Raw genomic sequence first — 144,179 nt, forward strand, 5'->3', positions numbered from 1 at the left:
GGTGTCCACGGGAGAAGGCATTTGGGGTGACAGGAGTGTGGAAGGATATTGTTGAATGTGCAAGGTGGCTTTTGGGCATGTAAGCGACTCGTGAAGTTGGTAGGGAGACGGTGCTTAGGCGTATAGTAGGCCTGGTGTGAGTGGGTTATGGTGCCTATTGACATCTAATTTTTGACCTCCCGTAATTTTTATTTAATTGCCCAGAATTCTCAGATCTCAAACAGAATGAAGTATGTATTTTTATGAGCCAAAATAATTTTTACAAAATTATTTCGATAATATTTTGCCATTTCATTTGGAAAAATAAATGCAAATATATATTGTAAGTCATTTAAAATATTTTATAAATTTTGCTATTAATATTAAAGTACTTGTCAAATTAATCAGGAAAATAACTCAAGAAAAAATTATTCAATTAATTAAATTATCAAGTGTCAAGTTGACAAATACTTTGCTCCGTTAATTCAAGAAAATTGATTAAAAAACTTTCTACCTCTCAATTTCAAATTGCATTTGTGATTTAAATTGGTCACAATTAATCATTGGATTAATTGTGGCTACATTTGAAATTAATGGTTATGTGTTAATTACAGCTATGATAAGAAATAGCCACTTATTTGCTATGTGTTAATTAAGGTCGTTATTGTAATAATTAGTCAATTTATGCATTTGACCATATTTGTTAAAGGTTAATTAGTTAATTGATGCTAATTCAGCTATATTTGGAATTCTTAATTGTTTGTCATTGTTGCAATTTTGGCTATTAAATAACTTGCATTTTCAGTCCCTTCATATGTATACTTGTATACTCATGTATACAAATGTATATCAGCATCCACTTTATATATATATATATATATATATAGGACCGAGCCTAGTCCATATCGGATTGAGACCCGGCCCAACTCAACAATAAAGGGGGGTAAAATCCCTATCCCTTTTCATTTTCCTAAAACAAAACGACCTCTTAAAGGGTTTTCTATCAAGGGTTGAGAGAAACCCTAGCGCCGCCATGTTGCGATTCCTCTCCCTTCGTCAACTATGGCCAATTTTGGCAAGGTTTCAGAACTACCAGGCTTTTGCCAGGCTTGGCGTGGTTGTTTAAAGCAACGTATTTAATGCCACAGTGCGTAGACCACCTCCTTTCCACCAATTCGAAGCTAAACACGGTATATCTCACTCTCCTCTCTTTCTTTTTCTGCTTTTCTTTAGTCAGATAGGATTTGTCTTGACCCGTTAGAAATGCTTGAACATCATTAGTCCTTCCAGAATTGACCTGATCGACCAAGAACAGGGCTAAACCAAGCCCTTCGATGTTATTCAGTGTTAATCTTAGCCGTTAAATGTCGAATTGAAGGAAAAATTATAGAATTTTGTTTAAGTCCCACATCGATATTTTAGGGTTTACATCAATTTTGGGGTTCTATTTTATAGAACCCCTAATTCACATGACACACAGAATGAGACATACGTACAAAGCCCCAATTTTGGGCAATAGACTTGAGATTAAGACTTTCTAGTTCAAATTTTAACTTAGCTTTTAAGTTATGTTCTCAGTTTACATTTTAATTGTTTTGTTCTTATTTGGTGTGGATGAGTTTGGTTTGGGAAGCACAAAGGACTCCAAATTCAATCTTGAAGCCGGCTGCACTAAAAAAAGGTAACCATTTATCTTTTTATTTTTAGTTTAAATGCTAGTAACATCCTGTGTAGTTAAGTATTAAGCTTAGTAAGTATTAGTTTAGTAATTTTCTGCTTAGTTTGGATTTGTTATTAGCTTATTAACCTTGGTTTTATTTGTTAATCCTGAGGACTTGGCTTACCACGTGATATGCTTAGCCTGTGTCTTTTTGGTTTTGATCCTTAATGTTATGCTTACACAAAGAAAACATGGATTTGTCAAGAGGTTCTAGAGTTAAGGTTAAGACTGGAAATAAAAGGTTTGATTTTAACAAATAAATGGCTTAAAATGGTCTGTCAACTAGCAATTTGGGGCTATAAGACCATAGTATCGTACATACCTTTTTTGGAAATTCGTAAATTCCGAGAGGTCCGTATGGTCTTTTAGAACTTGTGCGTATATTTGGTTCGATTCCCAATGCACTCGGGTGCATTCCGGGACTTGGGTTGGGAAGTTGATGTTGAGGTATCAGGGGTTGAATCGGTCACCAAGATCACCGTTGGGAATTCTGAGGCCATGAGTGCGTTCGTAATGTGTTTTTATGTGTGTCTGCAGATGTAGTATGTGAGCAAATAGCCTCGGGTGATAGTCGGGATTTTGGGTTGAGATTGTGATTTTTGTGGAGTTTTTTGATTTTGATGCCCCGCTATAGCGGCACTAGTAGCAGCGGCATTGCTATAGTGGTGGCCATGCCGCAAAAACGGCTAGTGCATATAGTAGCTGATCGAGCAGCGGTCTGAGTGAGCGTCGAAGCTGGACCGCCGCAGCCTTCTCGTTGTCACAGGAGCGGGTATCGGGCAAATACATTCATTAAATGAGTACTAAAAGCCCTAAGTCCCTCATTCTTTATTTGTCAAGACCTATTTTGCTCAAGTCGTGCGGGCACTTACCTTCCCACCTCGGTAAGTGAACCCTCAACCCAACAATGAATAAATACATAAAATGATGAAATGAAACAGCGGAATAGAACAAATACGTAAGTCTCATGATATATATATATAAGTAGTAGAAAGTGTGGAATGACAATAAACACCCCCAGGGTCTGGTCTGAATAATACAAGAGCATCTAAGGAAAATAATACAATCTGGAATACTAGTACATAAAATGTCTCTGTCTCTGAAATAAAATAGGACATATGATAGGAAAGTCTTCAAGGTCAGCAGATGGCCATGCTCACCCAGGAAACTCGAGAGAAAGCAGAAGTGTCGATCAGCCACGGGTCACGGAAGTGGATCCGACCTGATACTCTGCATTCATAAAAGAATGCAGCAAATGCAGGTCAGTACAAACAATAGTACTGGTAGGCATCATTGGCCGACTAAGCATAACTAACACAATAAAGCGAACCAACCAAGCATAAGACAATATAATCACAATCGAGTATCCGTATCACCTATGTAAAACATCTAATCCCAAATATGTCAAGTATGAATATATCCGATCCAATCCAACATCACAATCCAATCACCAAGCATCTCAATCAAATCATAATGTAGTGCATGCAATAATGGTATGAATGCAAGTATCGACGTCTCGGTAGCACAACCCAGCGTGACTCGCGAAGTCTAAGTGCCACCCGTCCCAAATAGAATCAAACTTGCCAAGGGTCTTCAGAAGACCCGTGACAAAATCCATGGTAATCCTCTCCCACTTCCACTCGAGAATGGGCCTCCTTTGAAGCACTCCACCGGGCCGCTGGTGCTCATACTCTACTTGCTGATAATTTTCACACTTAGCCACAAAGTCAACTATATCTCTCTTCATCCAACACCACCAATAGTGCTGTCTCAAGGCACGATAAATCTTAGTCGCCCCCGAATGAATGGAATAGCTAGAGCTATGAGCCTCAGATAAAATCAACTGAATCAGATCACCAACACGAGGAACGCACATGTATCCTCTAATCCTTAAAATGCCCTCAGAATCAATCACGGCCTCCTTGGCCTCACCTCTCGAGACCCTATCTCAGATCTTGCTCAACTGAGCATCCTCAAACTATTGAGCCCTGATCCGATCCAATAAAGACGATCTTGCCTCTATACAAGACAAAATTCTGCCCGGGGCTAAAATATCAAGACAGACAAAACTGTTGGCCAGAGTCTGAACCTCCATGGCCTATGGATGCTCAGAAACAATCAATCGAGCTAAACTCCCCATACTCACTGCCTTGCGACTCAAGGCATCAGCCACCATATTGGCTTTCTCGGGATGATACAGAATAGAGATGTCACAGTCCTTCAGGAGCTCCATCCATCGGCGCTGCCTAGAATTAAGATCTCTCTGGGTAAACACGTGTTGAAGACTACGGTGATCGGTGAAAACCTCACAATGAACACCGTACAAATAATTCCTCCAAAGCTTTAAAGCGAAACTACGGCCAACAACTCCAAATCATAGGTAGGGTAATTCTTCTCATGAACCTTTAACTGATGGGAAGCATAAGCTATTACTCTACCCTCTTACATCAACACCGCAGCCAAACCCATACGGGAAGCATCACAATAGATAGCGAATTCCTTACCTTCCGCGGGTAATGCTAAGATCAGAACTATAGTCAAGAGAAGCTTGAGCTTTTGAAAGTTCTCCTCACAATCATCTGTCCACTGGAAGGGAACATCTTTCTGAGTCAATCTGGTCAAGGATGAAGAAATGGTAGCAAAACCCTTTACAAAGCAATGGTAATAACTGGAAAAACGCATAAAACTACGAATCTCAGTAACAGTAGTGGGCCTCGCCCAACCCCTCACAGCCTCACTCTTCTGTGGATCAACCATAATCCCCTCTTTGGACACCACATGGCCCAAGAATGCTACAGACTCCAATCAGAACTCACACTTAGAAAATATAGGAAACAAGTTGTTATACCTCTCGTGTTCGTAGTGGTAGAACCTATGGCTTCCTAGTCGGGTGTGCCTTTGGAATAGAGACCCGAGCCCGAGTTTGGAGGTAGAAAGTGCATTACCCCGTGTACGAGGGTACAAGCATATATTCTTGACAATTTATAGAGTTAAAAGTTGAGCGAATCGAATCGACGCAATCTGAACTGAATCAGAAAAATCTGCAGAACACCAATCATCATCGACGGGTCGTCGACATGGTCGACGGACCGTTGATGTGCGGCATCAACAGGATCTCGCAGCCTTGCATCTGTAGACGCAGGTCAACGGACCGACGACGGGCCATCGACCCACTCGTCGAACCGGACCGCTGTAGCCTTTTTGGCTTCCAAGTATAAATAGGTGGTTCACGACCCTATTTCATATTTTTCCTCCTTTCTAAATCAGAAAACCCTAATATATTCTCTCCTAATATTTTCCATCATATTACTGAAGATTTGACAAGACCCGAACCCCGTAAACCCGAGCTTGTGAAGAAGATGGTTGCTTCTAGGGTTTCTCTAAGGTTGTGAAGATTAGGGAGTTGAAGTTGAAGTGATTCTTGGGATTCTTGACCCCTCAAGGTATGTAAATGATTTCTACCCTTATATTTAAGTTGAGTATCAAGAGGTTTAGTGATTCTAAGTAAAGAGAGGATGTTTGTGGAAGTGGTAAGTTGATGAAGGAAAAGATGGTGACTTGGGGGTTAGTTTAAGAGATGATTGGGGATGGATTTAAGTATATTTTGATATATATATATGTGTGTGTGTGTGTGTGTGTCATTTTGTTGTGGGTATTGTGGTTGACGTTGGACCGAATGAGAAGTTGAAGAGTTGTTAAGCTTATAAGGAAAATGTTGCCCATAAATTGCCAAGCTCTATTCATGTTTAAAATGATTAGTAGGCAAGGTAGATAGCCTAATTAAGCCCTATGTTATCTTAATTGTAGACTTTCAAGTTCGAGAGGTAGAAGTTGGGCGATTGAGTATACTTCAAGGTATGTTAAGGCCATTCTTTCCGTCTTTTGGCATAATCCTATGACATGATCCAACAAGCGAGTAAGTGAGCTTCCATAATACTCTACTCTTCGAAGCATTAGAAGTAGTTCAGTATTTGATATTCATTTACCCCGTTTATGGGTGATCTTTTTGTTCATGGGTCCAGTCTTATGTAGCCAGCTCTATGCATACAGTTTATTCATGCATTACATTCATTATATATATTTATGTACATTAACCCGTGACTAGAAGACGTTGTATACACGAATATTTGATATATGTAAAGTATGAGAAGAGATATAGGCGTTATACACGCATTACCACTATGATGATAATATTGATTATGGCCGCAGAGGAGCCGATATGTTATGATGAGATGCCATAGAGGATTTACAGGCGTTATATACACACATGCATCAAGCGTTATATACGCACACACATATAGATGCATGACCATCATTAATAGGCATGAGCATGCATATTATGTGCCCACAGAGGCATTGTCAGTTATACAGATTTATGCATATTTAGGCAGATACTATTTCATACAAGTGCATGCAGTTAGTCATTTCAGTTTATGAGTTCAGATCTTATCCATGATTCTTATGTATATATGTTCTTATGTCTTACATACTCGGTACATTATCCGTACTGACTCGCCGTTGCTTATGGGGTTGCGTTCATGCCCGCAGGTACAGGGAGACAGACTGGTGGTCCAGCTCAGTAGGACCTCTAGATCTAGCAGTGGTCAGTACGATCCATTTGATCCAGAGCTACAGTCAGTTTTGGTATGCCTCTTTTGCATTGTGTATACCTATGGGTATGACGGGGCCCTGTCCCGTCCTTTCTACAACTTTTATTCCAGTAGAGGTCTGCAGACAGTTGTATGTAGTAGTCAGACGATGTAGCCTTGTCGGCTTCTATTCTTTTGTGTACAGTATATGTAGCAGCCTAGGTGGCTTGCACTGTTCTTCCGCAAGTTGTGTATGTATATGTTGATTGTGCAGAGTTATGATATATCCCGATTATGAGATCAGTTTATGCCATTTATGGGCCTTTGATGTTCAGTATGTTCCAGTTACGTGTTTAGGGGGTGTTTGGTCGCTAGAGGTTAGACACTCATCACGACTCATCTGTTTGGGTCGTGACAGAAGTGGTATCAGAGCAGTTTCGTCCTATGTTTGTCAACAGACTGTGTTTAGTAGAGTCTTGTTTATGGGCGTGTTGTGCACCACGCTTATAAATAGGAGGCTATAGGACATTTAGGATGATGTCATTCTTTCTCTCTTAGATTGTGCAATAGAGCCCTGTGTTAAGCGTTCACTTTCCGATAGATTGTTCTGATTTCAGCGATGGCCTGCAAGAAAGCTACAACTACCCAGAAGGGCAAGAGGGTGGCCGGTGAGGCCTCTAGCCTACTTGGCAGGCCACGAAGGCCCAGGATGAGATTCAGAGTGAGGGGCCATCTGAAACATCGCATACCCTGCCTCCAGCACCTGCCCTAGTTCCTCAGCCTGATGCACCAGGACAGGATGTATAGGATGTTGTACGGTTGTGACTAGATTAGTAGTCGCCCAGGCACAGCGGCAGGGAGTTAGTGTTGACTGAGCTGATAGGGCCAGTAGTTCGAGGGTTAAGACCTTCCTTGGGTTAGGTCCTCCCGAGTTCTCTATGGTAAAGGAAAATATAGACCTCCAGGATTTCATTGATGGTATGCAGAGGACCTTGAGGGTTATGCATGCGGATGAGGTTGAGTCGGTGGAGTTGCCTGCATATAGACTCCGGGATATTTCGATACAGTGGTATCAGGAATGGGAGTTATCTATGGGAGAAAATGCCCCTCCAGCTGTGTGGCGAGAGTTCTCAGATACTTTTCTCCGATATTATCTACCTCCAGAGGTCCAACGGGCTCGAACAGATAGGTTCCTACGTATTGAACAGGGCAGTATGAATGTGCAAGAGTATTGTGTACACTTCGATTCCTTGGCTTGATATGCCCCATCCATGGTGGTTAGGATGGAGGATAGAGTTCATCGCTTCGTGGCTAGGCTAGGGACACACTTGATAGATGAGTGCACGACTACTGCACTACATCCTGGCATGGACATCTCCTGTATACAGGTGTATTCACAGAATTTGAAGGATCGTAAATGCCAGTGGCGAATAGAGTGCGAGCGTGACCGGAGCTGTGGTAAGAGGGCTAGATCTTTTGATATAGTTAGCGAGTTCAGGGGAGGACAGAGACAACAGCATCCCAGGTATTATTATCAGCTGGCAGGGAGTGCACATCCGCGATTTCCAAGTCCGAGGTTTGACCGGTCTTCCTATTCCGGAGCGGGCCAGAGTTCTAGAGCATCAGGCTCTCAGTACCGATCAGAGTTAGGCCAGATGAGGCCCCTTTTGCCACGATGTACCCAGTGTGGCAAGTTACACACAGGTCAGTATCAGTTGGGCTCAGATGGTTGCTATACTTGTGGGAAGTCAGGCCACAGGATGAGGGAGTGCCCGATGGGGGTTGGTACAGGTATGGTTCAACCTACAGGGTCTGTGGCTGGCTCTTCTTCTGCAGTACGCCCTTCACGGCAAGTTTTTCAGTCACCAGCAGGGCGCGGTAAGGGGAGAAGTGGAGCATCCAGCTCGAGCGGTCCTTAGTACCGCGTGTATGGATTGACTGGTAGACAGGATTGCGAGACGTCTCCTGATGTTGTTACAGGTATATTATTAGTTTCCTCCCATGATGTTTATGCACTGATTGACCCAGGTTCTACCTTATCATATGTTACGCCCTTTGTTGCCGGCAAGTTTGGGATATAGCCCGAGTTGATTAAGTTGGTGATCCGGTTATAGCTAGACGAGTATACTGAAATTGTGTTGTTATAGTCTGTGACCGCCATACCGTTACAAATCTGATTGAGTTAGATATGATTGATTTTGATGTTATTAGAGGCATGGACCAGTTGGCTTCTTGTTATGCTAATTTTGATTGCAGAGCAAAGATAGTTCGATTCCAGTTTTTAGGTGAGCCAGTCCTAGAGTGGAAGGGCAATGCTGCTTTGCCTAGGGGTAGGTTTATTTCCTACCTTAAGGTAGAAAAAATGATCAGAAAAGGGTATATTTTTCTCCTAGTTCGAGTTCAAGATGTGCAAGCAGAGTCGCCGACTCTTCAGTCTATTCCTGTGGTTAATGAGTTCCCAAAAGTATTTCCAGATGAGCTTCCAGGCATTCCCCCAGAGAGGGAGATTGATTTCACTATTGACCTATTGCCAGACACTCAGCCAATATCTATCTCTCCTTATAGGATGGCACCTGCGGAGTTGAAAGAATTGAAGGAGCAGTTGAAAGAATTGAAGGAGCAGTTGAAAGATTTGCTCGAGAAGGGCTTTAATAGGCCTAGTACATCACCGTGGGGAGCGCCGGTGTTATTTGTAAGAAAGAAGGATGGCTCTTTGCGAATGTGTATTGATTATAGGCAATTGAATAAAGTGATTGTAAAGAATAAGTATCCACTCCCAAGGATCGATGATTTATTAGATCAGTTGCAAGGCGCTAAATATTTCTCGAAGATAGACTTGAGATCCGGATATGACCAGGTCTAGGTCAAGGAAGAGGACATTCCGAAGACGGCATTCCGAACTAGATACGACCACTATGAGTTTCATGTTATGTCGTTCGGGCTAACTAATGCCCCAACTTTATTCATGGATTTGATGAATCGTGTAGTCAGACCGTTTCTAGATTTGTTTGTAATTGTGTTCATAGATGATATTCTGGTTTATTCGTCGTCAGAGACTGATCATGCAGAACATCTGCGGACAGTGCTTGGAATCCTTCGAGGTAAAGAGTGGTATGCCAAGTTTTCTAAGTGTGAGTTATGGTTGAACTCTGTGGCTTCTCTGGGTCACATTATTTCAGAGAAAGGCATTAGAGTAGATGCCCAGAAGATTGAGGCTGTGAAAAATTGGCCAAGGCCCACGACACCAACGGAGATACGTAGTTTCTTGGGCTTGGCAGGTTACTATAGAAGGTTTGTAGAAGGATTTTCCTCTCTTTCTGCCCCATTGAATAAATTGACTCAGAAATCAGCTAAGTTCTAATGGACAGATGCTTGTGAGTAGAGTTTTCAGACGTTAAAGGATAAGTTAACTTCAACACCAGTTTTGACTCTTCCAGAAGGAGCAGATGGCTATGTGGTATATTGTGATGCTTCAAGTGTTGGATTGGGTTGTGTGTTGATGCAGCACGGTAAGGTTGTCGCTTATGCTTCTATACAGTTGAAGAAGCTCGAGAAGAATTATCCAACCCATGATCTTGAGTTAGCAGCAGTGATTCATGCCTTGAAGATATGGAGGCACTACTTATACGGTGTCCATGTTGATATCTATATTGATCATAAGAGTCTCCAGTACATCTTTAAGCACAAGGACTTGAACTTGCGTTAGAGGCGATGGTTAGAGTGGTTAAAAGACTATGATGTGGATATTCTGTACCATCCCGGGAAGGCTAACGTAGTAGCCGATGCCCTCAGTCGTAAATTTATAGGTAGCTTGTCACACTTGTTGCCAGAGAGAAGAGAAATGGTCTGTAAGGTCCATCGATTAGCTAGCCTCGGAGTTCGATTGATAGATTCAGGTGATGCAGGAGTTACTGTTCAAGACACAGTGGTATCATCCTCATGGTCCCATCTTTCTTCTTCACAAATAATACAGGAGCACCCAAAGGGGAGACACTCGGTCTAATGAACCCCTTGCTCAACAGATCCTATAACTGCTCCTTAAGCTCTCTCAACTCGACAGGTACCATCCGATATAGTGGGATGGATATAGGATGAGTGCCCGGGTCCACGTCGATACAAAAGTTAATGTCGCGATCGGGTGGCATACCCGGCAAATCTGACGTGAATACCTCCGCGAACTCGCTCACAATAGGGATAGACTCAAGGGGTGGAGAAGCAACAATCGTATCACGAACATGCGCCAAATACGCTAAACACCCCTTACTTACTAACTTCTTCGCCCGAAGAAAGGAAATGATCTTCGTCGGGGCGGGACTAGGAGTACCTCTCCACTCAAGCCTAGGGATGCCGGGCATGGATAAGGTAATCATCTTGGTGTTACAGTGTAAGATCGCATGATAGGGAGAAAGCCAGGACATACCCAATATAATATCAAAGTCCACCATATCAATGATCATCAAATCTACCCATGTGTCATACCCCATAAAAGTAACCAGACAAGACCGGTAGACTCAATCAACAACCACAGAATCTCCGACCAGAGTATACACATGAACATGTATATCCATGCTATCACAAGGCAAATCCCAACCAATGGCATGAAATGCAGATACATACGAATAAGTGGATCCAGGATCAAATAACACAGACGCTGCTCTATGACGGACAAAAATAGTACCTGAGATCACAACATCTGAGCCCTCTACCTCGGGCCTACCAAGAAACGAGTAACAATGGGCTCCACCACCCCCAGTCTGAGATCCCCCTCTCGTACTCTGAGTGCCACCTCTAGTTGGCTGGGACCCACCTCTAGAACCATGGGAAGTACAGCGGCTTGACTGAGCACCGCCTCTTTGAGAAGTCCCATCTCGACCACTAGATGATACAGGAGTCCTCGGCGGCTGATAATCTCGCCTAGGTCGGGGACACCTCCTGGAAATATGCCTAACCTCTCCACAAGAATAACAGGTAAGAGGAGTCGAGTATTGAAACAAAGATGCTGAAAACCCGGATGAAATAGCCCTATTAACTGGTCTAGAGAACGAACTCTCCGGACCTCTCTGCCTAGATAGCTCACTGGAGGAAGCCGGTAACGCTGAATGCATGGGATGATCGGAATAGGGATGAGGTGACCTTGAAAACTGACTGGCGCTCTTCGAACCAGAACCCCCAAAACTGCCATTCTGACGTGGCCTCTTGTCACCACCACCAAAAGCACGAGCCTTAGCGCCCTCAACCATAGAAGCATGCTCAATAATGGACTGGAAGGAAGACCCCATAGATTCCATCTGAAGACAAGGGATCTGTAGAGAGCCCACCAGTCCTCCAACGAAGTGCCTGATCCTATCGGCCTCAGTAGGGATCAACGGAGTGGAATAACGGGCTAGATAAAGGAAATGGGTGACATAGGACTCCAAGAACATGCCCCTCTACTCAAGGTGTAAAAACTTCTCCTATGTGTCTCTCTGAAAGACCGGGACACATACTTCTCAAGAAAGGCCCGGTAGAATTGAGTCCAAGTCAAGAGAGGAGAACCCTCTGGTCTGCACGCCACGAAATACCTCCACCACGTCTTCGCGTCGCCGTGAAACTGGTAGGATCATGCATATCAAGAATAAACTCATACACATCCTCAGACGAAGTACCAGAAAACCTCGGTGGCTCTAACTTCCTGAACCTCCCAACCAGGTCCTTATCAGTAGCAGTCATAGCAGCACCTTCGATGGGCCTAATATCCTTGCCGGGAAGGGAAGGGTATCGCATCAATACGAAGAGCCGTAGGTGTAGCGGGATGTGCTTCTCGGGTAGGCCCTTGCTCAGGGGTCTGTAGCCCAACCCTAGTCTATGAAGCCAAGCCGAGAGCAGTAACACCGGCTGTCGCCTACTGGGCATCAAGGTGAAGTAGAATCCTGGTCATAGTGTCATGCACGGCCTGGTCAGAAGTAACCTCAGGCTGTGTCCGTGCTGGGGCCATGCCGCCATCTGCGGCCTGGTCTCTATTCGGCTGATACTCGGTCTCGGGAGATGGATACATCTCTCGTTGTCAGCCTACCATAGGAGCTCTGCCCCTAGTTGGGGCAGCCCCGCGGCCTCTGGCTATAGCGCGCCCTGGGGTGCCAGCCGTAGCTGCGGCTCTGGCACTATACCTCAGGCCATCGTAGCTTGAATCCTCACCATCTGTGAGCGAAAAGAATAGAGTCAGATAATAATTTGATCTTTTCAGATACTATATTGAACAAGTAGCACGAAGAATGAAACGAAAGTGAGATTTCCTATATGTCCCATAACCTCCCGCAGATAAGTACAGAGCTCATCATACCGATCTGCAAGACTACTAGACACACTCTTGTATTAAAGACCGAGTAACCTAGGGCTCTGACACCAACTTCATCACGACCTATTTTGCCTAAGTCATGCGGGCACTTACCTTCTTAGTTCGGTAAGTGAACCCTCAACCCAACAATGAATAAATACATAAAATGATGAAATTAAACAGCGGGATAGAACAAATACATAAGTCTCATGTGTGTGTGTTTGTGTATATATATATATATATATATATATATATATATATATATATATATATATATATGTATGTATAAAAGTAGTAGAAAGTGTAGAATGACAACAAACACCCACAGGGTTTGGTTGGAAAAATACAAGAGCATCTAAGGAAAATAATACAATCTGGAATACTAATACATAAAATGTCTATGTCTCTGAAATAAAATGGGACATATGATATAAAAGTCTTGAAGGTCAGCGGACAGCCATGCTCACCCTGAAAACTCGAGAGAAAGCTGAAGCGTCGATCAGCCACGGGTCATGGAAGTGGATTCGACCCGATACTCTGCATTCATAAAAGAATGCAGAAAATGCAGGTCAGTACAAACAACAGTATTGATAGGCATCATCGGCCGACTAAACATAGCTAACACAATTCAGGTAATAAAGCAGATAAGAAAATAAACCAACCAAGCATAAGACAATATAATCACAACCTAGTACCCGTCATCGCCAATGTAAAACATCTAATCCCAAATGTCAAGTCTGAATATATCCGATCCTATCCAATCACCAAGCAGTTCAATCAAATTGTAATGCAATGCAATGCGATAATGGTATGAATGCAATGCAATGCCATGCGAATAAGGTGTACACATGTACTCCGGACAGAAATATTGACGTCTCGGTAGCACAACCCAGCTTGACTCGCTAAGTCTAAGTGCCCAACAGACAGCTGGGACCCCGAATCTTTGCACAAGGGGGATTCTCACCGGCACCACCCTGTGGGACCCGCGGTGTCCATGCACTAACAATGATTCCAGAACTAACATCGGATATCGGCCATGCAACTATGATTCTGGAATTGATCATCGGACATCGGCCATCTCATGTTACTCAAGTAAAACTGAGTTCAATTCATCAAGTATTCATCAAATATCATCAATATCACAATACTGTATCATGAAAATGAGAGTGCGTGCAATGCATGAATCACATCAATAATCATGCTCAATATCACAAGTACTAATAATGGGTGCGCCAATAATATATCTAAATCACAAATACCAACAGTGGGTATGCCAATAATATAACTGAATCATAAGTACCAACCACTGCTATGCCGACAACATATCCAAGTGCAAATACCAACAGCGGCATGTCAATTATATCACAATCAAGATGATAAAACAGAATCCAATTCTACCAACTTTTCATGGCATCAAGCTGGCACAATGGAGCAATCACGACACACATAACGTGGTGGCTAGTCCCAACATACAACAGGGCCCAACCTAAGGTAATATCTAACCCGACTTCATACCCGAAGGTCTATATGCTGTCTCCAATAATATAATCTAAATATGTGCTTCGCTATACGAAGTCTCACCAAGAGTAAGCCATAACCTACCTGGATGGCCGAATCGCAACACCAATAACTCACTCATTTTCTTTGCCTTTCCGCTGAACCTCAGAACCAAAGCATTCTAAGCATAATCAAATTATAGATTAGAAATCATGAAGAATGATACTAATATTGCTACTATTCAATTTAGGTCAATCCTAGCCCTGAAAATTGAGAAAACGGGCCCACAAGAGCAAAATAGGAAATTCGGAAGCAAAGTACCAAATTAAGTACGAGGTGATCATAACCCAACCACTAATTGTTGATTCACTCAAATATTAGCCTAATTTCTTATTTCAAGCAAAACCCCCAAATTGGGTATAAACTCTAAGTCTTTGATTCAGAAATTCAACGCTAAAAGTGAAAGATATATGATTAATAAGCTTAGATTCACCAAATTTTAACATAAACATCATCAATTTATCATTTCCAAGCATAGAGAAAGTGTTCATCAAAAACCCTCTTCCAACTTCCCTTACTAAGGGGGGAGCGAGGGGGGGGGGGGGGGGGAATCTAAGATGATTATGATTTAAGGAAGAGTGAAGTAATAAGCAATATTTACCTCCAAGATTCTCCTCCAAATATCCCTAAGAACAGTTTTCTCAAGCTCAAATATTGAGATGGGAAATAATGAGGGTCTAAGGCTTATTTAAATCACATTTAATGAGACACCTGGCCCGTCACCGCCACGACTGTAGCGGGGACGCTACAAAGCGGCGCCGCTACAGCGCCCTTATTGCCGCTACAGCGGTTTGGCAAAAATACGGGAAGCGGCCACCATACTGAAACAGCGGTCACCAGGTACCAAATTCTCTTGTTTTCCTAAGCCTTCAATCGAAATCCCGGACCATTCCCGAGGCCATCTGTTCGCAACCCATACACACAGACCCACACAAAAAAACGCTACGAACAAGCTCGGGCCTCGAAATTTCCATCGGAGGCCTCATTGACCGAGTCAACTCCCGATGCCTTAATCTAATTTCCCAACCCAAGTCCCGAAATGCATTTGAGTGCATTGGGAACTGACCTAATTTCTCCCACAAGTTCAAAACGGCCATCCGAACCTCTCGAAATTGATGAAATTCTAAAAAAGGTTCGTTTACCCAAAAGTCAGCTTTGGGTCAACCATTTTTCGCTTTAAGTCTATATTTCACAAAAGTTACCCGAATCCGATCTAGACATCACGAGAAGTGTGCCAACAGTCCTCTCAGGTCTAAATTAAGCTAATCAATGCTCGGGAATGGGCGAAAATGCCGAAAAGACTATAACGACCAAATGGGTCGTTATATTATTATTTCGAGTTTAGTGTTATAGGGAGAATTTTAAGGTGATTCTTGGGGAAAATCTTTGTGGTATGTCCTTCTATCTTTCTTACTATTCCATTTTCCATAATCACCTTAGGATTCCATTATCATGCTAGTTCACAAACAGTTTAAGAATTAAAAGAGGGTTCAATGAGTTCTTCTTTCTAGGCTTTGTAATCTTGACTTATTGATTAGGTTAGCTTCATTAAACATGGAATTGATGACCAGAACCTATTATTGCATGATTTCTTCCTAATTAGTGGCTAAATTTGTGGGATTAGAGGTTAGGATTCATACCCAAATTTGTGGGTTTTGCTTGGAATCTGAATTTAAGTATTTTGTTAGTTCTCCTAGCTTATTATTGATGGGAATTGATCACCTAGAACCTTAATTTCTTGTTGGGACCTAAAGGATCCAAATTCCACCTTCCGAGTTCATAAAACCCATTCCATAGGTTGAGATTTGGGTTTTGAATAGAATTAAGGGTTAATTGATTTTTTTTTATTCTGATTGCATATTTCGAATATGATTAGACTTCCATTATCACGAGACTCAAAGGAAAGGAAAGACTAAGGTGAGATTGTTGGAGACTTTACTCTTCGGCCTTCCAGGTAGGTTACGGTTTACCCTATGGTGTGACTTCGATTAGCGAATCATATATTTAGACGATATTGTCGGAGAATGCATGTAAACCTTCGGGTATTAAGTTGGGTTGAATATTTCCTTAGGTTGGGCCTTGTTATACGATTTGGGGCTAGCCACCCCATTGTGTTGTGACTTATCTTGTTCTATTTGTTGTTAGCTCGTTGCCACGTGCAGATAATAGATATTGGTGACTAGTGATATATCTTGATGATGATATTGTATCACCTTACTTGTTGCTATTTTGAGACGAGGATTGTGATACTATTATGGCTTACTGTATAGCCTTTTTGTTGATATTATTGGTGTGTCCATGTGTGGTACTATTGAGATCTATTTGATTATTGACATTGAGCTCATACATTGCACGTATTCTTATCCTTTATGATATACTGTTGATATATTGATGATATACAAGGAAACACTATTATGAGTTGGGCTCAGTTGGATGAGAGTGATGTAAGGACCGATGTCCGATGTTTATCCCGAAATCGAGGTATGAGTGCTGGTAGTGATTGTCGAGGTCTTTACCGGAATCGTGAGGAATGGTACATGGACTTCCCGGGTCCCCCATAGGTTGTGCTGCCGAGATGTGATGTTCAATCATCAGAGTACATGTGTATCCGTGCATATGCATTGCATCCATATTTCATAGATTATTAAATTGCATTGTACCTTTGGATTCATGTGATATAGTTGTGATATACGTATTCGGATTGGATGTACTGAGACTTGGAATAGTTTGGTTTAGATGCTATAACATAGGTGATGACTTGTACTTAGTAACTGGCTCGTGTTGACTTATATCTTGTTAATTTACCTGTTTATCTTACTTTATTATCTTGGTATATGTTAGCTAGTCTTAGTCAGCCTATGATAACTACCAGTACGTGTTGTTTGTACTGACTTGCACGTGTTGCATTCTTTTATGAATGCAGAGTATCAGGTGTCATCGACGTCTACCCCTCATGGCTGAGAGTTCGAGGCTGCTGATTCGAGTCGGTTGGGGTGAGCAATTGGACGCTTCGCTACTCGAAGACTCTTCTTCTTGCTTTGCTATTCTGAGACATTATTGAGACTATTGATGTATTATTATTATTATTATTATTATTATTATTATTATTATTATTATTATTATTATTATTATTTCCAGACTCATAGATTTTAGTTAAATGCTCTTGTATGACCAGACCAGATACTGGGGTGGTTTTTGATTTACTTCCGAATTCATTATGTACATTCATATGTCAGACTTACATTACTTTATCTTCTTCCGCTATTTATACTGTGATTGTCAATGTGGGGTTAACGGTTCGCCTACCGGGGTGGGATAGGTAGGTGCCTGTGCGACTTTGTGAAATTAGGTTGTGACAGTACCATACTTCACCATCATTCAACCAAGCCCAAATACCAAACACCAATCACTCTCAGAATACCACACTTGCTTACCAAACTCTGCCACCTACTCACCAAAATCACCCTACCTTCCCAAGACAATCTATACACCCGTCCATATCCTTCCAAACTCCACTAGCCCATATAGCCCACACTCCAAACACTATGCCTCAAGGTTTTCCCGAAATAGACCCCTACGAAGAAATAGAAAGGGACTAGAAGGAGAAGGAAGAAAAACACGATTAGGAGATAAGCGCGATGAAGGATGCATTCTATCAAGCTATGAAAAAATGTCCTATCTTCACAAAAGGTCATAGGTCTTGAATACGAGAACTTATGCATGCATCTGGACCTTGACCTTCCAAAAGGCTATAAGGTGCTGAAATTTGACACTTTCAACAGGACCGAAAATCCCATGGCGCCCACCTTCGTTGTATTAGCGAATAACGAAGCATTAATGATGAGTCTATTTAGCTAAAGTCTAAGCGGCGAATCATTAGAATGGTTTACTTCACAGGATTCATGCCAGTGGGCGACGTAGGGGGCTATGGCCAAAGAATTTATGGATAGGTTCCAATTTAATATGGAAATAATCCCTGACTGATACTATCTGGAGAAAGGTAAGCAAAAGACTACAGAAATTTATCGTGAATACACCTTCCGATGGAGAGCATAAGCTGCAAGGGTGCAACTCTCTATGAGTGGGACTGAATTGACCTCTATCTTCATTCAGGCTCAAGATCCCCAGTACTATGAGAGGATGTTGTCTATGATGGGACAAAAAAAATGTATTGGTCAAAATAGGAGAAGCCCTAGAAGATGAGCTAAAGTTTGGGAAAGTCACAAACCTTACCGCCGTATAGGCTACGAACAAAGCTGTACATAATAGCACTATGGAATTTAATAAAAAAAAAAAGGATATGTATGTCGTCTCCATCACCCCGAGTCTGAAACCATAAGAGCAGGTGTCACGACCTGACTAGGGGGCCGCAACGAGCACCCGGTTCTAGCCCACCCGGGCACCCCTTAGCTTACACTCATACTCGTATCTAGATGAGCCACATCATCAATCATACATTTCTAAGCATCAATCATACTAGTCCCATTGGACGATAACATCTTTAATCATCATAGGCAGCTATGCCACAACAATGTACATGGGCCGATGAGGCCAACAAAATGATATACAAAATATAGGTCGGCAGGGCCAAACATAACTAACCACATACACGTGACTACGAGCCTCTAAAAGTATAGCATATCACATGAGCGGGACAGGACCCCGCTATGCCCATAATTATGTACACAAAAGAATAAGTACCCAAAAGCTATGGCTCCGAATGAGATGGAGCTCTACTATGCAATCTCTGAATAAGCAACTATGAGTCCAGTCTGTCTCCCTGTGCACCTGCAGGCATGACGCAGCGTCCACAAACAAAAGGACGTCAGTACGAAGAATGTACTGAGTATGTAAAGCATGATCAACATCAATATAGAAGCATAATAGACAACTTAGGCAGTGACATAGGAGGGGAGACAACAATATCATCATCATGGCACTTACTTGCTTTCCATAGGGGCATTCCGTTTCTATTGCGTATCCGTATACATACTTCCACATCCGTACTTAATTACTCTCATAATCATTTACATCTCATATACATAACTTATTCACATATATACATACATATACATAACTTGCCCGACCATGAAGGTTCGGTGTTTCATACATACTTGGCCAACCAAGGCTCAAGGCCATACATACCTGGCCCTACCAAGGAATCAGGGTTATCCGTACCATCTGCAGAGGTGTGCGCGTGTTACGTAATCATATACATACTTTATACATATTCATATACATATATTCTTACCCGGCATCATAAGCTCGGGGTCATATTATAGCCCTTCATAGGCACACGAACATATAATAGCTCATAAGCATCTCTAGCATCATTTCTATCCTCATCGTTATCGTTACATCTATGTCATAGGCTTACTAGCTCAGAAGGTCAATCATTTGAAGGAATCGTAGACTTATAGAGGATTTAGACTTTTGGCCAAAGAACCATGCCTTATGAAAGAAGGGTTAGCCTTACATACCTTTTCGTCGAACTATTCTACACTTGCACGTACTCATTGGATGCTCACGTTTCTACTTTCATTAAAGTCGTACTATCATTAGAATCGACAATTAGCACACATGGCTAAAGCTAGAGAAAATCGGACAACATTTCCTTTATTTATACGACATTCCTCCATATCGTAATTCAACTTCCAAACGTCAACAATACATTCACAATATCATAACAATGGCCATTAATAATCTACATTATCCACATTCTCAATTCACTTCCATTCATCCATATTCATGGTCACAACACCCAACTTCGTCCGTTCATATACCATGTCTATTTCATGGTCTTAACGTCATTTATAACACATTCATGTCACAACACAACAACAATCATGATTCAATTCAAACTATTTCTCAAAAACGTCACTATTCATCATTCATAACCCATTTTGCTATACTCTTCTAATGACCAAGCATTTTAACCTTCAAACACCTTGAACAACATATAAATATCATGAATCTTACCTTGGATGTCGTAAGAATGAGCCTTAGTTGATAATACTTGTTATAACCCGCATTTTGTACATTCGGATAATTTAAGATAATTGCGGGAAGTTAAGAGCAAGGCTATATTTTGATCTTGTCTAACACACAAGTTGCTTATGAAAATTTTGATGTGGAAATATTATGAGAGGCTAGGGGAAAAAGGGGAAATTCACAAGATGGCTCATAGAAAATATGGAGGAAGGCTAAGGGTAAATTTGGAATTCGGAAAATAAATTTTCATGAATTACAAACAAAAAAACAAGTGAGCTTGAATTAAAGGGGCCATTTGGCCGTCCAAAGTAAATGGGCCAAGGCCCACATGGGTAAATTATATATGTAACTCCCTAGTTACATTCTTCATCTTATCACTTGGAAATTTCAAGAAGTTTGGAGAAGCCAAACAAAGAGGCCTTTCGACCATACCCAATCCAACAAGAACCTTGGAAATTTTTTTTATCAAAAATTATTTTCTTCTAGGTAAACAACCAATTGAAAGGTCCCTAGCAAAGTGAAGTGGTTATTGGAGCAAATAAAACCTCTATTCTTGCAAGCTACAAATTCTAGCCAAGTGAGAAGTTGAGGGAAAAAGGTAAGGTTTAATCCTTTTCTTATATGTTATGGATGATTATGTATATTGTAGTATGTAAAAGTGGGTGAAATTCATGAAAATATGGATGTTATATGTGGCCGTGTAGATATGGTATGGTGTGGAAGAGAACGAATCAATTTTACTTAGTATTTTGGTTGTTGTTGTAATGGAATCTATGATGGGAATGAAAGTTTAATGATTCTAGTGAAGTTGTAATGGTCGGAGAGTTGTTTTAGAAGTTAATGTGATTTGAATATAGTCTTCTTGTATTTATGGAAGGTAATGTTGTTAGTGTGTGAATTGTTGGTGTAGTTCATGAATTTGAAAGAAGAAAATGTGTTGTTATCGTTCTTGTTGCATTTGGAAGGTTTCAGGTGGAATGGCATATTGGTTAGATTATTTTGAATATTGTTTGAATGGTTTTGGATTAGTAATTGAATATGCAAGCAATTATGAATTGAACGTAAATGAAACGTCGTCGAAGTTGTAGAAAGAAGTTGCTAACGTTAGTTTGTGTTTTGAATTGATTGTTGATAATGCTAGAATGACTGTTGATATTGTTGTTGATAATTTGGCCGAGTTAAATTCTCGGATTTGTTGATTGATGATATGACCGAGTAGGATTCTCGGGGATGGTGTATTTACAGGGGAAATGCTGCCGAAATTTCTGTAGACAAAGTGTTAGTTTAGGATGAGATTCTTGGATATCTATAGCTAATGTTTGTTATTCACTAACATTGTTATAGATTTTGCAAAGGCCAAGACTTAAGTTGGATTAGCTAAGGAAGCGGGCAAGGTATGTTAAGGCTCGTCCCTTTCTTTCAAAGGCATGATTCCGATGTTATGACTTTATAATTGTTTCCATATCTTCCTTATTTTCGAAAGTTAGATGTTTATGATTCCAAGGCATGATTCTCTTCCTGATAACTCGTGAATGTTCTTTTTCAAATTGTCCGTATTCTACCAAAACAGAGGTTTATGATTTTGTAAGATCTTATGACAATAACGATGGATATGTTTTACAATGACATTGATGATGTCGAGGATGAGAATATTTCTATGATGACTATGATAAGAATGATTTCATGTTTAAAGGTACTTGGTATGATTATTGCTTTGATTTTCCAAAAATGGTTTCTAAAACGTTCGTAGAAGGTTCTGTACTTCAAACGCTCATAACTTTCTTATACTAAGTCGGATTGACCCGAAACTTGTTTATGAGCCTTCAAGTGTCGAGTTATGTACGTACCCATCGAGTCTTAAAAATTTGTTCTATGTGCATATGTATATGAAGTGACGCCTTATGAGATTTATGCTCTTGTCTATGTTCTCTTAACGTTGTTATTCGTTGCTAGTCTTATCTTATAATAATTGCTCCTTCAAGGTGAGACAAGGTCATGATGATTATTCCATAATATAATCGGAGGTTACCGACCTTACGTCACTCCGATGGAGTTATAGCTTTTGATTGGGCTCTTATGCATGCTTAAGTTGTGATGATTACACCGCGCCTATACGGCCGGGCAGCACCGCTAAGGCGGGTGGCTTATGGATGATTACATCGCGCCTATACGGCCGGGCAGCACCGCTAAGGCGGGCGGCTTATGTATAATAACACTGTGTCTATATGGCACGGGCAGCACCACTAATGGGCGGCGTGAGATGATTACCCCGGACGCGGGAGGCCCGGACACGGGCTAATGATGTTATTCGATTCAGACCGTTATTTATGAATATGTGATATGCGAAACGGTAAGAATGAGCATGCATGACTCCGCCTTAAGGGGCAAGTAGATACAGTCATACTCTATTCCTATGGTTTTATACTTCTTTATATGTTATCATAAATGCCTTACATACTCGACACATTACTCGTGCTGACGTCCCTTCTTGTGGACGCTGTGTTTATGCCCGCAGGTAAGCAGGTGGACGCGTTCGATCCCTAGGAGCTTCCTCAGCGGTGCATTGAGAGCGCTCCAGTTGTTCCGGAGCTTCAGTTTATTGGTACTAATTTTGTGTATATATTTGGGCACGGTAGAACCCGGCCCTCCTTGTGAATATATGTATCTTGTTTAGAGGCTCGTAGACAGATATGTATAGTCAGGTGTTTTACAATCTTGTTCGTCCTTGTCGCTGTATAATATGTTAGTAAAGTTTATTGACACTTGTTTACGAGTATGCTATTAATGATGGTGTTGAGTAAAGCAATGATGGTATCGTCCATACGGTCCACTCAGTAGTAAGAGTAAGATGCTAGGTAAGAGGTGCTCGGTATAGTAGTATCGGGTACCCGTCACGACTCCTAGTGGGGTCGTGACAATACTCCACTTTGAGCAAAACCCTAGTTTCCCTCCATTTGGATTTCTTGACTTTAGATGATCTTTGATGGGTTCTTACTCTTGATTCACTTGTTTTATGTTGTTGATGGCTTATAATCCTTGAAAACTTGTGTAATAAATGTAGAGAGATGTTTTAGAGAGAAGGATAAAATGTGGAAATGATTTCATGAACTTGGCCTCTTATTTAATAACCCATCACTTATCTGTCGGGTTCATTATACGGTCCATTATACGGTCCGTATAATGATTATACGGTCCGTATAATTGACCGTGAAATGGGTCTCTCCTTCACCCTTCACTGTGAACGTTTTACGGTCCATTATACGGTCAGTATAAATTTATACAGTCCGTATAACTAACCGTAAAACCTCACCAGCGAGCAACCTTTTCTGTGATGGTTTTACGGTCCATTATACGGTCCGTAAAACATTATACGGTCCATTATACGGTCCGTAAAACATTATACGGTCCGTATAATGAGCCGTATAACCCATCAGTTCACGGAACTTATTCTCGTCACTTCGATTGATCTCTAATCCTTATGGAATCTTCTTAACACTTGTTTAATACTTCATTAACAATCTAAGGGACGTTATAACTCCTTCCCAAAACGCCCTCAAGTCATCATTAACCCGTTACTCGTATTTCCACTAGTTCATTCACTTGCGTACCAACGGAAGATTTTTTCGAGGTGTAACATTCTCCCCGCTTAAGAACATTCGTCCTCGAATGTTAAGGTATTCGGGAATCCTATAAAAATTTCGCCAGAGTTTCCCCTATAATATGGCACTACCATCCTGCCACAACAACCCATAATATCGATGCCTCACAGGGCCACAACATAATATCATTTAAAATTTGGCCACACACGACCCAAAAGCATAAAAGGAAAACATACATACCTTGTTATTTCGACGTCTCATCTTGGCCCTCGTCCAAAGGCTGAAATAAATGTGGGTATTTGGATCGCATATTCTCTTCCGCTTCCCATGTCATTTCCTCTTGATTATTATTCCTCCACAGAACTTTAACTGAGGCCACTTCTTTGTTTCTAAGCCTCCGTACTTACCTGTCTAATATGGCAATGAGTATCTCTTCATAAGTCAGTCTCTCTGTCACTTGCACATCTTTCACTGGGACGATCCTAGTAGGATCTCCAATACATTTTCGAAGCATCGAGACATGAAATACGGGATGGACTGATCCCAATTCCGAAGGTAAATCTAGCTCATAGGCCACTTTGCCTATTTTGCACACAATCTCATAAGGCCCTATATACCGGGGACTAAGCTTCCCCTTTTTGCCAAATTTCATAACGCCTTTCATTGGCGACACCTTCAAGAATACCCAATATTTAATTTGGAACTCCAAGTCCCTTCGACGATTATCCGCATAGGACTTCTGACGACTTTGGGCCGCTAGCAACCGATCTTGTATGAGCTTGACTTTCTCTATGGCTTGTTGGACCAAGTCTGACCCTATCAATTTAGCTTCTCCAGTTTCAAACCACCCAATTGGGGATCTATATTTTCGCCCATATAAAGCCTCATACGGTGCCATTTGAATGCTATAATGATATCTATTATTGTAAGCAAATTCAATGAGTGGCAAATGATCATCCCAACTTCCTCCAAAATCTATCATACATGCCCGTAACATATCTTCGAGAGTCTGGATGGTGCGTTCAGCTTGCCCATCAGTCTGTGGATGAAATGCCATGCTAAGGCTAACTCGGGTCCCTAAACCCTCTTGGAAAGACTCCCAAAATTTAGCTGTAAACTGAGTCCCTCTATCGGAGATGATAGATACTGGAACACCATGGAGTCTCACTATCTCCTTAAGGTAAAGCTTGGCATAGTCTTCTGCCACATAGGTCGTCCTGACCGGTAGGAAATGGGCTGACTTGGTGAGTCTATCCACAATCACCCATATAGAATCATGTTTACGTCGAGAATGGGGTAACCCTGTAATGAAGTCCATATTAATCACTTCCCACTTCCAAGTTGGGATTTCTATAGCTTGCAACAGTCCACCCGGCTTTTGGTGCTCTATTTTCACTTGTTGACAGTTGGGGCATTGGGCTACGAATTCTGCTACATCTTTCTTCATCCCATTCCACCAATACATAGACTTAAGATCATGATACATTTTCGTTGCTCCGGGGTGGATAGAATAACGGGAGCAATGAGCCTCTCTCAATATTTGGTGGCGTAGACCTGTCACATAACCTGCCTTGACATCGGAGAACTCCGTCTCCTGAAATGTCAAATGATGACTCCTCTCTCTGAGGAAGGGCATCCCTGCACTGCACTAGCATGGCATCTTCATATTGTCGCGCCTTCACTTCCGCTACTAGCGACGAAACTGCTGAATTCTGAATAGTAGTTCCCCGGCTACCGGAATCCATCACTCGGACTCCTAGACTAGCTAACTGTTGGAGCTCACGAGTCATTTCCCTCTTTCCTCGTCGCACATCACATAAACTCCCCATAGACCTGCGCCTAAGAGCATCAGCCACAACATTTGCCTTTCCGGGGTGATGCAAGATATCACCATCATAATCTTTTAACAATTCCAGCAACCGTCGTTGCCGCAAATTCAACTCTTTCTGCTTTGAAATATACTGGAGACTCTTATGATCTGTATAAATATCCACATGGACACCATATAAATAATGTCTCCATATCTTTAATGCATGGACCACCGCAGCCAATTCTAAATCATGTGTTGGGTAATTCCGTTCATGTTTCCGTAATTGCCTTGAAGCATACGCAATCACCTTACCATTTTGCATCAATACAAACCCAAACTGACTGACGCCTGAAGCATCACAATAAACAACATATCCTTCCAATCCCTCTGGGAGTGTCAAGACTGGGGCAAAAGTCAATCTGTCTTTCAACTATTGGAAACTACGTTCGCAAGCGTCTGTCCATTGAAACTTAGCTGATTTCTGAGTCAACTTTGTGAGTGGTGCAGAAATAGAAGAGAAACCCTCAACGAATCTCCTGTAATAACCTGCTAAGCCCAGAAAGCTACGAACCTCCGTAGGAGTCGTGGGCCTTGGCCAAGTCTTCACGGCCTCAATCTTTTGTCTATCCACTCGAATACCATCAGCTGCAACAATATGCCCCAGAAACGACACTGAGTTCAACCAAAACTCACATTTGAAAAATTTCAGAAACAACTCTCGAGTTCGAAGAACTCCGAGGACAATACGCAAATGATCCGTATGTTCGGCCTCAGATCTAGAATACACCAAGATATCATCGATGAATACAATCACGAATAGATCCGGAAAAGGCCTAAATACATTGTTCATCAAATCCATAAATACTGCCGGCGCATTAGTTAGCCCAAACGACATTACTCGGAACTCAAAATGACCATATCTTGTTCTGAAGGCTGTCTTAGGGATATCTTTCTCCCTAACTCTCACTTGATGATACCCGGACCTCAAATCAATCTTTGAAAACCATTTGGCACCTTGTAATTGATCAAATAAGTCATCAATCCTCGGAAGGGGATATTTGTTCTTGGTCGTCACTTTATTCAATTGCCGATAATCAATGCACATTCTCAAAGAGCCATCCTTCTTTCGGACAAATAATACGGGTGCTCCCCACGGGGATGAACTAGGCCTAATGAAGCCTTTATCAAGTAAGTCTTTCAATTACTCCTTCAACTCTTTCAATTCTGCGGGAGCCGTCCTATAAGGAGGAATAGATATGGGTTAAGTGCCTGGCAACACATCAATAGCAAAATCAATCTCCCACTCGGGAGGAAGGCCTGGGAGCTCTTTTGGGAATACATCCGGAAATTCATTCACCACTGGAACTGACTGAAGAGTCGGCGACTCAGCTTCTACACCTTGAACTCGCACTAGATGATAAATACATCCTTTCGCGATCATCTTCCTTGCCTTTAGATAGGAAATAAACCTACCTTTTGGTGACGCCGTATTCCCTTTCCATTCTAAGACTGGTTCTCCCGGAAATTGGAAGCGAACCATTTTCATTCGGCAATCAACATTGGCATAACAAGAATCCAACCAATCCATGCCCATAATGACATCAAAATCTACCATTTCTAGCTCGTGCATATCAATCATGGTATGACGATCACAAATCATAACTACACAATCTCTATATACTCGGCTAGCTATTACCGATTCACCCACGGGTGTGGACACCTCAAAATGTTTGATCGACTCCGGCTCAACTATAAATTGACCCATAATATAAGGAGTAACATATGATAATGTGGAGCCCGGATCAATCAAAGCATATACATCATGAGAGAATACCGATAATATACCTGTGACCACGTCAGGAGAAGACTCAAGATCTTGGCGTCCAGCCAAAGCATAAATACGGTGCTGAGGACCGCTGGAACTGGGGGCTCCCCCTCTGCCTCTACCATGGCCGACTGGCGCATGTGAACCTGGCCCCGTAGGGCGTATAGATGCCGAAGATCCGGCTACCGACCCTGATGGCGGGGTCCTACCTCTACCATGTACTGAGGGGCAATCACGCATGATATGGCCTGGTCGACCACATGAATAGCAAACATCTGAACCCAATCGGCATCGACCCCAATGCGACTTCCCGTACTGGGAACATCGTGGCACAGGTGGCCCTGACTGGCCTGAATCATCTCTAAACTGAGGTCCTGAATAACTCGGACTCGGCCCCGAACGAGCAGATCTATCAAATCTCTAGCCTGAAACCCGTGGAGGTGCACTGGTCATAGAGTAGCCTGAATGTCTGGGAAACTACTGCCTGTGTCCGCCTTTAGACTCACTCATTGGGCCTGAAGTTCTGGCCCTCTTACTATGACCCCTATCATGCTCGCGTTCACTTCTCCGCTGCTATAGGTTTTCTTCTAAGTTCTGAGCATGTGCCTGAATCCGTGCAATATCCATACCGTCCTGAAGGGACGCAGTCAAGCATTTATCCATCAAGTGTGGCCCTAGGCCCTTTACGAATCGGTGTACCCGGTCGCCCATATCCGCTACCATGGCCAAAGCATACTTAGCCAAGGAATTGAAGCGGAGGCTATACTCTAAGGCACTCATACTGCCTTGCCTCAAGTTCAAGAATTTATCGGCCCTAGCTCGCCGAACTTCTGGAGGCATATAATGATGGAGAAAGGCATCAACAAACACTTGCCATGCCGGAGGAGGTGCATTGGCTCCCCGTGAAGCCATCCATACCGTATATCACTGGATCGAGACATCTCTCAATCTATATGATGCTAGCTCTACCGACTCGGTGTCTGAAGCATGTATCAACCGGAGCGTCCTTAGCATACCATCAATAAAGTCTTGAGGATCCTCCTCCGGCTTTGACCCAAAGAACTCCGGAGGGTTTAAAGTAATGAAATCACGGGCCCTTGCACTAACAGCCCTGTCACCCTGCCTCGTACCTTGCCGCTGACTCTGAGCAGCAACCAACTGTGTAAGCAACTATATGGCCTCTTTTACATCTTGGCCAGATGCATCCGGTAGAGGAGCTGGAGGTGCTGGAGCTGGGGCTGAAGCTCCCTCACGCCCCTCAGTAATAGGCATTGTCTGGGAGGGCTGAGATTGGGCCGCACTCTAGGCTTCGTTTTCTTCTACTACCGGTGGCGGTGCTTTTCCAGCCCGCTTTTCTGCTACCGTCTTGCCCTTTTGGGCTGCTGTAGTCTTTCTCTTTAAAGGCATTCTCTGAAATACACAACACCCGATTAAGGAACAAGAATTTCTTACATCATAGCTCTATCGCACGATTCTTATGCAGAAAGAAGGTCATTCATTTTCCTAAAATGTCCGCAGCTTCTTGTTTATAAGTGTGGCGCGGAACACACCCATAACCAAGACTCTACTAGACACGGCTCGTAGACACACCCTAGGACTGAACTGCTCTGATACCACTTTTGTCACGACCCGACTAGGGGGCCGCAACGAGCACCCGGTGCTAGCCCACCCGGGCACCCCTTAGCTTACACTCATACTCGCATCTAGATGAGCCACATCATCAATCATACATTTCTAAGCATCAATCATACTAGTCCCATTGGACGACAACATCTTTAATCATCATAGGCCGTTATGCCACAACAATGTACATGGGCCGACGAGGCCAACAAAATGATATACAAAATATAGGCCGGCAAGGCCAGACATAACTAACCACATACACGTGACTATGAGCCTCTAAGAGTATAGCATATCACATGAGTGGGACAGGACCCCGCTTTGCCCATAATTATGTACACAAAATAATAAGTACCCAAAAGCTATGGCTCCGAATGAGATGGAGCTCTGATATGCAATATCTGAATAAACAACTATGAGTCCAGTCTGTCTCCCTGTGCACCTGCGGGCATGACGCAGCGTCCACAAACAAAAGAACGTCAGTACGAAGAATGTACTGAGTATGTAAAGCATGATCAACATCAATATAGAAGCATAATAGACAAATTAGGCAGTAACATAGGAGGGGAGACAACAATATCATCATCATGGCACTGACTTGCTTTCCATAGGGGCATTCCGTTTCTATTGCGTATCCGTATACATACTTCCATATCCGTACTTAATGTTACATCCGGTATTTTTGTATATTCGAAAAAATTCGAGATAACTTGACTTGTAATGAATAAGGCCATATTTGGACCTTACTTGGTATGAATGTGTCGGCTAGGAATACATTGGTGTGGAATTACGAAAGGAGGCCGAGGGCAAAATAGGAATTTTGGAAATTGGTTTCGGAAATTACAAAATTTAGCTAACAATTGGGCTAAAAAAGAAATGAAAATAAGGCCCAATTTGAGATAGGGTGGCCGGCCAAGAGGCCTTTGGCCCAAGCCCACCAATTATTCATATGACTAATTATATTAAGAGATAAGACTTCAAGAAACTTCAAGAAAATTTTAGCAAAAACAAGAACAACAAAAGAGAGGGGCAATCGGCCAAAGAGGAAGAGAAAGAGAAAAAGAAAAGAAAAATTCTTGGAGCTTAATTCTTGGTTCAAAAATCCATCTCTTTTAAAATTTCTACTAAGCTCAAGGTGCTCTTCAAGTTGGTATAATTATTGTGGCAAGAAACTACCAATTGTGGCAAGTGGAAGAGTTGGGAAAAGGTAAGAATCCATCTGTTTTCATTATGTTATGGAGCTTTGTTCATGTTGTGGAATGTAGAAATGAATAGAATTTGTGAAAATATGGAAGTTTGCAAAGTGGGTGTGTTTGTTGGAAAGTGGCCGTGTGTGTGTGTTGATGTATTGATGTAATGAGTTGAATTTGTATGTTGTGTTCTAGTTGTAGTTATGGTGAAAATTGTATTAGAAATGAAAGTTGAATGAATTCGACGGAAATTGGAAATATGGAATGTAGCCGTGTGGTGTTATGTTGATGATGGAAGGTGAACTAAATTTTGTTAGTATGATAATTGTGTTGATTATGAAGTGAATGAAAGAATAATCGTTTTTGTTGTCATGGAAAATTTGTTGTTAAGTCGTTGTAGGAAGTTATACAACTTTATGGTAACTTATGTAAATGTGGAAATGAAAGTAGGAAGATGCAAATTATGATTATCATTGATGAAGTTGGAAGATAGAAATATGTCATGAACATATATGCTAAAGATTGGAAGTTGTGGGTGAAATATGACTTTGGTAGTAAGCTTGTATATGGTGTATACCTTATGAATATTTTGTGAAAATGGTATGATACGCCTCCGAAGTATGTTGTAATGACCTTGATAAGTGATAAATATGAAAATGGTAAGATTGGTTTGGAAATGTAAGGTTGGAATGAAAGATGTTATGTTAAGTCGGAAAGATGGCTAGTTATGCCATATTATGTGTTTTGTGATATTTGATGTTGTTATCGATGTTGTTGTTGAATGGTTGGGTTGCTGTGTTGATATATTGAGCCGATCTAAGTCTCGGGGATGTTATATATATAGGGGAAATGCTGCCGAAATTTCGGTAGGCAAGTATGTAACAAGTTTGGATTATTGAAAAGCTTGAATTTGACTTTTGGCAAACTTGACCATTTGTAGATTCTGGACGAAATTGGAAGTGAAGCTAAACGAGTATAAGGCGTTATTGAGGTATGTAAAGCCTTCCCCTTTATTCTTAGGCATGTTCTGAATGTAATAGGCTTGGCCGCGAGCCTTAAGTACGACTCCGTTCCTCGGAATTCGAGATGGAAATCCGCTCCAATTCCTTTAGTAAGATTGAATCATTTTTCTTATAACTTGTCCCTAAAGTGAACTTTTGTATAAAACTTTCCTAAACGGAATCGGAATACTTCCATATGACTATGGATGACCTCATAAGGTCTATTATCAGTAATTTACGTATGTCGCCTCGAGTTGGTCCGAGGTGGGCCCACGGAGCCCCGATACCTATTGTATGATCTAAATTGTCTCATTTCTGTCCGATTTTCACAAGTAACCTCTGGACTATTATTCTGATCACGATATGACTAATTTTTATATAAATCTTATAAAATGGTTTTGACATCTGGAAATCTGATTCTGGTAATAATCTGTCGTGCCTTCCCAAGTACGATATAGGCGCGTATTATGAATACCATCCGAATACTCTGATTTGACTCGCCGCTTGGCATACTTCAGTTTGATTGAGTCTGTATGTGTGTGGTTTCTCATTAATCTGTTCGTGGATGTCTCAATGCTTCCTTCACTGCGTCCCGGGCCAGGTTCTGTTATCGTGCATATTCCTCTGCATTGTTCACCGCGTCCCTCGGTGTGCGAGCCAGGATCTATTTATATCTGAATGATATTATGATTTGTGTATGGGGATGGCGGCCAGGATGGCACATTATCTGATTCTGTCTGTCCACCGCGTCCCGTACTAAGAGGGCCGGGTTCTGTTTACCGCGCCCCCATGACAGGGCCGGGATCTGTATGTATGTATGTATGTGCTATCAGCATTTATATAAGCACATGACTCTGTATGATTCTGTATGATTCTGTATGACTCTGCATGCATAATTCTGTCCGGCACACGTCTGTTTGTCCGTATGTATTATGATCCTATCTGTCAGTCTGGACCATGATTCTGTCTGTCCGTCTGGATTGTGACTCTGTCCGGTATACCTCCGTCTGTCTGTTCGGCTTATGTCTGTCTATTATATTTCTGTGTTTCTGGTCCAGATTATGATTATGTTTGATACATTCCCGCTTTACATACTCGATACATTTTTCGTACTGACCCCCGGTTCTTCGGAGGCTGCGTTACATGCCCGCAGGTACCGACGCACCTGGAGATACACCGCCAATCTAGGACTCAGATTCTGCTATTTTGAAGAGCTCCTTTGATCCGGAGCGAATACTTTTGGTATATATCTTCCGACATCTGTATATTCTGTATGTATGATAATTCTGGGTACGGCAGGGCCCTGTCCCGTCATTCTGATTCTGTATGTCTGTTAGAGGCCTGTAGATATGTATGTGGGTTACGGGTTACATCTGTTCAGGTAGATGCGTACGATTTTGTGACTCTGTCTGTTATGTTAGCCTCATCGGCTTATCCAAAAGTTTCAGTATGCATATGTATATATATTTTCGCGCGTGCCGTATCTGAATTGGCTTGAATCTGTAAACACCTATTTGAAATAATCTGTCTGGTACGCTGATTCTGTCAGGTAGGTACGTATGGGTATCCAGTTAGGATACCAGTCGCGGCCCACGGGGATGGGTCGTGATAGAAGTGGTATCAGAGCGGTTAGTCCTCGGTATGTCTACAGGCCGTGTCCAGATTATGATTATGTTTGATACATTCCCGCTTTACATACTCGGTACATTTTTCGTACTGACCCCCGGTTCTTCGGGGGCTGCGTTACATGCCCGCAGGTACCGACGCACCTGGAGATACACCGCCAATCTAGGACTCAAATTCTGCTATTTTGAAGAACTCCTTTAATCCGGAGCGAATACTTTTGGTATATATCTTTCGACATCTGTATATTCTGTATGTATGATAATTCTGGGTACGGCGGGGCCCTGTCCCGTCATTCTGATTTTGTATGTCTGTTAGAGGCCTGTAGATATGTATGTGGGTTACGGGGTTACATCTGTTCAGGTAGATGCGTACGATTTTGTGACTCTGTCTATTATGTTAGCCTCATCGGCTTATGCAAAAGTTTCAGTATGCATATGTATATATATTTTCGCGCGTGCCGTGTCTGAATTGGCTTGAATCTGTAAACACCTATTTGAAATATTTTGTCTGGTATGCCGATTCTGTCAGGTAGGTACGTATGGGTATCCAGTTAGGATACCAGTCGCGGCCCACGGGGATGGGTCATGACACTTAATTACTCTCATAATCATTTACATCTCATATACATGACATATTCACATATATACATACATATACATAACTTTCCCGACCATGAAGGTTCGGTGTTTCATACATACTTGGCCAACCAAGGCTCAAGGTCATACATACCTGGCCCTACCAAGGCATCAGGGTTATCCGTACCATCTGCAGAGGTGTGCGCGCGTTACGTAATCATATACATACTTTATACATATTTATATACATATATTCTTACCCGGCATCATAAGCTCGGGGTCATATTATAGCCCTTCATAGGCACACGAACATATAATAGCTCAGAAGCATCTCTAGCATCATTTCTATCCTCATCGTTATCGTTACATCTATGTCATAGGCTTACTTGCTCAGAAGGTCAATCATTTGAAGGAATCGTAGACTTATAGAGGATTTAGACTTTTGGCCAAAGAACCATGCCTTATGAAAGAAGGGTTAGCCTTACATACCTTTTCGTCGAACTATTCTACACTTGCACGTACTCCTTGGATGCTCACGTTTCTACTTTCATTAAAGTCGTACTATCATTAGAATCGACAATTAGCACACATGGCTAAAGCTAGAGAAAATCGGACAACATTTCCTTTATTTATACGACATTCCTCCATATCGTAATTCAATTTCCAAACGTCAACAATACATCACAATATCATAACAATGGCCATTAATAATCTACATTATCCACATTCTCAATTCACTTCCAGTCATCCATATTCATGGTCACAACACCCAACTTCATCCGTTCATATACCATGTCTATTTCATGGTCTTAACGTCATTTATAACACATTCATGTCACAACACAACAACAATCATGATTCAATTCAAACTATTTCTCAAAAACGTCACTATTCATCATTCATAACCCATTTTGCTATACTCTTCTAATGACCAAGCATTTTAACCTTCAAACACCTTGAACAACATATAAATATCATGAATCTTACCTTGGATGTCGTAGGAATGAGCCTTAGTTGATAATACTCCACTTTGAGCAAAACCCTAGTTTCCCTCCATTTGGATTTCTTGACTTTAGATGATCTTTGATGGGTTCTTACTCTTGATTCACTTGTTTTATGTTGTTGATGGCATATAATCCTTGAAAACTTGTGTAATAAATGTAGAGAGATGTTTTAGAGAGAAGGATAAAATGTGGAAATGATTTCATGAACTTGGCCTCTTATTTAATAACCCATCACTTATCTGTCGGGTTCATTATACGGTCCATTATACGGTCCGTATAATGATTATACGGTCCGTATAATTGACCGTGAAATGGGTCTCTCCTTCACCCTTCACTGTGAACGTTTTACGGTCCATTATACGGCCAGTATAAATTTATACAGTCCGTATAACTAACCGTAAAACCTCACCAGCGAGCAACCTTTTCTGTGATGGTTTTACGGTCCATTATACGGTCCGTATAATGAGTCGTATAACCCATCAGTCCACTGAACTTATTCTCGTCACTTCGATTGATCTCTGATTCTTATGGAACCTTCTTAATACTTGTTTAATACTTCATTAACAATCTATGGGATGTTATAACTCCTTCCCAAAACGCCCTCAAGTCATCGTTAACCCGTTACTCGTATTTCCACTAGTTCATTCACTTGCGTACCAACGGAAGATTTTTCCGAGGTGTAACAGCAGGTTGCATCCAGCTTTGTCGCTAGCAATCCTTACCCATTATCTCCACTAAATGCCTACCCGTCAGCTCTATATAGTCCACATCTTATTTTCTACGCCCAACCAAACTACCAAACACCTCCGCCAGTGTATTAAAATCCTCTACCTCGTTACGAACCCCCTGTACCAACCTATCAGAATCCTCAGCCAAACTACGAGTCAGCTGCACCTATTTATCACAATCCCCCACAAAACAACCAAGTTTTACCATACCATAACCAAGCTATACCTAACCAGTATAACAACCTACCTCAACCCAATTTTGAAATAAAACTTCCCCGAGTATTCACACTTTTGATGGAGACGCGGACTTAACTCTTTGAGCGATTAAGAGTGGCATGAATGATTGAACAGTTGATCCCAAGAATATCAATGCAATAATAAGATTCTTTCGGGTTGACCAACGTTGTGCTTACAATTCAAGAGGAGCTGGACGCACTACTGAGGGATGCATTAACCTGAAACACATAATTTAGGACTTGATTGATCAGAACGTAATCATGGTACAGGCGCCAACCCCCAACGTGAATAACAACCCATTGCCAAATCATTGGAGCACAACCATTCATGTTGGGGGTCGGCGCCTGTACCATGATATAGTTGAAAAACTAAAAACTGGGTTATATATTACACCATAGTTAAAAGGGGCCCGATTCTATCACACAAGCCGTATCAGCATTAAACATAACTACCCAGCCTGAGTTTCTTGTCATGGCCGCACCACCAATCATTGCCTAGCTTTCTAGGGATATTTCTATCGTTCCCCGAAAAGAGTTCATTGTGGAAGCCGCCGTAGCATAGAGAACGACATGCTCTGGGAGATGATATATCCCAGATATATTGGTCCAAGGGGAACCAAGGAAGAATAATCAAAGAAAGCCGATCACAAACGGTGAGGCCAAAGACTTCTGGCGAAGAATGCATCCAAAAGACTATTAAATTGTCTAACACTTGGAGAAGACTGCATTTTGTATTGGCTCTTTTGACGAGTACCCAAAATATCGACAAGCACTACTAAAGGTTCTTGACGAAGTCCATGTACCATCAGGAACAAGAAGTGAGAACTTGGCCACAATAGAGAGCCATGTCACTACAGACCATCAAATTTCCTTTTGCAGAGATGCGTTACCAGTCGAAGGGGTAATGCATAACAAGGCCTTGCACATCATTGTCAAGTGTAGGGGTAATCTTATAGCAAGAGTGCTGATTGACAATGGATTAGGGCTTAACATTTGCCCACAATTGACTCGTACTAAACTAGGGTACGACGTGGGGAAGATTTGACAAAGCCGTATGAAAGTAAGTGCGTTCAATGGTGCACAAAGTGGCACTACTAGAGAAGTTGACTTGTGTATCCAACTAGGGCCTATTGAATTTGTCACAGAGTTTCAGGTGACGAACATATCCACAAATTACAATTTACTATTAAGAAGACCGTGGATTCATATGGTCGGGGATGTGTCGTCTACCCTACATCAATCACTGAAGTTCGCTTGGGAGGATCACGAAATCGTAATTCAAAGGAAGTAGTCTCAGTTATCCTGAATGCTCTATTCCATTTATTGAGGGGGTTCCGAAGGGACTGACTACCGTATCATGAGGCTTGTCAATGTTATGTATGAAGACGTCACACCATAGGCACCAATTTCCTCTGTATACAAGATGCTCGCTGCGGCCATGCTGAGGAATGGTTTCGATCACAGCCATGATTAGGGAAGTATCAGATGGAATAGTCGAGCTTGTCCCGACCCCTCGAGAGAAATATCGATTTGGCCTGGGTTAACCTCGAGAGAACTATCGATTTGGCCTGGGTTAAGTCCCAACTGGGGAAGAGATCTCTGAAGCTAGTACAAAGAAGAAAGACATCCCCAACTTGATTCAGCTTGTTCCGAGCTTATACCAGTCATTTCCTATATGAATTTGAGAGTATGAATAAAATGGTCTAATGGAAGGGATGAAAGAGATGTTTGATGAGGAAGATTGTGCTGTGATACTGAAAGAATGTGCTGTAACACCAACCACTTGGGATGATGGGCTCGAGGAGCTGTTGCAGAATTGGACTTCTACTCCGCTCCTGGTCAACCGAATGTCTCAGTAGAAAAATGACAAAATCTGCTTTTGAAAATCGGCGTGGTTTGGATGAGGCCCGAAGCCCAGACTTTTATGTCTTTAATTTTATCATAATGTTTCAAAAAGGAGTCTGACTTGTGTTGATTGGAGTCATGACCCAATTTATACGCCTTTAATTTTCAATGAAAGCCTCAGTTATTTCGAAAACCATTTATGTTTGTGTTTATGCTCTTATTGCCTAATTTCTAACCTGTTTTATGTTTCAGTGAAAATGAAAATAAACCTTTCAGTGTCATGACATGTCGCGGTAAATCGACTTAAATCGATTAAGATAAGTATGACGAATATGATGAGAATACTATGCTACCCGAGTACTTAACAAAAGAGTTAGAGGATTTGGAGGATTTGAAGAAGCCAAACTTAGATGAAATCGAGACTATGAATTTGGGGGATGATGATTTAATTAGAGAGACAAGAGTCAGTGTGCACTTGATAGCGTCGTAGAAAGAATAATTACTCAGTCTACTCAGATGGTATATCGATGTGTTCGCATACTCCTATAATGACATGCTAGGGCTAAGTACATACATTGCGACCCACAAGTTGCCGATTGATCCAGCATTCAGTCCAGTGAAGCAAAAAAAAAATAGAAAATTCAAACCGGATTTAAGCTTGAGAATCAAGAATGATGTCTCGTAACAGATTGAATCAAATGTCATCGAGGTGACTAAATATCCTACCTGGTCGGCCAACATCATTCTAGTACCAAAAGAAAGATGGCAAGATCAGAATATGTGTGAATTATCGGGATCTCAACAAAGCCAGTCCCAAAGATAATTTCCCTCTACCTAACATCCACATACTCATCGATAATTATGCCAAGCATGAGTTGCAATCATTTGTAGATTGTTTTGCGGGATATCATCAAATCCTGAAGGAAGAAGGAAGATGCAGAAAAGACGGCTTTCATCACACCTTAGGTTGTCTAGCATTACTGGCTGATGCCCTTTGGTCGAAAAAATACAGGTGCCACATACATGAGAGCCATGACCACCATCTTCCATGACATGATTTACAAGGATATTTGAGGTCTACGTAGATGATATCATCATAAAATCTTGTGAAGAGTTCAAATCATCTAATGCACCTGCCAAAGTTCTTCGACAGATTACGAAGGTATAACCTAAAAATAAACGCAGCCAAGTGCACATTCGGGGTGCCGACAGGGAAACTATTCTGTTTCATAGGTAGCAGGAGAGGCATAGAGCTAGATCCCTAAAAAATTAATGCAATCCAAGAAAGAAGTGATGAGTTTCCTGGGAAGACTAAACTACATCAGTCGTTTCATAGCGCAATCGACTATTATCTGTGAGCCCATACTCAAGTTACTATGAAAAAAATGCTCCAAAAAAATGGATGGAAGAATGTCAAAAGGCTTTTTATAGGATCAAAGATTATCTCTCTAATCCATTGATGCTGGTACCACTATGACGTGGCAGTCCTTTGTTGCTATATTTGTCCATCTCAGACAATGTATTTAGGTGTGTATTGGGGCAACATGCTGAAACTGGAAAGAAAGAGCGATCCATCTATTACTTGAGTAAGAAGTTTACACCCTATGAGGCTCGTTATACCCTTTTGGAGATAACTTGTTGTGCTCTGACTTGGGTTGCTCAAAAGTTAAGACATTATCTATCAGCTTATACCACTCATCTCATTTCAAGAATGGACCATTTGAACTACATATTTCATAAACCAATGTCGACTAGGAAACTGGCTAAATGGAAGATGCTATTAAGTGAGTTTGATATTGTTTACATGACCCAGAAAGCAGTCAAGGGGCAAGCCTTGGCCGATCATCTTGCAGAAAACCCAGTCAATGAAAAGTATTAGTCTCTTAGAACATATTTGCCCAATGAAGAAATATTGTCCATAGGTAAAGACATTGGAGAATCGTATCCGGTTTGGAGAATGTTCTTTAATGGAGCGGTGAATTTCAAGGTATTCGGGATCAGAGCGGTATTGGTATCAGAATCCGGACAACACTATCTAGTAGCGGCAAAGCTCAAATTTCTGTGCACCAATAACATGGAAAAAATATGAAGCATGCATTCTTGGTCTAAGATTTGTTTTTGATATAAATATCCAGTAATTGTTGTTGAGTTGTGATTCGGACTTGTTAATTCATCAGGTTCAAGGAGAATGGGCCACACAGAACACCAAGATTCTACCATATATCTTGTGCAAAAGTTTTGCAAAAGGTTCAGAAAGATTGAGTTTAAAAACACCCCGAGAGTACAGAATGAGCTTGGTGACGCTCTCGCTACCATATCATCCATGATACAATATCCAGAAAGGAGTTACATCGATCCACTTGAGATAAATTTGAAGGAGCAACACGCATATGGTTCTCGTGTGGAAGCAAAGCTAGATGGGAAGCCATGGTACACTGATATGAAGAGGTATTTGGAAAACGGAGAATATCCAAAATATGCAACGAACAGTCAAAAGAAGACAATCCGAAGAATGGCCAATAATTTCTTCTTAAGCGAGGAAATCCTTTGTAGGAGAACTCCTGACTTAGGACTATTGAGATGTGTGGATACTGAAGAGTCTAAAAGATTTCTTGAAGGTACACACAGGAGTATGTGGAGCACACATGAATGGATTCACCCCTGCTAGAAAGATCCTACGAGCAGGGTAATTCTGGATGACCATGGAAGGTTAGTACAAAGATGTCATCAGTGCCTAATACATGGAGATTTGATTCGAGTCTTGCCAAGCGAGCTCAATGTTATTAGTTCCCCTTGGCCATTCGCAGCTTGGGGCATGGATGTTGTTGGTCCCATCAAGCCGGCCACCTCAATGGGCACATATTCATTTTAGTCGCCATCGACTATTTCACCAAGTGGGTAGAAGTCACCTCCTACAAATCTGTGATGAAGAAGGTAGTAGCATATTTTGCTTGCAATAATATAATATACCGGTTTGGGGTTCCAGATTCCATCATCACGGACAATGGAGAAAATTTGAATAGTCACTTGATGAAAGAGATATGTGAACAATGTAAAATCACTCATCACAACTCAACCGCATAACGGTTGCAAATGAATAGAGCCGTGGAGGTTGCCAACAAAAACATCAAGATAATATTAAGGAAGATGATCAATAACCATAAGGGTTGGCACAATATGTTTCCCTATGCCTTATTGGGTTACAGCACGATAGCACGAACTTCAACTGAGGCAACTCCCTATTTACTGGTATATGATACTGAAGCAGTAATACTAGCCGATGTAGAGATACCATCATTGAGAATCTTCCAAGAAGCCAAATTGAGTGATTCTAAATAGGTTAGTAAGCGGTATGAGAAATTGGCATTGATCGATGAGAAGAGAATGACTGAAGTCTGTCATGGTCCACTATATCAGAAAATAACGATTTGAGCCTTCAACAAGAAAGTAAAAGCTCGGCACTTCGAAGTAGGGAAATTGGTGTTGAAGCATATATTCCAGCATCAAGATGAGTACAAAGGGAAGTTCGTACCAAACTGGCAAGGGCCTTATGGTTTTCGCAAAGTAGTGTCAGGAGGCGCACTTGTTTTAGCAAAAATGGACGGTATAGAGTGGACAAAAGCAATCAACTCAGACGCTATAAAGAGATACTATGCTTGAAGTTTGTTCCAATTTTCCTTGTAATTACATAATTTTTTTTTTTGTAAATTTGACTACAATTGACCTATCCCTTACGGTGCGATGCGTAGAAAATCCATATCGGGATTTGCCTCATTTTGTAATAGAAATCCAAATGATTTTCTTTGTACTATGAACTACATGATGACCTGATTTCTTGAGGGGCAAGATATGTAGGCAGTCCACATCGGACGAGGTCACTTTATCGATTTCTTTTTTTACCTAGTTTATTCCTGAACTACGTACGACCTAATTCCTGTCTTTACAGGATACATAGGCGCCTTATAGGCTTGGTCATATCTCTAAAAATCTCCATTAACCCTTAGGGTAGAAACTGTGGTAGAATTTTTGAGAAGGTCTCTAAAATTCCACAAAGATGACATTCCCCTACAAACGAACACGAGCTTTCAGTTGAAATAGAACTGGGCTGAATTTTAAGGGGGCCTCAAAAATTCCACAATGAACTACATCACAATTTGCAAAGAAGTTCAAGAGTTATGTGGTTACTTTAACTGGGCCAGAATTTTTGAGGGGGTCCTCAAAACTTCCAACAAAGATTGCATATCGAGATCAAGACCCATGGCAAAAAAAAATCATTCGTGCTGCGCATATCATGATATCAATGGGCAAAGTTTTTTTAAACTACTTTTTTGTTTAAATTATGACTAACGCTTACGAAATGTCTTTATTTTCAACAAATTGGTTTTGATTTTGTCTTCAATCTATCGTGACTCGGAAGACCAGATGGATTGTTAAACCTACCAAGATAAGAAGAGCAAGACAACTAGGCCTAGCCGGCACAAATTAGTCTCACAAACTAACAAATTTTTTTTTGGATGCAGGTCCTTTAATTCACCAACCATTTATCAACTAATCGTTTGCTTTTAGGATAATTTTTGTAGCTCAGAGGGCCATTATTTATTTTAAACCATCCAGGAGGAGGATACATGTAACCGAGAGGGCCATTATTTTTTTTAATCATAGAAGAGGATGATATATACCCCGAAGCACCATTATTTATTTTAAACCGTCCAGGAGGTTGATGCATGCAGTCGAAAGGGCCATTCTTTATTTTCAACCATCCAAAATGATGATATATGTAGCCGAGAGGGCCATTCCTTATTTTCAACCATCCAAGAGGATGATATATGCAGCCGAGAGGGCCTATCTTTATTTTCAACCATCCAAAAGGATTATATATGCAGCCAAGAAGGTCATTTCTTTATTTTTCAACCATCCAAGAGGATGATGATATATGGTGCCAAGAGGGCTATTCTTTATTTTCAACCATCCAAGAGGATGATATATGTAGCCGAGAGGGCCATTCTTTATTTACAACCATCCAAGAGGATGATATATGCAACCGAGAGGGCCTATCTTTATTTTCAACCATCCAAAAGGATGATATATGCAGTTGATAAGGTCATTCTTTATTGTTCAACCATCCAAGAGGATGATATATGCAGCCAAGAGGGCCATTCTTTATTTTCAACCATCCAAGAGGGCCATTCTTTATTTTCAACCATCCAAGAGGAAGATATATGCAGCTGAGAGGGCCATTTCTTTATTTTCAACCATCCAAAGGATGATATTCGTAGCCAAGAGGGCCATTTATTTAATTTAAACCATCCAGAGGGATGATATTTGCAGCCGAGAGGGCCATTATTCATTTTTAAATCATCCAGAGGGATGATACTTGCAGCCGAGAGGGCTATTATTAATTTTCAACCATCCAAAGGATGATGTAAGCAACTGAGAGGGCCATTATTTATTTAGAACAACCAAGAGGGTGACATCTACATGCCGAGAGGCCCATTCATCGTTTGTGAACCATCCAAAAGGATGAAATTTTTCGAACCACCAGGAGGTGAATTTTTGAAAAACCGTCAAGATGAATGTTACGACCCATTTTCAATAAGTCGTGCGGCTACCTACCTTTCCCACCTCAGTAAGCGAATCCTTATCCCAACAATCATAAAAACATAAATAAAGTGGAAGAATATAGAATTACGTAAGTCTTGCGATAATAATATAAAGAAAATACGGAAGTAAATAAAATCCACCATAGTATCTGGTTTAGTCATACAAGAGCATCTAATTAAATACTACAAGTCTGAAAAATAGTAATACATAAATAGTCTCAAAAATAATGTCTCAGGATGGAAATAAAGACATAATAAAAGGAAGAGTCTTCGAGCAGCGAACGTCCTCATGCTCACCCAAAAGTGACTTGAATCAGCAATCCTTGAATATCAGCCACAAGGAGTAGAAGTGGATCCCACCTGATACTCTGCATTCATAAAAGAATGCAGCAAGTGCAGGTCAGTACAAACAACAAGTACTGATAGGTATCATAGTCCTACAATATCTAACGTATATAAAGACAACAAAAGCAAGATAAAAACGTAAACCAAGAATGCACAAGTCAACATGAATCCATATTCATGGTACGAGTCATCAACTATGTTATAGCATCTAAGCCAACTGTGCCAAGTCTCAGTATAATCAATCTGAACCAATACATCACAATCATATCACAACAGTTATCACCTATGTTATAGCATCTAAGCCCAACTGTACAAGTCTCAGTATAATCAATCTGAACCAGTACATCACAATCATATCACAACAGTCATCACCTATGTTATAGCATCTAAGCCAACTGTGCCAAGTCTCAGTATAATCAATCTGAACCAATACATCACAATCATATCACAACAGTCATCACCAATGTTATAGCACCTAAGCCAACTGTGCCAGGTCTCAGTATAATCAATCTGAACCAATACATCACACTCATATCAAAACAGTCATCACCTATGTTATAGCATCTAAGCCCAACTAAGCCAAGTCTCAGTATAACCATTCCGAACCAGTATATCACAGCCGTATCACTACATATCACAAGCAACCAAAAGGAACAATATAGTGCAATAATGTATGTATGATGAATGCAATACATATACACAGTACACATGTATTCCGATGATGGAACATCACATCTCGGTAGCAAAACCTATGGGGGACCTGCGAAGTCCATGTACCACTCGCTCTGGAAAATGACCTCAGATTACGAGCACTCTCTCGATCCAGGCAAAAAACCTTGAGCATGGTACACTCATTCTTTCCCGGCAAAAAACCACGAGAAATGTACACTCAGTCATTCTGGGCAAGAAACCTCGGACAACGTACACTTAGTCCGCTCCGGTAAATGACCTCGGATCACGGACTCTCATCTTTCTTTTATGCTCTCCAGCGGAAACCTCGGGGGCTACACTTCTCACTTATCATCATCAATACCATAACCATGCAATATCAATGAATCATGGAAATGAGTATGAATACGATGCAATGTAATATCAAGAACCAATTCAATCCCAAACAGTACCACACAAGTAATATCAATAATAAGGCTACACAATAAGCCACAATGAAATCACAATCTCATCTCAATGTCAATCAAGTAAAGTACCGTAATATCATAGTCATGATATATCACTAGTCACAATTACCCAATGGCTCAATGTGGCAATGAGCCAACAAGTAAATAGAATAAGATAAGTAAATCTACACAATGCGATGGCTAGCCCCCAAATCATACAACAAGGCCCAACCTAAGACAATATCCAACCCAACTTTATACCTGAAGGTTTACATGCATTCTCCGATAATATCATCTAAACATACGCTTTGCTAATCGAAGTCTCACCATAAGGTAAACAATAACCTATCTGGAGAGCGGAACAGCAAAGTCTCCAATAATCAAACCTTAGTCTTTCCCTTCCTTTGAGCCTCGAGATAATACAAGTCTAAACATATCCGAATCACGCAATTAGAATTAAGAAGAACATCATTCAAACTTTATTTCTATTCAAGACCCAAATCCTAACCTATGGAATGAGGTTTATGAACTAGAAAGATGGAATAAGGAATCTATAGGTCTCAACTTAAAATTAATGTTCTAGGTGATCAATTCTCATCAATTATAAGCTAGGAGAACTAACAAATCACTTAAATTTGAATTCTAGGTAAAACCCCCAAATTTGGGTATGAATCCTAACTTCCAATTCCATAAATTAGCCACTAATTAGGAAGGAATCATGCAATAATAGATTCTAAACATCAATATCATGCTTAATGAAGCTAACCCAAACAATAAATCAAGACGTAATAGCCTAGAATGAAGAACCCATTGAACCCTCTTTCAATCTTCAAGCTCTTAATTAAACTACCATGATTAATGTATTCCTAAGGTGATTAATAGAATATGAAATAGCAATGAAGATGGAAGGACATACCACAATGATTTTCCCCCAAGAATTGCCTTGAAATGCTCCCAATAGCTGTACTTTCGGAATGGTAACGAATGAGGGACTTAAGGCTTTTAACACTCATTTAATGAATCTAACTGCCCGTCACCCGCTGTAGCGCCCACTATACCGATTCAGCGGTGTAACTTCAGCGGTCCCCTGACCACTTCATCGGTCCTGCCCAATTCTACATGGCCACTGCCACGGTCCCAGTGCCACCATAGCGGGAACCAGACACAAGAATCCTCCCCTAAGTTTCACAATCTCAACCCGAAATCCCGACTATCACCCGAGGCCATTTGCTCACATACAATATATGTAGACATACAAAAAAACAAGCTACGAACTCGGTCGTGGCCTCGGATTACCCATTTGGGGTCTCGTTAACCAAGTCAACCCCCAAAACCAACCTTCCAACACTAGTCCCAAACACACCCGAGTGTATTGGGAACCGAACAAAACCCACCAATCAGTCACAAGGGATCATTCGGACCTCTCGAAATCGACGAAATTCTGATAAAGGTTCCTTTATCCAAAAGTCAACTATGAGTCAAACGACTTTCACTTAAAAGCCATTTTTTCCAAAAGTCGCATCAAGACTCACCCAAATGCCTAGGGAACCATGCCATCTGTCCTTACGGGTCAAAATAGTACTAATAGGGCTCGGGGAAGGGTTAACAGTGGAAAAATAGTCAAAAATGCAATAATGACCGAACGGGTCGTTACATCAGATAATAATTAAACATTCGCTCGTCCTCGAGCGACAAGGAAGAGTACGGGGAAAGATACCTGAGCCCGCAACAACTAGGGATATTTCGAACATATATCGGGCTCCTCCTAATAAGAAGGATTCTCATCGCACATAACTGGATCCCAATAAAAAATGATACAGGAACCATCAGAATGGTACTTCTTCAACCTAGAAACGTGGAAAATCGGATGAACACCCGACAGGCCTGGTGAAAACTAACTCATAAAACACAGGATCAACACAATGAATAATCTCAAACAGGCCATTACACCTCGGGCACACTTGCCCTCCTTCCCACATCACATATCACCTTTGTTGGGTGTAATACTCAGAAAAACCTGATCGCTCACTTTGCTAGTCACAACTCTCTAAACTTAGCTCAAGTTCCAATTCTCATATCTCTGTATTTGAATTTCCCTCGTAACTTGCCCTTAAATACACAAATTACTTTGCTCGAATTCTTCGATTTGATAAAATCGCAACTCTGAACGCGTTCAATAGGTCCCACAAACACTTTCCCAAATCACGCAATCCTTCGAAACATGGCCACAAACCATACCCTATTATGAATCGGCAAGATATTTTAATTCTGTTAACCTTTCCTTCGCACTTGCAAATGTCATTTTTCGCACTGCGATTTCTTAGAACATGAACACACACACCACAAACCCGAAACCATGACTTGCTCTCGCCAAAAAGAATCCTTGATTCATCTAAGTTCCCTACATAATTCCATCAAAATTGATCTTACTAACAGCCAACTTGGATAGTTCCAAGTCTTCTTAAACCTTCAAATCACAATACAGGAACCATACCACTGAATATCTTACCAAGAAAAGTCCGTTGAAACTCAACTAATCACTATAAAGGCCCCTCACACAATAGTTCCTCCTCAAATCTACACTAAGCTCATTGTAAACCATTATTCTATCCAAGTTATCAACTTAGTACCGAAAAGCTATACCTTACAATTTCAATCTTCATGTTTCTCATCCTTTACCCAACACGCAAATTCGATACAACCCTGAACTTTTCGACACAAGACCTGAAGCCTCATATAATAATCATTTAACCATCGAACCTTTCATTGTAATACCTCGACAAGCCCGTAACATTTCTGAATGCAACAACTCTCGCAACCTCTTGCATCAACCTAGTACAATAATCTCCAAGTCTTTAGTATCCAAATACACTTATCCAAGACACCCAGTCAATATAACTCGTAACATATGACATTTACCATGAATACGGTCCCATCTCGAGAATATAACCCGAGCCTTCCTATAATAGGGATTTTCATAATTCCTTTCCCTAAACCACACTAACTCATCCACTGAAGAGTGTTACGAAAATTTTCAACCGTGAACCATACCAGCCACTTCCATAAGCCTTAACATGTTGGTTACCTGAAACTTGTTTCCCACTGATTGATGATCACAAATCCTCACGAGAGCTCGTCATATCACTTGGTTCATTTCTGTAGACTTCCTTCTTTAAGCTACTCAACAATCACACCCCATCTGGAATATGCAAGAAAATGATACCACAATCCATACTGACCCAAGACATCCCCAAGATGTACCTTTTCTTGACTCTTTAATTCCTCAATTTCTATCAATTCACATACACCGACATCGTCTGACCATTACTCGAACCCACTCAGTAGTCTATCACATAACCATAAGTCTCGTACACTAGCTGAATCATACCTGGAGATAATAGTAGGCCACACACTATATTCATTATAGTTTTCCCTTAAGTCACTCAACTCTATACCGAAAAATCTCTAAATTCAACGTATCGCATAATCCCAAGTCTGGCGCATCACATTGCCAGTGTTACTAATCTCCTCATGTATCTCACGAAAGCATTCTTGCCCGAATTGCCTTACTCAATTTTTGAAATGTTATCCTGAACTTAACTCAGTTAACCCATCATTGATCTACCATTTCAAGTATCCTTGTTTACTAATCCCTTACTCAAAATCATTAACGTTGCTAGTCTCGAAGAATCACCTCTTACCTCAATTATCGAATCTGAACATCTCTATCCACTCGCACGACTATCCCTTTTTATTCAATCACATAAGCCGAGTAATAACACCACTCGTAGTGGGATCCAGTCAGATTTACATGATGAATACAAGGCCCCCAACCTTAGTCCAACATTAGGTGTAACACCTGATCAACCCTCCTGAGTACTAAACTTTTAAACTGGCCCGACCCTGATAACGTTCTATTCATCAACCACTGACCTCTATCAACCCATGACACAACTGAACATACCAATTCATCCCTAAACCCTGAGGCCCACTCTACACTGTACCACCGTAACCAAGCTCTCACATCACTAAGTCTTGCTTCAATGATTTCCTTTCTGCTCTTAACCCCGAAAACACCAATCAACCTCATCGGTCGCACCTCTTACTATACATCATGATATAATATCCCTGCAAACCAAACACGTCTCAAGTACACATACTACCTCACCTCAAGTCTTATGAACCTTGATCCCCTGAACCAGATAGAAAGATGCCTCATTGTAATCCTTCAGTACTCGTATTTCATTCAAATCACTTTTATCACTATCAACCAATAAACACTTAAATCCACTCGATCCTCTAAACTAGTCATCTATCTAAGCCGAACAAACCACAAAACAATATCAATATTCCTCCTCAAATCTAAGTGAAACAACCAGTAACTCTTCAAGTCATTAACTTATCACATCAGCCCATAACAAGAATGACCCTTAGCACCAGTCGCAACCTTATCCTGACAACCATTTCAGACACCAATTTTTCCTTTCCCAATCTCACGAAAAGTACTCATGTCTAAGAAATTCTATGAAGTCTCACTTTGCTACACGCTTTCCACAAAAGTCTTCCTTCATGTCCTTATTGTAAACTTCTTTTCTTCATTACACGCGATCATATTACGTTTTCCCAAATTCGATGGTCATTACCGAACTTGCACTTGTCCTCATATACTGATGTCTAATACTCTACCGCTGCTGACTCGTCGACCCGCCATTGGTACGCCAGTGTCGCGCACACCTTTATGAAGCCTAAATGAAGCTAAAGTTTTCCCAAACCGACATATCATCGAGCAACCCTCTATTGTTAAGCCATGAATGCACTTTGTCACTTCCAAGAAACCCAACGCTGAAACATGGAAACCCTATAACCCTCTAAACTATATTTCCCATTTCTTACAAACTCCCACAATAAACGAGTCTAATCGCGATTCCACACAATAACCGAGTCTAATCGCAACTCCACACCATCGAATCATTAGGCCATAACTAGAGACTGAACTTGATCACGTGTCCGAATCAGAATAACATATCTCGTATCATACCATAACATGTCATAGATCAACCATTCACATAAGAATTCGAGGATGACTTTCCACCCTCCATGGGTGATTAAGATAAGAAAGTCCAGATACCAATTGGGATTGACTAGATACCAATTTGAATGAAGTCGCATGAGAGAATGAAAGAAAGTGAAGTTTCCTAAATGTCCTATAGCCTCTCGCAGATAAGTACAGAGCACATCGTACGGATTCACGAGACTCTACTAGACACGCTCTTGTATTATAGACCGGGTAACCTAGGGCTCTGATACCAACTTGTCACGACCCATTTTCACTAAGTCGTGCGGGCACCTATCTTTTCTATCTCAATAAGTGAACCCTTATCCCAATAATCATAAAAACATAAATAAAGCGGAAGAAGATAAAATAACGTAAGTCTCGCAATAATAATATAAAGAAAATGCGGAAGTAAATGAAATATACCCCAGTATCTGGTCTGGTCATACAAGAGCATCTAACTAAATACTACAAGTCTGAATAATAGTAATGCATAAATAGTCTCAAAAATCATGTCTCAGTATGGAAATAAAGACATAATAAAAGGAAGAGTCTTTGGACAGCGAACGTCCTCATGCTCACCCTGAAGAGATTAGAATCAGCAGTCCTCAAATATCATCCACGAGGAGTAGAAGCGGATCCCACCTGGTACTCTGCATTTATAAAATAATACAGCAACTGCAGGTCAGTACAAGCAACAAGTACTGGTAGGTGTCATAGGCCGACTAACACTAGCTAACGTATATAAAGATAACAAAGAAAAATAAACACGTAAACCAACAAAGTACAGGTCAACACGAATCCATATCCACGGTACAAGTCATCACCTATGCTATAGCATCTAAACCCAACTGTGTTATGTCTCAGCACAATCAATCCGAACCAGTACATCGCAATCATATCACAACAGTCATCAACTATGTTGTAGCATCTAAGCCCAACTATGCCAAGTCTCAGTATAATTAATCCGAACAAGTACATCACAATCATATCACAACAGTCATCACCTATGTTATAGCATCTAAGGCCAACTGTTCCAAGTCTCAGTATAATCATTTCGAACCAGTATATTGCAGTCGTATCACTACATATCACAGGAAACCAAAAGGCATAATGCAATGTAGTAATGTATGTATGATGAACGCAATGCATATGCACCGTACACATATACTCCGATGATGGAACATCACGTCTCGGCAGCACAACCCATGGGGACTCACAAAGTCCATGTACCAATTGCTTCGAAAAATGACCTCGGATCACGAGCACTCTCTCGATCCTGGCAAGAAACCTCAAGCATCATGCACTCATTCATTCCTGGCAAGAAACCTCGAGCAATGTAGACTCAGTAATTCTGGGCAAGAAACCTCAGGCAATGTACACTCAGTCAAATCATACAACAAGGCCCAACCTAAGACAATATGCAACCCAACTTCATACCTGAAGGTTTACATGCATTCTCCAATAATATCATCTAAACATACGCTTTGCTAATCGAAGTCTCACCATAAAGTAAACCATAACCTACCTGGAGAGCGGAACAGCAAAGTCTCCAATAATCAAACCTTAGTCTTTCCCTTCCTTTTGAGCCTCGAGATAATGGAAGTCTAAACATATCCGTATCATGAAAATAGAATCAAGAAGAACATCATTCAAACTCACTTTTATTCAAGACCCAAATCCCAACCTATGGAATGGGGTTTATGAGCTAGAAAGATGGAATAAGGAATCTATAGGTCTCAACATGAAATTAATGTTTTGGATGATCAATTCTCATCAATTATAAGCTAGGAGAACTAACAAATCACTTAAATTTGGATTCTAGGTAAAACCCCCACAATTGGGTATGAACCCTAACTTCCAATTCCATAAATTAGCCACTAATTAGGAGGGAATCGTGCAACAATAGATTATAAACATCAATTCCATGCTTAATGAAGCTAACCCAATCAATAAATCAAGATTTAATAGACTAGAATGAAGAACCCATTAAACCCTCTTTCAATCTTCAAGCTCTTAATTAAACAAGCATGATTAATGGATTCCTAAGGTGATTAATAGAATATGAAATAGCAATGAAGATGGAAGGACATACCACAATGATTTTCCCCCAAGAATTGCCTTGAAATGCTCCCAATAGCTCTACTTTCAAAATGATAATGAATGACGGACTTAGGGCTTTTAACACTCATTTAATGAATCTAATTGCTCGTCACCCGCTGTAGCGCCCACTATACCACTTCAGCGGTGGCATTTCAGCGGTCCGCTGACCACTTCAGCGGTCCTGCCCAATTTCACGTGGCCGCTACAGCGGCAGGGCTACTGCTTCTGCGGTACCGCTGCCACGGTCCTGGTGCCGCCATAGCGGGCACCTGTCACCAGAATCCCCCCAAGTTTCACAATCTCAACCCGAAATTTTGACTATCACCCGAGGTCATTTGCTCGCATACAATATATGCAGACATATATAAAAACATGCTACGAACTCGCCTGAGGCTTCGAATTTCCCAACGGGGGTATCGTTGACCAAGTCAAGCCCCAAAACTAACCTTCTAACACTAGTCCCAAAAGACACCCAAGTGCATTAGGAACCGAACCAAACCCACCAATCAGTCACAAATGATCCTCCGAACCTTTTGAAATCGACGAAACTCCGAAAAAGGTCCGCTTACCCCAAAGTCAACTATGAGTCAAACAATTTTCTCTTAAAAGCCAATTTTTCCAAAAGTCCCATCAAGACTCACCCGAATGATTAGGGAACGGTGCCACCTGTCCCCATGGTCTAAATAGTACTAATAGGGCTCGGGGAATGGTCACAGTGGAAAAATGGTCAAAAATGTAATAACGATCGAACGGGTCGTTACAATGACGGTGCCAAAGTATCAAGATGATGCTTACTTTTTTGAACCACCAAGTAGGTGATATTGTGAACCATCCAAGAGGGTAACCTTTCGAACCACCCAAGAGGGTGACATCTGCATGCTGAGAGGTCCATTCATCTTTTGTGGACCATCCAAATGATGAAATTTTCACCAAGGTGAATTTTTCAAAAAAATCATCAAGATGACGATGGCAAAGTATCAAGATGATACTTACCTTTTCGAACCACTAAGGAAGTGATATTGTGAACCACCCGAGAGGGTGAAATTTCAAATCATCTAGGAGGATGACATGTGCATGCCGAGAGGGCATTTATCATATTTTGAACCATCCAAGAGGATGGCATCAGTTGTTGTGAGGGCCATCATATTTATTTTCTCATCATCTAGTCGAGGATATCACATGTCGCCATGAGGGCCGTTATTTATTCACAGTCGTGAGGGCCATCACCCATTCAAAACAAAGAGGCCATATTTATGTGTTAGATTGTCTAGACAAGAATGACATTATTCATTCACAGTCGTGATGACCACTCAGTCATACAAAACCATCCAAAAAGGATGACAGTTGCAGCCAAAAAAGTGTCTCTTTAATTATCGAACGGTCCGAGAGGATGACGTATGTAGCTCACTTAGAAGTTTCAGATGGCACCTTTTATCAGAATCGACAAATATTATTCATTCCAAATGCGGCTCCAGATGCATTCGGAGCAACGTGGAACTTTTTCTTAATAGCAAACTAGGCATATTGCCGAAGAGGGGCTCAAGCTCTTCAGCCGTGAGTTGAGGATCACCTTTTATCGTATTCAAACTACATCCCTATAAGAAGACATGTAGGTATTCTCCCTTGTCTAGGTCATTTTACTAAGGAGGTAAAATTGACAGTTTTTGGTTTCACAACCAGTGTAAAATTCGTATCCACCGCAGCATCTTCGCTTTTACCCAAATCTAGATGATGACACACTTGAGATCTATGGGAATTATGGCCATGTTAGTTCTACTTATGGGGGTGAAGTGCACCATACTCATGACTAAGAGAATACATGCCTCCTTTTCGTACTCAGATTACATTAGTCATCTATCTTGAACCAAATGTTCTATCTACATATAGAAATTCCCTTTCAATCATTTGAATCGAACTACATACGATCTAATTCACCATACAGGAGATATGTAGGCAAACTTGACATCGGAGCTCGGCCATATTCCAAACTTCTCCAATTCCATGCAGACTCCCCAGTCTCTCAATAATTCAACACTGGGTAGTTTTTAAAATTTTAATTGTGCGTAAGTCAAGCGTATCCCAAAATACATGTGGCATGACTTCTCATGTAACCTAAGATATGTAAGAAACTTAATACCGAATTCCGGCCATAATCCCTCAAACTTCATGTCATTTTATTTAAAATGATGAATTGGTTATTGGAAAAAGTTGAGTTTGTCATATTGTGTCACACCTCAACATTGGTAAGGCGTGACTAGCACCCGACATCTTATGGAAACCGAGTGAACCAACTTATAACTCGCATCCTCTATGTCTCAAACAACAAAATAAGACCCGGGGGCCAAATACAAACATATATCATACACAAGATATATCTATATATATATATAGAATGGGCCCACGAAGCCGATATAACAACTGGCAAGACATAACTACGCGGTATACAAAACACTGTCAGCAAAGCCTCTATGAACCTGACTGAAGTATACAAGTCGAGACACGGCCCCCGACATACTCCTAACAAAAAGTACAAGTACGACCCATACTCGGCAATGCTCCAAGAAGAAGTGGAGCCCACCCATCAAAACTGGTACTTGAAAGTAGCCTACTGGGTAGATCCTCGTCTCGTCTGTCTATACCTGCGGGCATGAACGTAGCGTCCACAAGAAAGGACGTCAGTACGAATAATGTACCGAGTATGTAAGGCGAAAATGTAATATAATCAATATATGCTGCAAAGAAAGAGGATAAGAATCAACCTGACACTTCTGACTTACCGATGAGAATCTAGTACGCATGTCTCTTAATACTCTCATATCTTTAACTACATCTATGTACAATACTATGTCTCTACCTTACTTACCGTCTTGGTACTAACTGCCCAACTAATCAGTTGTAACTGCCCCACCGGCCGTAGCATGATGGTAACTGCCCGTCCGATAATCTTCCGATGGTAGAGCGCAACTGCCCGACCGGTCGTAGCTCGGTGGTAATAACGGCCCAACCGGCCGTAGCATGGTAGTAAACACATATCTGTCCAACCGGCCGTAGCCCGGTGGTAACATCTGCCCGACTGGTCATAGACCAGTGGTAATTATAATTGACATCATAACCAAACTTCTACAAGTATTCTCTATACACTTCCCATGGTCATCACTTAACCCGTAGGGTCTACATAATCACATAGGACTTATAAGCACAACTCAGGCCAGTAGTACTTCTTTCCGCTTGACTAGACAATAACCAATTCCTAAGATACAACATAAACCTCTCTTCGAACATTAAATACCTCATTAGGGATCCTCCACTAGCACTCTATTCATGTCCTATAAATCATTCCTTAAGAACCTATTCCTAAACTCGTTGGATTATTATTATGGAACCATCATCATGAACACATCTCACCTTGAAGGAACAAAATCATAAGGTAAGATCATCATCAATGAATAACATCAATAACCATGAAACAAGTTCAATGATGTCACAGGAACATCAGGAACCGTAAGCTTTGGTATTTTAGAAATAGGGTTATCGAGGATATCATATAAAGGTTCACAACAAAGGAATCATGCCTTGAGAAAGAAGGGTTTAGCCTTAACATACCTGGAAGCTTTCTTTCCGACTTTCCAATTGTAACACCTCGAAAAATTTCATATTGTTGCACAGTGAATGGACTATCGTAGGGTGAGGCATATGCGATGTCCCTATAAGTAAGAAAGGTTACTTAACGATTCTAATTGATATTTCAAAGAAATTAGAGATAAGGAAAGAAAGTTTGTTAAATAATGTAAGTATAAGTTGTGTTTTGAAAAAGGGTTAACAAAGTACCGAGCTAATGTTGATTTAATAACGTCTTGAGGAAAAGTTATAACGCTCCTTAGATTGCTAATGAAGTGTTAAACAAGTGTTAAGAAGGTTCCATAAGGATCGGAGATCAAACGAAACAACGGAAACAATTCCAGAAAAGTGGAGTTATACGACCACTTATACGGTCCGTATAACTTTATACAGTCCGTATAAGGGTCCGTATAACCCAACAGAAGATATGTTTTCCCTGATGATGAACCACAGACACTTATACGGACCGTATAACAGGGGTCAAGGTCGGCTAGTGAGACGATGGGGGATAAGCTTCATCGTCGAGAGGGAAACAACCTGGATCACCAGCTAACATTATACGGACCGTATAAGGGTCCGTATGAGTCCCGACGGGCTGAGTTATTTTCAAGTATATAAATGTGTTCTCACTCTTATTTTCTCATTCTTTCCACTTCTCCATATCTCTCAAGACTTCTAGAGGGTTCTACATATTTCATCAACATAAATCCAAGGCAAATCAAAGATCAATATCATCAATCCAAGGAAAACAAGAGTAAGGAAGCTCTTAGGGATTGCTAGAGTCAAGAAATCTCTTTGGGTTGAAGCTAGGGTTTTTCTTCAAGTGAAGCATTTTCATCAAAAACTTGCTCCTACACAATCAAAGGTGAGTTTCATGATCATTACATGTTATTCAGAATATTGAATGGTTGAAAGACTTAGATTATGGATGAAAGTAGAATATGGAGCCCAAGTGTGAAATTATGGTGTTCTTGAATAATAGTTGACATGAATCATAACCCTTGAGGTATTATGAGTATAAGCCTATTATAAACAATAATAAGAATGTTAGAGAAGCATGATATGTGAATGAATGTAATGTTGTATTATGACCATCGTTGTGAATGACCTTGAGAGAAAATTGTGGAAATTGGATAATGACGAACTTGACAAAGTTATTGATTATGATATTATGAATGTTGTTACTGATGTTGGGAGTTGTTACATCATATGGGGAAAGTTGTAAAAAACAAGGGAAATGCTGCCCAATTTTCGTTAGCTTTAGCCTAAGCATAAGTATGTCTCTGAATATCTAATCATAGCACGAATTCCTTTGAATGTAGAGTTACGAACTTGGACGGAAGTGTATAGTTGACAAGTTAGAAAGACGAAAAGGCATGTAAGGCTAGCCCTTTTTCTTTCATAAAGGCATGACTCTTATATTATCATTCTCTATATATTTCTATGACCTTCTTATATCCCAAAAGTTGAGAGTTCATGATTCTTAAGAGTTTCTTATGAGCTAGAGATGAGACATGTTCTACGATAACGATGGTGAAGATGATGCTATTTATGAGTTTGATAAACCTTTTTTATGATTTGGGTTCCTTATCTCCCATGACCTTCTTACGTTCTGGAAATTATAAGCCTATGACTATTAAGAACTACTTATGAGATAAAGATAAGAGATATGTCATGAATATGATAATGATGATGATGAGTTTAAGCCTAAAGATTCTAAAGCTCATGATATGATATTTCCACGAGGCTAATGATCCTTATTTGATTCTTTGAGGTTATTCATTGTTGCTAGACCCACCTTATGATGCTAGTTCCTTCAAGGTAAGGTATGATGATTATGATTACTCCATAATGGAATCGGGGGTCCTCGACCTTACGTCACCCCGATAGAGTTATAGTTTGATTTTGAGTTCTAATGCACGTTTTATGAGATGTATATGATAATGAGATTACACCATGCCTAGATAGCCGGACATGTCACCGCGAAGGCAGGCTGCATATGATTACACCGTGCCTAGATGGCCGGACATGTCACCCCGAAGGCGGGCTGCGTACGATTACACCGTGCCTAGATGGCCGGACATGTCACCCTGAAGGCGGGCTGCGTACGATTACACCGTTCCTAGATGGCCGGACATGTCACCGCGAAGGCGGGCTGCATATGATTACACCGTGCCTATATGGCCGGACATGACACCACTAGTGGGCGGCATATGACGGTTACCCAGACGCGGGTTAACGATGATGATATATATGATACGATGATGTATGCGCTATGATGATACATGTACTATGACTATATATGATATATGTATAAAATGTATCCACCCTTAAAAGTTACGCAGGTTATATCTTCATCTTATGTCTTATGATTTCTCTATTATGTTCATTTCATTCATGCCTTACATACTCAGTACAATGTTCGTACTGACGTCCGTTTTCTTTGGACACTGTGTTCATGCCCACAGGTAGGAAGGGAGGTGATCCAGACTCGTAGGAGCTACTAACAGATTTTGAGAGCACCCCATTATTCCGGAGGTGCCATTGATTTATTCCTTTATGTATATATATGTTTTGGGCATGACGGGGTTCTGTCCCGTCCATATGTCTAGTACTCTAGTAGAGGCTCATAGATGCGTATGTGTGGGTAGTATGGTCTCACGATGTCCTTATTGTACGTACATTATTTTGATAGCCGAAGGACTTATGTATATAAAGGTAATTATGTTTCGAAGTGAAAAATGTTTTTTCCTATGACTTGAGTATAAGATTAATGAATGAACGCTTGATGAGTACGATGGGTAATGGTATGAGCGGAGCTCGGTGGTTAGCCCCGAGTACCCGTCATGGCCCCTAGTCGAGTCGTGACACCAACCTACCTCCTGGCTTGCAATCTACTTAAGATCGTTCGTAGTCTCGTAATCTACATATAAAACCATTTATACTATTGTTAGGCTCACCATTATACACTTGTCTTAAGCCTTCAATTTAAATTCATTTAAAATATGCCGAAATTCGGGCAACATCTCTCCTGTTTATATGCCTAGCCCGAAATCATTATACGACAACCAAAAATAACAACAATAGTACCAACATCAACAACACCATTATCCATACCAATATATTCCATAAAACATCCCACACGATGTTTTATCCAATTTCTCAACCCATAAATTCATTATATGATCATTTAATAACTTTTCTTCCGTAAATAAGCTTAAATCAATATTTATAAGGAAAGATTCATACCTTTCACCCGCTAGAACTGCAATACCTCCAATTACCACCATAAATCCAAGCCAAGTTTCGCCGCAATACGATATTATCATCACAACTATAAGCTGTCCGGACCTAAATCCGGAGATTTCACTTAATTCGCGGTAACATTTAGTGAGCGGAAGTTGGGGCAACTCTCCAGAATATTTGGGAACTTTTAGGGAGTATTTGGTCTGAAAATAAGGGGGTAAACCCCCTTTTATACTTGGCTAGAGTCAGTTAGCACCGACTCAAAAATTGCTTAGCGCGATCGCGCTACCTTGTGGCCCGTTCGCACTGAGTTGCTGGGTTCTCCTCTGCGCGTTCGCGCCACCTTCTGGCGCGTTCGAGTAGGTTTAATTCCCTGCTCTGACAGCCCATCTTAAAATGCTCATAATTCTCTATTCCGACGTCGGATCGACACGCGGTTTGTTGTGTTGGAAACTACATTTCATGTACTTCACTTTAGGCTTTTTCTTCGCTTCAATACTTCACATATACTAAAAGATATTCTTCCTCCAAGTTGGGCCAAAATTGCCCTTCATATTTTCTCCAAAGTCCCAACAAACTTAATTTCCTTAAATAACTTGTCCTTCAATCCTTCCATAGCTTATTATATGAACTTAAACCCTCATAACCATAAGATCAGCGCATATAATCTCATATACCGCCTGAAAGGTAGCTCGAATCTCAATATACGAAACTACGGGGTGTAACATATTGCTTTAGCCAGGCCTTCTTACATCATCCCTTGCCAAAGAAAGGGGCAGTTGTTGACATCCAATTTTTTCCCTTCACATGTTTAATTAAAGATTCGAGCTTTTTGAATTTTTAAATAAAGTAAAATAGCCGTTTGAAAAAGCCAAAAATATTTTGTTTTCCTAATTAGTTTGAAAGATATTTTGCCATTTTCCCATTTCATTTGGAAAAATACTCTAACATGTTACATATATGTATGTGTGTGCAAAAAAAAAAAAACTATTTCCTTAAATATGAATGTATTTGTCAGTTTGAAAAATTGAATTACGTAAAAAATATGTGGTTTAATAGAGTATGTATTTTAAGTTGTCGATTTAAAGTCAATCATGACTTAATCAATCCCTGTTTGCAAATAGTAATTTACTTCGTTAAAGTCAAGAAGCTCAGTTAATTAATTGGATGATCAATTCATTGCAATTTTATTTCAATTTGGTCTAATTATTAAAAAAAAAAAACATGATTTTATTTGAAAACAACTGATCTCAATTTGAGTTTAACTTGGCAAAAATTAATTCAAAAGTGGGTTTTTAAAATCCCAAGTTGACCCCATTTTAATCCTTTATGCCTCCCTATTTCAGACCGAATCAGCCCACCTAAAATCCCATTCATTCAGCCCCACCCATTATATTTGTCCAGCCCACAAAAACACATGACCCACTCAAGCCCATTTCTTCAATAAATCTAAATCATTTCTCTTCCTCATCAACGATACATACCCCAACAACAACATACCCAGTGTAGTCCCACATAGTGGGGTATGGGGAGGGTAAGATGTACACAGACCTTACCTCTACCTTTATAGGGTAGAGTGGTTGTTTCCGATAGACCCTCGGCTAAATAGAACATAGTCAAATGCAGAAGTGTAAGAGAAATAAGACAGCAAAATATGAAGATAACAAACAAATAAGGTAACAACATTCATACACACATAAGGATAACGATCTACGCGGTACCAAAATAAAAATATAACTACTAAGAAAGAGAAGAAGAAGATATAGAAAGGCTCAGCGCGACGAAAATCAACTACCTACTAACCTTCTATCCTAATCCTCGACCTCCAAATCTTCCTATCTAAGGTCATGTCCTCTGTCAACTGAAGTTATGCCATGTCCTGTCTAATCACCTCCCCCCAGTTCTTCTTCGGTCTGCCTCTACCTCTCCTAACTCCTGCGACCGCCAATTTCTCGCACCTCCTAACTGGTGCATTATCACTCCTCCTCTTCACATGCCCGAACCATCTCAGTCTTGCTTCCCTCATCTTGTCCGCCACAGACGCCACCCCAACCTTATCCCGTATATCTTCATTCCTAATCATATCCCTCATAGTATGACCACACATCCATCTGAACATCCGCATCTCCGCTACCTTCATCTTCTGGACGTGAACGTTCTTGATGGGCCAGTATTCTGCCCTATACAATAAAGCTGGTCTAACCACCACTTTGTAGAACTTACCTTTCAACCTAGGCGATAACTTCTTATCGCAAAGCACCCCAGAGGCGAGCCTCCATTTCATCCACCCTGCACCAATCCGATGTGTGACATCCTCGTCAATCTCCCCGTCCCCTTGTATTACGGACCTAAGATACTTGAAACTTTCTCTTTTGGGTATAGCTTGCGTCTCGATCTTTACTTCCACATCTACCTCTTGCGTTACGCCACTGAACTTGCACTTTATGTACTCCGTCTTAGTCCTGCTCAACCTGAAGCCTTTCGATTCTAAAGTCATCCTCCAAACTTCCAGCTTACCATCAACTATACATACCCCAAATACCCAAAAATGCTAACCCATTTCCCATTCCATCCATGACCAGACACAGATCTGCCCTAAAGTCTTCTTCCCTAGCTCTAGCCCATGTCAGAGGTGCTGTCCACCTCTCCCATCATGCCCCTTCATCTTTTCTCACACAAAATCAGCCTCAAAAGTCTTAAATTGGTAGAGAACATAAGAATCCGGGGATTTGATATTCAATAACAAAATTTTCAACTAAAGATCATCATGTCTTGTACCTGTTCGTTGTTTCTTTTTTCAAACGACCCCCCCCCCCCCCCCCCCCTACCCAACACTTCAAACGATTTTGAAATTCAAACTTGCTCCATTTCAGTATAAATAGACGCTTTGTGTAACCGAAAAGGACCAGAGATTTTTGCCTTGGAGAAATCTCACGAACAGTTATTGTTTTGCTTGGAAAAGCTTTCGCTTTCTCCTCTAATTTTCCTTCCCTTTTTTATTTTGTGTTCGTTGCTTCTATTCAAACGTTAAATTTCAGGTGAAAGGTGAAGTACTCAAGCTTCACGCCTCAGTTCGCTGTCCCGAAAAAGGTCCGTAATCTTCTACTTCTTTTCTATTCTGAAGTTTTTTATGATTGAGTGCATATTATGAAAGTGAATGTTAGTTCCATTTGTTTGTGTAAATAGATAAAAAAAAAAAAAAAAAAGATAGATAGTCATAGCTGTTGTCAATCCTTTACGTTGTTTGGGCTCGAATCTACATTTTGAGTATATTAATATTTTTAGAAATCATAGCCGGAAAAGAAGTTTTGTCTGTATTTTGGCGTCTAATATGTGAGAGTCAAGTGTTAGCCAAAATTCCTATGTGAATACCATGTTCTGTCCGGACTAGATAGTAATATTGTATAGTATGCCGTCATGGTGACTAAATGCTCAAAAATCAGGAATCATTACTCGTCTTTGCTTTACTATTTTCTTTGATGTGCAAATAAAAGCTTTTATTCGCAAAATCTGAACACGAATACCTTTTTTTTTTTTTTTTAAACTACAAACCATACATTGGAATCTATATAAATCATGTGTTGAATTTTAAAAATATGTTCCAGGATCTGTGTGTAAAGATGTCTTAAGCTTGTTGTTCATACAAATGTTTCGTTACGTGTTTATTATGCGTAAAGATAGACCATATTTCACTGCAATTCTGAGTCGTTTTGATTTTAGTAGCAAGTGTGTGTTTGCTTTCTATTTTTTGACATGAAAAGAAATTAGCTGAAGGCTCACAGTTCCGAACCTGAAAATGAGTTTTGTCTAACTAAATATTTTTCGTCTCGGTCTAAGTTCGGGTGAACTAAGCCGCTGCTCCGCTGAGTATGGTTTGAAGATATTAATAGCCGCCTTAATCAATAAGTTGTAGTTTTCAGTTTTAATATTTCTTTTGAATATGATTGTAAGAATTTTAGCTATAATGAGTGAGAAATAAGTCCAAGTGAAATGTTTAAAGATAATGTGCGGATTTGATTCAAGTCTAAAATGCAATGATTTCAAAGTTCGGCTCGGACAAGATTGTATTGTGTTGGAGTTCTGGTTTCTAGTAAGTAATTACTTTACTTTTTATAGCTTTTTTTTTTTTTTTTTTTGCTTTTTTTTTTTCTTCTGAACTCTCCATATGCATCCATGGCAACGCTCGCTCCTTTTTTCATTTTTTGAACAAGTTTTGCATGGAGTTGAAGTGAGCATTTCATTATTTATAGTAAAAGTGGAATTCCATTCTCATGTGCTTCTCAACCACTGATCATAACTTGTTTGCTCTAAAACCCATCTTCCAAACAACTACCGCTTTCGTGAAAATTGTTGTCAAGTTCAAAGGATTCTCCAAATCTTGAATATGTGTTTAGTTGATGATTTAACTTGTTCAAAAATATTAAAAGCTGCTTTGCTTCGAGATGGACTGTATGTGTAATGTCTGGTTACTTCGAAAGCTAAGGTTTCAATAAGTCTTTATGTGCACATATATGTTTGTAAAGTAGTTGTTAACCAGCTAACTCTAGAGTCTTTAGTTTAGCCCTTTTTTCTAAGTTTGAAACCTATTTTTGATTGGCTTAAGTCATCGACCCTCGAACTTATCCGTGAAATCCATTTAGACCCTCCAACTGAGACTTATACCATCTAAATCCTCCAAAACCATTTTTGTTATGTCACTTAGACACATCGGGCTAGCATGGCACATCGCATGGAATTCACTAACATTGAGCGCGTGAATGTGTTAAAAGAAAAGAAAAACCTAATTTCTACACCCTACCCCACCCATTCTTCTTCTTCTTCTTCTTCTTCTTCTTCTTCTTCTTCTTCTTCTTCCTCACAAAATCACCATTACAGTAAAATCCGAAGAACCAACAATGGAGGTCTCAAGTTTTATTCAACTCCAAGCTTCTCAAATCCATCTCTAGCTCGAGTTCAACTCAATAGAGAAATTAAAAATATTTCCCATCAACAATTTAAAATTAGGAAGCAACCTTTTTTTTTTTTTTAGATCAGATGATAGTGCATATTAGAGTCTCTTAATAGACCATTTTTGTACGTTTTTCCTGTGTCATTAAAATTTGAGGTGAGAGTGTAATAGAGGTATATTAGAGGTCTTTGGTGAGGTGAAGTGCTCAATTTTTCCATTTGTTGCGGTCAAAAATGGAGATGGTCGGGATCTTTTTACGAAGATGGCCGAAATTATTTTAAGGACCCAAATCTGACTCCCTTTTTTTTTTAGATAAAAAACAAAGCATTTAAGAGGAAGAAGCAATCTTGTACAAAGTATTTGGGGAAGATGGAGGTAGCGGAGACAATGATTGCGAGCTAGTGGATCCGACACATTGGTGGTAATGGTGCAAGGAGAAGATGAATGACAGAGAGATTTTGGGTTAATTGAGAAACCTAAGAAATTAATTGAGTTCAAATAGGGTGACGTAAATGTATATTTGGGTTGTTTTGGATGAAGCCTTGTTAATTGTATATGTGGCGTTGTAAAAGTACATGGCAAATTTTAATTGGGTAGCCAATACAGGTTGGCAGTGCGTCATAACACGCACAAACTTTTATTTCAAGTGTCAGACCGATGTGTTCAAGTGACACAGTAAAAGTGATTTTGAGGGTTCTAATGGGTCTAAGTTGGAAAGTCTAAATGTTTACGGACAAGTTCAAGGGTCTGTCGATGACTTGAGCCTTTTTTATTCATATTTGTATTAACTACATAAGCATGTTTTAAATAGGTTAAGCAACATTATTGAGGCAAACTTTTCTCCTTTGTAACAGTAACATGGTGTCTTGAAAAGGTTAATAGGTCTACAGTTTCAGTTTAGTCATTATCACGACTTAAATTGGGGATCGTGCGGGCACCTCCCAAATCTCACCTAGGGGCCGAATCCTTTTTATCCTAAAATATTTATTTTATACAAATAACGAATAACTCAACACTACCATTTTCCATTATCCATAAAATCACAATTTATACAAAAAATACTTTCACAAATACCAACTCCCAAAAATCGGGTCTAGACTAGTAAAAAAGCTTCTAAGAGTTACAACTGAATGATGACAATACAATAGAGTACAACTTCTGTCTTGGAGTAGAATAACAGAAGTCTTCGAGGTACGCATCGAAGAGTCCTCGGAAGCTACTAATCCACGAACTTAACCTGTAACAATTCTACACCCGGAATAGGGTGTAGCAAGAGTAGTACCAGTACAACACTCGTACTGGTAAGTATCATAGGCCGACAACGATTAGAAAATCATAATAACAATAGCAACCAACATATAAGTATGGTAGGCAAATTCTCAGTCAATCCACAGAATCAGTACGGGGAAAGGGGTTCTACCACAATACAGAATACAACGCTCAATCCTAGATACAAACTCATACTCCACAATCCATTAACTACATAATGCGAGTCAAGATTCACACAAGTACTATCTAAGTCATCAATAGAAATAACCATGCCGAGACAAATTTTAGAACAAGTTCACACCTACTACTCAAGATAGGACCACCCTCAACGGTATTCTCTTCCATCTCACCTAACAAGTTAACCAAGCCAATTCGCACAACAAGGATTCACAGTATTCAACTCGGAGTCCAACTTCTAAGTACGGTGTCGAATAATACCACAGGACACAGTGCATGAATAGCATCACAAGAACAAAAGACTCAGAGCCAAATCATAGCATATGGTGAAGCACCTAAACACAAGTCTGTCAAGTTTCCCACAATCCTCAAAATGATCACAATACAAGTGCAATCCACGAATATGATCAATAGATACAAAATGAGATGATGATGATAAATTGATATGCAATGCAATATACACACATGCTCCAGGAGAAATACCTCCACGCCTTGATAGTCATGACCCATGGGGAACCCGTGAAGTCCATGTATTTGTTGTGGCGCATAACCCGATCCAATATTTGTTGCAGAACATGCAACCTGATCCAGTATGTGTTGCGGAACGTGCAACCCGATCCAATATATGTTGCGGAACGTGTAACCAGGTCCAATTATATGTGTTACGCGCTCAACCCAATCCCAATATATATAAGTATGAATGCATGCATGATATTAATGTCAACAAGAGTATATCAATGCCAAATTGTGCCACCATGGACACATACCACAATAATAATCTCCATATCATATCCTTCCTCTTTACAACACGAAACCCAACACATGAGAGATACAGTTCCATAATCATGATAACATAACTACTCATCAAGTCTAGTATCACACACGTGGAAACAAGCCAATAGATCATAACAAGGCAACAAACCATACTCAGAAACAATACCAACCTAGAAATCCATCCCAACTCCATATCCGAAGGCATACACGCTTTCTCCAACAATCACTAACTCTACATATGCTTCGCTAACCAAAGTTTAACCATAAGGTAACAAGAATCATCAATAGGACTCAACAATATAGAATAGACTGAATCATGTGATACTCACACTATCATTCACAACCAATGAGACAACCAATAAGAACAACGAGACAATAATCACACATAACAGTACCAACCTAGGACTATCCAACCCGACTTCATGTCCGGAGACCTAGGCATGCTTTCTCCGTCACTTTCTATTGCACAAACATGAAATCCTAATTGAAGTCTAACTCAAGGAAGTTGTAACCTACATCGAAGCCGAGCAGGTGCCACAAACATCCATTTGGTCTTCATCTTCCATTTTCGAACAGGAAGCCAAGACAAAAGGGTCTTTTCCAAGCATCCATGTGATTTGCTCTGAAAATGCCCCAAATGGCGGCTTAGATGAAGAGTTGGGAGAAAAATAAGATCAAATCCTGAAATGAGATTTAAATATTGGGTCTGGCCAGTGTTGGCCGCTGTGGCTGACTTATGGCTCGCGACAGCGAGTACCGCTGTGGCTGTAAATACGCCACAATAGCGGACTCAAGTGGATAGGGCTCGTCTGCTGTAGCAGAGGTGAGGTCCACTGGGGCAGAACTCCAATGCTCGACTAGCCCTCTATAGCGAGCCCAACATCGCTAGGGCGGACCTGCTGCAGTGGTGCTCCAACCCGCTGTAGCGATGTATTTGGTTCCAGTGGCCCCACACGATTTTAAACTCTTTTTGACTCAACTATGGATCAACTTAAATAGAAAAATCCACCGCACAACTAACTGGTACAACTGATCAAATTAGTTTTAGGACACAAATTGTGGAAAGTTCGGTAACAGCCAAACGGGTCGTTACAAGCATCGTTTTAACAGTAGAAGTAGTGAATTGTGTCTTTCTAAGTTCATGATTTAAGGTGTGGCTTTACTTGATCGTTAGTATGGTAATTAAGTGTATCGATTAAGTCTTGTTCAACATAATTCAGATATGTCGCTAAATCAGTCGTTTGAAATAGTTGGCAAAGGAGTTCTTTAGTTCTCTCCTGAATATGTTTGCATACTGAGTGATCTCGAAAGTGTGTAGAATATAAGGATATTTGTTGTACAATGACTTGCTTGGCTGTATTTTTTAAGATCACTAAAGATCGGTCTGCTACGCTTAAGTTGTTAACATTAAAACTCAGTCACACCTTACCTTTGGGGAATCGTTAAACTCTTTCTTTATCACATAGTCATTAGTTTTTTTAACTGCTAAACATGTAATCATGTCATCTCTCCATCCTTGGTTTCCTTTTCCTTCTCTACGATTGTTTAATTTAAAATGGTTGCTTCTAAATGGATTCACATGCTTAATAAAAATGGTTCCCAAGATGCTGGATGTTGATTCAAAAGTTCCGGACCAGTTATTAAATGGTTTTGAAATCTCTGTTATTCTATGTCCTTATCAATTATATTCCAGTTTTTTTTTTTTTTTTTTTTCCCTCCCATTTAGGAGGATTTATAGTGTTTCCACACTTCCCCTCCACTGTGACTCGAACCCAGGACCTACCGGTCGTGGGTGGAGGTGCTTAACCACTGAGTCATCCCTCACTTGTCATTATATTCCAGTTCCCTTTATATGAAAACTAGTAAATTAGTTCGTACTTCGCGCGATTATAAAACTCTTATTAAATTTATGAAATATTTTTTTAATATCCGAATAATAATAAATTTAAATCTTTTTTAGTCCTCAAATTCAAATGGATTAGATTTTATGTTCTAAAGCATTTTATTATTGTTACTCAATTTTATTCCTTATTTTTAACAATTTCGGGTTTTTAATCTTCCAAAAATAATTGAATTTTATATAATAATATAATCTACACAGGTGGAACATCATTTAAACATAGTGGTGAGACATCATTTAAACATAGTTATACTTTCTTCATTTTACATTACATGTTTTAATCTCTATATGTTGATATGCATATAAATTTAAATATAGTTTTCCTTTCTTCATCTAATATATTAAGTATCTATCTAACTTCTATTATCTACCTTTCAAGAGTTACATTTTGTTTCTTTCTCCTTTTTAAAAATTTTCGAAAAGAAAAAAGGCATCAGCAACAATGTCTACTACAAAAATAATAAGCAAAGGAGAGAATATTTACCGTTTCTTCTTCTTGTTTCACCGGAACATCACATTCTTTATAACCAACAACTTCACTCTAAAGCTACACTTTTTCATCCTCAAAATTATCAAAATACTACTAAAATTTCATTAAATCTAAAAAAAGATTGCTCATTTCTTTTAAAATATTTTCCTATGAATTCAACACACGATATCGTCGAAAAAAAGGAGAGAGAATTTAAAATAGAACGGAATTTTCAAGCTTCAATTTCATTGAGAATCATTTTGATAATTGAGAAATTTATCATTTACTAATTTATTTTCATTGAAAAAATGTAAAATTATTTGGTAAAGCTAATTGTAAAATAACTTACTGTTGTTGATATATTTTCCAACCTTAGCAGTTAATAGCTAAGAAACAAAAGCATGCTTACACTATCTATAAATATACATGATAGAGGATTGAGAACAGGGGCGGATGCAGTAAGAGGCCAGGGTGTTCACCCGAACACCCTGGACAAAAATTACAGTGTATATTTAGGGTAAATTTTCTGTGTTCATGTACATATATTAACTTTTGAACACCCTGAACATATATTACAGTGTATATTTAGGTCCAGTTATTTTTCCGAACACCCTGAGCGAAAATCCTGGATCCGCCACTGATTGAGAAGTACAAATTGTTTTAAAAAAATATTTGATGTCTAAAACTCTAGTACCTAAAAAAATCCGTTTTTGATTCAAGAAAGTTCATACCCTCAAAATTGAAAAGAAAGAGAATATAATAATCTGCCAAAAATAATAGTATTATAAACTCACCAAAAAAATAAAATAAAGGAATATTGCATCCACATATAAAACCATTACTCACCTTTGTTCAATCTGCAAAAAATCACAGCCATTTATAAAAGTTAACAGTGTAATGTTGTAGAAATTAAATAAAAAAAAAAACAGAAATAGAGTGATACAAACGAACTCACCCGGCGTAAATAAGAATGACAAACTCGTATGTTGATAAGAATGACAAACTCGTATGTTGATTTGTTGAAGAGAAGTAATAATGGTATGTAATTATATAGCTAAAAGAAACTGTAACTTCAAAGTACCCATTTACGGGACATTTAATAGCTTTTTGAATGGTTGTGAAGGAAAATGATCGTGGGCTGAGTCACAGTAATGCAAAGGTTATTTAGGCTTAGTGCTATATTTATTGTATGAGACATTTATTAATCCATATGTTAGTAGATGAAATGAACCAAAAAATACAATTAAAATTGAGAAAAATGTCAAAAAAAAGGAGAAAAAGATAAATGCAAATGCTAGTTAGAGAGGTGTCACATCACTTTATCTATGCCTAGTTTTATATTATATATAGATTAGCTCACAGTTACCGTTAGCTTGGTTTAATCAAAGCGGATAATTATGTTTAATTAATGTTCAGATCAGTTTCCATTTAATCTCTTTATTTTTTATTTAAAAAAATCTCGTTCATAATGAGCAGTGACTCTAAATCCTTTTCTATTCTTTTTCTTGTTTAAAATGGCTTTATGTGTTTGTGTTCAAGTATTTGAGATGCTGAATTTCTAACCAGTTCTTTGTTCACCTTGCTCACGACTAGTAAACCTCCTTGTAATTAAGTGTTCGATTGTTTCAACTTGGTTTTATCCTCTTCTTTATTCTTACTGATCTATGTTATTTTTTCTACATGATATACCTATGGAGTCCCAACGCACTGCCTCCTATTCTGAGTCGGGCCTGTTACATAGGCCCGACCTAAATCCTCTCATTTCTTGAGTCCGAACAGCAGCAGTAGCAGCCCCGCAAATCCAGTAGCAGCAGCCGCCTTGGAATAGCAGAAAAAATCTTGAGCGGAAGTCCAAGAGAAATTTAGGACAGGGCAATTTTTTACTCTCTTGGGCTAAGCCTGAGTATGCATAGCCGTGGTTGGACCTGAGGCCCAATCCTTTCTCTCAAACTCTGTTTTGCTTGTGGCTTTTCTTTTGAATATACGTTTTTGTGCTAACATGTTTTAATGACTTGGATGATTAACCCCAGCGGAGAGATGCATACGTTTTCGTTATTTTACTTTATCTTTTGTTTAAGTTTGAGCAAGTGTCATCTGTTCAAATTGATCGGTATTAAATAAACGGATTCCCGTTAATGCTTTTTGGAAGATTAAATAGCCTTAAGTTTTGAAGGTTAAAATCAGTTGCTTACAGCCTTTAAAAAATCAGAATATAAAAGATAATTGTTATTTCAAAATTAAGTAGTAACAATTTTCGGATCTTAGTTTTGCCTTTAAAGAATAATTTTACCTCACATCAAGTTGTGATTTGTCTTTCAACTGTAAATCGAGCAAATCCTAAAGAGTAACTCAAAGATTTTCTAAAGATTTAAAGACCTTCTGTTTCTTTGTTTTAAGTTATTAAACAGAAGCCTAAATAATTGTATTTACCTAGTTCGGAAGTTGAATTTATTCATAATCCAACCCCGGATGAATATAATTCAAGGCTGAGTTACTAGGAATAATTAACGCTTGAATTATTTCACATAGTGGAAATGATATAAACGGTTAAATATCAAGTAATCTTTCATCACTTCTTTCCCAACTATTTCTATCAAATGTTTTATTTAAGTTAATGAAGTTCTTTAAACTCTCCCATTTTTTAGCCAAACATGTTTGAATCCGTCGGTACCGCATTTGCGGATTTCCCGAGGTAATTAATACCTTCCCCAAGAAATCATTAGAATCCTTACCCTCTCTTTGGTACTAAATTAAAGGTCTTTTCGTAAAATAACCTTTTCAAAATGATTTCCTAATTCCGTAAAAATTAGGTGGCAACTTTGTGTTCAAACAAAGAGCCAAATTATTAGTACGCTTTTATACGCAAGCTTAAAAGTGGATAGTAATAGTGGTTGTGACATTCTCAACTTCTTCTTCATCTTTATTTGGTGGTGGTGCTACCCATCTTTGGCAAACGACTACTTGCATTTGATCAAGCGATACTAATGCATAGTCTAAAGCTGCTAATGCATCAGCTTTTTCATTTTCCTTTCTATGAACATGTTAAATACTCACCTCTCCAAGTCAACCTGTCAAATTTTTAGCGTAGTTGCGATAGGTAGCAATTTGGGCTTCTTGATCTCATAACTACCCAAAACTTAGATGACCAACTTGGAATCACCAAAAACATGTAGTTGCAATTGTTTCATATCAACCACCATTTCAAGCCCAAGTATGAGTGCTTGATATTCAGCAACATTATTGGAATAATGTTGTGTTAAAGTGAAGGAATATGGCAAGTGTTAGACCCCGTATTTTATACGTCGAGTTATTCGCGAAGGAATCGACGTGAGATAGAAACCTCGGATTTTTAATTTCTAAACTAGAACTAATCGGTTATAAATTTTACTTAGTATAAGAATGTTGTTGGAAATTAGGAACTACTTAATTGTGGTGTTAAGTAAAAATTAGTGGCAACAATGAGCCAATATGAACATTAACATGCCATGTCCAAAAGATGACTCAAAGTCATCTAAAATAAGGCTATTATGGAAGACATACAAATATGCATTTAAATGTGGATTCATCCACAACATTTTCATCATATTGTGGACAACTAAATTGGAAGAAAAATACATGTGAATTTCGGCCAAGGTGGCTAAAAAAGAAGACATCCATGTGAGGCATGCATTTGAATATGGAAGGCATCTATTACTTTATAAAAGCATGCATTATTTTATGAAGACACACATGTTAGGAAGAATCCTTGCACACTTAAATATTTACATTCATCTTTGTATGATTGCAATGGACAAAGGTTAGTGTATGAATCATCCACTACACATGCAATTGTCTTGTAAACAATTAAATGGAAAGAAGAAGAAAGGGAACAAAGGGGAAGTTCAGCCGAAAGTTAGAGGAAAAAAATTGAAATATTGTGTAAAGTTAATTGAGTGCTCAATGTCATGAGTGGAGCATGTGTTGTGTCCAACTTGTAGGCATCATAATTTAACCAAATAATGACTAAGGAATCAGCCATTACATTCATTTTCAACTTCACAACAAAGAAAGAAAACCTAGAGGGAGAGAGGGGAGAGCTCACGGCCAAAGGGCTGATTTTGGAGCTCCTTGTGTGTTGATCAAAAAAATATCTTTTCAAGCATTTCAACCCTTTAGAAGGTCCCTAGAAACGTGAAGATAGTCTTTGGAGCAACAAGAACCATTATCATTTCAATTCACAAACTCTAGCCAAGTTGAAAAGTCGGATTGTCAAGGTAAGATCTAACTTTCTTTTACATGTGTTAAGGGTGATGTAGATGTGTGAATATAAGTTTCATGCATGAAATGATGTGTGTTGATGTTGGAACATGATAGTAGACATGAACTTATATATGTTGATGTTGAAGTATGGTTGTAACTTGATGAACATGAATTGCATGCATAAGATCATGAATGTTGGTGTTGGAATGTTGATGTGGCCGTAGGGACTGTTTTAGTGGCCATGGTGGACTGATTTTCTTTAGTAATTATGGATGATGCTATCATAGATTGCATGGTAAAAATAATGAAAGGAATTGGAAGGTTAAAGGTAAAGTTGTGTTAGTATGAAAATAATTGAATCCATGATTTTATGTGTGTGATGTTGAAGCATGGTTAAGCCATGTAGTGGATTGTTTTGTGTGGAAGTTAGTGAACTGATTTTACTTGATATTTTGATTGTTATTGTCATGAATTTTATGATGGAAATAAAGGTGTTTAATGGTTGGAGTTGGAACTAAAGTCGTTTGTGAGTTGTTGTAAGGATTATAGAGATGACGATGTAGCTTAGTTGCGTATGAATTGATGATGTAGTTGTCATGTGATTGCTGGTCATAACTTACTGAAATTATATGAAAAGAAGACATGAAATAATTTGTAAGAATCATATGTGGTTTGCTTAGTATGTTCGTAAACGTTTGCAAGAATTCCGAACATTGTTATGTTGTCGGTTAGGGACTGTTTTGGACATGTTGTTGGTTAGGGACTGTTTTGGACGTGTTGTTTTGGCTAAGTTGGAAAAAATAATTATAGTTAAGAATATACATCATGTTGTCATATTGGTTGGGATGTTATAGAATCGTTTCGACGAAATGTTATGACTATAGACTAACAAGAATAAATTGGACGTGTCATAATCGCATGTAGACTATTATTGGGTGTTGTAATGTACGGACTGTTTTGACACATTATTGTGGTTCTTATTGAGCTTGAAAGATTAATGATAATTAAGGTTATGCATTATGTTGTATGTTGGATGGGCTGTTATAAAGTTGTTACATGCAAACGTTAAGGCTACAAACTATTACGAATAACTTGAGAATGTAATAGCCGTATGTGAATCGCGATTGAATGTTGTGAATGCGGACTGTTTGGAATGTTATGTGGGATGTACGGATTGGTATTGAACGTATAATTATTGATGTGGGATTGGTTGTATGTAGTTGGTTTGACTACAAGAGAAAACGTCATCTAAACATCTAGAAAGGAGTTACTAACGTTAGAATACGTTTTAAATCTTCCCGTAGCTTAACCGTAGTTGTTGGCGTCTTAATATAGGTTGAAGTATTATTGGGCAGCGTATACATATTGTGTGACAAATAAGCGCTAAAGGTATGTGAAGCTAACCCTTCTTTCTTTTTGGCATGATCGTTGTGAAATGAATATACGACATATATACGATTCCAAAGGAAATTCCTATTCCTAGAGCCACTAGGATGGCTATTGACCTTGATTCACATAATTTATGTTTTTCTTCATATATATTGATATGTACACATGATTTTAAAGTTCCATTTTGATATAATCCACAGGGACATCCAAAAGGTAAATGATATGACTGTTATTGAAATTGCGAACGATGATTCGCATTGACTATTCTATTGAGTCCTTAAAAACGTTTTTAATTGCATATGGTTCTCACTACTCTACTCGTGCATACCTCGATATATCTTTCACCGAGTCCCGGGCCGGGTATGTTATCGTGCACATCTTCACTGCATTGTTCACCGAGTCCCTCACTAAAGGGCCGGGTACGGTATATATGTATATGATGATATGACGATATGATGATATAATGATATGATGACATGTTATGGCGGCCAGGAGGGCATATGCTGATCTTATTCACCGAGTCCCTCATTAAAGGGCCGGGTACGATATATGAATATGCATATGATATATGATATTGACAAATATTATTATGTTACAAAGGCAAGTGTTTTGGTATTCTAGATATTGTACACGTTTACTGTACTCCATATTCCAGTTATGATCCTTTTACTGTATTTCAGTCTTTATATGCTCAGTACATATTCCGTACTGACCCCCTTTCTTCGGGGGGCTGCATTTCATGCCCGCAGGTACAGATACACGCTTTGGTGAACCGCCGGTTTAAGACTTCCCTTCTGCTATCTTGGAAAGTTCCGTTGTTCCGGAGCCCAGACTTTGGTATATATCCTTCTTGATCTAAATATATGCATATGTTGTTTAAGGGTACGACGGGGCCCTGTTCCGTCATATTTTATTGTTGAAACTCTTAGAGGTCTGTGGACATGTGTGTGGGTCGTGTTCAGACGTGATCAGTTGTGTGTGTATTATCAGTATGTGTGTTCTATCGTTATAGCAGCCTCGCCGGCTTGCAGATATTATCATGTTGTGGTAGCAGCCTTGTCGGCTTGCCTTTTTATGAATAATTATGCGACAGTCCTGAGACCAAGGTTTGGTCGTTATAAGTTTCCATATGGTGTTTATTGTGAACGGAACATGTAGCTAACGGATGTGTATACGAGTGCCCAGTTCGGGTACTTAGTCGCGGCCTACGGGGTTGGGTCGTGACAGAAAGACTTCCCCACAAGAAGTGACAAACACTACTCCAGTACCAACTCCTCCACAATGTGCAGCGCTATCAAAGTACATCTTCCAAGAAGGCTGAATTATCTACAAGCGTTGTATCTTCATCAGGTAGTGATGTGCCGTGAAATTATGGCACATTCGATGCTTTTTGGCTATAAGTTTTACTTGTTTTTGAGCAAGTCTTGGCCTTTTTGATGTGTTTGCGACATGTTGCAAATGTTTAACGTATTTCGGGAGCAAGTCGTGGAAATAGAGTAAAAAGATATTCAAAGAAAGAAAATTAACTGAAGCCTGATTTATACGGAGGAACATACGGACCATAGAATATTCACGGTCCGTAATGCCATCGTGGATGCTTAACAGAAAGGGCTCAGACATGAAGTGGAAGTCCAGGCAGAAGTACAGACCGCATAATATTTACGGTCCGTAAATCTCACCGTAGGTTGGTTCCAGAAGAGTCCTAAAGAAAAGAGGATTTACGAACTGTATAATATTTACGGTTTGTAAAAGTGGATCGTACTTTTGACAACTAGAGAAGATTTTACGGAGAACTGTCACTAATTCTACGGACCGTATAAAATGTATGGTCCGTACATTGGTCCGTCGGGGGAAAATTTTGTCAATCTTATTTTGCCCAACTTTGACTCTTATAAATAGCTTGTTTAGGTTTCTTGTACAGACACTTACTACAGAACTCAGTTTTATTTTCCTTAGCATTAGTTACTCATAGTTTTGAAGTCTTTTGGGAGATTACAAACAATTGCAATTAATTTCTCTTCAATTCCAAGCAATCAATTGTAAGAATTATGATTCCCATTATTTCTTATTGTTCTTCTTCCTCTATGAGTAGCTAATTTCCCTTACTAGGGTTGTGAACCCAATTAATGGGTGTTTTGTGATTGGGTTTGTGATCGATATACACATAATGGACTATTAGGGTTTATTTATTCTTCACTCTTCATTCATAATTAATGGTTGCAAACAGTGATTAAAGCCATAAACCTTGATTTATTTGGGAGAATAATGAGGGTTGGTAAGAATAAATAACAAGGACTCAAAGCTTTAAACTTTGTTTAATAAATTCACTTAGAATTAAGAAGAATTTACTTGGCATGATTAATCGTTATTCATAGTTACTTTCTTATATTTGGGAAAATCATAGAAAGAGATAATCTTTATTTATTGGGAAATAGTAGAGATTCATACAGAGATTAAGTGCATTCATATAATGATCCATTAGAAGCATATCAAAGATCAATACCCATGATCATACTCTCTATCTAACGGGGAAACAACCTTAGTTTCTTTTACCATAAATTTCCACCAAAGCAAGCAGATAGCAATTAGTCATAGAAAATCCAACTATTACCAAAATCATCGGATTAAGACTTTAGACCTAAACTTACCATCCTACGACTTTAGTAACCTTTTCACACCATATTCCCTTTGGGATTCGACCCCAACCTTGTTGGGTTACTATATTTGACAACGTTTGCGTTATACTATTAATAGGTGTAATTTGAGCGTATCAAATTTTGGCACCATTGCCGGGGAATACAGTTTTGAAATTATTAAATAGTGTTTGCTTTGATTGAAGTCTTTTGCTTATTCCATCACACCTTGTTTTCTACTCTGTGTAATCCAGGTGAACATGAATCAGAATCAGCAAAATCAACATGCTGGTAACCAGGGGAGTCGGTTGAACAATCAGGCTAATGAATCAGATGATGAGAATATTTTCGCTGATCTTGTTCCGGAGGAGGTCTATGCATCTGCTATTGTTCAGCTTTGAGTTGCAGCTGCTAGCGTGAAAATTGACTCCTCTCTATACCCATTGTTGAAGCTTGAGGGATACTTTCGAATCTTTACCGAGAATGACCCTCAACGTCATTTGCAGAATTTTATGGCTGTGTGTGCTAATCACATCCAGAATAACATCCCACAAGATGCTATTCGGTTGAGGTTAATCAAATATTCCTTAACTGGAGAGGCAAGAACATGATTTTCGAAGCTGCCCCGAAATTCGATTACTTCATGGGCAGAGATGGTGACTGCTTTTCTCACAAAATAGTACCCCCCTAGCAAGAAGGCTGAAATTCGTGACAAGATCTATGAATTTAAGCAGCGACCGGGGGAACAACTATATGAATCCTGGGAGAGATTCAAGGAGTATTTACAGAAGAGTCTGAATCATGGTTTTTCGGATCACATATTAATGGAGAAGTTCTACCGAGGGTTAGATCCAGTGACGCAGTCAGTTGCTAATAATGCAGCTGATGGTTGTTTCATGAACAAATCTTATCGACGAGTGACCAACATACTTAACAAGCTGACGACTCATAATCAGGCTTGGCACTCAAACAATGCTGATGTGGTAGCATATGGTAGTGCTATGATCCAGAATATAGCAAAGGAGAATCAAGATACCCAGCAAACATTGGCAGAACTTGCAACAAATATTTCCTTGCTAACAAAGAAGTTTGATGAATCCCAGATCAAGACGGTAAATATTTGTGAGGATGATACAGTTTTGCCAAAAGGGATGTACCATACTCAAGATGGTCTGTTCCATGATGGACCCCCTATACAGGTTGAAGATGGTAACTCTCAAGGGGGTTACCAAAGACAGAACTACTAAGGTGGTTATCAGAATCAGAATTAATGAAGACCTCAGCAAGGTCAAGGTGCTTATAACAACTCTGGAAACTACAACAATAATTATGGTGGTGCGAACCAAGGGAGTTACAACAACAATAACAATTTTGGGAACAAGAGTTCCAATCCTTATATACCACCGAAAGGGCAGTCAACAGAGAAAAGTAGTTCGAAGGTTGAATCAATGCTTGAGAAGATTCTGGCCAATCAGTTTAAGTCTGAGAGGATTTTATCTGGGCTGACAGAGACAGTGGGTTCCCATACAGCGGCTATTCAGAAGCTTGAGTCACAGATGAGAGATATTTCTAGAGAGCAACACCCTCCTAAAAAGGAAGGACTTCCGAGTGACACTATTCCAAATCCAAAGAATGCGGGAGGCGGTGTAAACCGTGTGTTTGCCATCACTTCTAGGAGTGGTAAAATACTCCAAGGGGCTGATCAGAAAGTGGTTGATCTTGAGCCGATAGATAAGGAGGATGAGGTGCAGTCTGAAGCACCCATTATTGTTGATGAGAATCCTGCTGACAAGAAGGTGGCTGATATTCCAGAGATAGTGAAGGATGCTGATAAAATGAGCAAGCAGACTGTGAAAGGGGCTCTTCTCCCCTTGACTCAACTTTTCAAGTCTAAACCTCCCTTTCCTCAGAGGTTGGTAAAGAAGAAGGAAGATGCTAAGTTTGAGAAGTTTTATGATCAGTTGAAGCAGTTATCTCTAAATTTTCCCTTCTTGGAAGCTATCAAGGAGATGCCCGGTTTTGCTAAATATTTGAAGGACCTGCTGACCAAGAAGAAAATGGTTCAACATGAAACCGTAAGTTTGACTCACACTGTGAGTTCCATCATCTTAATTACTACTGTTCAGAAAAAGGGAGATCCTGGGGCGTTCACCATTCCTTGTTCTATTGGGCACCATGATTTTGCTCATGCATTGTCTAATAATGGGGCGAGTATTAATTTGATACCCCTTGCTATATACAAACAATCAGGTTTGGGGATGCCAAGGCCGACTACTATGAGGTTACAAATGGCTGATAGGTCTATCAAAAGACCTATTGGGGTGGTTGATGATGTACTTGTGCGGGTTGGTGATTTTATGTTGCCCGCTGATTTTGTGATTCTTGATTGTGCTGTTGATCGGGACATTCCTATTATTCTGGGGAGACCTTTCCTTGCTACAGGGAGAACTCTGATGGATTCAGAAAAAAATGAAATCAAGTTCTGAGTCAACGATGAAGGAGTTACTTTTCAGGCTAGCAAGGGAATGAAGTTACCAAGTGCTTACGAGAGTATTTCGGTAATTGATTCGTTTGATGTTGTTGATGAAGCAGTGGAGTTCAAGATAGAAGAAGAAAGTTTGGGGGAAGCTCTAGCTGATATTCTTGTGAACTTTGATGTTGAGGACATGGAAGGTTATGTGGAGACAGTTAATTCACTTGTTGGGTTGGGTTCATATTCTTACAGCCCAAAGAAGCTAAATCTTGATCTGGAAAATAGAACAACTCCTCCAACGAACCCTTCGATTATTGAGCCACCTAAGTTGGAGGTTAAGCAACTCCCATCACATCTGAAGTATGAGTTCCTTGGTCCGGACAATACATTACCGGTGATTGTTTCAGCCCTACTGATTGAGGAGTAGATTCTACATCTTTTGGAGGTGTTGTGGGAATATAGGCGTGCTACTGGTTGGACCATAGCACACATTCGAGGTATTCCATCCGGGATCTATGAGCACAAAATCCAGTTGGAGGAGGATAGCAAACCGAGTGTAGACAATCAAAGGCGACTGAACGAGAATATGCAAGAGGTTTTCAAGAAAGAGATCATCAAATGGTTAGATGCGGGAGTAGTTTACCCAATTGCTGATAGTAAATGGGTGAGCCCAGTCCAATGTGTTCCTAAGAAGGGCGGCATCACTGTTGTGCCGAATGCAAAGAATGAGTTGATCCCAACTAGAACTATCACCGGATGGAGAGTTTGCATGAACTATCGCAAGCTCAACACAGCAACATGCAAGGACCATTTCCCTATGCCTTTCATTGATCAAATGCTTGATAGACTAGCGGGGCGTTCCTACTATTGCCTCCTTGATGGGTATTCGGACTACAACCAGATCAGCATTGCTTTAGAAGATTAGGAGAAGACTACTTTTACTTGTCCTAATGGGACGTTTGCATTTAGCCGGATGCCGTTTGGTTTGTGTAATGCACCAGCCACTTTTCAGGGGTGCATGATGTCAATATTCTCTGACATAGTAGAGGACTTCTTGGAAGTATTCATGGATGACTTCTCTGTTGTAGGTGATTCGTTCGAAGATTGTCTTGGCCATCTAGGCCAAGTCCTGAAAAGATGTGAGGAAACGAATCTCGTGCTAAATTGGGAGAAGTGCCATTTTATGGTGAAGGAAGGGATCGTCCTTGGTCACAAAATCTCTGAAAAGGGGATTGAGGTCGATCAAGCGAAAATTAATGTAATTGCAAAACTTCCTCCACCTATCTCAGTCAAGGGTGTTCAAAGTTTCTTGGGATATGCTGGGTTTTACAGGCGCTTCATCAAAGATTTCTCCAAGATTACTAACCCGATGTGCAAGCTTCTTGAAAAAGAGGCTAAGTTTGTGTTTGATAATAAGTGTCGGAAGGCGTTTGAGGAGTTAAAAGAGTGTCTCACTACTGCTCCTATTATTGTTGCTCCTGATTGGTCCTTGCCCTTTGAACTGATGTGTGATGCTAGTGGTTTCGCGATAGGTGCTGTGCTTGGGCAGAGGCACAATGAAATTATGCACCCGATCTATTATGCAAGCAGAACACTGAATGTTGCCCAGATGAATTACACAGTGACGGAGAAAGAACTGCTTGCCATTGTGTTTGCTTTTGAGAAATTTCGGGCCTACTTGTTGGGGTCCAAAGTCGTGGTATACACTGATCATGCAACACTGAGATACCTTATGGAAAAGAAGGAAGCAAAGCCGCGACTGATCCGATGGGTACTACTGCTGCAAGATTTTGATTTTGAGGTGAAAGATCGCAAGGGCACTGAGAACCAGGTTGCTGACTATCTATCTCGGCTTGAAGAGGCTGGGAGACCTTCTAATGAGCTAGACATAGATGATGCTTTTCCGGATGAGAGGGTGTTGGATGTGTCAATGGAGGTAGCACCGTGGTATGCCGACATTGCCAATTATTTGGTAACAGGCATAGTTCCAGAAGATATCAAAGCTTACCAAAAGAAAAATTTCTTGCGGGATTCTCGGCAATATTACTGGGACGAGCCTTATTTGTTCAGAACATGCGCTGACAACATCATTCGGTGTTGTGTTCCTGAAAGTGAAGTGATGGTGATTCTAAAAGCATGCCACGACTCTCCTGTTAGGGGTTATCATAGTGGTAACCAGACTGTGGCAAAGGTACTTGAATGCGGTTATTACTGGCCGACTATCTTTCATGATGCTAATCTATGTATGCGGTCTTTCTATCAATGTCAGAGGCAAGAGAATATAGGCAGAAGGCAAGAGATGCCTATGAATTTTGTTATGGAGGTAGAAGTGTTCGACGTCTGGGGGATTGACTTTATGGGACCCTTTATGAGTTCAGGTGGCATGAAATACATCTTGGTTGCTATGGATTATGTGTCAAAATGGGTGGAAGCGGTGGTTTTACCCAATAACGAGAACAAGAGTGTCATGGGGTTCCTCAAGAAGAACATATTTACTCGCATTGGTACTCCGAGGGCTAAAATCAGCGATGGTCGATCCCACTTTTGTAATAGAGCTTTCGCGGGATTAATGGAGAAATATGGTGTAAAACATATGGTGGCAACACCTTATCATCCTCAGACAAGTGGGCAGGTTGAAGTATCCAATAAGGAGTTCAAGAGTATTCTAGCAAAAACAGTAAATGCAAATAGAACTGATTGGGCCCGCAAGCTCGATGATGCTCTATGGGTATACCGGACTGCTTTCAAGAATCCGATTGGGACTTCACCCTTCAAGCATGTGTTCGGAAAAGCTTGTCACTTGCCGGTTGAACTTGAGCACAAGGCTATGTGGGCACTGTAGAAATTGAATATGGATTGGGAGGAAGCAACCAAGCTCAGGTTTTTTCAACTAAATGAGATGGATGAGTTTTGGTACCAAGCATATGAGAGTGCAGCACTATATAAAGAAAGGATGAAGCAATACCATGATAAGAAGATCCTGAAGCGAGAGTACTACAAGGGTGATCCTGTTTTGCTGTTTAACTCTCGGTTGAAGTTGCTACCTAGTAAGCTAAAATCGAGGTGGTCTAGTCCGTTTGAGGTGGTAGGTGTTTCACCCCATGGAGCGATTGAGTTAAAGTCCGGAGATGGAATTCGGATATTTAAGGTGAATGGGCAGAGATTGAAGCACTATCACGGGATGGTTTCGGAGGATAGGATTGTTGACCGATACCGGTTGAAGCACCTCGGAACGAACAATGATCTGGTGTACGTAGATAAGGAGTGAATGGTTACCACCGTCGTGCCGCGACATTAAATCAAGCGCTTCTTGGGAGGCAACCCAAGTGTAATGTTTATTTTTCTTTCTGTTTTTGTTTGCAGCATATAGGGTAATGTTTGTTTTGGTGCAGGATGCAAAAGATAGACACTGGAGATGATCTACGCCAGAATCTACGGTCCGTATGAAATGTACGGTCAGTAGATAGAAGCGTAGATTGAAGAAGAAAAAAGATGCTTCTCTGTTAATGATCTACGCCAGAATCTACGGTCCGTATAAAATATACGGTCCGTAGATGGAAGCGTAGAACATGAGTCAGGTAAAAGCTCTTTTTTTCCTTGATTTATGCCATAGCATACGGACCGTATAATTTATACGGACCGTATGTTTAAGCGTGAACCGAGGATTGTCAGATCAATTTACCGTCGCAGATCTACGGACAGATCTACGACCCGTGAAATTTTTATTGTCATAGATTAAGAGTGTAAAGGTCCAGGTAAGTTTAAGTGAAAAAAAAACGCATAGGGTATAAAGAATAAACGACGCGGTTATTTTTGCTTCAACTTCAAATCAACCATCATCCGTTTCTCTCCTTTTCAAATTCAAACACCCAAAATTCACTCCCCATACATAATCACATCCCTAAATTTGCTCCCTATAATCCCTCCATTACCAAACCACATCCCTAAAAACACTCTCCACACATGATCAACAAACCCACCGCCAGTATACCCAAGAACAAAACCCTCATCACTCGAAACAGTTGAAGCAAGAAGTAAAAGGCGTTTTTTTTGCATTATTTCTTTCCCACTAATATTCTTCAGTGAAGTTAATCATCTCCGTCCCTATCCGGTTTGTTAATGCTCTCATACCCTAGTTATGATCTCATGTTTGTTTCCTAAATACCCTTAATGGGTGATTTTTGGGATTCTTATTATTGGGGATATAGAACTTGAAATTAGATAGGGCGGGGATTTGGTTGTGTTGTGCTGAACATTAGACTCATGGGAAATGAGAAATCGCAAACCCCATTGGGTCGGTGGGCATTTCGAGTGTTTATGTCTTAATTGATATAACAATTCGTTATCCCCACCAAATGTCCGATAAAATGCTTGAATGAGAAAAAAGAGTAGATTGGGGTAAAGTCTGAGTAACCCCGACATGATACGAGCAAAATAACAGGAATCCATGTCTAAGAACAAGTTTTGAATGCATAGGGTCACGGAGAAGCTTGGTAACTGATTACAGAGAAAAGTATATATACGGACAAATTTACGGACCGTAAATTTGTGTCGTATATATACCATGTTTAGTGAGTCTCTTTGTTCCTATTTTACGACATAACTTACGGACCGTATAAATTTTACGGCCCGTAACTTGTGTCGTAAAACATTTGCCTCAGTTCCTAAATTTCTTGTCCCAAAGTTACGAAGAGTATGAAGAGTTCTACGGATTGTAGAAATTATACGGACCGTATAACTCTATCGTAAAATCTCCATGAACAAGCATGTCATTCTGTCACAAATCTACGGTCTATTTTACGGACCGTATGTTAATCCCGGCCCGTATAAAAAAATAAATTTAGCAACCTTGTCTACATGTTCATTATTATAAATACTAATATGTAGTCCACAGGTATGGCTAAAACAAGAGGTCGTGTCCAGGGCACAGGACAGGGCCGAGGGCGAGGCCGAACCCAAGTCAAAACTAGGCTCCGTGATGAAGACCAGGCTCCTGTCGCACGAAACACAAGGTCGCGAAGAGCAACCCAAACTCCGGCAAATCCCCCGTTTGATAAGGGGACCAGCAGTGATGGGGAGCACTCGTCAAGCTCTCCTGATATGTTTAGTCGAGAGGAGGCGACAAATGCGCCGGAAGAGTCTGATGCTGAAGAGGCGGCGCGCCTAAATGAGAACAGAATGAAGGAGAGGTCTGAAAATGCTTTTAGGTTCTCGGTCCTAGGCTCGAAAGAAATATATGATAAAGGGATAGAGCCAAAGGAAGAAGGACAGGGTTTTCGTCAGAATATCTATTAGGAGAGGCGGATCAGTTTTGAAGGGTTGGAACACTTCCCAACCATACAGGCTATCATTGATCACCATGGATGGGGATTCCTTAGCCAGCCACTCGGCACATATGTACCATCTATTGTGAGAAAGTTCTACTCCAACTATGCGGCGGAGATAAACAACAGGTACAAGCCATCCCAACTAGAAAGGACAGTGGTACGCCTCCAAAAGGTGACTATTAGAGGTATAAGGATTGATTTCTCCAGCAGGGCAATAAACCGATTCTACTTCGGGGACAACTATGAACCGCCGGCAAACACTGATGCGTTATACTATAGATTGGCGGGGAACAGGAATGACCAGATGAAAGAAGTACCGTGGGTGGCTTCGGTGATTGCCAGAGGGAATCCAGTTTGGCGCACAAATTCTAGCGCACTGATAAAAAAGAAAGATCTTTTAGTTGAGGCACAATTCTGGTGGAGTGTCCTAATGCACAGACTACAACCAACTCAGACAGATAGTCAGCTCACTATAAGCCAGGCGATTTTAGTGGCTTCCATCATGTCTCGATATGCTGTTGATATAGGGAAATTGATAGCCGATGAGGTTCGAATGCGGGCAACTCAGCCTGGCCTTTCGTTGGTTTTCCCATGCTTGATTACGACCCTTTGTCTGAAGCCTGACATCCAGAAGTTTTCTTATTGGGACCATAAGTTTGAGGCAAAACATATCTACAGTTTGATAAAGAGCAAAGATAGAGAGGTTAAGGATAGGTTGGCAGCAGCCCGAGCCGATGTAACAGCCCCAGAATTTGTGCAATATGAATCTGATTAGAATGAGGATGAGGGCACGACATTGGAGGAGACCACAGAGGGTTTTGAGGCCGCCGCCACGACAGTACCAGCTCCTACAGCGGTTTCAGAGTCATCGTCGGGCCCCACCGCATCCGCAGCCCCTGAGGTTTCCACTGAGCCGGTCCCCACGACTGCCTCACCTGCTACCAGAGTCACCTCCACATCTACAACACTTCCTGAATGTATAATGATTCTATTTAACAAACAGAACTTCCATGACTCATATGTAAAGGAAGACAGAGCTGATCGACAGATCACTAGCCTATTAGGGGAGTTGGAGCAAGTTATAGCACGGGCAGTTCGGAAGGAGATGGAACCGCTACAGGAGTCCCTTACCCGGTCACACCGTCAAATTCACTCCAGAATTGATGGTATTGAGAGGCGAGTACTTGATTTGGAGAAGGTATCATCGTCAGCAGACTTGAAAGCAGTGAAGAAAGATGTTACACATCTGAAGGACGACGTCCTTGCATTTCAGGTAAATGAGGGGGGAGTGTTTGAAAATCCCCCTCAATCAGCTATGCCGATTGACTTGGCATCTTTGGTGCTAGTGGTACGATTTTCTAGAAAGGAGTCCTCAGCCCAAGATAGAGGCAAGAGGCCGAGATCAGTGGAAGAAAATGAAGGGGTCGACATAGTGGAGTTAGAAGAGCGCCAGCTGAGGCATGCCACACGGCGGTCTGTGGTTGATTTCCACTACACAGAGGCATCGAGCAGTTTGGATCCCCCTGTTGAGCAGACAGTACCTAACATTAAGGTACCAGAGGAGGTCGAGACTTCTGTCCCACCAGCGGACCCACTTTCGCAGACTCAGACCGAGCCTCCCAGCAGCATAGTTGACCCAGCACCCACTGATACTGATGCAGTGGAGGCTCAGTAGGAGGAGCATCGCACATAGTGTGCCTCAGGTAGTCCTATCCCTTGTCTTCTTTATGCTTACGCTGGTGCACTGAGGGCAGTGCATGATTCTTTAGTTGGGGGGTGGGACTATTTGACAGTAGTATAGTGTAAATATGTGTTTAAGAACCCCCTCGGCTTTTCTTTGCCAGAGTTCTTTTCCTGAGAGGGGGGGGGGGGTTATTTTGTTGAAACTGGCATGTTTAGGATGTTGCGTAGGTTGAGTAGAGTAATTTTGACTTATTTGGTGTTACTCTGATGGCATGTTTTTATGGTTTGTGCGAAAGCTTGGACCCCTCGAAAATTTCAAAAATGCATACTAAGAATAAGTTATTGGTTGACATGATTGATTCTTTATATGACGTTACAATTGTTGGGGTATTTTGTGTGATGAATGACTGCTTAGGAGGACACAATTGTAAAAGTAATTGTCCTTATGTCAATGTGTGTGTGAGCTACTAGTTTGGTTCTGTTTATGCATATATAATCCAGAACTTGCCCGGTTGGTTGTGTTTGAAATCCGAAAGTTAGTTTGGTTGTGAGATGATCTTAGGCTTTCTTTGTGTAAATAGTCATTTTTCCTAAATAAGCCTTACCAAAAGTTGAAAGTATCCCTAGTTTCCCTTTTTTGAGCCTTTTGACCTTTTTCTTGGCTAGCCAAGTGTGAAACCTTACCCATTGTGAAATTAATCCATCTTCGCACCCGTTCCGTCCTTGATGCTACTAGATAGGTAAGGCAAAATTCCTAAGTTGGGGGTGAATTAAATGTGGAGTAAATGTTAAAAATATAAGTTTGGGGGTGGTGGAGTTTGCTAGTAGAGATTCGATGTGGTAGTTGCTTATAAAAAAATAAAAATAAAAAGAGAGAAAAGCATAGAAAAAATCAGAAAATTGTAACACAAAAAAAAAATATAAGTTAGTGGGAATAAAATCACATCGAGGTCGAAAATTTGAAAGGGAATAAAGGGGTTGGAAAGAAAAGAGGTGAAGTAAGGTGAAAACATGTTGTAGTAGGGTGAGTCACGAATATCCAAAAAGTATCCTACCCGTCCCTAAGCCTAAGTCCTAATGTGATCACAACCGAACGAGCCTAGGATGAAAACATAGAAAATAAGGGCAAGCCTATGGTATTTGCATGTGTAGATAAGAATTCTTTGTGAGTGTGAGTGTTTTTTCTCTTCTCCTTCGTCTTAGTCCCATTCTTGTTGTATATAAGTGTGTTGGGACATTCTTTGGTCTATGTGAGGGCATAAGGATGAAAATTGAGCAAAATAAAGTGACCGCCTAAAGTAGCGTTTGTGTGCATCATAATATATTCGATAATGTAATGTCATGCATTGAAGCTTCATTGTTAGTCATAACGTTCTTGGGTTGTGCATATGGTTTAAAATAGAAAAATGGGGTGGTCCTTGAAAGAAAAATGCGCATGCCAGGAGTTCAGAGTCAAAACCAATGTAGACATCAGCACTCTGCGATATCTAAGTGGTAAATTGAGTCATTGTGTTGTGCGACTTACTTGAGGACAAGCAAAGACTTTAAGTTGGAGGTGTTGATGTGCCGTGAAATTATGACACATTCGATGATTTTGGCTATAAGTTTTACTTATTTTTGAGCAAGTCTTGGTCTTTTTGATGTGTTTGCGACATGTTACAGATGTTTAACATATTTCGGGAGCAAGTCGTGGAAATGGAGTAAAAAGATGTTCAAAGAAAGAAAATTAACTGAAGCCTAATTTATACGGAGGAACATACGGACCGTAGAATATTCACGGTTCGTAAATGCCATCGTGGATGCTTAACAGAAAGGGCTCAGACATGAAGTGGAAGTCCAGGCAGAAGTACGGAAAATATAATATTTACGGTCTGTAAATCTCACCGTAGGTTGGTTCCAGAAGAGTCTTAAAGAAAAGAGGATTTACGGGCAAGTTATATGGACTGTATAATATTTACGGTCCGTAAAATTAGATCGTACTTCTGACAACTGGAGAATATTTTACGGAAAACTCTCACTAATTCTATGGACCGTATAAAATGTACGGTCCGTACATTGGTCCGTCGGGGGAAAATTTTGTCAATCTTATTTTGCATGACTTTGACTCTTATAAATACCTTATTTGGGTTTCTTGTACAGACACTTACTACAGAACTCAGTTTTATTTTCCTTAGCATTAGTTACTCATAGTTTTGAAGTCTTTTGGGAGATTACAAACAATTGCAGTTAATTTCTCTTCAATTCCAAGCAATCAATTGTAAGCATTATGATTCCCATTATTTCTTATTGTTCTTCTTCCTCTATGAGTAGCTAATTTCCCTTACTAGGGTTGTGAACCCAATTGATGGGTATTTTGTGATTGGGTTTGTGATCGATATACACATAACGGACTATTAGGGTTTATTTATTCTTCATTCCTCATTCTTCATTCATAATTAATGGTTGCAAACATTGATTAAAGCCATAAACCTTGATTTATTTGGGAGAATAATTAGGGTTGGTAAGAATAAATAACAAGGACTCAAAGCTTTAAACTTTGTTTAATAAATTCACTTAGGAATAAGAAGAATTTACTTGGCATGATTAATCGTTCTTCATAGTTACTTTCTTATATTTGGGAAAATCATAGAAAGAGATAATCTTTATTTATTGGGAAATAGTAGAGATTCATATAGAGATTAAGTGCATTCATATAATGATCCCTAAGAAGTATATCAAGATCAATACCCATGATCATGCACTCTATCTAACGGGGACACAACCTTAGTTTCTTTTACCATAAATTTCCACTAAAGCAAGTAGATAGCAATTAGTCATAGAAAAACCAACTATTACCAAAATCACCGGATTACGACTTTAGACCGAAACTTAGCATCCTACGACTTTAGTAACCTTTTCACACCATATTCCCTGTGGGATTCGACCCCAACCTTGTTGGGATACTATATTTGACAACGTCCGCGTTATACCATTAATAGGTGTAATTTGAGCGTATCAAGTAGCTTGTCGGATAACTCCCAATCATCTGGAATTGGATGGTCAACCAAGAAGTCTCCTAGCAATTGTTCTTTTACTGCCTTTTGAGAGATATACACGATTTCAAATTACTGAAATTGGAGGTATCACCTTGCTAACTGATCTCTTAGGATAGGTTTGGACATGACAAACTTGGTAGGATTTTCTTTCGAGACCAGCCGCACAACATGAGCTTGGGACTAATGCTTCATCTTCTAAATTGAGAATACCAGCACCAAACATAATTTCTCGATAGGAGAATACTTCATCTCATTTTGTGTCATCATCCTACTCTAGTAATAAAGGGTATTTTCTTTCCCTTCATTGTTTTCTTGGGCTAGAAATGCTCCTACTGACCTTTTTGTGCCGCAATATTATCAATGGTTTTCCAGGTATGGGAGCTACAAGTACTGGAGGCTTGATCAAATAAGAATTGATGCTCTCAAAAGAATTTGTGTAGGCTTGGTCCCATTCAAAAGGAACATCTTTCTTCATAAGATGACTGAATGGTATACATCTTTCTTCAGAAGATGACTGAATGGTATACATCTTCCAGCTAGATTTGAATTGAACCTCCTAAGGTATGCCAACTTGCCTTGCTAGCTTTTTAACTCACGGATATCTTTAGGCTCAAGCATCTTCAAGATAGCATCAACCTTAGCTTAATTAGTTGTGATCCCTCGCTGTCAGACGATAAAGCCGAGGAACTTGCCAGAATAAACTCTAAGCACACTTCAAAGGATTTATTTTGAGTTGGTATATTGTAAGCCATTAGAACACCATTCTCAAATCTTGCAAGTGGCCATCTCTCTTCCTTGACTTCACCACTAAGTCATCAACATATCACTCGACATTTTTATGTACAATGTCATCAAAGATGTTCTGCGTGACTCGTTGATAATCAGCACCAACATTCTTTTAACCGAAAGGCATCACCTTGTAGCAATATATACCTTTAGGAGTGCGGAAGGCAGTAAGTTCCGCATCCTTTGGTGTCATGCGAATCTGATTGTACCCAGACGAACCATCCATAAAGGACATTCCCTCATATCTTGTTGTGGCATGAATCATAAGCTTAGGGATTGGAAGAGGAAATTCATCCTTAGGGAATTCATTGTTAAGATCTCTAAAGTCAACACAAACTCGAATTTGGCCATTCTTCTTTCTTACAGGTACGATGCTTGAAATCTATTTAGGATACTTGACTTCATGAATGAAACCTGCCTCAATGAGCTTGTTGACTTTGATTTCAACCAACGAAACTTGTTCAGATCTAAAGCAACGTTGAGCTTGCTTAATGGGATGAGAACCTCGTTATACGACAAGACGATGAACTAAAACTTTGGGATCTAATCCTAGCATCTCATTGTAACTCGAAGCAAAAACATCTCTAAACTCCATACAACTCAACATATTTGTTTGCTTCATTAACATTTGGTAATGCACACCTATGTGGGCCTTGGGTCATACCAGTTCCAAGATTGACTTCCTTTAGTGCATCAACAAAAGTCTTTACCCCTTCCTCATACTCAGGCAGTGCATCTTCAATATCTTCATCTTTTTAGGGATCACCATCATTGAAAGATATGTGATGGCATGTATGAATGTTAACAAACGTTTCCTCAACTCTTTCATGAAGTGTGGCGACTTACTCGTCCCAGATTATGATGCGATATGATGATCCTACACTTTCTTCATCTTCATCGCGCTCGTTAGTATGGACTACAGTATGCATTTTTGCTTTGAGGACCTCTCCAGATGACACTACAAGTTTTGTTTCTCGCCTCATTCTAAAAGGAACCAAACTCGGGCAATCCTCGAAAATGTTTTTCTTTTGAGCATAAATAAGTGCTTTCATCCTTCTATTAATCCCTTGGAGCTTGTGTTTTTTCTTTAATGGTCCCAATCTATCAAACACTGAAGTCCTTGGAGTTGGGTTGTTAAGCCAATCAAACATAAAAAGCCATTTATTAGACATCATAGACTCGTCTTTAGTGGTAATGTAGTTGCTTCTTGTCCTTCCTATAGAAATGCGAATTGGTGAGGGTTTTTGTAACCCAAACCTTCACGCGATTGTTTGACAGCATACCCTTTCGCTATCATAATCTTCTGAGTAGGGTTTAGACCATGATTTCCCTTTCCAACAACTTCCGGCGGGAGTTTCCCTAATTTAGAAGGTTCATTGGGATTGTATCCAGCTTTCGCCAATAACTTATAGGCGTTTGGGTCAAAACCCTCATCTGTGCGCTTTTCAAGTAGTGCATGTGAATTATGGCGAGATGATTTGGCAAATCCTTTCTCTTGTTTTGAAGATGATTTGATCGCATCAATTTTCTTTATAGGAAAGGTCAACCCACCAAACACATCATCCTGCAACTTAGAAGATTGGCCTTCAACATTCTTTGACTTTGGAACATAGTGAAGAAGATGTTGACACCTAATTTTTGACCTCCAATAATTTATTTAATTATTCAAAGTTCTTGAATCATAAATAGAGTAAAATGTACATTTTACAAGCCAAAAATGTTTTTTACAAAACTGTGTTAATGACATTTTGCCATTTCATATAGCAAAATATCATCAAATATATTAGCATATATCATCTTGTATATTTTGTATATCTTAAGAGTTTCAAACATGTTTATCAAAATTTTAATTAAAAAATAGTGGAAAAAAATTAGTTAATTATTTTTTTAAAACAATTAATGGCTAATTGATAAATATTTTACTCTGTTAAATCAAGAAATTTGGTTAATTGAATAGATAATCAATTACGTCTCAAATTTATGGTTTATTTGGCTATAATTGCAATTTATCTCCAAAATTGATTAAGATTGGTTTCTGTTAATCGCATGAGCCAATTGTGGTCATATTTGAAATAGCCAATTGCTTGCTATGTGTTAATTGAGGCTATATTTGAAATAAAAAATTTGTCTTATGCATTGGTCATGTTTAAGAAAATGGTTAATTAGTTTTTATATTTAATATGGCTATCATTGAAATGATAATTAGTTTTCACACTTTAAAAGTGGCTATAACTAAAACGGTTAATTAGTTTTCCCGCATTTTAACTTGGTTATTTGTTAATTTAATTAATAGCACGTTTTGCCCCCTTTATACACACACACACACACACACACACACACACACATATATATATATATATATATATATATATATATATATATATATACGCATATACATGTATATACACATGTATACGCGTGTATATGCATGCGTCTGGGCTTTATCGTTTCTTTTCCCATTTCTAAAATGACCAAGTTCAGTCTAAATGGACCAGACCCAACCCAACCTCCTTATTTCAACCAAACATATACACGATACACACAAACATACCTTAAAGGTCTTGTATGTTGTGGAAACAAGGGTTTTCGTCGCAAACCCTAGTGCCACACTCGTTTTTCTTCTCTTTCCTTTGTCACCATTGCCATTTGTGGCAAAAAGTCAAGTGTAAAATACTTTTTGCAGACCTGACTTAGTTGATTGAGGCAAACATTTCTCCACCATAACACAAACAAATGAGGTAAAAACCTTATCCCTTTTTGCTTTTCTGCAATTGTACAACCAAACGAGTCTCATTGCTAATTTGAATGCCCGATTTTGATTGGTTGTTGAGGTTTAGGCGGGACTCAAGATGAATCCCTTGCAAACTTCACTTGTCCCACATCGAAAACTAGGACAAAAGGTTTCAGATTTAGGGTTCTATATAAAGAACCCCATATCTCACTTTATTCATAGATTGGTTAATACAGACATAAAAGTCTCGATTCGAGCAAAAACCTGTATTTGAGGTTTTAGTAGGGTGACCGACCAAGAATTGAACAGTCACTAATCTTCTCAGATTTTTAGGTTTTAAAAGTTTTTCTCTTTGTTTCTTTGTTTGTGCTTGAGTTTTGGTGCTAAGGAGCTCAAAGGATCTCCAATTTCAATTCTCGACAAGAGGCTGCTCAAAGAAGAGCATGACTGACCTGCTTTTCCTTTTACTGGATATTATGTCTATTAAGTGTGTTTAAATTGTTTAAAATTCGTGTTAAGTTAATTATTAAGTTTTGGTGCTCTCTGCGCATTTCTCCTTTTTCCCTCATTAGTTTTGCATGGAAAACATGACCTGGGCCATTTGGTCCAGTCCTTCACAAGCCATCAACATTCTTTTTTTCTATCTAGTCTGAGTGAAAGGAATGTGATGAAGGCTCAACCATGAGTGAAAATAGCAACTGGTGGGCTTCGGTAGGCCCAGCAGCCTAACTCTTTCCTTTATATATATATATATATATATATATATATATATATATATATATATATATATATATTTATACATGTTTGTTTGTATTTGTAAATTGTAAAAGTATAGTTGTAGTTATTGAAACCCGAATAGATACGAACTTAGACATCTTAGGCAAAACGACACATATGTCGTTTAGAATGAATAGGAAACCTTCAAATGATTTTCACAAGAACTTTAGACCCAATAAAAGATAAAGGATAATATCTTCAAGAATGAAATCAATTTTTTTTTATTTATTTTTTTACAATTTCCTCCTTCCCATATAAATTGGAAAATTGAGCAGTGAATGCATAAATGATATTTTTCGAAACAAAATTAACATTTCAAAAATTGAATTTCAGTAGCAAAAATAGAAGCCGTTGGACTCCCTTTTTAAAAAAAATATCTGCGGCATTTTTCTGGATTTAAAGCCCATGAGCTAAACATCGATATTTGGTAAGTATGCATAGGTCTATAGATTTTCAAACTATTTTGGGCCAAGCCCAACCTTAAGTAAAAACAAGCAAGAGAGATATAATTAAACTTTAGTTTGAAGAAGGGTTTTTAAGTAGTATATGGCTGACCTTAAAATGGACAAGTATTTTGTATTTAAAAGAAATCTTTTTTCATACTTGTATAAAACCCATGCCATATTTACAAGAACGATACACTCAAACTATTTTTTAATAAACTTATAAAGGATTAAAAGCATGACGTCGGACCAAGTTTAGTGGAAGTCTACTTAAGAGAAATCTTAAGTTGGTTCAACCATGAAATGACTTTAAGACTTTATACATTTTTTACAGAAAGGTTCAACCCTTTTTGTCTTTAAATAAAGGAACCTTTTGCCAAAATGTTTTGTAATATGCCATGACAAGTTATACAAGAAATTGAACTCTTTTAGCAAATAATTCAATAATCAAACATTGAAGCTCGAAGGTTAACCGTATTCTACAGATTCTTAATATTAGGGTGCTTAAAACCTTCCTTAAGTGATCACCAGAATCCTTACCTCGAACTCTGATTTTTAAAGGGATTTTTCTCTAATTTGAATAAACCCTTTTAACTCGGTTTTCCTAATTTCCCTTAATAAATTAGGATGCGACTCTAAAAAACATAAAATCCAACAGAGTCCACAATTATGAAGTAGCTTTTAAGCCTTGCGTAAAAGTGAACCGTATCAGATGGCGACTCTACTGGGGATTTTAATAGGTTCTAACCATAAGGGATTCAATATAATATGATTTTATTTGTAATTATTTGATTAATTGTTTACTTTCTTGTATATGTAACTATCATTGCATGCATATCATAAATTCCGCCACCACTGGCAAAAAAATGCATGGTTTCAAAGGGGACACGCAGGTTCGCGGTCTAACCTTCACTAAAAAAACCAAAATACTTTCTTTAGAACACGTTCAAGGTGGATTTGGTTCGTGGTCGTCCAACAGCCGACAATGAATCACCTCGAGTAGTCCGCTCGTGTTCCAGTCATTTAAAAATCCCACTATAGTATTGCCTAGGATAGAGCAAAGCCAAATCTCAACGAACTAGCGCATGCTTACCTAGACGGGCTTGGATATTTGAGACGTATCTAATTCCATTAGGAGACTACCTTGTGTCAAGACGGTCTATGACCCGAGGACACCGTATCCCACTATGTGCTAATTCAAAATATATTATTTGCCTATGTGGTAAACCATTGCCTTTGGGGCGGCGGCGGGGGAAGGGGGTGGAGGAATTAACAGTGCTCTATTTTGTAGATGCCTACCAATTTGAAGTTCGACATGGTCCTTGAGGTCCCTCCTATGCTAGAAATTTGGTGGCGTTGGATGGGTGAAGCAAAACAAAAGACATCTAGAAACTGTCTGGGACACCTACCCTCGTTAATGACTTTTTATTTTTTTTTAGTAAAACCACCAATATGGTGGGAAATTTATTATTAAAAAAAAAAACAAATATTTACAGAAGAATCCATAAGCAAAGCAAAATAATCTATTCTAGCCTATTCTAACATATAAAGTGGAACTAGCATTACACTCTATTCTAACAACAAGCAGGTTCTATACAACTATATTTTAGACAACCTTGGCTTGTGTCCATTTTTCACTGCTTCAAGTCTCACAGGTGGAACGGATCAAGCTCTGATGAAGTGTCACTTCAGGTAGTGTTGATTGTAGTTGGATCCCTTGTAATATATGTTAGGAGGATGCAGTGTTGGCTGATGTAAGAACTGTTGTTGAAGATGTGATTTTTCTGATGCTTAGCATGTATTGGCTTCTGTATACTTCTTCAACTGATTAAGAAAAACCAAGTCCTGTCATGTGAATCTTAACCTGAAATATCAGTATTTCTACAGGCTGAACCTGAGTTAATACCACACTAAAAATATGGATATTTCAAGTTTTGAACCACTTTTCCAATAATAGAGATATCTAGTAAAGTTGTGACCGTGCAATGCTCTTTCTGATCCTGTAGTATTCCTTCTGATTATGAAACAACTACTCCTGCTATGTGGAATGTTGTTTTGCTATTTTTATTTCTTTCTTTCTTTCTTTCTTTCTTTCCTTCCTTCCACAACTTACTTCTAATGTGACTGCAGTTCTGATCTCTAAATATATTTTTGTTAACTGCTGCTATTGATACTTCTATGTTGTGTTGCAGTTCTGATTATGAAGTTTGGCATTTGGCTTCTATCTATATTGAGAAATCTTCTTCCCTGAGATGGGATATCAGTGAAGTGATCATACTTAATTGTACCTGCAAAATCAAAAACTAGGTTAGTGAAAAAACTTTCCACACAGTCTTCCCTCGGGACGTTCTTCACCATCACATCCTTATTCTTCATACAATTTTGAATGCTCCTAACAATCATTATGACACTCCAAGGCACCTGCCATATTCCATCCAAGATCTTCTCCCTTGTGAGTGAATCTGTTTCCATAATCAGAGGTAATAGATTATGTGCAATACAATACTTCAATCCCTCCTCCAAAGCTATTGCCTCTGCTACAAGATTTGTGTTATCTACAATTCTTCTTGCCTTTGCATATATGAAGTCTCCTGTACTGTTTCTCACATAAAAGGAACAGAACTAGGACCTGGATTTTCCTTAGATGCTCCATCAATGTTACATTTATAACCAATCCAAAGTGGCTTCCAAGTTACTTGCTTACATGACAAAGGAGTTATTCTGTTTTCCAAATATTTCACCATAAAAGGCCAACTCTTTGGTAATTCTGGTTACCATGGATATGTATGTTGTGCAAACATGAAAACCTGCCTACTCACTTCATGTATGACTTTATTAATTGATAATATTCCTCCATGTCTTCTTGTGTTTCTACTCTTCCACAATTGCCATATGATGATGACTGGGATTGCCTGATAAACAGGCTTCAGCCTTGTGATACACTTTGCATTCCACCATAGTAACATTGTCTGCTTTGTCTGCTGATAAGTTCCTACAATACCTACTGCAGCTGAAAAATACCTCCATATACTTCTTGCAAATGGTTCTGTAACAAACACATGATCCATAGTTTCTTTTTGGTCTAAGCAGCACCAACACCTGGTGTAATGTTGATTCTCATTAGGACTTCATCAATAGACAGCTTCCAAAACCATATTCTCCAAAGATAAAAGGAGATTTTATAAGGCACTCCTTTGATCCATATCTTCCCATATAGTTCAGATAATTACTGCTTTTGTCTCATCTCCTTTCATGCACTGCTTACTGTGATGTTGCCTGAGCTTGTGACTTTCCACCAAGGCTTATCTGCTTCTTCTGATCTAATAAAGTATCCCAGTTCATGTTTCACATATTCAACCACATTATTAGATAAAATTGCATATAGTTTTGGGAAATTCTAGAAAGGAGTCATAAACTCTTCCAAGTCATCTCCAATGTCATTTTGTGCAAGAAATACATTATGAAATGATCCTAACTTAGACTAGTTATCAACCACATTGATGAAGCTCCATTCCTAGGTTCCCACCAGATGTTATGCTCAATCTCATCCCTAGCCTGTAGTATTATTTTCCATGTCTGTCAACCTCTTTTCCATTCTACCACTGTAGGCCTGAATCTCTTGCAGTGTTTATTCATCATGAAACTAGACCATAAAGTACCAATGGTCCAAAATTTCGACCAACCTTAGGAAACAAAGCTTTTGAAATGTCATATAAAGATCTGAACCCCAAACCTCCCTCATTTTTAGGATTACAAATCTTTTCCCATGCAGACCAGTGTTTACCTCTGCCTTCCTCTTTTGTTTGCCAAAAGAATCTGTTAAATAGCTTATACAGATCTTGTATGACACATTTTGGAGGCACCATAATTGACAACAAGTAGATAGGAATACTTTGTAACACACTGGAGGTTAATACTGCTTTTCCTCCAGCAAAAAGTAATTTACCTTTCCAAACTTGCAGTTCGTCCCTCACCTTCTTCATCAGCTCTTTATAGAATAATTTTTGCATTCTTGCATGGAATATGGGACATCCCAAATATGTGATTGAAACTCCACTCTGCAAAAACCTGTAATTTGCTGTACTTCTTGACTCAACACCCCAACCACCTTAGAATGCATAAAGAATAAGCTCTTATCTGTGTTAATTTTCTAACCAGAAAACCCCTCATACTCCTTCAGAATCTTCATAATCACCTGTGATGACACCTTATCTGCAGAAGCAAATATTATAGTGTCCTCTGCATAAGCCAAATGATTCAGATTTGAACTCTATTTTGGCATGCCATAACCTCTAAAGCTATCTTTTTCAAATAAGGCATTAAAAGCAGCAGACAACACTTTAGCAGATAAAATAATTAGAGCTGGAGATAAAGGATCCCCCAGCTTGACCCCTCTTGCTGAATGAAAGAAACCATGAGATTTCCCATTGAAAAGAATAGGATACCAATTATTAGCAATAATCCTCCATATCATATCTACATAAATGTCTGCAAATCCCATTTTTCTTAAAACTTGTACTAGATATCCCCAAGAAACTCTGTCCTATGCCATTGCCATGTCCAGTTTTATGATGAAATTTACAGGTTTCCCTCTCTTTCTTATATCAGTGACCAGTTCTTGAGTCAGCAACACATTTTCACTGATATTTCTTCCTTTCATAAATCCAGATTAATTTGGTGAAATTACGAAAGGTAGAATGGCCTCAAGTCTATCATGCAACAATCTTGAAATCACCGTGTTGATAAAATTGCTAAGGCTTATAGGCCTTTGTCACGACCCGACTAGTGGGCCATGACGGGTACCCGGAGCTGACTACCGAGCACCACTCATTATGCTAATCGTCATACTCAACCTAATCACACACACACACACACACACACAGATATATATATATATATATATATATATATATATATATATATATATAACCTTAAAAGCAACACATATCTATATACATAAGCCCTCACGGCTACAAAAATGATATACAAAAGTGCAACGTAGCCATTATGGGACATCTACTACCTACACGTACGTATCTACGAGACTCTACTAGAGTACTAGACATAAGGACGGGACAGGACCCCGTCGTTCCTAAATAAATACACAAAATAATATATCAAAAGTAGCACCTCCGAAATAATGGAGTGCTGCTGTAAGTCCGCTGATCAGCTCCTATGAATCTGGGTCACCTCTCTGTCTACCTGTGGACATGAACACAACGTCAAAAAAGGAAAGGACGTCAGTACGAACATTGTACTGAGTATGTAAGGCATGAATAATACTAACATCGTAAAGAATTCATAAAAACATGAGATGAGGATATAACCGGCTTAACCTATAAAAGAAAACACATGTCATACATATCACATATACCATCATCGTTAGCCCGCATCCGGGTAACCATCGCACGGCGCCCACTAGTGGTGTCATGACCGGCCCTCTAGGCACGGTGTAATCATAAGCAGCCCGCATTAGCGTTGACATGTCCGGCCATCTAAGCACGGTGGAATCGTATGCAGCTCGCCTTCGCGGTGACATGTCCAGCCTTCTAGGCACGGTGAAATCATATGTAGCCCGCATTAGCGGTGACACGTTCGGCCTTCTAGGCACGGTGGAATCTCATAATCCTATACATCTCATAAAACATATATTAGAGCTCAAATACAAACTATAATTCTATCGGGGTGACGTAAGGTCGAGGACCCTCGATTCCATTATGCAGTAATCATAATCATCATACCTCACCTTGAAGGACCTAGCATCATATGGTGGGTCTAGAAATAATGAATGACATCAAAAAATCGTTAGCTTCGTGGAAATATCATATCATAAGTTTTAGGATCACTAGGCTTAGACTCATCATTATCGTTATCAATTTCATAACATATCTCTTATCTTTGTCACATAAGAAGCTCTTGATAAACATTGACTTATATTTTTCCGGAATGTAAGAAGGTCATGGAAAGATAAAGGATGTTGTGTCATAGGAATCATGCCTTAGAAAAGAAGGGACTAGCCTCACATACCTTTACGTTTTTCTACCTTTATCACTTGAACGCTTCCCTCGATCATTCACATTTCTACATCCAAGAGAGTTTGTACTAAAATTAGATAATCGAAAACATACTTAAGCTTAGGCTAAAGCTAACGAAAATTGGGTAACATCTCCTTTATTTCGATGACTTCCTCCACATAATGAACAACTCCCAACAACAACACCCACAATATATTAATCAACAACTTTATCAAGTTAGACATTATTAAATACTCAACATTCCCTATCAAATTCCTCTATAACCCTAACTATGGCACCATACCGCATCCATCCTTATAACAATGCCTCTACAACATCTTTAATATTATTCATAGGAAGATTATACTCATTACATATCAAGAACAATGCTTCAAGTCAAGTCATGATTCAAGAATATTATTACTTTTATATTTGCACTCCACATTCTCCTCATTTCCATAATCCAAGTCTTTCAACCCCTCAATACTCTCAATAACATGAAATAAACATAAAACTCACCTTAATCACTTGGGAATAAGCCTTGAGTCACTCTACTCCATTAGAATGAAATCCTCCACTTGTATGCCAAAGAAATTCTTACTCTTCCCAAACCCTAATAGGCTTCCCAGTACATGAATCTCTTAATCTTTGCTTTTGATCTTGGTTTCTTGGTATAGATTTGTTGTAGAAAATATAGGGAGGGTTTTGGAGGGTTCTAGAGAGATATAGGATCTGTTTTTGGGAGAATAAGGGAATAAAAATGTGGGATCTTATATTTATAACGAGGGCTAGAAAGTTCCAGATCTGCGGGTTGACGAGCAGGGTCGACGGTCCGTCGACATGCCACGTCGAACTCCCGCCTGAAATGTCTGATTACAGAACCTCATTGACGGTGCCAGACGATGGCTCGTCGACGTGTCGACGGTCGTCCCCTGGGCCGTCGATGCTGACTGGTTTGAGCAGTTTTTTTTAACTGCTCCGTTTTCCTCCGATTCGATTCGTTTCACTTCTAATTCCCTCGCAATATCAAGCATGCATAATTATACTCCTGTACACATACAAGGTAAAATATCTCATGTCCAAAGCTCTGGTGCGAATTACCGAACCAAAGGTACACACCACCAATAAGCCAAAATCTCCTTGTAATAAAACGGGAGGTGTAACATTCTTCCCCCCTTTACAAACATTCGTCCTCGAATGTTATGTTCTCGGGAATTCTACAGAAAATTTGCTAGAGTTTCCCCTATAATATGGCACTACCATCCTGTCACAATAACCCAAAATAACACTGCCACTCAGGGCTATGATGTCATAACACACAATATGGCCACACACGACCAACAACATTAGAAGTAAAGTATTGCATTGCATACCTGGGGGCAACATCATTTCATCTTGAACCTCTTTTGGGAGTGGAGATAGATGCGTATGCTTGGACTTTGTACTCTCTTTTGTTTCCCAAATGCATCGCTTCTACTTCCGTGTTCTTTTCCTAATATCTTCATCAAACTTACATCAGTTCTTTCCCAAATCTTTTTGAAATGAAATTTCCGCACTCCAATGATTTAATACCCTCACATTCTTGCAACCTTTATGTAACCACTGATGCATAGCAATTCTAAGACACCTTACAGTTCTTTTCATCTTTCTTAAAGGCTTAACGTATCTGTCCTTACCATATCCTAGAAGTTTAGAAAACGAGCTCTATCCGCTCATGTATTCCAAAATGGAAGTTACTGGAATGGCCCATATCTTGTATTATCTCATTCTTATGCCTTCGGCGGCCACGTCGCCTCGGAAAGTCGAAGACTACTTCTTTGATGGTCTCTTTTGGTTACCATATGTTGCCACAACTATCAAACCATAAGGGAATTGCCTTTAGCCCTATGCTCCTTTCCTCAATTCTATTTACACCCATAGATCGTCCTACGTATTCATCATTTCATCGATGTAGTTCATGATCGCCTTATACTCTCTATACCGTATCATCCATACATTCCCTTTTCTACAAGATCATACATAGTTGTTCCTTTTCATTGTAGGTCGCTACCGTCAGGTATTCACATGCTTCCAATTAGTTCATTTCCATTCCAACCCTTTCCTGTTGTTAGCCCCGCATCTTTCCGTTAGCAGAGGCATTACTAAATTCTGAGTCAAGCACCCTGCCTTCAAGGCTTTCACCGTACAATGCTTCCTAAATTGTTATGCGACATTGGAACTACGCATTCATGCAACTTGCTTGCGGTGGTTATTTTACTTGACTTCCCGTCTCAGTCCATCATTCACTCCCCCCCCCCCCCCCCCCCCCAGTCCAAATCTTACTCTCATCGCCCGTATCTACTCACTATAAAATCATTCGTATGAGCTCTTATTCTATGGAAATACCATTTTATCCTTGTCTACCTTACGGTTGAGCTGAAACCGCAATAATCATGTGATGTATATTTTTGGAATTAATACTGCTTTTTCGTCATATGCTCATCCGTTAACTCTACCTCGTAATCTACCTTATTGTTGTACGACTGCCATGTTGGATTCTCCTCCCGTCTTGCATTCTATGGCCCCTTTGAAATTCTTTATATGGATGTCGCGTAAACTCGCTCCTCATGCATAAGATATCTTGCTCAACAAATGGTTCCATAATTCTCATCATAACATAATTAGCCACACCGTTCGTGTCGCACGATTCAGAATTCCAATCACTTACTAACTCCTTGTTACATTCCCACTTAGTGTTAGAACATCCACAGGGTGTGGTTCCCTTCCACCCTCTAATTATCGGGTTTCTGCTCTAGTAGACCTTTCTTCTGTTTGCCTCGCTCCTACTCTTCCTTCTTTGTTTCTAACACTTCTGCCACGCACATCACATATACTGAGCATTCATCACTTGTCATCCTTTTGTTTCGCCAATCAATCTTACTTATTTCTGCTTTCCCTCATATCTGTAATAGCAAACCCTGTCATATAATCGTTCGAGCAAATTCCTGGATGCATAACTTAAACTAGAACATAGAACACAGTTGCGATCATAAGGTCAACCAATTGCTAGGCAAGGAGCTTTAGTGAACACATCTCTTCTAATCTCTTTTCTCGAGGTATCACTGAAGTCGTTAAGGCTAGCTTATAGTGACATGAAAACTTCTCCCACTATATTCCTCAAGTGAGGCCTGGCTTAATAATCTAATTCGGCGCATCATGCATCGGCTTACACATACACATCAAGTTCATCTTATAAGTTAATGTTCCCCCAAAACGAAGAGACCTAACCAAATTTTTCTAACTTACAACTTCTTCTAGAGGGCTTATCCCTTTAATTCTCCTTAGTATATAAAAATTCTTTCTATTTCAAGCACACCATTCTCCCTTCCCATGTTCTTTATTCCATCCTAACCTATTCATAATTCCCTTGGTATAATACATACTCGCTATGTTCATCCTGCATTTTAACCGTTAGCTCTATCCTTAATCACTCGTGGCTGATTTTCTCTTCTTTTCACAATAATTCTATCTACAGTTCCCACAATTTCCTTTAGATTCTTGGGAAAATTTTGGCAGAGTTTCCCTTGCAACAAAACAACCCTAAACCTGCACATAGCCCAGAAAACACATACTATGCCTTAATAGGGCACATATCGAAACACATATAATATGCGACTCAGTAACGCAAGACTGTTTACCATAAAAGGATAAGTAATAAAGCTTGTCTCATAAGTTGTATATATATTTGCACACTGTCAATCAACTCCCTTCGGGGAGGTTTACTTACTCATAAATCATGATTCTAGCTATCACTGGGTCACAAACAAGCATAAACATCTCAAATTAATTAATTGGCTCAGACTTTCACCTCAACACAGTCAACAACATCAGGAGTGATATATGATAGCGTAGGACCCGAATCAATCGATGCATACATATCATAAGAGGATACCGACAATATACCTGAGACAATATTTGGGGGAGACTCAAGATCCTGTCTCCTAGCTAACGCATAAGTATGATGCTAGGACCCACTTGGACTGGGCATTCCTCTTCGATCTCTATCACCACCTACTAACATCTGCGACCTTTGCCTTAAAGGGCGTACCGATGATGAAGAGCCAGCTACCACTCCCGTAGTTCGAACCTTATCTTTACCACGTAGCGATTGGCAGTCGCGCTTGAAATGGCCTGGCCGAGCACAGGCATAACAAACATCTGAGCCCAAGCGGCATGGCCACCAATGTAACTTACGACAATGAGTACATCATGGTACCGGTGATCTCATCTAACTGGAACCACTTCGAATACGAGAACTGGAAACTCTAAGACTCTGGGGTGGCCTAGAATAAGTAGATCTATAAGACCTGGGTCCAGGAAACTGTGGAGGAGCACTAGTTGTTGAATGAATTGAGTGCCTAGAGGATTGCTGCCTCGGAGCGCCCCTAAACTCATGATCAAACCCTATAGACCCAACTCTCTTCCTCCAACTCCTGTTACCATGGCTCGCATCCTGCCGCTGAACTTGAGCGGCTACTAATTGGGTCAGCAAAAGAATGGCATGTCTCATCACCTGACCTGAGGCATCTGGTGGAGGGACTAGGGGTGCTGGAGCTAAAGTTAAGGCTCCCCTTTGATCCTCTAAAATGCGCGAAGTACGGGGAAAATGAAATAGGGCCTTATTCTGGGGTTCGCTCTCCTCTATATTAATAGACGACTCCCGTTCAAGCCCTTCTTCAACCACTATCTTGCCCTTCTGGGCTACTGTAGCTTTTTCTTTCATAAGCTTTGCTGAAATCATAACGCACCATTAGGGAGGAGAAAATCTTATATCATGGCTCTATGGCACGATCTAATAAGAAGAAGGACGGTCATTTTTCCTAAATGCCCCGCAGCTTCTTGTTTATAAGTGTGGCGCGCTTCACACCCATAAACAAGACTCTACTAGACACGGCTCGTACACACACCCTAGGACGGAATTGCTCTAATACCACTTTTGTCACGACCCGACTAGTGGGCCATGACAAGTACCCAAAGCTGACTACCGAGCACCACTCATTATGCTAATCCTCTACTCAACCTAATCACACACACATACACACACACACACACACACACAGATATATATAACCTCCAAAGCAACACATATCTATATACATAAACCCTCACGGCTACAAAAATGATATGCAAAAGTGCAACGTACTCATCATGGGACATCTGCTACCCACACGTACGTATCTACGAGCCTCTACTAGAGTACTAGACATAAGGACAGGACATGACCCCGTCGTGCCCAAATAAATACACAAAATAATATATCAAAAGTAGCACCTCCGGAATAATGGAGTGCTCCTGTAAGTCCGCTAATCAGCTCCTATGGATCTGGGTCACCTCCCTGTCTACCTGTGGGCATGAACACAGCGTCCAAAAAGGAAAGGACGTCAGTACAAATATTGTACTGAGTATGCAAGGCATGAATGATACTAACATCGTAAAAAAATCATAAAAACATGAGATGAGGATATAACCTGCTTAACCTATAAAAGAAAACACATGTCATACATATCACATATACCATCATCATTAGCCCGCGTCCGGGTAACCATCGCACGCCGCCCACTAGTGGTGTCATGTCCGGCCCTCTAGGAATGGTGTAATTATATGTAGCCCGCATTAGCGGTGATATTTCCGGCCATCTAGGCACGGTGGAATCGTATGTAGCCCGCCTTTGCGGTGACATGTCCGACCTTCTAGGAACGGTGGAATCGTATGCAGCCCGTCTTCGCGGTAACATGTCCAGCCTTCTAGGCACGGTGGAATCATATGCAGCCCGCATTAGCGGTGAAATGTCCGGCCTTCTAGGTACGGTGGAATCTTATCATAATATACACCTCATAAAACATATATTAGAGCTCAAATACAAACTATAACTCTATCAGGGTGACGTAAGGTCGAGGACCCCCGATTTCATTATGGAGTAATCATAATCATCATACCTCACCTTGAAGGACCTAGTATCATATGGTGGGTCTAGCAACAATCAATGACATCAAAGAATCATATGAGAATCGTTAGCTTGGTGGAAATATCATATCATAAGTTTTAGGATCCCTAGTCTTAGACTCATCATCATCGTTATTAATTTCATAACATATCTCTTATCTTTGTCTCATAAGAATCTCTTGATAAACATTGACTTATATTTTTTCGGAATGTAAGATGATCAAACCCTATAGACCCAACTCTCTTCCTCCAACTCCTGTTACCATGGCTCGCATCCTGCCACTGAACTTGAGCGGCTACTAATTGGGTCAGCAAACGAATGGCATGTCTCATCACCTGACCTGAGGCATCTGGTGGAGGGACTAGGGGTGCTGGAGCTAAAGTTAAGGCTCCCCTTTGATCCTCTAAAATGCGCGAAGTACGGGGAAAATGAAATAGGGCCTTATTCTGGGGTTCACTCTCCTCTATATTAATAGACGACTCCCGTTCAAGCCCTTCTTCAACCACTATCTTGCCCTTCTGGGCTACTGTAGCTTTTTCTTTCATAAGCTTTGCTGAAATCATAACGCACCATTAGGGAGGAGAAAATCTTATATCATGGCTCTATGGCACGATCTAATAAGAAGAAGGACGGTCATTTTTCCTAAATGCCCCGCAGCTTCTTGTTTATAAGTGTGGCGCGCTTCACACCCATAAACAAGACTCTACTAGACACGGCTCGTAGACACACCCTAGGACGGAATTGCTCTAATACCACTTTTGTCACGACCCGACTAGTGGGCCATGACAAGTACCCAAAGCTGACTACCGAGCACCACTCATTATGCTAATCCTCTACTCAACCTAATCACACACACATACACACACACACACACAGATATATATATATATATATATATATATATATATATATATATATATATATATATATATATATATATATATATATAACCTCCAAAGCAACACATATCTATATACATAAACCCTCACGGCTACAAAAATGATATGCAAAAGTGCAACGTACTCATCATGGGACATCTGCTACCCACACGTACGTATCTACGAGCCTCTACTAGAGTACTAGACATAAGGACAGGACATGACCCCGTCGTGCCCAAATAAATACACAAAATAATATATCAAAAGTAGCACCTCTGGAATAATGGAGTGCTCCTGTAAGTCCGCTAATCAGCTCCTATGGATCTGGGTCACCTCCCTGTCTACCTGTGGGCATGAACACAGCGTCCAAAAAGGAAAGGACGTCAGTACAAATATTGTACTGAGTATGCAAGGCATGAATGATACTAACATCGTAAAAAAATCATAAAAACATGAGATGAGGATATAACCTGCTTAACCTATAAAAGAAAACACATGTCATACATATCACATATACCATCATCATTAGCCCGCGTCCGGGTAACCATCGCACGCCGCCCACTAGTGGTGTCATGTCCGGCCCTCTAGGAATGGTGTAATTATATGTAGCCCGCATTAGCGGTGATATTTCCGGCCATCTAGGCACGGTGGAATCGTATGTAGCCCGCCTTTGCGGTGACATGTCCGGCCTTCTAGGAACGGTGGAATCGTATGCAGCCCGTCTTCGCGGTAACATGTCCAGCCTTCTAGGCACGGTGGAATCATATGCAGCCCGCATTAGCGGTGAAATGTCCGGCCTTCTAGGTACGGTGGAATCTTATCATAATATACACCTCATAAAACATATATTAGAGCTCAAATACAAACTATAACTCTATCAGGGTGACGTAAGGTCGAGGACCCCCGATTTCATTATGGAGTAATCATAATCATCGTACCTCACCTTGAAGGACCTAGCATCATATGGTGGGTCTAGCAACAATCAATGACATCAAAGAATCGTATGAGAATCGTTAGCTTCGTGGAAATATCATATCATAAGTTTTAGGATCCCTAGTCTTAGACTCATCATCATCGTTATTAATTTCATAACATATCTCTTATCTTTGTCTCATAAGAATCTCTTGATAAACATTGACTTATATTTTTTCGGAATGTAAGAAGGTCATGGAAAGATAAAGGAAGTCGTGTCATAGGAATCATGCCTTAGAAAAGAAGGAACTAGCCTCACATACCTTTACGTTTCGCTACCTTTATCACTTGAACGCTTCCCTCCATCATTCACATTTCTACATCCAAGAGAGTTCGTACTAAAATTAGATAATCGAAAACATACTTAAGCTTAGGCTAAAGCTAACGAAAATTGGGTTACATCTCCTTTATTTTGATGACTTCCTCCACATAATGAACAACTCCCAACATCAATAACAACACCTACAATATATTAATCAACAACTTTATCAATCTAGACATTATTAAACACTCAACATTCCCAATCAAACTCCTCTATAACCCTAACTATGGCACCATACCGCATCCATCCTCATATAATGCCTCTACAACATCTTTAATACTATTCATAGGAAGATTATACTCATTACATATCAAGAACTATGATTCAAGTCAAGTCATGATTCAAGAATATTATTACTTTCATATTTGCACTCCATATTCTCCTCATTTCCGTAATCCAAGTCTTTCAACCCCTCAATACTCTCAATAATATGAAATAAACATAAAAATCACCTGAATAAGCCTTGAGTCACTCTACTCCATTAGAATGAAATCCTCCACTTGTATGCCAAATAAATTCTTACTCTTCCCAAGCCCTAATAGGCTTCCTAGTACATGAATCTCTTAGTCGACGTTTTGTCGGTCCATCGACATGCCACTTCGAACTGCCGCCTGAAATGTCTGATTGCAGAACTTCGTCGATGGTGCCAGACGACGGCTCATCGACGTATCGATGGTCATTCCTTGGGCCGTCGACACTGACTGGTTTCAACAGTTTTTTCTTAACTGCTCCGTTTTGCTCCGATACGATTCGTTTCACTTCTAATTCCCTCGTAATGTCAAGAATGCATACTTATACTCCTGTACACATACAAGGTAAAATATCTCATATCCAAAGCTCTGGTGTGAATTAACGAACCGAAGGTACACACCACCAATATGCCAAAATCTCCTTACAATAAAACGGGAAGTGTAACAGCCTTAAATCAGCAAAAGTATTTACAGTCTCCTTCTTTGGCAGTAGCACTAAACTAGTATGAGTAATATCTTTTGGAAAAGTTTGACCCTCATAAAAAGCTTGAACCACACTATAAACATCAGCACCAATGATATCCCAACACTTGTGATAAAGCACCCCCAAAAAATCCATCAGGTCCACAAGCGCTATCACCTAATAATGAGAAAACTGCAGTCTTCACTTCTTCTAATATAGGAATTCTACATAATTCAGCATTTTGCTCCTGTGTAATCCTCTCATGAATGTACTCAAGTAGACTGGAATGTTGTGTTACCTCTTCATGTGTAAATTGTTTCTGATAAAAAGAAATAGTTGCATCGACTATATCATCCAAATTTTCTACCCATTGTCCTTTTGAGTTCTGAATTTTGGATATGCAGTTAGCGGTACTATTTTTTCGATTCGCGCACTTGCCTAATTTAAAAAGGAAAGTGTCCCGTGAAAGTACGGTTTTCAATCGTACCGGGAAAAAGGAAAAAATATACTATGGTGCTCTAAATGGATCTATTTTAGAGTCGCTACCTAATTTTTAGGAAATTAGGAAAACTAATTCGAAAAGGGTTCATTTAAAGCAGCTAAGTTTTAAAAGAATCCTAATCTAACCAAAGTGTGGGTAAGGATTCTGGTAATCCCCTGGGGAAGGTGTCAGGCACCCCAGTATTAAGGATCCGCTCAATTGCGGTTTACCTACGGGTTCTAATAATGTGCTTTAATGTTATGAATTGTTTTTGATAAAAATTTCTCAGGTTTATATTTTCGCAATAAGGAAGGTCATTTACGCAAAATATCACATCTTGGGTGCCAGGTTTCGGGCTTGGACACTTAGGTTAAGACCCGAGAGCTCTTAACTTAAGCAGAACACCACATAAGCCTACCCTTTAAAAGTCCTTTAAAAATCTTCTGTTTTTCAAGTAAAGTTCTCTTTTTTATTAAGGCATACCATTATAATCCTCATAGGTTCACCTTATCTGTTTCTAATCTCTCATCCTTCCTTAAATTCAATTTAGTTCTTAAATCCAAGTCATTTATGTTCAAACTCTCAAAGTTAACATCAACCCTATTTTAGAGTCAAATTATGAAAAGCAATCTTATATTAAGAGTAATTCGTATTTCACATCTGTTTTATACATGGCTTTGAAAATCAGTTTTGACAACTCTAAATCTTAAGTTCTAATCTACAAAGGTTCCAACAATACTTAAATAAAACAAGTAAACAGAATATTTTCAAAATAACTAAAGGGAGGGAGAGAATGAAGGTGGAGAAAGGTTAATCGAATAAGCCTATCTCCTCGCCTTCTTGGACCTTTTGTTGCAATTATGTTCTTCATTTATTCTTTGTCTGAAAGCTCCAAATGTCCAAGTCTTTGCCTTGTCTCCTACTACTTCTCTTCTTGTCATTCCATATTGCTTGGATTCCATATGTATGCTCCAATTGTACAATACTCGTCCTTGTAGTATTCCCCAAACTTGTTTATTCGTACCTCGCAAGAATGGAAATGAGAATGATTAGTAAAAAGGATACGCCACCCCACGAGGTGACGTTTATTAATATAAATATAATATCCCTCAGTTTCGCATCAAACTGTGGGAGCTTTGATTACTAAAGGCTCAGAATCATGCTTCTTTCAAATATGGGAAAAAGGACCCCTAAACATGTTATGGCTGCGAAATAGCAACCCGTCAGTCATTCTATTGCCTTGTCAAGCGCATGTTGGTTCCTATTTTATAACTATACTATGATCATCATTTCCCACTGAGGGATATAACCTTTTCGAACTAGGCATTCTCAAGTTAAGTATTCAAATCAGTAAACTTTCAATCAAGTATAGAAATATGTTCTTTTAAAAGTGAGGCTCAAGTTAAACAACTCTTCATCGACCCTAAGTGTAGTATCTGTTCAAATCAGTGATGTTTTATCAAAGTATAGTAGTTTGTTTCTTTTAAGAAGGTGGAAACTTGATCAAACACATAAGAGTAGTGATTTGTTCAACATGGCCTCTGTAAATTCCTTCCAAAACCAAGGCTAATAAAGCATCAATGTAGAATGATTCAAGAGTTCAGCAACATCATAAATATGCAGCAGTTGTTTGTGTAGAAATGGAGCCACAAATTGACCCGAAACGACACAGAGATGGCTCAGAACATAGCAACAAAAGAACAGGGCTCAAGGCAGTAGTAACTTGATTCAGAATCCTTCTCAAGTATTATATTTCTTTGCCTTTAAAAGACAGCAACCATGTCAAGTGTAGCAACTTGTATCAACTGCACAACTATGCATTAAGAGCAACAGTTTTACCCCAAAATACAACAGATACAAACAGCTCACAAAGTGCAGATACAAAACTCATTCAAGTGTCGTAGCAGTTCGTCAAATAGAAACTCAAAAGATACCATATGCTTGCCTCACATGAACCATTAATTTGCCTCAAAAGTGTCTCCAGAATGCAACCTATTTATCCCTCAAAGGTGCAGCAGTTACTTACCTCAAAGTAAAGCACAAAATATGTCTCACTATAGCAGTTGTTTGCCTCAGAAAGCAATAACAACCTGGCTGAAGAATGTAGCATACCAACAGCAACAAATGACAGTAGAGTGTAGCAAGTTTTCCCAAGTTCAATAGAAGCACCAATAAATAATAGCAACAAGTAGCCTCATATAGCAATAGGTAGCAGCAAATTGGTTCAAGAACCACCATTTGTTTGTCTTAAAGATCTAAGACAGCATTTCCTTTTGCAACTCCTCAAATGCAAAATATTTTCCAGAATTCCAACAACTCAGGAAAACATTTGGGGATTGGAAATTTCCCCAAGTCATGCAAAGAAGAGGAAATTAAAGAATGAGTATCCCAAAGTGAATAATTTCAACAAAATAATAGCGAAGACATCTCGTATATTAAATGGTCATCGCAACTTAGTGAAGTTTTGACATATTAGGCAATTCAAGGTTCTTAAAGTAGATGAGCACATAAGACAGCTTCATGACACAAAAGTATCCAGATTTTGCAAGTTACGAGAGTCATAAGCACTTAATGCTAAGAATCTGGAAATAAACTTAAGTTAAGAGAATATTTGGTAGTCAACTATTTGGGAATAGTTGCTAGCAAGTAAAAATACTAACCACACTCAGTATGCTTTCAAGAAAAAGTGAACCTGAAAGATATTTCAACTACTTAATCTTTAAAAAACCTCTTACTCAAACAAGGCATCTTAAAACAGACTAGCAGATTCATTAATAGAAGAGGTAATTTTTACTGATTCAAGGAGAGTCATGACTTTGGGCTCAAACTGTTAGCACACGATTAATTTTATAAACATTCAAGGCGAAACTTATGCAGACACAACTCATCTTTAAAACAAATATAACCAAACTTGAGATCTGCCAACTTATTACTCCTGATGAATCTAGATTTTCCCAAAGTGAAGACCAAAGGATTCTTTGTCAAATCCTTATACTAGTTTAGAGGCATAAGCAGATGGCTCTTAAAAGAAACATATGGGCAAGCATTTTACTTAACATTTTTCTAAACAAGGTTTATAATAAACAGGCCAAGTCCTATACTACTAAACCAAAATTTCAGAAGCTAACCCACACAACGAGATGATCCAAAAATAATTTGTTAGTTAGCTTGATTTAGAGATCTGCTACTACAAGAAAATGTATGTTCGTGAAGCTTAACTGGATTAAAATCCCTTCATGCTAAGGACTCATAGCTATGTTCATAAAGGTTACAAGAATTTGACAGTTTCCTAGGGAGTAGAGGGAAGGATTTTGGACTAAATTTTGAGTAATGATAAGATTAAAGAGAGATAGATCCCATGAGGGATCCATCCCCTGACTAACATACTTAACGAAACACCTCCTTGTCTTAAAAACTTTCTACACTATTCATCTAATATCCAACAAAAATAACTACCTAACTCAGACATTCAGTCTACAAAAATGAGACAGGAGATAATTCAGATGCATAGCAAAATCAGTTTAGAAACCCCAAGCTCCCAAACAGTAGCAAAGACAAATTACAAACTTTGTATCCTGAGCAAGCAGAACAAGGTTGTTAGGAACTCATACGCACAGACATAGTCAATGAGATCAACACCTAAATATATCCTAACAAAGAACTGAGTGTATACACAAAACACCAATGGCTGTTTTATCTTAGTTTTACAGAGTGGGAACAGGATTTTGGACTAAAACCTCTTTAAACAGGTACATCACCATATTAACTTATCAATGGCCTACTACAATTAATAGTGTGGCCAGTCAATTTGTGTGCCCTAACACACTCAAATTATATTGTAAAGAAGAAGCCAACTTTGTATTAAAGTTAATCAACCCATAATTCTCAGGAAAAAACCTTAAAAGAAACATGCTAAACCATCACTTTTTCCTTAAACAGAATAGTAAGTAAAATTGGAGATTCCTAATGTTAAAGTTTTGAAGAAAACCAAAGTGAAGAAATGAATCTTTGAGAAAAAGTAAACAAACTTCCCTTAAGGGAGGAAAAGAAGCAGCCACTTTTGTGTTAGAAAACCTTGAAATAGAAATTAACTGATGGCTAAAAAGGGCATTCAAATATACATCTGAGTACTCAATATTTAGTCAAACAACACTTTAGGTCTATGCTAAATAGAGAGCCTGGTCTGAAGTTCTACACGAAGTTTAAGAGGGAAATCACTTGGGACCTTTAAAGCTATCATCAGTTTAAAGGACTTAGCAGTAGCTACAAACCAGTTTATACAAAATGGCAAGTTCATATCACACTTCAATCTGTTAGTGACTTCTTCAAAGGTTAAGGCATGACTAGGATTAAGTTTAGCATACTAACTTCAGGCAAACACAGATTCTATTATCCCACAAGAACTAATGGAATTCTAGGTGGTAAACATAGAAAAGGAGAACAAGGAGAGGCAAAACTAAACCCAAACAGATCTCTATTCAACTCTAAACAAAGCTTATGCTCATGATCACAATAAGAGAGGGAACATTTAGTTCTACCACCCAAACTGATGCATTTGAGTTTAAAACTACATGAAAGCTCATCACATTTCATAACAATGACAAAAAAGGGGTGATCTGTTTTTAATTTTTAGTATTCCCTCTGCTCTACATTCTTAAATAGTTCTAATAGTTAGTTAACCAACATTAATCACTAAAAAAAAAAACTAACAGTCTGATATCTAAACAAATCATATTACTCATAGTGACAACAGATTAACATTAGTAATAGCCTAATGGTAATAACAACTAATCACATAATATAATTAACTACTTGCAACTAATCCAGCTAATAACAAAACAAATAATACACACCTTCACAAGATTTAAAAACAATGAACTGGAAATGAAAAGAGTACACTACCTCTACATCAACTCCAACTAGCTATAACTAGCTCTTAATCACAGTAGCTAGAGTTACCAAATTATTATGATGATGTGAGGGTCCTTAAACTCAGTCTACAGCAAAGAGGGACCAAAATGATTCCTAATTATATTTAAAGCAACCTCATGTTCCTTTTAAACTAGAACCTCCCCTATTCCAGACTATAAAAAAATGGAAGCCTTAACCCTTAAACATAGTCTTGGAATACAACTTAACCTAGGTAATGAACTTTGAAATTCCAACTTCGATTTGCTAAGCAAAAGCCAGACAAGGGAGGGACTGATATTGAGTTAGACATGTTAAAGGGTTAATAAACTTATTGAAATCACACAAAAGAGGAGGCAACTCACGTTCAGCATACTGAAGTAATAAAGGTAAATCAAACATCCATATTAACTAAGTTCATCATGCTTAGATCCATGGCAGGTTTAGCAGACAAGAATAACAACGAAACTGGAAATCAAGCAAGCTAAAAAAGAATTTGGACAGGGTAGAAAGAAACAAAAGAGCATAATTACTTATTGAACCCGAACAAAATTAAACTTAGACTATTTTAAACAAAAAAAAAATGGAAATATACATGAACTAAGAAAATGAAAATAAAACTAAGATGAAGAAGAGAATTACCTTTTTACCGAGCAGCGACGGGGGCGATGAGAGTCGACGAACTACCTTTCACCCGAATCAATTTCCGACGGATGGAAACGACTTCCAAAAATTAAACTTAGAGCAAGAAACTTCCTCGAAAACTCAAGGCATTACCGAATTTTCTGAGTGTTTCCCACTCTTTGAGGGTGTAAAAACCCTTAATGGTTAAAAACCAATTTTTTGGTCTCCGACCCTTTTTTCATCCCCCTAAATGCAATGAGCATGGTTTATATTTATAGAACCAAGAGGATGACCCCAAATTCTACTCAACCGATGTGGGATTCTTCATTTTTTGCCCTTGATTCCCCCCAAAATCCTTACCTTCCCAAATTTCGAAATCAAAACTAATAAGACCACAGATTCCAACAAAACGTACCCAAATTCGTACCAAAAATCCCTAAATTTTTGCAAGTATAGTACTAAGAATAATGACAGCGAAGCAAATCGTACCAACCTGTCACAAACCAACAAAAAATGCATCCAATTGAGCCGTTGATGCCAGGCTGTATGTGTACGATTGAGGAAAATGAGTGGAAGGGGTGTTTGGTCGATTGTTGTTGTGGGAATGTTGAAGAAGTCATCGTTTTGTGTTGTTTTTACGTTAAGGGCCTGTTTGGCTGTGAGGATGAAGGGTTTTTTTTTTGTGGTGGGGGGGTTAAGTGAAATATTGAAACTTAAGTTCCCCTTTTTTAAAAATAAAATGTAGTATACTCTTTACATAGTTTCAAACCGACGTATTAACTTAAAACACCCCCGTAAAATAATAGTTGTAAGGAATAAAATTCGCAATTCGTCGTTTTAAAAATACGAGCTTTAAAATGAGCCCGATATTGGCATAGTTCCAGATAATTTTTAAGGATATGAAAAATGCGGTAAAAAATGAACCGTAATTTGCACGTCGTTTCAATTGTTGAATTTTTTGAATTTAGACAGAGCGGGATACACATTTTTTTTACTTACATTTATGAAAATAAATAAATTGTAATTTCTTGTAGTTGTCAATTTTACAGAATAATGATTAAACGTCAATGTTTTCCAATTTTCTTGGGATTTTTACATTTTGAAATTTTAAAAGGCATCCTCACTCCGTCTTGGACTCGGGTAATTTGAAAATTAAAATACGTGCTTTATGAGGTGAAAATTAGGTGTCAACATGCACAACCTTTTCCTTCTACCTTTCACAAGACTATAGAAATATCTTGTGTTTCTATCATCTTCTGAGAACCATTGAATACTTGGTTTTTGCCTCTAGTAGTCCTCTTCAAAGTGCAGGTATTTTTTGAACTATGCATGTGCCTTTTGTAGTACCATCCTATTCTCTTCAGAAGGATCCTCCTCAAATAACTATCGTTTAATGTTCACAATGTCCTCTCTTATAGTTAACTGTTTGAACAAATCTCCAAAGGCATTTCTACTCCCTCGTTGATGACTATGAAGGGTTGTAGAAAGCTAATAGAGGTGTTCGCTAGGTATTGGGATTTTGATAGAATGGTTTTTAGGTTCGGAGACATAGAGATAAGCCCGACTTTAGAAGAACTCCGGGATTGCATAGACAACGTTGGAACCTATTTGAGAAGGAGGAAAAAACCCAACCATAACCTACTAATCCCATATAAGCCTACCCCTAATCAAATCCTGAAATTACTATCCTTATCTCATGCCAATTGGATCTTTGGTCCAACTGTAGCCTTTAGGGATTTGTACAACCTATTTGGACCCCAAAGAGGGTTCGTGGAGTATCACTACTAAAAAAACTGCCAAAAATAGACGGACAAAAAACCGACGCAAAAAAATCAACGGAAAACCGACTCACTGCGTCGGTTTTTTTGCATTTCTAATTTTTTTAATTAGAAAACCGACGGATGACGTCGGTTTTTTTGGCAGAATTTTGAAAATATATTTTTGCAAAAAAAATAATATAAAATCGACGGACGACGTCGGTTTTATTTTTAAAAATATTTTAAATAATATGCAATTCATTTTGTTTTTTTAAAAAATATTAAACAATATTTGTTAAGAAACCGACGGACAGGGTCAGTTTCCTTTTTAAAAAAAAAAAATTGGGTAAAAATCTGGTCAATGTGCGGGAAAAACCGACAGATAGGGTCAGTTTTGTCCGTCGTTTTTTCTTTAAAAACATGGCAGATGGGTTCATACCCATTTCCTCTCCTCTTCCAAATTAAAACTCCCATTCCCCTCAAACCCTACCTGCCGCCCCCCTCCCCTCCGCCCAGCCCCGCCGCCTGCGCAGCCCGCCCCCACCTACCCTAGACCCATTTTGAAGTTAATAAATTGAGGTTAGTTTCTCTTAAATTAGGGCTTTTAAATTTTCTTTTAATTTTAGTTTTATTTGTAGATTTTAGGCCTAATGCTAGTCTATTTAGCTTTGTTAAACATCATTTGCAATGTTATTAATATTGAATTTGTGAAAAAAATGTAAACTTTATTTGACTAGTTTACTTGTCTTTTTTTTTTTTTTTTTGGCTTGAGATTGTGCTATATTTCATGTTCTTTGTTAATGTATTTGTGTTAGCTTAGTTATCATTCTTTGTAATATTATTGATGTTGAATATGTGCAAAAATGTATACTTTAATTATTTGACTAGTTTTTTTTTTTTTTTGGATTGTGTTTTTTGTTAGAATTCCATAAGTTATTAGAATGTTATTGATCATTCCAAATTATAATTGGTTGAGATTGTGCTTTTCAAAGTTAGAATTGTTAAGTTATAGTATTTCTATAACCTCAATACTAAAATGGAGACTTTATTTCTCTAGATTTACTTTTCAATTTTTGAATTGGTTGGGATTGTGTTTTTCAAAGTTAGAATTATTAAGTTATGGTAGAATTATTAAGTTATAATATTTCTATAACCTCAAAACTAAAATGTAGACTTTATTTGACTAGATTTACTTTTCAATTTTTAGAATTAAAGTTAGAATCCATAAGTTATTAAAGTTAAAATTGTTATTGAGAATTCAAAGTTAGAATTAGTTGGGATTGTGCTTTTCAAAATTATATTCAAGTTAGAATTTATAAATTATTAAAGTTAGAATTGTTATTGAGAATTCAAAGTTAGAAGTGGTTGGGATTGTGTTTTCTTAAGTTATATTTTAAGTTAGAATTCTTAAGTTATAATATATTTCTATAACCTCAATAATTTGTGGGTATATTTTTGTAGATGGATCGTATATGGATGTACAATATTGTTACACCCCGTATCTTAGAACTAAGGTTAGACTCATATCATTAGAGTTTTAGTGGAAAAACTGGAGGTTTGAACGTTTTGCGAAAATGGTTGATAGGCCTACTTCGGGCAGCCGTAACTCCTTGATTAGTTGGGAAATTGGGAAAGTATCCTTAATGAAAGTTGTAGTACGTAGAAATACCTTTCTAACGATATAAGTACCAGGCCAATCAGAGGTCGGAGCAAGGAGATATGATCGTCTAAATATGGCTAATAGTAAGGCACTTAAAATTCTATAGAATCGGCTAAGTTTTCGATACGTCTGCCTTCCAGTCAAATTTCGTGAAATTCCGTTGGGCATTTGAGGAAACTTAAAACATGAAAGTTTTAGCCCATTGAAATAGCTTTCCAACGGTATATAGTGGAGCCCATAAAGAGCTGTGTACAAGAAGTTATGTCCATTTTACCGAACACTGTGCGGAACCGACACCCGTCGCTTCTCGAAGCGCGTGAGGGCGCGTGCCATGGCCCCGCATCGCGGGCTGATCGTGCAAATCTGAGTATTGAGATGCAGAATATCGCACGATGAACATGCATCGCGGACCCATCGCGTAACAGGTAGGGTTTCGGGTCAAAAGTCAGGATTTCGCGTTTTAAGTTATATTTAAGCTTGGAGTTTATTTCCCTAACACCCCTAGTCACGAAAAATCACCCTAAAGTCAAAGGGAACAAGTACCAAGCCTCAAGAACCCTCCAAGGTAAGTTTTATCATGATTCTAGGTTGAATTCAAGTCCCTAATCGCTTTCTAACTTGAGTAAACCCTTCTAATCAATAGAGTTGTGAGTGGAACATTATTGTTGGGCGTGGAAACCCTAGACCTCGTATTCAAGAGGATTGAACGTCAAAAAGGTAATGCTTCTACACTCTAATCATTCATAATAGTGAATTGATGAGTTCTTGGGAGAATAGTAAATGGGTTTAGTAAAGAGAATTGCACGAACTATAGTAGGGATTTGGATTGTTGACTTGAGATTTTTATAATGATATGGGTGATGGAGAATGATGTTAATTACACCTAATTGAGATTGTAGAATCACCTAGAAGTAATAGAATGGGAAGTAGGTGAAGAAACACCATTAATGGAGATTGTGGAGCTTTATGCCCACTAAGTGTTTGATAAAATGCTTAGATGACCAAAGCATGAATATTATTGCTAATATAGAATCCCTTTGACTTGTATTGATATAGATCAAAGTTGAAAGGGTTGACGAACATTGTATTATGCTCAAAGGCTGGAATTAAGGTGTGTGAGGCTAACTATCTACATTAGGGAATGTTTATGATTCTCCCTACGCCTCCTTCTTCATACTTGTCAGTAATATGACTCAGAATACAGTTTAGCCCTAGTTTCGTGATATGTTGTAAAACTGTTATCTTCTAGGGCTGCAGTTACAGAATTCATTCATGGTTGTCACTTTGAATAGCATGAACTCAGTACGTAATCTTTATAGACTTATGTATTGTTACCACATGAGTCTCAGTCTAGAAATTCATTATGCTCAGAAACAGTCAGTGTTTTCAATTCAGTCCAGCATGACTATTTCAGTTCAGCATTGTTCATTGTTGTTATGGTCTCAGTCCTTATTAATTAACTATAATTATACATATGTGATTTTGCCCGAGGGCACAGCACAGTCTTGTGTAAACGTATACATGGCCAAGGCCATTGACTGACGCACTACTAGGCCGAGGCCATAGCGTGCATTTATTATTGGGTCGAGGCCCTACATATACAAACACAGATAATATAAATGATTCAGATACAGAGCAGGGAGTATTCATATCTCTACTTCCTTGCTATTACAGTTACAGTTATCAGTTTCAGTTTCAGTTTCAGTATTTTATTGCTTCAATTGCTTTACATACCAGTACAATTCAAATGTGCTGATGTCCCTTTTTATTGCTTGGGGGCCTGCATCTCGCGATGCAGGCAACGATATACAGGTTGACGACTCAGCTATTTAGGAGTGCACGTATCAGCTACTGGTGAGCCACAAATTCCTTCGGGACGTTATCGACTATCTAATTATTTCAGTTTATAGACAGCTCTATTATTCAGTATTCTTAGAGGCTTCATAGACACAGTTCAGACAGTCAGATATTTATTATGTTAGCCTTGTTGGCAGTTGTTCAGTTGTTTTGGTTTAAGCCATGTTGGTTACGTTCAGATATTTCAGATTGTCTAAGTATTTCCGCATTATGATCTCAGTCAGACCTTAAGTATATCAGCATCTGCTTAGTTGTTTCCACATTCAGTTATGTTTTTATATCACATATTGATTCAGCCAGCCAGTTGGTTCGCTCGGTCACATGCAGTCAGGCACCGGGTGCCGTGTTACGTCCAGGCCCAGGTTCGGGGCGTGACAAATATGAATAATAGTAATCGTGTGGGTGTACATGATGAATTTGTTGAAGGTGTTGATGGGTTTATCACACATGCAATGACACTTCACCCTTTTCAAAATGAAGGGGTAATTATATGTCCTTGTTCTCATTGTCGGTGTATAAAGTATTTGAAACTGGAAGCGGTTAGGGTTCATTTATATAGTCGTGCGTTTAAGAAGAAATATTATGTTTGGACTGATCATGGAGATACTGATGGGGTCAATGGTATATTTTACAATATGGTTGTCGGTGAAAGTAGTGTGTCGCAGGAATATAGTCATGTCCAATATGATAGAGTTAATGATATGGTTAATGATGCTTTTGGCGTACAGTCTGGGTTTGAACCTGAGCAAAATTTTGAGGAACCTCCGAATGAAGAAGCAATGCGCTTCTATCAAGAATTAGAAAAGGTTAGTCGTCCACTTTGGGTAGGGAGTCAGCATTCTAAGTTGTCTGTTGCAGTTAGAATGATTAACATCAAATCAAATTGGACTGTTGCTGAAGCTTCTATGGACTCAATGATTAAGCTTGTAGGGGAACTAGTTAGTCCGGAATTCGACATACCTAAGAGTTACTATGAAGCAAAGAGATTGGTTTCCAAATTAGGATTGTCGTATGATAGAATTCATTGTTGTCCAAACGGTTGTATGTTGTTGTATAAGCAAGATGCTGATTTAAATGAATGTAAAATATGTGGACATGCGCGTTATAAGCGGACACCTAGTGGGAAGATGGTTCCAATTAAGGCGATGCATTATTTACCTATTATACCTAGGTTAAAGAGGTTGTTTGCATCGCCGAGTTCTGCTCCTCACATGAGATGGCACAGCGAAAATAGAAGGCCACCTGGTGTTATGTGTCATCCATCGGATGGAGAAGCGTGGAAACATTTTAATAGAACATATCCTGATTTTGCTAGTGAACCAAGAAACATTCGTTTGGGTTTGTGTGCGGATGGTTTCACACCATACTCTGTTTCGGCTGCACCCTATTCTTGTTGGCCTGTATTTTCTACTCCATATAATCTACCGCCTGAGATGTGTATGACAAGTCCCTATATATTCCTAAATTGTATTATCCCTGGTCCTCGTAATCCAAAAGTTTTGATTGATGTCTATCCACAACCTTTGATTGATGAGTTAAAACAATTGTGGTGTGAAGGTGTAATGACATATGATATATCAACTAAGAGCAATATCAATATGTGTGCTTCTTTGATGTGGACGATTAATGATTTTCCTGCGTATGGGATGTTGTCTGGTTGGATGACTGCTGAAAAGCTTGCTTGTCCTCATTGCATGGAAAATAGTAAAGCTTTCACTTTAAAACATGGCCACAAAAATTCATGGTTTGATTGTCATCATCAATTCTTGCCTATGGATCACCAATTCAGGAAAATGAAACAAGCATTTAGAAAGAATAAAACTGAAAATGATCCCCCACCTCGAACATTGTAAGGAGAAGAAATTTGGGGGAGGGTTTGTCACTTGCCTAAGGTCATAGAAGTTTCCCCTTATAGACTACCTGGTTATGGTGTTGAACATAATTGGACTAAACAGAGCATATTCTGGGAGTTACCGTATTGGAAGGATAATCTTCTACGGTATAATCTTGATGTGATGCATATTGAAAATAATTACTTTGATAATTTGTTCAACACTGTTATAGATGTTAAAGGCAAGACAAAAGATAATCCAAAAGCTAGATTGGACCTAAAGGAATATTGTAGGCGCCCTGAATTGAACTTGCAAGAGTTAGCGAATAATAAAGTATTCAAGCCCAAGGCTAGTTTTTCATTCACTTTGGAGGAGAAACGACAGATTTGTCAATGGGTTAAGAATTTGCGGATGCCAGAGGGGTATGCGCCTAATTTTGACAAGCGTGCTGATATGAATGAAGGAAAATTGATTGGTATGAAAAGTCATGATTGCCATGTTTTCATGGAAACTTTGATTCCTATTGCATTTAGCCGCCTACCGGAAAGAATATGGAAACCAATCACAGAGATAAGTTTGTTCTTCAAGGATTTATGTTCTAACACTTTGACGGTAGAAAACCTTCAAAGAATGGAACAGAATATACCAGTCATTACAACTAAGCTCGAGAAGATCTTTCCATGTGGATTTTTTGATGTGATGGAACATCTTCCCATTCATCTTGTACAAGAGACGCGTCTTGGAGGCCCGGTTCAAACTAGGTGGATGTATCCTTTCAAGAGGTAAGTAACCAAACTTACTACCTCTTTCTTTAACAGTATTTTGTTAAATAATTACTGTTCCTATTGATATTAAACATGTGTAGGACCATTGGCAAATGCAAAAAATTGGCTAAGAAGAGATCTAAGATTGAAGGATCTATTTGTGAAGCGTATCTTGCAAAGGAAACAGCGCATTTATGTTCATATTATTTTGGAGAGCAAGTGTCGTGTATGAGAAATAGACCCAACCGTAATGATGAGGGTGGGGTTGATCCTAACTACCCGCCAATGTACATTTTTAATCAACTAGGACGACGTTCCAAAATGCCTCTAAAACGAACCCTGAGTAGTATGGAGAGGCATTCAATTGTGACACATGTTTTGCTCAATTCCCCTGAAATTCAAGTATATATTCGGTGAGTGTCGAATTATGTTACTGAATTAAATGGGTAACTGATAAGGGTGAAACTAATGAAAATCTTGCATATATCGAGCAGTTACTTCGTAGAACTTGAGCCGATGAAGCCATATATTCTAAGTTTTCCCATTGGCTGTATGATTTTGTAAGTGTGGAAATTCATTGCATAATTTCAATTAAATGTAGGCTACATAGAAGTTATTGAATTTTAATTTTCCTCCTTATTATATAGGTTTATCATACAGGAGAACATTCCCAATTTGTGAAAGATATAGCTCTTGGACCAAGCAATGAAGTTAGGACAATGAAAAAGTACATTGTTAATGGCTACAAGTTTCAAACCGAAGAAGTTTCTCAATATAAGAAGACGACTAATAGTGGAGTGTGCATTAAAGGCGATGTTGATGGTAGCGGTGTAACTGTTGATTATTACGGTGTGCTGCAGGAGATCATACAACTTAAGTATCCAAGTTACCCTAAGAAGAAGATAACATTATTTCGGTGCAAGTGGTTTGATCCAAGCCAAAGAGGTACAAGGGTGAATTGTCAACATAACGTAATTGAAGTCAAACACACAAAACAATACAATCGCTATGATCCCTTTATAATTGCACAAAATGTTAAGCAAGTATATTATGCTCCATATCCTTTGCGTAGGGATAAGGCTGATTGGTGGGTGGTTATAAAGACTAAGCCTGTGGGGAGGATTGAGGTCGATAATCATCTGATGAAAATGAAACAAGCGAGGATGAGTGGGAGGATAACTAGTTGCATGTTAGTTTATTATATATATATATATATATATATATATATATATATATATATATATATATATATATATATATATATATTGATAATAACACAATTCTATACTTGTTAAAGTTTTATTCTAACATTATTAACTTTCTGTATGCAGATGTCATCAAGTGGTAGTGATCAAGGTAGAGGTAGAGGTAGAGCTGGAGGTACTAGTAAGAGAAAAGATAAGATACTTATAGATCCTACAGCTACTAGTAGTCAGTCCATTCCATCCGCTCAACATATGAAGTCTACTCCGCCTCCTTTTTTTATGCCTGGCTCTTCTATGCAGGCCCAGTCTGGTCAGTGGGTCTTTCAGCCGGCACCACCTCAGCCGGCATCATTTACCTATCCTACTTCTATACCTATACCTATGTATTTCCCACCACGTCGCAGATCTCCTAGCACATCGGCCACTTTTTCTCCTTCTCCTTCTCCTTCTCCTTCTCCAAGTGGTACACCTCCAAGTGTATCTAATTTGCGCCTTAAAGATAGTAGCTCTGAGCCAGAGTCACTGCCATCTAGCCATTCTCAGACCCATCTTCATCCTCCTGCACCTGCACCTGTACCTGCACCTGTGCCTGCACCTGCACCTGTACTTGCACCTGTTCCTGCTCCTGCACCTGCACCGGCTCCTATACAGGCACTGATATATCATGGTTTACATCCGGGAGATAGAGATATGATGGGTCGGATTTTCATCATGCCTGAGGGAGCTAGGTAAGATTGTCTTTTATTAAGTTTTCCTAAAGGTTTTTTTCATCTTAATCTTATATGATTAAATTTTTTAACTGTAGGTTCTATCCAGATCACGAAACTACAAAAGTCTTGCTAGATGTTGTTCGGAGGCTTTATGGCGATCATTTTTATACTTCATGGGGTGAAATCCCATATGATACTCGACATGCTATGTTTGGAGAGTTTAACGTATGCATCTTATTATACATTTCATAACTTGAATTTACTTTCATATAAATCATCTAACATTATCTATTTGATTTTCAGATGTATTGTATATGGGATCCAATGGACAATGATAGGGTTGCTGCAAACTTTGAGATAAAGGGGAGTGCAAGGTTGTCTGATTGGTTTTCGAGGGCTAGAAGGTATATGAAGATGCCCCAATGGCTAAACGCTGAACAGTGGGAGAAACTTAAGGCATATTGGCGAACTCCTGAGTTTATCGCCAAGTCTGAGCATGCAAAGGCTGCCCGTGCATCCCAGAAAGGTGGCTCTTTGCACACTGCGGGTGCAAGTCAGGGGCACGTGGCTAGGACAATGGTAAGTAATTTTATACTTTTAAAGTTACCTACGATCAATATATCATTATTGAGTTATTAATTTTATGTTTAACTTTTTTTTTTTGCAGAAAAAAGCTACGGGACAGATGCCAACTCAGGATCAGCTATTCCTAAAGACCAACACAAAAAAAAAAAAAAAAAAAAAAAAAAAAAAACAGGAGTCGGATCCGACAGTATGGGTTGAGGATAGGGCTCGTAATTCCTATGTAAGTGATAATTTTATTATTTAAGTAATTATATATAAGTTTAATTTTGATATATTCGTTATATACTAAGTTTCATTTTTTAATATACAGACGCAATTTATGGATGATGTGGACCAGTACAACCAAACTCAGCCTGAGCATCCGAGTCGTCCTCCAGCGGAATTAGAGATAGATTTTTGGTGTAGAGCAGTTGGGGGAGTACAAAAGGATAGAGCGTACGCTCTAGGCCCAAGGAACAACTTAAGTCTCCTTCGATCAGGATTGCGAGGTGAAGGGTCTTCTCGACAAGCCGAGGGAGTTGATGGTGTTCAAGTCGCAGCTATGGCACAGTAAATTGCTGAACTTAATAGGAAATTAGCTGAGACTGAGGCAAAAAGAGTTGAGGAAAGTAACACTATGAAAGCGAGCCTTGAATCGCTCATGGCACAAGTTAAAAGCCACATTGCATGTGGACAATTTGGTGTGCCACCCACCCCCCTACGACCCAGAAGATGATGATGACGGTGATTACGTAGCCCGGACACCGGGTGATCAGTTGTAGTAGTTTGGATTTAATAATGGACTTACGTTAAAACTAGTTAATGGTACTTTTGGTTGGACATTTAAATATTTCTGAAATTTGAATGTCTATTTAAATCGTATTTGATGTGTTTAGATAGTGTTTGATGTGTTTTATTATTACTTAGGGTGATTTTATGTGTTGTAGCTCTTTTAGAATTGATTTGGAGCATTTTAATGCTAGTTTTGAGCAGCTTTTGGTACTGGTTTCTATGCAGGTGTGGCTGCAGAAAATACAGGAATTGCATGCAGGAAATTTTTCGGTTTTCTAGAAATTAATTTTGGAAATTTTCCAGAAAACCGACTCAGTCCGTCGGTTTTCTGGAAAATAATTCTTAAATTTTATGAAAAACCCGACGCACTGTGTCGGTTTTGTATTTAAAATAAAAAAATTTAAATAAAAAATTGACGTAGTGCGTCGATTTTTTCATCAAATATGTATTGTTTTTATATAAGATAATAAATCAGAAATTAAAAAAATTGACTCAGTCCGTCGGTTTTTTTAATATTTTTTAATTTTTTAAAATTATTGGATAAAACCCGACGGATCACATAACCGACGCAGTCCGACGGAAAAAATCGACGTGGTCCGTCGGTTTTCAAAAAGCGAGGCTATGTAAACCGACGGACCGTAAAGGGTCGGTTTCCTGTTGGTTTCATTGAAAAAACTGACGCGGTCCGTCCGTTTTCGTCGTCGGTTTTTGCCAGTTTTTAGTAGTGTATTCAATAGAGTTTCAAACCTTTGCTGACTGGGAAGCCACCCGACCTTTAGCCTTTGCCATATGCTTATTGGGGCTCATGGTATTCCTAAAGAGAGCCAACTAGCCATAGATACCTGAATCATCTCCGTCACCTATGCTATTTTTCATGGCATAACTACAAATGGAGAAACCATATACTTCGACTTGGTCCCCATCATCCTAGTTGATATGTATCGAGCCTTAAGCTTATGCCGAAACCACTACAGGTATTTCCAAGGATGCAACTATAACTACCCGTTCGGTTGTTATAACATTTTTGACCTATTTACTCCCGTGATCCTTCCCCGAGCCCTATGAGTATGATTTTCACACACGGGGATGGGTGGTACTGTTCCCGAAATGATCGGGCCAGGTTTATGATGACTATTGTGAAATAGAGCCTTAAAGTGAAAATCGTTTGACCAATAGTTGACTTTGGAGTGAACGAACCTTTTTCAGAATTTTATCGATTTTGAGAGGTCCAGATGGTCGATTATGACTTGATGGGATTTTCAATTCAATTCCCGAGGCACCTAGAAGCATTTTAGGCTATTGATTGGAAAGTTGGTCATTGGCCATCGGGTGTTGACCCAGTCAAATAGACCTCCGTTGGGAATTCTGAGACCACGAATGAGTTTGTAGCACGTTTTTATGTCTGCCCGTCCGATTGAATCTGGGAGATCTCGGGTGATTGTCGGATTTTCTGATTGAGACAGTGAAAATCAGAAGATTTCTGGTGTCAGGTATCCGCTGTAGCGGCACCAGGCGCGTTGTAGCGGACCCTCCACAGTGGTGCCTGGTCCGCTATGGCGGGCGTGTTTGGTTCATAGTGGGTTGCCACAGCAGGCTGGGATCCGCTGTGGCAGATGTGCGGTAGCGTGTAAAAGGATGTCGTGGCGGGCCCGCTGTAGCCGACGTCCTACCACTGCAGTGAATGTCGGGACCAGAATCCTATTTAATTACCTAGACAAAACCTTTTTATTTCCCATTCCATCATTTCATGTTCCTAAGCACTTTTGAGGCGAATTGAGGAGATTTTTGGCTGATTCCTCTCGAGGGTAAGTTCCCTAAGCTTGAATTCTTTCATTTACATTCCTTAAGCATGAATCTATGATAGAAAATTCATAGAACTTAAGAAGAAAGATGGGTTTTGATGTTTTCCTTATTATTTGATTGTAGTCTTCAAAAATGAGATTTGTTGGTAGAAGTGACTAATCTAAGCATGGAAATTGATGAAGTAATGTCTGATAGGCTAGAATCTTTCATTTATGTTGATGAATTTGAATGTTGGAAAGTAAGGGTTTATACCCAAATTGGGGGTTTTCACTTGAATAACAAAATTGACCCATCTTGAGTTATTTTAGCCATTGATTCGTAGGATTGAACTGCTAGAACATTGAATTGGATATTTCACCTTTGAAATACCCATTTTACCCTTGTGGACCCGTTTCCCCTTTCTCCACAGTTGAATTTGATTTGAAAGATAAGTAGAGCAATATGGGTGTTGTCTACCTTATTTATAATATAAAATTCGATTATGAATAGACTTTGAGTATTTGGAAGCGCTGTGAAAGGGAAAAGCAAAGGTGTGATTGTTCGCGGCTCTCGCTCGGCTACCATGTAGGTTACGGCTTACCTTTCGGTTAGATTTTAGTTAATGAAGCATATGTAGAAGTTAGTGATTGACGGAGAAAGCATGTTAAGCCTTCGGGTATAAAGTTGGGACGGATATTCTTAGGTTGATATTGTTGATTGACTATGTGGCCTCTTCGCTATGATTGTTGAGATTGGGCCTTTCGTCCTTCCGGCTAGGTGTGATATTTTTGTGCCCCTCTCCCTTGTGTTATCCCCTTGTCATTTGAAAGAGGACTGTTGATATTAAGAATTGAAACGTTGATCTGCATATTATAATAGAAATTTGAAGACTATTGTGATTGATGTTGTCTAATTGAGGCTGAGGAAGTGTACGACATGCATTACATACTTCATATATGATCGTTTCCACTTGTTATGTATTGGCTTGTTGCCATATGGGTGATATTGGACTCATTATTTAGTTGCCATATTTTGATTTTGAAACCATTATCTCTAATTCATTGGGTATTATCTTGTAAAGAGGAAGGAATTGACTTATTCGTGATATTGTGATAGGTTTTCATGTGTGACATAATTGGTATTAATATATTCTTATTGGCATTGATATCATTCATGCATTCATACTCACATATATTGGATCAGGTTGCAAGTTCCGCAACAGATATTGGATCGGGCTGTGCGCCACAGCATGTACATGGACTTAGTGGGTCCTCCATAGGTTATGACTATCGAGGTGTAGAGGTGTAGAGGTGTTTCACCCGGAGCATGTGTGTATCACTGCACTGCATTGCATATGCATTCCTATTCACATATTCGTATGATTGGACTTGGACTTTGTATTTCTGTACTTATGGTGATGTTCGGACTTGGTATTTCTGTACATACTTGGGAATTGATGGACTCGAGGATTAGAGACTTTCTCCTAGGCTATGACTTGTGGTTATGGATATCTATTGTGGTTCTTATTACAGTGAGATGACTTATATTTGCTTAGTAACCATACATGATTGTTTACTTGCCTATTTGTTGATTTCTTTCTTTTATATATGTGAACTACCTGTTGTCGGCCTATGATGCCTACTCAGTACATGTTGTTTGTACCGATGCTACCTTGCTACGCTCCTTTTCGAGGTGTAGAGTGTGTGACAGATTCTATTTCTAATCCTTGAGAGTGTTTCCCGATACGGTGTTGTTAGAGACTTAGGGTGAGCTACTGCCAGATCTGCAGGCCAAGTTTCCATTCTTTGTATACTTGTCATCTTCTTCTAGACAGTATTCCTTTAATGTTATGAGCCTTGCATGGAAACATTTAGACAGTTCCTATTATATATTCGGACTTATGCATTATTTAGCAGTTGTTGTGCTAACTTAGACCAGATGCCTTGGGTAGAAAATATTTTCCGCACTTATTCTCTTTTATTTGATATTGAGATTTATATTATTCTTCCGCATTGATAGATTGTATGTTGGCTAAGGGAAGGGTTCGCTGATGGTAGGTGTATTTATACGCTTTTCCGCCATCTTTTATCCATATTTATACCTTATTTTAGAGCTAAATGCATTAAATATACCTAAAATCTATTGACTATTTGATATGGGACTAATTTATGCTTTGTTGTGAAGTCTAGGTACTTTACGTTGAAAATGTTACATTGCAAGAAGGAAGGCTCAAGAAAATTTGGCTAAGGAAAAAAAATGAGAGACATGAAGTAGTGGCTCAATGATTGGGACATAATTGATAATGATTGGAATATTTATGATTGTAATGATTGCATTCATGCAAAGTAAAGTGGAAGAATGGATGATATGACTAATTGGAAATCGGTGAATCGATGAAGTAACAATTGAAGGCATGAGAAGTGCACTGAAATGAAAAAAATAGGCAGCAATAGAAAAGGAAGAGCAAAGTGACGCACCTGGCACATAGCTGCTCGCCGAGCGAGATGTACAGCGAGGACAGAGTTCGCTTGGTGAAATATTTCCTATGTCCTAATTCGTTTTGGACTAGGTTATTTCATTTGGGCTTTTTTCTATATCTATGAATAGATAAGACATAGTTTTTAAAAAACTTCGGACTTAGAAAGAGTTAGGAGCCGCCGTGGAGGACCGAGATTATTGGGTTTCATCTTTTCTTTTCCTTACTATTAGTTTTTATCTTTTCGTTGGATGATTTGTTGCTTTTCCTCCATGTCTATGTGGAGCTAAACTTCTCATTCTAGGGTTATGGTCCTTTCATGAATGTTGTCATTCGAATATTGATTTCAATTAATTAGTTCATCGTATTGGTTTATTTATTTAATCCTGAGCTTAATTATTTAGTTATTTGATCACCAGTCGAATACTATCTACGAATCTTAGCTTGAACTCGAGAGAGGAATTCTAAGATAGCGATAGGGTTAAATAGAGTAGGATCTCAACCCTGGACATCGGGGCGCGGATATCACGCCCCGAACCATGGCCTGGGCGAAACACGGCACTCGGTGCAGTACTGCATGTGACTGAGCGAACCACATGGCTTGTTGAATCATCATGAGGCATACATGAGCGGAATATAACATGAGAACATGATGAGCCTTTATAAAACAAGAATAGTCATAGTATTAAATAAAACACTTGTTTAAATCTTGAATCCGGAATATCAAAACTGAGACAAAGGTGGCCATTCAACTCAAAAAATCTGACACAACTGACTGCATCCCTACAGATGGTGCCAAAATGGTTTCTGCTAAAAATCTATTCGAGGAATACTAGCTGAACTTGTTTGATTAGTAGGGTTTAAAGACAAGTGGGTTGTATCCGATCTTAAACTCTCACCAAAAATCAATGTAATGAAACTTTGATGTTATAAATGAAGGGACTAGTGTTTATGCTTTGTATAAAATAATGTAAGTTAGCAAGCAAAGAATAAGATTCAAGAAGTTCCTTGATATTACAAGCTAGAGAATCAAAAATTGCTAGGGTTACAAGTCTCAAAGATGAGATGCCTCTTCCTTCCTTCCTAAACTATCTTTATATCAGCCAAAATTAGACTATTCAACCTTAAAGTACGGATGGTGGGATGTTACTGTGGCACCAACGTTCGTTCATGTTGTGAAGCACTAATCAAGGCTGACGAATATGACTCAGGTTGGTGGGAGTGGAGGACAACTGTAGCAAGCTCCCGAATGTGTGGGGGGGGGGGGGGGGGGGGGGGGGAGGGGGGGGGAGGGGGGGGGGCATTGCACAACACGTTTTCCCTTATACAAGATAAAATAAATAGTTATTTTAAAATTGATGTTATATCTACACGCAACTAATAGTATAATTCTAACCCTGACTTATTTATTTCTTTGCAAAAACTTGAAAAAATATTATTTTGAGAGAAACAAAATAGGTATCTATAATAATTAAAATGGGAAAAAACTTGGATTTGAAGGGCGAAGTACGAGGACGAAGGCAGAAGTTGAGAGAAGCTTGAGGAGATAGCATATGTACCAGTATAAGGGAGATCAGCTAGCTTACGAGTGTTTTCAGTGGCGGAGCCAGAATCCACACTAAGGGGGTTCAAAAATATAAATTAGTTAACAAACGAAGAAGTCAAGGGGGTTTAATATGTACTATATATACATAAAAAATAATTTTAACATTGTATATACAAGGTAATATTTCGCCGAAGGGGGTTCGGCTGAACCCCCTAACCACTGCCTGCATCCGCCCCTGAGTGTTTTTGGTAAGAAGAAAATCAGGAATACATTTACCGGAAAATATTTCTACAAGAAATGTTGTCTCATTATCCAACACTCTCCAAATTTAGAAACTATATCAAATATGCTAACGAAGGAAAATATAAGTGAAGAAAGTCAATTCAGCATTAATAAAAAACATTTTCAAAGGAAAATAAGTTTTGGTGTGTGGTTGCCCGAAATGACTTGGTTCGTTTATCTGATGAACTGAAATTTCAACTCATTGTTCGTTGCTGCAGAACGTGTGATTTAATTAGCATTCGAACACAGTGCCTATAATGTTAGGAGTGTCAAAAAAGATTCACTTAACCTTCTATCTCGCTTAGCTTTGTGTAAATTGCTTGCAAGACTTTCCATGGCTCGGCCGAATGGAATCACCAATCTAAATAGAAGGGTCGTTCACTCCCTATTCCTTGAGAGGTTACTTGCGGCGATAGCCTTAGCTTACCGGAGAGCGGATTCTCTTCATTACTGACTTTTCATGATTAATCAATCGCATCTGGTAACTAAAGGAGTTGGTCCTTATGAGGACAACTCCTCTTGGAGTCAAAGATGCTTACTCATGGTGCAAGTTGCAACAGATATTCTGTTTGTACCCTAGGGAGACGTTTGCACATTGTTCAAGATGTAGGATTAATCACTCTTCTTCCCTCCACCCACTCTTCCTCCTAGGAAAATATTCAATTCCTATATTACCTCACAAATTAATCTCGCTTTTATTGTTTTGGAAAGAAATGAATAGGTTAACAAGTAAATAAGAGAAAAGGATCAAGAGAGAGAGAAAGAGCACAAGTGACGCATACATTAGGTGTGTAAAATTCATAAGAAGTAAAGAACTACTATTAAAAACATTTCAAACACAAACAGGCCTCAACCTGTGCGAAACCATTAGAAGAACAAAAAGCGTGAGATTATATAATGCAATATGTCATTTCATCGGGCACATTAAAAACACTCAAATCATTAAAGAACAAACTCTGAGCAAGTTCTCGAGTCATATCGGGTATCATACATTACATTACATACATCAGCGATGCTGGCTAGGCCAAAAGCTTATTTGTCGTCCACAGATTCCAAGCACAATTATAATTTATACCTAACTTTCATTATTACAAAAACTGGATAACACAAACCAACTGTTTATCTACATAAGCCTATCGATAGGAATCGGCAACAGGACTCATAGCCGCTGCATTTTTGTCTCTAGGAAAGCTCTTAAGCTTGAATTCTTTTCCTCAACATCTCTAAATTTAGTTCTCCTACCATGACCTGAAGAACAAGAGAATACTGGGTAAATTTTTTATCCAATTGCTTCGGTTGAAAAGAGATGAAAAAAAGCAATTCCATATTAAACAAATGCTAATTGGCACATCTTTGTGCTATAAAACTAAAACAACAAACAGTTCTATGCAGATACTTTCAAGTGTCATCAAATTAGCAAGTGCCTCAAACTGTAGGTCCACTCAAAAGCCTTTTGGTCAACACGGTCAAGGACCCCACTGATCCATTCAAGAGCTACACTAGTTCTCCTGTATTATGCTTTCCTTCATTGGCCAAAGAAAAAGATTTGTCAACCTCCTGGTGTTCTGCACTTCTCCGATAATTAAGTTTTAGACTTGAGTAATACCAGTTGAGAAGTTCAACAGTTACAACTACCTATGCATGAATTTTTTGGTAGGGGTATCAGCAGAGACTTCAATTAAAATGTGAAACAGCGATTATACACTTCACGATAAACATCCTCCCGACTTCTTGGTTGGGGGGGTTGGGGGAGTAAACTCAAAAATGTTCAAAGCAACTTGAATTTCACAACATTGAAAATTATTGAAAAGGAAAACTGCAATTAGGGGTGTCAATTTTGATAAATGAATCTGTTACTTATCTAACCTGTCCAGACTTTGAGTTGAACATGTACGGTTATGACAAATTGCTCAACCTATCTTGACCCAACCATCAAGATGCAAGTAATTCAGGATAGATCAGATCACAACCTCAACTAATTTTGACCAACCCATCTATTGTTACCCTATAAGATTGTCAATTTTAACCCTAAATTGTTACTTGTCCAAGCTTAAGTTAGATGGAGTTAGTTGTGCGTTATTTTTCTACCCGTCTGGACCCAACTCATTTTAGTCCATGTAAAGTTTGATCAGCTAGTTCAAGACCTATTTATTAATCCAAACCATTTTGATTTACCAACTGCGTAGACCAGTCCATTTAACACCCTTAACTGCACATCCAGTAAAATAAAACTAGAAGATACTAAATTACAAAGAAGGTGAAAGATATGTGGTCTGTTAGCAGAAGACAAGGGAAAGTTGTATCTGAGTCAAACACTACACTCATATAGACTCCTCAAAGCTCAAATCACAGATAAATTGTTTACCAATTAATAGCCTTGCACCATGCTAATTACCATTACTTGCTACTAATATGTTCCTTTTTTGATAAGGAACATATATAAAAGACAGAAACTTGCTACAAATATGTTCCTAGTATCCTATTCATTTTCCAAGTGGTGTGGTTTCAATTTGCTCTTTGAATTAGTATAGAAACACGCAAACTGGTCAAACTTCTGTATAACAAGCATTACTCACCTGGCAGTATCCATTCAAAATCCAAGTCCAGCATCAACTTCACACTTTTCAATTGCTTGGGCACTGCAAACATTATGGGAGATGATATCAGATCTCACGCTAAAGCAACATCAATAGGTAAAAAGAAAACTAAAGCTAAAATAAGCCCAGATATCACCAAATCACTACCTCCGAACAAATTTAAAATATACCCTAGAAACACTGAGCAAAATCTTTCACAGAACAGAAAATAGCTTCCACCGAGCTCTCATCAATAAAAAATCTGGGTTGAACTGAACAAACAAAAGATGGCTACCGTCTCACCCCAGAAATGCTCAATGATGCATCAAAATGAGAGCCATAAAGGGAAAATGTGTCTCCTCCCCTTACTTTTTTTAGAGTACTCTTGAAATCAAACTATCCCCACCTCCAATTAGGCAATAACCATAGAGCAGGTTACCCCACCTTGACATCTGTCCACTACTTATTCAGAGTCGCGATTCCTAGATCTAAGTTCATCCATAACAGTGATTGTCCATAAAAATAATATTTTCGGATTCATTTGGAGAGTGCATACATCTACTAACTTCTTGTGTGTATATATATATATATATATTGCTAGGCTCTTAGGAAAGATCAATCTCTTCTTCCACATAATTTATTTCAGGTCCACTTCTAAGCTAAAGCAGGCCAGATAATGTGAGGATCATGAACAATCAATACTTGGAAGCAGTCCCCAGTTCCATTTGGCTGATATATGGATTCATGATTCCACTACAGCATTTTACTCGGTTATCTTGAGAGCACTGTCAAGGTAAGTTTCATTGGAATATGCTCCCCCAACATTAACTCTATTAGGGGCAATCTCCACCCTACATAAGCCATTTCATTGTCACCACAACAACAATAACATCATACAAAATAAAAATGCCAAGAACATGCACCTGAAAACTTGTTGTATCTTTCGCATATGGTCCAGCCAAGTTCACCCATTGCAAAGTGGTCCCCAGTAAAAAGCACCTTAAGTGGTTTGTAGAGCAAGCATACTGACCCCTACCATTATGACGGAACCACAAAACAGAATTAGAATTGGTAATTCAAAAGTCTGAACCATGATATAAAATGTTAAGATCACAATTATATTGATCCCTAAGGGGTCGTTTGGTGTGAAGGATAAGGCAAAATAGTCCCGGGATAAAATTTTAGTGCCCCCTTATCCCATGTTTGGTTGGAATAAAAATCCAGGATAACTAATCCCGGGATTGTAGCCTTATTTTATCCCACCTTGAGGGTGGAATAACTAATCCCAGGATAAGTTGTTTCCCAACCAAACGAGCCCTAAGTAACAAGATAAACAATAAACTATATGTCGATTAAGCGACTAAGGTACAAGAACAATTTACACACTTCTGTATGTCCAGGTGTATGTACAAGTGTGACATCGTCACCAAGGCTCCATGGTCCACTTCCCTCCAGCTTAATCTCCACGGCAGCAGTTGAATGATCTACCTGAAATCAATTTAATACCTATATCAGAATCTAGGACTGCAGATACATCTTATAAGAGACATAAAAACCATGGTTTAAGAGAGCTATTTAAAGAAAAACAACTACAACTAGCAAAGAGAAGCAACTCCCTATATGCATTGGAAGTGATGCAAAGGAGTCACCAAAGTAAAGCAGACAACAACTCACAAAGCACATTGGCTTTAGTATGACTCGCTTCTATCATAAATAATAGTTTGAGGTTAACACCAATAGGGATATAAACGAGTTGACTTGTTACTACTCGAAAAGCTTCCTAATCTTGTCTCAGCTCAGCTCGAGCTGCTTTTATTTTATTTTATTTTATTTTATTTTATTTTATTTTATTTTATTTTGGGAATAAATGAGTTGAGCTCCACCTTGCATTAAGCTTGCATATCATATAATCCAAGCTTTTATCCCTCCCGTTTTACCATCTTATGCCTTGGAAATTTTCAGTGCTCTTACCATATGAGATAAGGGTTATGGGTTCTAGTTAAACCATACATAATGTTGGTCAATTCCAGATAAAATTCTCTGGCTAAATCATGCTATTTCCCATATTTGGCTCAACTACTTTTAACCTTATAACATTGCAGTAGAAGCATGTTGAAATTTTGGCCAAGTGTGGAAACTTTCGTAAAATCATCTGTATTTCCTCCAAATTGTATGAGCATTTGATGGCATGAAATTTGCTTATAAATTGTGGCTAAAGGGACCATTGCAGTTGTTGCCTGTGGACATAATGTGCAACTGCGGCAGGTGCTAAGAGTATCGACCACCGACAGGGCTATGCATGGCAGGAGATTCCCTTTCTGGCCAAATGCATGGACATATGTGCCACAGCTGAATGGGCACATGCATGTGCTTGAGTGCAGCTCATGTGCTGCCCAGTTCCACAAACTTGATCATCAGTAAAACGAGATCCTCCAATTATTGTTGCCTCATAAATGACTACCTTGATCTTATTTGTACACGATTTCAACTTTGTGTTCAACCATCGTCTCAGTAACAAAATAAGGGGTATAAAAAAAGCACTTGATGGGGCGAGCTGAGGCATCTGGACCCTAATTTTACCTACCAACTGCAAGGGATTAATGATAGACCAACACTGTTTTCACCATCATCAGCCTGCATCAAGCCCTTCTAGATATGATCTCCACCATGGGTCAATAGCAATCTTAGACTTGTATCTACCATCAGCATATACTTTGGTCCTAAAACACAAAGTTCAATACTTTATGTTCTTTGGACTGGTTCCAAAAAAATTATATTGTCAATTCCGCCTTTGTCCAAGGCTAGGCCACACACAAAGTTAAACACCTTATTTTCGTCATACACTTTGTAATGTCTAGCAACAAGGAACTTCGCTGACATAAGTCTCTCAAGGAAGCTGTATGCTTCAACCTTTTAAGGGACTCTAGCTCACCAGAAGTGTTGCAAGGAACAAATGGTTCTCTCCTTCAAGACAAAATAAGTATGGACCTCCCAGACCGAGCACAAGCATACTTCAAACAAGTCTCCGACGTCATACATTAGCACCACTATCCAAGTGCATGCTAGTCAGAATAACATTCTTAGAACCAGGCATTGGACTATGGTAGCATAAACCTTATAAAAAAAAAAGAACTATACTATATAGCATAAAAACACTCCATGTTCCAAATATACTATTGTCATTGGTATAAAATTATTGTTGCATATTTGACTACAAAATTATTGAGTTCAAGCAAAAGACCGAGGTTATCATTTGGGCTTGTTTATCTATAAAATATCTTAACTTTTCAAACATAAAAAATAAAAGCTTGAGGTCAAACTCGTTTGTCAACTTGTGTGCTATTTAGAGCCAAGCTCGAGCCTAAGTTTTCTTTGTCTATCTACCTTCCAATTAAACTTGAAGAACATTTACGATTAAAGCCAGCTCAAGCTCATCTTGTATAGTACTCAAAACTCTTGCTGTAACAAAGGGTTTATGGAAGCTTTACCAACTAGATGACCTGTAAGCTGTAGCATTCTTCTAACAGCCATGCTCAGCTTTCTACAAACAGCTAAAATGGAGCACAACAACTTCATCAGAATCAACTGCAATGGCTAATAACTTAAGGTATCTAAAAGGGATATAAAATGCTAACTGTTTCAGGCTTCTAAAAGCTTAGCGGTCACATGATGTCGAGGTGGATAAAGTTAAAATTTGATGTTTTCCAAGCTAAAATGTAGCAGGATATAAACATGCTCACAGCTTCACTTAATCCCAGATTTCAGGTTATAGACCAAATGATAAGAAAAGTTCTACTGACATTTGGTAGATGATACCAATCAAGTTCATAAAAAGATAACTATCAAGCAAGACTTTGCATTGACTAGCGTGCTCTTAAGAAGTTCATATAAAGAATAAGTGAATAAGTATCATATCCGGCTGATTGCCGACTTATTTGACAGACTTGGACAGGTAAAGTACTTGACCAAGGTGGATCTATGCAAGAGCTGCTACCAAATCCATATAGCAAAAGATGATGAGCCAAAGATCACGTGTTACAAGATATGGTGCATCCGAGTGACTAGTAATTCCATTTGGGCTTACCAACGCCACATTGACCTTGCCCCCATATGAACAAATTTTTCCATGCTTATCTTGACCAGTTCATTGCCGTCTATCATGATGACATTGTTATACACAACAATACATTGGACGACTATTGGAGCATTTGAGGAAGGTATTCCAGGTAAGCGGGATCCTGAAGCCGCTATTGCACAATATAAAAAACTAACAACTGGAATATAACGATTAGAAGAAATTTTCATGTCTGGGAGATTGATAGTTTGCTGCATTTGATGGACAGAACAAAAGAAGTGCTGTCAAATGTAGGAATAGATGATATACGATGGACAGGAGAAGCAGCTGGAAAATTTACAGTCAGGGCAGGACGCAAAGCACTTATCAGAAGAAGTAATGAAGATTCATCGAGTGGTCTGTGGAAAACAAAAGTTCCACCCTGAGTAGCATGCTTTGGCTGGACAGCATTTCAGGAAGCCTGCTTCAAACAAGATAATCAAGCCAAAAGCGGTTTTGTCATTTGCAGCAGATGTTATTTGTGTGAGAAGGATACAGAATCAGTGAATCAATTATTTATACACTGTTTGGTAGCTAGGGAGTTGTGGAATCTCTTCTTAAACCTGCTCAATATCATATCGGTCTTTCCAGAAAGAAAAAAAAATTACTGCAGGGGGAAAACAAAAGACTCATAAGACGATTGAAGACTACTCTTTCGCTATAACTATAGTTTGGATGCTATGGAACGAGCGAAACAGAAGATGCTTTAATGGAGATAAAGCCAAGGTACATCAGCTGAAATGCAGTTGCTTATAGTTTTTTCTGTATGTTTCATTCTTTCACCCACTCTCTCTTCTATCTAACCCGCCACTTTATTATATGATCTTAACCTTTTGCTCGAAAGAAAGATAACAATCAAACACCACAAAAGATAGCTTACACAACTACAAGTTGTAAGCTACAAATGACAGAGAATCATCATCTCAGAAATTCTATGCCTGTTTATTCCGGCCCTTCCCCGGACCCTGCTAACGCGCAATGCTTTGTGCACCGGGCTGCCCTCTATTCCAAGGGAATATACCTTCAATTTGAATTATTAATCAAACAAGTTTCCAACGAATCTCTCGTCCAAGAAAGACTCAGGAAAAGGAATAGTCCAAGGCAAAATCGTTGTTCCTTCCTTAAAATGGGAATGTAAAAGCTGAAATACATTATCATCTTATTAATACCAAAAATATGCACAAAGTTGTAAGTGAAGACAGTCTATAAAGATTATATTGCACAATTTCAGATCCGACTCTAAGATCTACCCTTATTTAACAGAACTGTTCTTTCAACTACCCTTATTTAACAGAACTGTTCTTTCAACTTGATAATGAACACGTCATGCCCTTGGAATAAAAATTACAACTAGATAGATATAATATACTGAAGCAAAGCAATGCAACAGCGGGAGCAACTCAAAACCTTTATAAATCACTCTGCAAGCCCTTACACAATACACAACTATACAACTCTATATATTCCTAGGACTATTACATCCCTAAATATGCATAAAGAAATATGTAATGGACCAACAGGTAATAAAGAACAATTGCACAGACCAGACTCTAGGTTTACCCCTTATTGATCGATGTTTTTTCAATTTTATAAGAGACTATTGTCAGGATTGAGGAATACTAAAATCCATGAACATAAGTACACATAAAAGAACATTTTTGGTGATTGACGAATGTGAGAAAATACGGCAGAAAATATTTTATTGAATTGTGTGTCTACATTATTACATTGAGCCCTATTTATAAACACTACATCCTAATCCTTTTCCATGTAGGATACTATATACAAATCCTCCTATTCCTATTCTAACACTCCCCCTCAAGCTGGTGCATACAAGTCATATGTACTGAGCTTGTTACAGATGTATCTAATACGAGGACGACGAAGTGACTTGGTGAAAATATCCGCAAGCTGATCACTTGACTTCACAAATTTAGTAACAATATCTCCGGAGAGTATTCTTTCCCCGACAAAGTGACAGTCAATCTCAATGTGCTTAGTCCTCTCATGAAATACCGGATTTGATGTGATATGAAGGGCCGCTTTGTTATCACACACAAGTTTCATTTGACTGATTTCTCCAAATTTTAGTTCTCTGAGCAACTGCTTAATCCAAACTAGCTCACAAGTTGCTACAGCCATTGCTCGATATTTTGATTCAGCACTAGATTGAGCAACGACACTCTGTTTCTTACTTTTCCAGGACACCAAATTACTTCCTATTAACACACAATATTTGGATGTAGAACGTCTATCAGAGGGTGATCCTGCATAATCAACATCTGTATATCCAACGATCTGCTCCTGACCTCGATCTTCAGAAAGCAGTCCTTTACCTAGAGCTGACTTAATATATCGCAGAATGCGGACAACTGCATCCCAATGACTATCACAGGGAGAATCCATAGACTGACTTACCACACTCACAGGAAACGAAATGTCAGGTCTAGTCACCATGAGATAATTCAACTTATCAACCAGCCGCCTATATCTTCCCGGATCACTGAGTGGCTCCCCCTCCCCCTGTCCTGGCAGGAGTTTAGCATTCAGATCCATAGGAGTGTCAATGGGTCTACATCCCATCATTCCTGTCTCCTCAAGAATGTCTAAGGCATACTTGCGTTGCGAAATAATAATACCCGCGGTGGATTGGGCAACCTCAATACCTAGAAAATACTTTAGTCTGCCAAGATCTTTAGTTTGAAAATGCTGAAAAAGATGTTGCTTTAAATTAGTGATACCATCTTGATCATTGCCGGTTATAACGATATCGTCAACATAAACCACCAAATAAATACTCAAATCTGGAGCAGAATGTCGATAAAACACAAAATGATCTGTTTCACTGCGAGTCATGCCAAACTCTTGAATTATTGTGCTGAATTTACCAAACCAAGCTCGAGGGGCTGCTTCAGACCATAATGTGACCGACGCAATCGACACACCAGATTAGACTTCCCCTGAGCAACAAAACCAGGTGGTTGCTCCATATAAACTTCCTCTTCAAGATCACCATGGAGAAAAGCATTCTTAATGTCCAACTAATAAAGAGGCCAATGGCGGACAACAGCCATGGATAGAAACAGACAGACAAATGCTATTTTAGCCACGGGGGAGAGTATCACTGTAATCAAGCCCAAATATTTGTGTATACCCCTTCGCAACAAGGCGAGCTTTAAGCCGATCAACTTGGCCATCCGGACCAAATTTGACTGCATAAACCCACCGACAACCAATAGTAGATTTACCTGAAGCAAGAGGAACAAACTCCCAAGTACCACTCGTGTGTAAAGCAGACATCTCGTCAATCATAGCTTGTCGCCATCCGGGATGAGAAAGGGCTCCACCTGTAGATGTAGGAATAGGGACAGAGGACAATGATGATACAAAGGCATAAAGGGATGATGATAACTTAAAAGGGTACAATGTGGGTTAGTATTAGGAGTGGACCGTTTACCTTTCTGAAATGCAATCAGCTGATCAAGGGAGACAAGTCCACAGTAGGTGCAGGGTCCGACCCATGACATGAATCATCTAGACCTGATGTTGGGTCTAATCAGTGTTGTTAAAGGCGAGCGCCTTGTCGCCTTTGGCGAGAGGCGTGGCGTGGCGAGGTTGTTGCGCCTTTCATGGCCATGGCGAGCAGACCTTCAAAAGGCACGCCAATGGCGAGAAAGGCGCTAATGGCGCCAAGGCGAGGCGAGCAGAAATGGCGAGGCGAGCAGGGTTTTAAAAAAAAAACAATTAAAAGAAGTGGAGGACTTAAATGAAGTGGAGGACTTAAATAAAAATAGCAGCTAGGGTTTTTTGTTTGCCTCCTGCTCTCTTCTCCTTCAAGGTTTCAGGTATGTCTCTTTCTCCCTCTTCTTTTTCTTCAGTTCTTCTTCTTTCTTCTTCTTTCTTCCTCCTATATTTTCGACTTCTGCTTCTTCATCTGTTCTTCTTCTTTCTTCTTCTTTTTTTCCGGCGACAACTGACCTATTTCCGGCCACCTCTGGTTTTTTTTTTCCTTCTTCTATTATCTTCTTCTTTTTCTGTTTTTTCTCATCTGTTTTTTTACCCTCAGTTTTTTTCACCTCTGTTAATTGCTCTGTTTTTTTCTCCCCTATTTTTTCCTCTGTTTTTTTTTCTCTGTTTGGACCAGTGAGGCAGTGGTTGTTTTGCTCCTATTTTGAATTGAAATATTTGCTAATATGTTATTGCTAGTGAGATTTTGATTATTTACATATGCAATTAAATATTTTAATTTTTTGGTATTTATTGGCGCCGCACTTCAAAAAGGCGAGCGCCTCGCCGCGCCTTAAGGCGAGGCAGGCCCTTGTCGCCTTTTGTCGCCGCGCGCCGTCCAAAACACTGGGTCTAATGCTAGACGCGGTCAATGATGATAAGTCAGAAATGGTGGCAATGTAGACGTAACTGTAGATTCCTCAGAAGTCGGTGTAGGTAAAACCTGAGGTATAGGTAAGACCTCAAAGATATCAAGATGATCAGAAGGAGACCTAAAGTAAGGTTGAGACTCAAAAAATGTGACATCAGCAGACATATGATATCGACAGAGATCGGGTGAGAAGCAACGATACTCCTTTTGAACCCGAGAACAACCAAGAAAGACACATTTAAGAGAGCGAAAAACTAATTTATCTGTCCCCGGAACTAGGTTATGCACAAAACATGTGCTCCGAAAAACACGAGGAGGAAGAGAGTATAGAGATGACTGAGGATATACTATGGAATATGGAATGTGATTCTAAATAGAAGATGAGGGCATTCGATTAATTAAATGGCAAGACGTGAGGACTGTATTGCCCTAAAAACGCAGCGGAATGTGGGATTCAATGAGAAGAGTGCGAGCAGTCTCAATGAGATGTCTATTCTTCCTTTCTGCTACCTCATTCTGCTGAGAGGTGTAGGGACGAGATGTTTGATGAATAATTCCTTGGTGAGTCATAAACTGCTGAAACTGGGAGGATTTTTATTCTAAGGCATTATCACTATGAAAAGTACGAATAGAAACACCAAATTGATTTTGTATTTCAGCACAAAAACTCTTGAATATAGAGAATAACTCAGAACGATCTTTCATTAAAAATAGCTAAGTACATCTGGAAAATCGTCAATGAAACTAACAAAATAATGAAATCCTAAAGGTGAACTGATTCTACTAGGACCAAACATCAGAATGAACTATTTAAAAAATAGACTCTGCACAACTGTCAGCACTACGTGGAAAGGTAGTGCGAGTGTGTTTCCCACGTTAACACGACTCACAATCTAATTTGGACAGATTAGACAAACTAGGCACCATTTGATACAAGCCGAGCTTCATCAAGAACATCCACATCAAGCCGAGTTAGGGATCACGACTTTGGAGACTTACTAGGTGCTTGGATTGAAGGCATGAAGCTCAAGAATATGCTAAAATGGAAGTATAGGCCTCATTTGGATGAAGTAGGGAGAAGAAGGCCTTTCTCATATTTTGAGAAGACTACCAACCGAACAAGGCCCTTACTTCATTAAGGGTATTATTGTAATAGCCATAGTAGTCTTCCTTTTCTATCTAGTATAAATACTACCTTAGTTTATTTCATTAGGTAGACTTTTATGATATGAAATATTGAAATTGTGAAACTCCATTGGGAGCATAAGAGATGAGAGCTTGTTGAAGCTTTTGGTTGAATTCTTTATTGAGAAGGTTAGTTGCTTAGGGACTTTGTTTCCCTTGAGGTCACCTTAAGAAGTTTGGTGCTTGTGATTACTCAATTGGAGGGGTCTTGGTTATATAAAACCTTGGTTGCCAATTGGTATT

The 144,179-nt window shown here is 39.3% G+C and overlaps 3 protein-coding genes across 4 annotated transcripts in view; 1 reads left to right on the plus strand and 2 right to left on the minus strand.

Annotated features, from left to right (window-relative positions):
- The first annotated feature begins 39,396 nt into the window (after positions 1-39,396).
- On the plus strand, positions 39,397-81,978 carry LOC132624129 (uncharacterized). Its single transcript, XM_060338954.1, has 2 exons — positions 39,397-39,826; positions 81,923-81,978. The coding sequence occupies exons 1-2, from the start codon at positions 39,397-39,399 to the stop codon at positions 81,976-81,978; spliced, it is 486 nt and encodes a 161-aa protein (XP_060194937.1).
- A 14,234-nt stretch (positions 81,979-96,212) lies between these two features.
- LOC132624130 (uncharacterized) lies at positions 96,213-97,842 on the minus strand. Its single transcript, XM_060338955.1, has 4 exons — positions 97,632-97,842; positions 97,497-97,580; positions 97,001-97,449; positions 96,213-96,440 (listed from the first exon to the last, which is right to left on the minus strand). The coding sequence occupies exons 1-4, from the start codon at positions 97,840-97,842 to the stop codon at positions 96,213-96,215; spliced, it is 972 nt and encodes a 323-aa protein (XP_060194938.1).
- A 34,708-nt stretch (positions 97,843-132,550) lies between these two features.
- LOC132621277 (uncharacterized) overlaps positions 132,551-144,179 on the minus strand; it is a 20,171-nt gene continuing 8,542 nt past the window's right edge. For both annotated transcript variants that reach the window (XM_060335485.1, XM_060335486.1), the window contains exons 8-11: positions 135,646-135,747; positions 135,183-135,291; positions 134,260-134,322; positions 132,551-132,931 (exon numbers count right to left, since the gene is read on the minus strand). In XM_060335485.1, coding sequence (XP_060191468.1) covers positions 132,843-132,931; positions 134,260-134,322; positions 135,183-135,291; positions 135,646-135,747 — 363 coding nt within the window. In that variant the 3' untranslated portion in view covers positions 132,551-132,842. The remainder of the gene's footprint in view (positions 132,932-134,259; positions 134,323-135,182; positions 135,292-135,645; positions 135,748-144,179) is intronic.

The sequence above is a fragment of the Lycium barbarum genome, chromosome 12 (genome assembly GCF_019175385.1).
Source record: "Lycium barbarum isolate Lr01 chromosome 12, ASM1917538v2, whole genome shotgun sequence".
Classification (NCBI taxonomy): Eukaryota; Viridiplantae; Streptophyta; class Magnoliopsida; order Solanales; family Solanaceae; genus Lycium; species Lycium barbarum.

Bases quoted from the DNA above. Each gene is read 5' to 3' on its own strand.
- LOC132624129 (XM_060338954.1), top strand. From the start codon at position 39,397: ATGGGCCACACAGAACACCAAGATTCTACCATATATCTTGTGCAAAAG. The intron at 39,827-81,922 runs GTACACACAGGA...TTTTGTTTGCAG, and splicing joins GTCTAAAAGATTTCTTGAAG to CATATAGGGTAATGTTTGTT.
- LOC132624130 (XM_060338955.1), bottom strand. From the start codon at position 97,842: ATGGGATTTGCAGACATTTATGTAGATATGATATGGAGGATTATTGCT. The intron at 97,581-97,631 runs GTTATGGCATGC...TGGCTTATGCAG, and splicing joins TGAAAAAGATAGCTTTAGAG to AGGACACTATAATATTTGCT. The intron at 96,441-97,000 runs GTACTTTATGGT...ACATTACACCAG, and splicing joins GTCGAAATTTTGGACCATTG to GTGTTGGTGCTGCTTAGACC.